Source organism: Chrysemys picta, chromosome 22 (genome assembly GCF_011386835.1).
Source record: "Chrysemys picta bellii isolate R12L10 chromosome 22, ASM1138683v2, whole genome shotgun sequence".
NCBI lineage: Eukaryota > Metazoa > Chordata > Testudines > Emydidae > Chrysemys > Chrysemys picta.
In genome coordinates this window covers 536981-674214 of record NC_088812.1, presented here as the reverse complement: position 1 = coordinate 674214, position 137234 = coordinate 536981, and the positions used below count along the sequence as shown (strand labels likewise).

The window sequence follows — 137234 nt, the reverse complement described above, 5'->3', positions numbered from 1 at the left end:
AGCACCCCCCAGTGCCTGGTGCCCCCTGGGGGCCTGGTATCCCCCAGTGCCCGGTGCCCCCCAGCGTCCCATCCTCCTCCCCTGGCACCCCTGCCATGCATCCCGCCCCCTGCTCCGCCCCCCCCAGTCCCTGCCTTGTCCCCATCCCCTCGACTCACCCCTACCCGGTGCCCGTCCCTGCTGCCCGTGCCCCGGCTGGTGCGTGCTCTGGCGCAGGGTCCCCGTCCCTGTGGGGAAGCCTGGCCGCCCTCAGCCTGGTTCTCTGTCCCCAGGGCGACGCCAGCCATGACGGGGCCCCCGGAACTGGGGGGGAGAAGGTGAGTCTGAGCGGGGACCCCATGGGCTGGCCAGTGTCTGTGGGCGTGGAGGGGATCCCCACTGACCCCCCCTTGCCCTGGGGGGGGGACAGCCTCCTGGGGGGGCAGGGCCTCTGTGGGGCTTGGGGGAAGGGGGGGTACAGGGGTCCGGGGAGGGGGGGCTAAGGGGCGGGGGAGGGGAATACAGGGGCCCAGGGGGGCTGTGGGAGAGGGTGGGGGAGGGGAATTGAGGGGGGGTCTGGGTACTGTCCCCCTTGTGCTCACCCCTGTTCTCCTGCTCTCCCAGGGTCCCCAGGGGTCACAGGGCCCCAACGGTTTCCGAGGTCCGAAGGGGCCGCCCGTAAGTACAACTCACCCCCCCTCCCCCGGGGCTGGAAACAAACCCTCCTAGGGGTCCCTCCTGCAGGGCTGGGGTTCAGGGAGAGACCTTATGGAAGGAGCTGTGTGGGGCGGCCCTGGGGGGGAGGCGTGGGGGGTGAGACCGGGAAGGGAGGCGTGTGGGGCAGGCCCCAGTAGGGATCTAGCCGTTAACGCATGGGGTGGCCCTGGGGGGGCCGTGTGGGGTGGGATGGGGGGGACGTGGGGGGAGACGTGTGGGGTGGGACCGAGGGGGGAGGTGTGTGAGGCGGCCAGGGGAGGGAGGCATGTGGGGCGGGACCGGGGGGGGCGGAGGCGTGGGACCGGGGCAGGGGGGAGGCGTGTGGGGCAGGCCCCAGTGGGGATCTGGCTGGTTGGTGCGTGGAGCTGCCCTGGAGGGGGGGGAGGCAGGTGGGGTGGCCCGGGGGGGGGGGGGGGGAGGCATGTGGGGCAGGCCCCAGTGGGATCCGCAGCCCCTGACTCTGAGCCTTGCAGGGCCCGGCCGGGAAGGACGGGCTGCCCGGACACCCAGGACAGCGCGGGGAGCCGGTGAGTGGCCCCCCCACGCCCTGTTGCCCCCCAAGTGGGACCCGGCTGCAGGGGCTGCCGGACACTCACCCCCGTCTCTCCGCAGGGATACCACGGCAAGACCGGCCCCCCCGGCCCCACGGGGGTGGTGGGACCCCAGGTGAGTGAGCCCTGCGCCCCTTGGCCCCATGCCCGCCCTGGCCCCGCACCTTGGGAGCTTGGGTCTGTCTTCCTGTCAATGGCCTGTGATGGCCCCCCCCTCTCTCCATGGGGGGGCCTTGCTGGGCTGGGGGGCGGCGCAGTCAGCAGGCGTGTCCTGTGGGGGGCGCCCTGCTCCCCCTCTGTGCCCGCGGGGTACAGCTGGCCAAGCCAGGCCCCCCAGGCCTTGGGGGGCGGCAGGGCTGACGTGGGCCCCTCGCTGAGCTGCCTGGGGCGTCTGCTGCAGGTTCGACCCCCGCCCCCGGCTGCTGTGGGGGTGGGGCTGCTTCTTCTCTTGCAGGGCCCAGCAAGCCCCCCATTGGATCCAGCCCACCCTGCCCCACCTCACTGTTGCCCCTTCTCTGCCCCTCAGGGTAGCTCGGGCGAGACGGGCCCCATTGGAGAGCGGGGGCATCCGGGCCCCCCTGGCCCCCCTGGGGAGCAGGGGCTGCCAGGGGCTGCCGGCCGGGAAGGGGCCAAGGTAAGTGCTGTGCTGGAGGCCGGGGGAGCAGGGGCTGTGTGGGCACGCACCCCCAGTTCCTGCTTGGGCAGCACGGCAAGCAGAGCTGACCCGGGGCTGGGAGCCCGGACGCCTGGGTTCTCTGTCCGGCTCTGGGCGGGGAGTGGGTGGGTCCGATGCTCTGCTTACGTACAACATAAAAAGGAGGAAAAATCCACGTTGTCACAGTGTGGTCTAGTGGTTAGAGCGGGGGAGGTGGGGGAGCCCGGACTCCTGGGTCCTACCCTTAGCTCTGCCCGGGCTGACTGTGTACCTGGGGAAGAGATTAATAGGATCCCATCCAGCCTGCTGTGCCCCCAGCCCTAGGACAGCCCCCGCTTAGTGCCTGTTTACCCTAGAGAAGGTCTCAGAACCTCCCACCCTGGTAAATGCAGAGGGGCCGTGTGACAAAGTGGGGTTTTATTCATCTTGGGGACCCCTCAGCAAGGCAAGTTGGACAGGGAAAAATACATCCTGGTGGTGGTAGATTTCGCTACTCACTGTCCCATGGCGTTGGCCTTGTCCTCTAGCGAGGCAGACACCGTGGCAGATGCGCTGCTGAGCGTTTTCTGCAGAGCGGGGTTCCCCAAGTCGGTCCTTATGGACCAGGGCTCCAATTTCATGTCAACTCTGTTCCGGTGCTCGTGGGAGAAGCGTGGGGTCCGACACACACCACGTTGTCACAGAGTCCCCGGGCGATGCTCTGGGGCTGCTCCCTACAAAGCCAGGCGGGCTCCTGGGGAAGCCAGAGGGTCCTGCCCCCCAACTCCGCAGTCAGACGTGACTCTCAGCCAGCGTAAAACAGAGGGTTTATTCGTCTGCAGGATCACAGCGTAGAACAGAGCTTGTTAGCACAGACATCAGTGACTTTCAGCCAAGTCCATCTTGGGAGTTCTGGGCCAGACGCTCTGGATTCCCCCCACGCAGACTGCCAGTCTCCAGCCACGTGACCTCCCTCCGACACCCCCCTTCATGCCCCTCCTCCTTCTCTTTGTCTCACTTCCCGGGCCAAAGGTGTCAGCTGGTCACACACCCTTCCTGGGTCTCAGGTTACACAAAAAGAACAGGAGTACTTGTGGCACCTTAGAGACTAACACATTTATTAGAGCATAAGCTTTCGTGGGCTACTGCCCACTTCTTCAGATGCATATAGAGTTGGACATATATTGAGGAGATATATACACACACATACAGAGAGCATGAACAGGTGGGAGTTGTCTTACCAACTCTGAGAGGCCAATTAAGTAAGAGAAAAACATTTTTTTGCAGTGATAATCAAGATAGCCCAGTACAGACAGTTAAGAAGTGTGAGAGTACTTACAAGGGGAGATAGAGTCAATGTTTGTAATGGCTCAGCCATTCCCAGTCCTTATTCAATCCTGAGTTGATTGTGTCTAGTTTGCATATCAATTCCAGCTCAGCAGTCTCTCGTTGGAGTCTGTTTTTGAAGTTTTTCTGTTGTAAGATAGCCACCCGCAGGTCTGTCATTGAATGACCAGACAGGTTAAAGTGTTCTCCCACTGGTTTTTGAGTATTATGATTCCTGATGTCAGATTTGTGTCCATTAATTCTTTTGCGTAGAGACTGTCCGGTTTGGCCAATGTACATGGCAGAGGGGCATTGCTGGCACATGATGGCATATATCACATTGGTAGATGTGCAGGTGAACGAGCCCCTGATGGTATGGCTGATGTGATTAGGTCCTATGATGATGTCACTTGAATAGATATGTGGACAGAGTTGGCATCGGGCTTTGTTACAAGGATAGGTTCCTGGGTCAGTGTTTTTGTTCAGTGATGTGTGGTTGCTGGTGAGTATTTGCTTTAGGTTGGGGGGTTGTCTGTAAGCGAGGACAGGTCTGTCTCCCAAGATCTGTGAGAGTAAAGGATCATCTTTCAGCATAGGTTGTAGATCTCTGATGATGCGCTGGAGAGGTTTTAGTTGGGGGCTGAAGGTGACAGCTAGTGGTGTTCTGTTATTTTCTTTGTTGGGCCTGTCTTGTAGGAGGTGACTTCTGGGTACTCGTCTGGCTCTGTCAATCTGGTTTTTCACTTCAGCAGGTGTGTATTGTAGTTTTAAGAATGCTTGATAGAGATCTTGTAGGTGCTTGTCTCTATCCGAGGGATTGGAGCAAATGCGGTTATATCTTAGAGCTTGGCTGTAGACAATGGATCGTGTGGTGTGTCCTGGATGGAAGCTGGAGGCATGTAGGTAAGTGTAGCGGTCAGTAGGTTTCCGGTATAAGGTGGTATTTATGTGACCATCGCTTATTAGCACAGTAGTGTCCAGGAAATGGACCGCTTGTGTGGATTGATCTAGGCTGAGGTTGATGGTGGGATGGAAATTATTGAAATCATGGTGGAATTCCTCAAGGGCTTCTTTTCCATGGGTCCAGATGATGAAGATGTCATCAATGTAGCGCAAGTAGAGTAGGGGCACTAGGGGACGAGAGCTAAGGAAGCGTTGTTCTAAGTCAGCCATAAAAATGTTGGCATACTGTGGGGCCATGCGGGTACCCATAGCAGTGCCGCTGACTTGAAGGTATATATTGTCCCCAAATGTGAAATCGTTGTGGGTGAGGACAGTTGTGGGTCAGGTTACACAGGTGCAAATACCTGGACAGCCTCACCTGCCCCAGCAAAACTCACACCCCCAATTCCCACCACCTAAGTATTGGTGCAGTACACAGGGAAACTGAGGCACACACAGTATTAGCACAGGACAGTAAGACTCACATGCAGCATAACAAGATGAATAAAACCCCACTTCGTCACAGGCTGTGACACCCTGGGCCTGGGTTCAGCTGCTCAGGGCCCCCTGGCAAACAGTCACCTTCTTCCCGCTCTTCACGTGCCCAGCACCTGCTCCGGCCCCCCGCGTTCTGCCTCGGCCTGCTGGGCCCCCTCGCTGCTCCCTGTACGGACCAGGGGCTCGGCGCCCCCAGCCAGCTCTGGGGAATGGGGGGCTGTGCCCTGCCCCAGGCCCTGCCTCCTTGGCTCTGGTAGGGTGAGGGGCGTCTGCCTGCGGTGGGGGTGTAGGGTGTGGGAGGGGTCCCCACGCACTGCTAACCGTCTCTGTCCCCTAGGGTGACCCTGGCCCATCTGGCCTGCCTGGGAAGAGCGGCCCCCCGGGAATCCCTGGCTTTCCTGGCGCCAGGGCCGCGCCCGGCGAGGCGGTGAGTGCTGCCTGGGTGGGGGGCTGGGAGGGCTGGTGCTGGGATGGGGCACCCGCGGGTGTAACAGTTCTGTCTTGTCTCCTCCACAGGGGCCGGCTGGCCTGAAGGGCAGGGAGGGGCCTCCCGGGCCCCCGGGCCCCACTGTGAGTAGCTGGCCCCATGGCCCCATCCCCATGCTGGGGTGGGGGCCCACAGGGGACTTCTGGCAGGAAGGGGGTTTGGGGATTCTTGGGGGGCCTTTGGGAGGCTTGTGGGGTTGGGGGGCTGAGGCTGTGGGGGGCTGTCGGTGGGAGGGTCAATGGGGGACTTGGGGGCGCTGTCAGGAGGGGGTGCGGGATGGTGGGCTCTGATGGCTCTCAGAGCAGGGTCTCAGTGGGGCTTGGGGTGGGGGGACTTCCATGGGGGAATTGGGGGCACGGCACCCCCCAACCAATGTGCAATTCTCCCCAGGGCTCCCCCGGCGAGCGAGGCCCCTCGGGGGCAGCTGGAGGCATCGGGTTGCCAGGCCATGGGGGGGAGCAGGGCCCCCCCGGTCCCGCTGGAGAGAAGGGCGCCCCGGTAAGTGCTGGCTGCTCCTGTCAGGGCTGCGCTTGTACCCTGACCCCCCCGTGGGGCTCTTGGAGGGGGGCAGTGTGAGTGCAGCGGGGGAGCTGCCCCTTTCTAGGGCGTCAGTCTGTGCCCCGTGGGGTGGGCTGGGGACCCTGGGGGTTGGGGGTCGGTCTGTGCCCCGTGGGGTGGGGGGAGGGGGTTGGTCCGTGTGGCCCCCCCACTGACCCTACTTTTGGTTGCTCCCTTTTCTGCCCCACAGGGCGAGAGGGGCCCGATGGGCCCTGCCGGGCGTGATGGGATCCAGGGGCCCAGGGGCCTGCCAGGCCCAGCCGGACCCCCGTGGGATGGAGCATTGTGCCGAGCTGGGGTCTCCAGCGACGGTTCCCCCGGCAATGGGGACAGTTCCCGTGGCGATGGCTGGTTTTGGGGGGAGGGTTCCCCCGGCGATGGTGGGGTCCCTGGGGACGGTTCCCGTGGCGATGGCTGGTTTTGGGGGGATGGTTCCTCCGGCGATGGCGGGGTCCCTGGGGACGGTTCCCGTGGCGATGGCTGGTTTTGGGGGGAGGGTTCCCCCGGCGATGGTGGGGTCCCTGGGGACGGTTCCCATGGCGATGGCTGGTTTTGCTGGGATGGTTCCCCTGGCGATGGCGGGGTCCCTGGGTACAGTTCCCCTGGCGCGGGGTCCTCAGAAGGTCTCATCGAGGTCTCTTTGCCTTTGCAGGGAGAGCTGGGGGGCCCCGGACAGAAAGGGAGCAAGGGGGACAAGGGCGAGGCGGTAAGTACTGGGGGCAGCGCTGGGGTCGCTGGGGGGCCCTGACTGGGCCCCGCCACCGGGCTCCTCACACCCAGTCCGGCCCGTGCGGAGGAGGCAGGTGGAGACAGGGGAGGGGTGTAGTGGAGGGCTCGGAAGGGGCTGGAGATGCTGGGTGGGTGAACAGTGGGGCAGGTAAGGGGGTGGGGGGCTGGTTTAGGGGCTGCTTTTGCCCCAGCTCTATCTCTGTGCTTCCCCCACCAGGGCCCACCGGGACCGACCGGTATCCAGGGACCCATTGGGCACCCCGGCTCCGCGGTGAGTATCTAGGGAGCGCCCAGCTGGCCCCCTGGGGCCCTCATCACAGTCACCCCCCAACTGCTCCCTGTCACGGAGTGTGGGGGACTCAGGGCCCTGCACCCCCGGCTTCCTGTGATTCACCATGACTCTCAGCCAGCCAGTAAAGCAGAAGGTTTATTTAGACAACAGGAACACAGTCCAAGACAGGTCTTGCAGGCACAGACAACAGGATCCCCCCTTAGTTAGGTCCATTTTGGGGTCCCAGGGCCCCATAGTCCCCTTGGGAGGTCAGAGCCCCGTCTGCCTCCCAGCCATATCACCAGCCAGCCCCTGAAACTCCCCCTCCAGCGATCCCTCCCACAGCCTTTGTTCAGTTTCCCTGGGCAAAGGTGTCACCTGGCCTCTAACCCCTTCCTGGGTTCTCAGGTTACATGCTCAGGTATTTTCCGTTGGTCAGTCTCCCATCCCCCAATGCAGACTATCCTAGCCACACTCCCCTGTCAGCATTCACAGACCACAGTAAGAACAGTCCCAGTTCGTCACACTCCCCTCTGCTCCCTGCCAGGGAGTCACGCACACCCGCCACCCGTGCCCCACTAGTGCCCAGGGCCTGTGTCTGACACTCCCGGGAGACCCCTCCTGCCCCAGTGTCCTGCTGCGTGACCCTCCCGAGCTGTGTGACTCCCCCAAGCTGCGTGACCCCCCTGCGAGCTGCATGACCCCCAGCTCTGCCCCCCAGGAGGGCTCTGCACCGGGAGGCGCTGACCCCAACCCCTCTGGCCCTGCAGGGAGTGGATGGAGAGCCCGGCCGCCGTGGGCAGCAGGGGATGTTTGGCCAGAAGGGAGACGAGGGAGCGCGGGGATTCCTTGGCTTGAGCGGCCCTGTCGGACTGCAGGTAGGGATGGGCCCCGGGGCGTGGGTGGGAGCTAGGCTGGGCTGGGGGGGGCTGCAGGCGGGAGTGAGGGGCACTGGTAGCACTGGGGGGGGGCTCAGGGCTGGGCTAGTGGGGGCTACAGGTCGGGAGTGAGGGGCACTGGGGCACGGGTGGGAGCTAGGCTGGGCTGGCAGGGGCAGGGGTCGGGAGTGAGGGGCACTGGTAGCGCTGCGGGGGGCGCAGGGCTGGGCTGGCAGGGGCAGGGGTCGGGAGTGAGGGGCACTGGTAGCACTGCGGGGGGCGCAGGGCTGGGCTGGCAGGGGCTGCGGGTCGGGAGTGAGGGGCACTGGTAACGCTGGGGGGGAGCCCAGGGCTGGGTTAGTGGGGGCTGCGGGTTGGTGCCAGCAGAGCAGTTTGGGGGTAGGCCTGTGAGCTGGGGGTGCCCTTGTCCCAGGAGGGGTCAGGCAGCCCCTATGCCCCCAGTTAACCCCCCGTGTGGTTCTCCGCAGGGCATGCCGGGCCCACAGGGTGAGAAGGGTGAGACTGGAGATGTCGGCCCCATGGTATGAGCTCCCCCCGGCCCCTCAGCTCCCCCATCCCTCAGCTCCCCCTCCCCCCCTTGTCCCCTCCTCCTCTCAGCTCCCATAAGAACATCAGAACGGCCAGCCTGGGTCAGAACAAAGGTCCATCCAGCCCAGTGTCCTGTCTTCTGACAGTGGCCAATGCCAGATGCCCCAGAGGGAATGAACAGAACAGGGAATCATCAAGTGTCCCATCCCCTGTCCCCCATTCCTAACTTCTGGCAAACAGAGCCTAGGGACACCGTCCCTGCCCAGTCTGGCTAATAGCCATTGACGGACCTGTCCTGCATGAACTTATCTAATTCCTTTTTGAACCCTGTTATAGTCTTGGCCTTCACAATATCCTCTGGCAAGGAGTTCCAAAGGTTGACTGTGCGTTGTGTGAAGGCATCTCCCTGCCCCTCCGCCTCCCTTCAGATCCCCCTCCTGCCCCTCCCCGAGTGACTGTGCCCGTCGGGTGCCCCGTACTCCCTGGCTCTAACTGCCTGTCCTTTCCCTTCTCTGCAGGGCCCCCCCGGTGCTGCGGGGCCACGTGGGGCACAGGGGCCTGCCGGCGGCGATGTGAGTTCCCTGTCCATTCCTGGGGAGGGGGGAGATTCCAGGGGCAGGGGGTGTCTGGGGGGCAGAGGCTGCTGTGAGCCCCACTCCCTGGGAGGGCACAGCCCCTGTGGGGGGAAGGAGTTTGTGATGATAGTCCATAGTAGGTTATAGTCCAATATCCATATTCAGGGAGACACCAGTCAGTGACTGGGGATCTCAATCCTTGTGGTTCAGGGTTTCCCCCTCTTGAAACCCAAAGCAGATCGCGTGTCCCAGGGTTTTATACATTCCCTGCAGCCTTTCGGCCTGAGAAAACAATAGGCTTAACTCTCCTTCTCCCAAACACCCTGGCAATTAGCACAGGGTCATTTACCCATTAACCGTTCAGATCCAGGTTACCACAACCTTCAAAGAGACGTAGAGACAATAATACTATTTCCCTCAAGTGTCTCCCTAAATACTAATTCTCCTTTTTCTAATCTTTGAATCAAAGCTCTAGCAATAGACCAGACTTGTTTGCTGCCATCCCAAGCCCTGAGCACCCAGCTCCCTTCTACCCCTAACAATGCGGCTGCATTTCCCAGCTCTGCTCAGTTACATACTAACCAGTCTCTAATGTTCGGCCCTGGGTCAGGTCAGTGGGTGAGTTAATTAACTCTTTCTGGCCCTGCCTCCCCCCCCCCCCCGTCCCTAGGGCCCCCAGGGGATGCCAGGTGGAACGGGTCAGCCGGGCGCCGTCGGGGACAAGGTGAGTTGGGGGAGGGGCACTGGATCCGATGCTGTGACCCCCCCGCCCCAGTCAGGGCCCTGGGGACCCCAGCTGGGAAGGGTGCATGGGAACCTTCCGCCCCCCAGAGCCAGCTACAAGCCCCCTCCCAGCAACGTCCCTGCACACCCCCCTCTCCTGTGCCAGCCCCCTCCCTAGGGCCCCATCCCAGCCCCCTCCCCTGCCCAGCTCTGGTCTCTCCAGGGAAGTGAACCCTGCCAGCCCACACAGGCCGGTGGGGCCACAGCCCCCCTCCGCTCTCCCCCACCCTAGAAGGAAAATGAACACTCGGGGCGGGGGGGGGAAGGGGAGCAGTACAGTGCAAGTGGGGAAACTGAGCCACTCATAATTTCCATATAAATTTTACAGAAATCCCCCCCTTGTCTATCCTGCCCCCCGCCTTGCCCTCTGGGTCCCTCAGCCTGGCGGGGCTTGGCCCATCACCTGGGCCGGGGGGAGCAGCAGCGCGGAGCTCACTCTGCTTGTCTCTCCTTGCGCAGGGGGAGCCGGGCGAGGCGGGAGACCCCGGGGCCCCAGGGGAGCCGGGCCGGCCGGTAAGTTCTGGGGCACAGTGGGACGGGGGGGTCTCTGTCTATGCTCAGGGCACACGCAGCGGGGACCAGGGACCGGACCCCCCGGCAGCGTGCTGAGGGGTCTGGGGGCTGGAACGGAATTGAGGGTGCTCGGCCCAGCCCCCTCCTGCGGCAGCTAGGCCCTCAGGTTAACGCCATATTGTGCCGTGTCCATCAGCCCCATGCGGGGGCCACCATGGAGCGGGGGAAGCAGTGCTGGGGAGGGGGACGCTGCCCCCCAGTGCCGGCCCTGACGCCCGTGTCTCCCTGCAGGGTATGAATGGGGAGCTGGGGGAGAAGGGGGATTCCGGGCTGTCGGGTGCCGCTGGGGCCCCGGGCAAGAGGGGGCCCCCAGGAGACGACGGAGCCAAAGGCAACCTGGTGAGTGCAGCAGGGCTGGGGGGGCACAGCATGGGGGGCACCACATGGAGCCAGCGGGGCTGGGGGGCACAGGAGGGGGCCAGCGGGGGGGGCACTGCATGGGGCCAGTGGGGGGGCATTGCATGGGGGGCACCGCATGGGGCCAGTGGGGCTGGGGGGCACAGGAGGGGGGCACCACATGGGGCCAGCGGGGCTGGGGGGCACCGCATGGGGTCGGGGGGGGGGCTCTGCATGGGGCCAGCAGGGCTGGGGGTACTTCATGGGGCCAGGAATAAGGGGAACGGGGGCGTGACTTCATTGCTGACACCTGCCCTCACGCTGCACCCCCCCAACACACCCGCCCAGCCCCCAGTTGCCCCCACTCCCCCGGTGTCCAGGCCTCGAGGGGTCTCTCGGGCTCTGCCTCCGGCTCACGGACCCTTTCTCCCTGCAGGGCCCCATCGGTTTCCCTGGCGACCCAGGCCCCCCTGGAGACCCCGGGGTGCCGGTGAGTATCCCCTGCTCACCCCACGTGGCTCCAGCCCATCCTGACAGGCCTGAGCCCCCCGTGTTCCCCCAGACTGTGCCTGCAGACGGGGACCTGGGCACACAGCCCCTGCGGCCCCGCTGTGCTGCCCCCACATGAGGGGGGCAAGGGAGTTCCTGGGGCTGCCCCAGCACGTGGCAGCATCAGCCCAGTCCAGCCAGGCCCTGGGGGGAGGGGTCTGTCCAGGACTCCTGGGTTCTATCTCTGGCTCTGGGAGGGGAGTGGGGGCTAGTGGGGGGAGGGCTGGAGCCAGGATTCCTGGGTTCTCTCCCCAGCTCTGTTCCCAGGAGGGGGGCAGTGCTGAGTTTGGGCAGCCCCTTGGTTGCCAGTGGGGGGTGGCTCTGGCTGGGATGGGGCACTAACCCGTCCCATGTGCGCAGGGCCTGGATGGAGCCCCCGGGGAGAAGGGTGACGGCGGGGACCCAGGCATGCCGGTGAGTGATGGCAGCAACGGGCGGGGAGGGCCCACGCTGCACAGGCGCCGTCTCCTGCCATGGGCTGGGAGCAGCACCCAGAGCCCCTGAGGGAGAGGCCCCAGGCCCCCTAACAGAGGGGCCAACACGTGATGGGGGGGGGGAATGTCACAGATCTACAGCTCTGTGCTGATGTTGTACTTAAAGTACTGCACAGGATCTTTTCAGGGGGAATAAGACAAAACGCCACATTTATTAGTAATACATGTATTCACTAACACTGTATTATATGCATATAATATATTACACTTACACTCACACACACACACAAACACACTCCGTCTTGTTGTTACCAATTAGTTGCTCCCCTTAACTTCACTGGCCAGGTGAGTTAGATGGGGGAGGGGGTGGAGCCGGGCTTCTGCCGATCCGGATCAATGCTCCCATGTTGACAAGACGAGACCCGGGGTCCTCTGCAAGACACCTCACTTTTATAGCAGCTTTCCTCTCATGCAAATCTAGACCAGATTCAAACTCTGTGTCTGTGTCCATTGGTCCTTTGTGCTGCTTTCTTTTGAGTGTTGTCCCAATGCTGCAAAGAGGGTGTTTCCAAAAGAAGGTGCTTGCTTCTAACCCCCGAGGCCGTTGGTATGTCTGCTTGTCTTTAATGAGCCCACTTGACACGTTTTATTGTCCTTGGGTCTGGCTCCCAGCCCCTCTCCAACAGTTGAGGCTGTCTGGAGGTGCTGCCTTCCATGCCTTGCTCATCCACACCTCATTCATTCAACAGGGCAATTGATTAAGAGTGTGGGGGGGGGGGGGGGAAGAGCTCTTGTTCTACTCCTAGCAAAAAGAAATTTTTCTTCTATTTTATTCTATCCTTAGGGGCTATAATATTATACCAAGGGCAATGCAAAGTTTCTAAATGAGGCTTTGGTACAAAGTCCCATGAAAACAGAGGTCACACGTGGGTAGACCCACCACAAGGTTATATGAAGAGGCACAATGTAAAGTCATATGAAAATTATCAGAGATTTATCTACACTGAGCCCCCCTGGCAGGAGCCCCTCGGCGTGCCAGAGCCCCCAGGGGACCCGCTCTTCCTGCAGGCCTGGCCACGCGCCTCACCACCTCCAAGGCTGAGCCTGGGGGCTCCAGCCCTCCTGCTGCCCGCCGTGAGCTCTGCCCGGTGGGTCCGGCTGAGCCCAACGCCTGGGCACAGACCTGACCCCTCTGCAGGGACCAGCGCGGCTCAGGCAGGACCGGCAGCGACCCCCGGGCGCGTCCCCCAAGCAGAGACAGGCTCGTTGGCCCCCGGCCCCAGGATGGCCCCAGTTTGGCATAGAGCAGCGAAGGCTCAGACATGGGCCATGCGGCCGAGCCAGGCCCCGGCTCCGAATGGCCCCGGGAGCAATGCCCCGGCGAGGGTGGCGCTCGCTCACTGGGGCCAGGCCCGCTGGCCCCGCCGCCTCCTGGGACCGCACCTCTGAGCCTTCAGCAGCCTGGCTCTGCCGTGGGCCCCGGGACCCCCACCCCAGAGGGAGCAACGCCCCCTCCCCCAGTCGCTCCCAGCAGTGACCCAGCCAGCCTCAAACAGGAGGTTTATTGTACGTCTGAATCCAGCCCAGGCAGGTCTCAGGGGCCTCGGCCTGGCCAGTCCCAGCCAGTTGGGTCCGTCCCCATGGGCCGGCTGCTCCTTGTCCCCAGCCCAGCCCCCTATATCCCCTCCCCCGCCACCTGTCCTTACACACGCAGCACACAGGGAAACTGAGGCACACACAGTGTTCATGCAAACCATCCAGAAAATTGCTCGCTTCATCAAACCAGGGCTCCGCCCAGCCGAGCCGCCAGGGAGCCCATCTGGGCCGGATCTCCGGCTCTGTCAGTCCGGGGGTGAGAGATCCCAAGCTGCCCCGCTGGCTGGTCTAGGAGGGACGCGCACAGGCTGGCTGCTGGGGCGGGGAGCAGGGAAAGGAAATACAAACCCAGCCACACCTGCAGGGACAAACCAGGGCAGGGGAGGCTGGGTGTGTGGGGCCAGCTGGGGGCTGAAGGTTGAGTGTCTTCTGAACCCTGGTATTCAGCCTGCTCCACCCTGTCCTGTCTGGGTCCCTGCTCCAGCCGGCCTGAAGGCAACAAACCAGTCACCTGCCCACGGTCACTCAGCCCCCCAACCCCCCTGATTGGCTGTCAGGAGCCATGGGCCCACCTCGCCTGGGAGTTTCTTTGTATTCAGGTATCAGGGGGTAGCCGTGTTAGTCTGTATCTACAAAAACAACAAGGAGTCTGGTGGCACCTTAAAGACTAACAGATTTATGCATAGCTATGCATCCGAAGAAGTGAGGTTTTTACTCACGAAAGCTTATGCCCAAATAAATCTGTTAGTCTTTAAGGTGCCACCAGACTCCTTGTTGTTTTTGTATTCAGGGTGAACGTCAGCTGCCCCAGGGCGAGATGCTGGAGCCATGGTGGAGAGTTCTCTGAAAACATCCAGGCAGTGCGCAGCATCAGGCACAGAAACTAACAGGATGTTGGGAACTGTTAGCAAAGGGACAGATAATAAGACAGAAACTGTCCTATTGCCTCTATATAAACCCATGGGACGCCCACCCCTTGAATGCTGCAGGCAGATCTGGTCACCCCGGTATGGATCAGCTTCTGTATGAGGAGAGATTAATAAGACTGGGACTATTCAGGTTGGAAAAGAGACAACTAAGGGGGGATATGATGGAGGTCTATAAAATCATGACTGGTGTGGAGAAAGTAAATAAGGAAGTGTTATTTATGCATTCACGTAACACAAGGTCCAGGGTCACCAAATGAAATTAATAGGCAGCAGGTTTAAAACAAACAAAAGGAAGTATATGTTCACACAACACACAGTCAACCTGTGGAACTCCTTGCCAGAGGAGGTTGTGAAGGCCAAGACTATAACAGGGTTCAAAAAAGAACTAGATCAGTTCATGGAGGATAGGTCCATTAATGGCTATTAGCCAGGATGGGCAGGGATGATGTCCCTAGCCTCTGTTTGCCAGACGCTGGGCATGGGCGACAGGGGCTGGATCACTTGATGATTCCCTGTTCTGTTCATTCCCTCTGGGGCCCCTGGCACTGGCCACTCTCAGAGGCAGGACACTGGGCTAGATGGACCTTTGCTCTGACCCGGTCTGGCCGTTCTGACGTTACGCAGGAGCTGAGTTGTATCTGGCTCTCAGCTGTTGTCAGTGATGGTCCGGTGGCTCGCTGGCCATTAGGGAATGGCCAGAAAGAGGCTGGTTGTGATGGCCGAGGGCTGGCGTTTTCTGTAGCTGCTGAAATAAGGATCTGTCGAGAGAGGCCCTTAGCGTCTCCGGCGCGGCTTGAACAGACGGCTCCTGCCGTAGCCGTTGGCTGCGGATCTTTTCGGGTTGAGACGCTCCTGGATTATTCAGGCAGGAGGTTGATACATTGGAGGGGGGTCGGAGAAGCTGCCTCAGAGTGAGAAATGCCAAGAGCTCGATGTATTTGTGAACACCGGGACGGCCAGGCTGGGGCACGCGATGGCCTGTCCAGCCCAGCACCCTGGGTCTGGCAGGAGCCTCGGGGCCATGTAGAGAACAGGATCTGCCCGGGTTGCCCCGAGCCTGGGCTGGCCCGTGACCAGGTGGCCACCAGCCGCTGACGCAGCTGAACAGAAGGGTGAGGGGTGACGATCAGCGCCATGGAGGGGGGTATTTACACGGGGCTCCCCCACTGAACGCGCTCCAGGCTGGCCGGGGCAGCCAGACGCATCCAGGCTGTGAATGGGGCCGTTACCTGGGAGTGTGATTAGCCACTGGCCCGTCCCAGGGGCCGGGCGGCTCCTCCAGCGCTGGCCACTCTTCAGTCCGCCTGGGGGCTGCAGGGCTCTGGCCGGCTGGAGTCGGACAAGATGGGCACAGCGGTGCCTTGGGATCTGTGAGGCCCAGACTCTCACCTGCCGTCCTGGGCCCCCGATCTGGGGCCCCCTCAGCGTCCCTGCGCAAGGCCAGGAAAATCTCCCTCCGGCTGTGGCTGCAAGGGGTCTATGTCCTGTCCAGACGCGCGCACCTCCCCTCTCCTGCACTGCGTAACCCTTTCCCCCCGTCACAGCGCAAAGTCCAGAGGGTGCCCAGCACCCCTAACAGAGACCCCTGGCGATGGGGGGACCCCTGGGTGCCGGGGACCCCTGGGTGCCCAGCACCCCTCACAGAGACCCCTGGCGATGGGGGGACCCCTGGGTGCCCAGCACCCCTCACAGAGACCCCTGGGCAATGGGGGGGGGACCTCTGGGTGCCCAGCACCCCTCACAGAGACCCCTGGACAATGGGGGGGAACCTCTGGGTGCCCAGCACCCCTCACAGAGACCCTTGGGCGATGGGGGGACCCCTGGGTGCCCAGCACCCCTCACAGAGACCCCGGGGCAATGGTGCCTGGTGCCCCTAAGCGAAGGGCCCTGTGGAGGGGGAGTGCTGAGCTATAGCTGAAGCTCCTTGTCAGTTTCTGGGGCCCCTCCCCTGAGCGTGTGGGGCCCCCAGGCTCCTACTGATCTTGTGGTTTGTGTGCAGGGCCCGGCAGGCGCTTCTGGGGAACCGGGTCCCCCCGGTCCCCCAGGGAAGAGGGTGAGTAGAGGCTGCCAGTGGGTCACGGCTCGTGGGGGAGGGGCCCAGTGGGGTCAGGATCTGGGGGGAGGGACTCAGTGGGGTCAGGGAGGAGGGGATTGGGGGAGGGCACAAATGGGGTCAGGGATGGGGAGATTGGGGGACAGGCTAATGGGGTCAGGATCTGGGGGGAGGGGCCCGTTAGGGTGGGGGGATTGGGGGACAAGCTAATGGGGTCAGGATCTGGGGGAGGGGCCCAGTGGGGTAAGGGAGGAGGGATTGGGGGAGGGGCCCAGTGGGGTTGGGGTCTGGGGGAGAGGCCCAGTGGGGTCAGGGTGCGGGTGACTCACTCGCCCTCTCTCTGTGCAGGGTGCGGTGGGGCCAGCTGGGCGCGAGGGTCGGCCGGGCGAGAAGGGCGCCAAGGTAAGGGGACCCCCCCAGCACTTCTGGTGCCTCGTCGCGGGCACTGCCAGGCCTCCCCCCCTCCCCCGGGGCTGGGTCAGCCCCCATCTGTGCTGAGCTGGCAGCCAGGGACCCGGGGGGGGGGGGGGGGTCTGGGGGTCTGTGTGCTCAGGAGACCTGCCCCCAGGGCTGGGCTGAGACCCCCCCAACTCGATCCCCCCCACACCCGGGAGCCGGCGAGACGGGGATCCCTGCCTGGGGCCCGGGCTCTGACGCGGCCCCTTCTCCCCCTGCCCAGGGCGAGCCGGGCACCGAGGGGCCTTCCGGGAAGATGGGCCCCGTGGGGGTGCAGGGCCCCCCCGGCCGGCCTGGCTCAGAAGGTCTGCGCGGGATCCCCGGTGCAGCCGTGAGTGCCAGCCTGGTGGGGCGCGATGGGGGTGGGGGGGTGGGGCCGGTGAGTGAGGAGGCGGTGGGCAGCTGAGGGGGTGGGGGTGAGCAGAGGGGGCAGGGCCGGTGAGTGAGGGGGCGGGGGGCAGCTGGGGAGGCTGGCAGGGGGCTGGGGGGGCGAGCAGAGGGGGCAGGGCCGGTGAGTGAGGGGGCGGGGGGCAGCTGGGGGGGTGGCAGGGGGCTGGGTGGGGTGAGCAGAGGGGGCAGGGCCGGTGAGTGAGGGGGCGGGGGGCAGCTGGGGGGGGTGAGCAGAGGGGGCAGGGCAGGAGGGCCTGATGAGAGAATTGGGGGGCACTTGGTCTGTGGGGTGACCCCGTCTGGAGCTGGCGGGGGGTCAGGGACTCGCCCTGTGGCTGGGGGGGCTCGGTTTGGGGGAGCCACGTCTCATAACTCTGTGTTTCCTCCCCAGGGGGAGCATGGCCTGCTGGGGGCCCCGGGGCAGGCAGGGCCGCCGGGCCCCATGGTGAGTGAGATCCGGGGGCAGGGCTGGGGGGCAGGGCTGGGGCACTGAGGGTAATGGCCTCTCATCTCTCACAGGGTCCCACAGGTTTGCCCGGCCTCAAGGGAGACCCCGGCTACAAGGGTGACAAGGTGAGTGGGGCCCCATGGGGGGGCCTGCGCCTCCCCCCCACTGCTCAGCCATTTCGCCTCCCCCTCCTCTTGCTGCCTGGCATGGCCCCTCCCCCCAGTCCCCTGCAGGCCCAGGAATGGCCCCCCCTACTCAGAGCCCCCCCTCGGCTTGTTGCCCCCCCTGCTCTTGGGATCTGCCCCCAGTTGTGAGCTCCCCCCACATGGGGCCCGTGCTGCGGCCGCTGCTGCCAGCCCCACAGCTGGCCTGCGCCAGGCCCCATCACAGCCAGTGCTGCCCTCGCTGGGGGCCTTAACCCAGCGTCCAGCCCCGGGACAGGGGGTGCAGCTGGGGCCGGACTCCTGGGTCCTTGTCGCTGCGGGGGGCGCATCCACCTGGGGTCGTTCATTTGTTTTAACGTATTGCCCCTGCGCTCGGGAATGGCTCGGAGCGTTCGGTCACCCCATGAGCCCCCCACGGCGGGACCCCAGGGAAGCCCCACAGGGCCCTGCCCCCACACCCAGCCGGCGTGGGGCACAGGCGTGTACAGAGCTCGGCAGCCCAGGGAGCCGGGACTCAGCAAAACGTCCAGTTGGGGGGGAGGGATCCAGACTCCTGCCCCCCCAGTACCAAACCAGGAGACTGACCAGCCTCCAGCTGCCTGGCCTCCGACCCCCACCCCCATAACCGCCCTCCCCTAGTCTCTTTGGTCCCAACACCTTGGGGGGGGGGTGTCAGTTGCTAGGTTACAGTCTGGCCCCCACTGCCTGTGCCGAGGGTACTTACACCTGCCCTCTGGGGGTCTCTGCAGGGTCACACACCCGAATCCCCCCAGCAGTACATGGGGAAACTGAGGCACACACCATGTTCCGAGAAAACATTAAGAACATTCCCACTTCGGCACCCCATGTTTACACCACTGCCCAGAGTGGAGTCCCGCAGGACAGACCCCCCCCAGCTCCATGGCACAGATGCCCCCCCCTCAGCTAAACCCTCTGCCCCCCAGGGTCACGCAGGGCTCATCGGACTCATCGGCCCCCCAGGGGAGATGGGGGAGAAGGGCGACCAGGGGCTGCCTGGCAACCAGGGGGTCCCAGGGCCCAAAGGAGACCCTGTGAGTATGTGGGGCTGCGTGTGAGGTGGGGGGGCTCAGGCAGGATGGGGGGCTGCATGTGAGGTGGGGGGCTGTGTGTGAGGTGGGGGGCTCAGGCAGGATGGGGGGCTGCGTGTGAGATGGGGGGGCTGCGTGGAGGGTGGGGGGCTCAGGCAGGATGGGGAGGCTGCATGTGCCCCCCACATCTCCCAGTGCTGGGGACACACGTCTGGGTCTGCACCGTCAGCAGTGGGGTCCCCCTTGGCCGTTGGTCAGCGTCTGGTCGGGGGGAGTGGAGCTGACATGTTCCTTGCCCCGCAGGGCTTGGCCGGCCCCATTGGCCCCCCGGGCCCTCCTGGATCCCCTGGGCTCGCGGTGAGTATCACACGGCTGCTGGGCCCCTCAGCCGCCCCCTCCACGCCCTGGGGCCCCTCGCCCGCCCCCTCTGTCAAAGGGATGGGGTGGGAGCTGGGCTGGAGACCCACAGCGCCACCCAGAGACCCCTGGAGAATGGCCCCCACCCCTGTCCTGGCTCCAGGACCCCCCAGCACCCCCCCATTGCTCACCCCCCCATTCTCTCCATAGGGGCCGCTGGGCCAGAAGGGCTCCAAGGGGTCGCCGGTGAGTGCCCAGGGCAGGGATTGGGGCTCCAGGAAGGGCGGGGAGGTAGGGGGGGCAGCCCCCAGACCACAGCCAGGAAACCAGACCCCCTTCCCCACAGAGCTGGGGGGGAACCCAAGAGTCCTGGCTCCTGACCCACGTGATCTCTTCCATAGCCAGGGTCTGTCGGTCCCTGGGGGCTGCTGGTGCAGGTCCTGCTGCAGGGGGCGATGGGGAGGCTGTGGGGGAGGGGAGGGGAGGGGCTGCAGGGGGCGATGGGGAGGCTGTGGGGGAGGGGAGGGGCTGCAGGGGGCGATGGGGAGGCTGTGGGGGAGGAGAGGGGAGGGGCAGCAGGGGGTGATGGGGAGGGTGTGGGGGAGGGGAGGAGGTAGCGGGGGCAATGGGGAGGGTGTGGGGGAGGGGAGGTGCGGCAGGGGGTGATGGGGAGGCTGTGGGGGAGGGGAGGGGCTGCAGGGGGCGATGGGGAGGCTGTGGGGGAGGGGAGGGGGCAGCAGGGGGCGATGGGGAGGCTGTGGGGGAGGGGAGGAGGTAGCGGGGGCAATGGGGAGGCTGTGGGGGAGGGGAGGTGCGGCAGGGGGTGATGGGGAGGCTGTGGGGGAGGGGAGGGGCAGCAGGGGGTGATGGGGAGCTGTGGGGGAGGGGAGGGGCAGCAGGGGGCGATGGGGAGAGGAGGGGGCAGCAGGGGGCGATGGGGAGGCTGTGGGGGAGGGGAGGGGCGGCAGTGGGGCGATGGGGAGAGGAGGGGCAGCAGGGGGCGATGGGGAGGCTGTTGGGGAGGGGAGGGGCTGTAGGGGGCAATGGGGAGGCTGTGGGGGAGGGGAGGGGCGGCAGGAGTTTCTGGCTGGGCTCTGACCCTTCCTCTGCAGGGAGCCCTGGGCCCCAGAGGAGACACAGGACCCCCTGGACTCCCAGGGCCACCGGTGAGTGCTGGGGGGCAGCAGGGGGCTGGGAGGCAGCAGGGAGAAGCGAGGGCTGGGGGGGAAGCAGGGGGCAGCAGTGGCTGGAGGGGCAGCAGGGGCAGCAAGGGGGCCGCTGGGGGAGAAGCAGGGGGGCCAGTGGGGGCTGGGGGGAAGCAGGGGCTGGGGGGGCAGCGGAGGGGCCAGTGGGGCTGGGGGGGGCACTGGGGGCAGCGGGGGCTGAGGGGCAGCAGGGGGCAGAGGCCCCCAAGCCAGGGCATGGGGGTGGAGTTGGGGGCAATGCTCCCTGGCTGGGGTCCCGTCCCAGTGGCCCCCAGGGTGCTGCCTGGGCCCCTCACACCCGCGTCTCGGCCCAGGGCCGCCCGGCGGAGCTGCGGGAGCCGCTGCCCATGGAGGGGGTCCGGAAGAGGCGCCGGGAGGCAGAGGGGGAGCAGGGGGACCAGGCGGGGCCCCCCGACTCCGTGCCCGAGGGGCTGGAGGAGGTGTTCGCCTCGCTCAGCTCCCTGCGCACCGAGGTCGAGCAGCTGAGACGCCCCCTGGGGACCCCCGAGAGCCCAGCCCACGTCTGCAAGGAGCTGCAGCTGTGTCACCCCCACTTCCCGACGGTGAGCCCCCGCGGGACCCTGGGGGCGCGGGGACCCCGGAGTCTGGGGAGGGGGCCCAAGATCCTGCTGTCTGGTGCGGGTGCTGGGAATGGGGGGTCTGTGGGCACATCTGTGCCATGCCCACGCCAGAGGGTGAGACGGGGTACCCCTTGGAGGGGGGGCAGGCCGGGCGTTCAGAGGGACCAGCCTGGGGAAGGCCCCTGTGGCTGCCCCCCAACCTCTCCCCTCCCCCAGGCGAGTACTGGATCGACCCCAACCAGGGCTGCGCCCGAGACGCCTTCAAGGTTTTCTGCAACTTCACAGCGGGCGGCGAGACCTGCCTGTTCCCAGACAAGAGATTCCAGAGTGTGAGTGGGGGGGCAGGGCTGGGCTAGCAGGGGTTGTGGGTCGGGAGTGAGGGGCACCGGCGGAGCTGGGGGGAGCCCAGCGCTGGGCGATCAGGGTTTTTACAGAGTCCCCGGACGATGCTCTGGAACTGCTCCCCACAAAGCCAGGCAGGACTCTGGGGAAGTCTCCTTTCTTTGAGCAGACTGTCTTCAGGGCAAGAAGCTCACACGGCTTCACCTTCCTGGGTCTGACCTTGGAGCATTCAGCATATGCCCCTCCGTGCGCTTCCCACAGCGAGTCCGCCCAGGCGGGGTCCTGGGGAAGCCAGAGGGTCCTGCACCCCCACTTTGCAGTCAGACGTGACTCTCAGCCAGCCAGTAAAACAGGTTTATTAGGTGACAGGAACATGGTCTAAAACAGAGCTTGTAGGTCCAGAGAACAGGACCCCTCAGCCGGGTCCATTCTGGGGGGCAGTGAGCCGGACACCCACGTCTGCACTTCACTCCTTGTCCCCAGTTAGCTCCAAACTGACTTCCCCTCCAGCCCCTCCTCCTCTGGGCTTTGTCCCTTTCCGGGCCAGGAGGTCACCTGATCTCTTTGTCTCCAACACCTTCAGTTGGCACCTTTGCAGAGGAGGGGCCCAGGCCATCAGTTGCTAGGAGACAGAGTGTCGGGCATTTATGTGCACTGGCCCTTTGCTCTGCAGCAATTATACACCCTTATCCCACCACCTAGAGACTTAAAAACTGCATAGGGGAAACTGAGGCACTCACACAGAAAACATTAAGAACAGTCCCACTTTGTCTCGTCACACAGGGGCTGCGGGTCAGGAGTGAGGGCCACCTGCAGTGCTGGGGGGGGGGGCAGGGCTGGGCTAGCAGGGGCTATGGGTCAGGAGTGAGGGGCACCGGCAGAGTGGCGGGGCTGGGCTGGCAGGGGCTGCGGGTCGGGAGTGAGGGGCACTGGCAGAGCTGGGGGGGCAGGGCTGGGCTAGCAGGAGCTGCGGGTCGGGAGTGAGGGGCACCGGCAGAGCTGGGGGGCAGGGCTGGGCTAGCAGGGACTGCGGGTCGGGAGTGAGGGGCACTGGCAGAGCTGGGGGGGCAGGGCTGGGCTAGCAGGGGCTGCGGGTCGGGAGTGAGGGGCACCGGCAGAGCTCCGTCCCCTCTCGCCCCCAGGTGCGACTGGCTGCCTGGAGCAAGGAGAAGCCGGGGAGCTGGTTCAGCAGCTTCAGGAGGGGCAGGAAGGTAGGCCGGGGCCGGGGCCGGGGCCGGGGCCGGGGGGCTGGGCCTGGCGTATCGGGTGGGGTTCAGGGGGGTCGCAGGGCACTAGGGGGGTTGGCGGGTCGGGGTGGGGGGAGCTGGGGGGGTAGCTGGGGGGTCCCTGGCTAAGGCCGTGTGCCCGGTTCTGTCCCCCCAGTTCTCCTACGTGGACGCGGACGGGAACCCGCTGGGTGTGACCCAACTGACCTTCCTGCGGCTGCTGAGTGCCGGCGCCCGCCAGAACTTCACGCTCAGCTGCCAGGACTCGGCCGCCTGGTTCCACGCCGGGGGCCGCCAGCTACGCCCAGGCCCTGCGCTTCCGGGGGGCCGACGGCCAGGAGCTGGGGCACGACCACCCCGCGGCCCCCATCCGCGCCCTGCACGACGGCTGCCAGGTGAGCCGGCCCCGCCCCCTGCTGCCCCTGCCCCACATCTCCCACCCCCTGCCTGCCCCACAGCCCCGCCACACCTGCTCCCACTGCTCCTGCCCCACAGCCCTGGGATCGGGACCTAGTGACCGGGCCGGGCACCTGGCCATGCCGTTCCCTTGGGGGAGCCGCTCCAGCCTGGGCCCCCTGGGCCCCCCCCAGGGACAGGTCTTAAGGGGCTGCAGTAATTTCTGGATGGTCCCTGTGGCCATGGCTCAGTGGCCGCCTCCAAGGCTGCCCCTCCCCTGGGCTGCTGGCTCCTCCCCCTCTCTGCCCCTCCCCCTGGGTAAGGCTGCCCCTCCCCCTGGGCTGCTGGCCCCTCCCCCTGGGCAAGGCTGCCCCTCCCCCCGGGCTGCTGGCCCCTCCCCTGGGCTGCTGGCTCCTCCCCCTCTCTGCCCCTCTCCCTGGGAAAGGCTGCCCCTCCCCCTGGGCTGCTGGCCCCTCCCCTGGGCTGCTGGCTCCTCCCCCCGGGCAAGGCTGCCCCTCCCCCTGGGCTGCTGGCCCCTCCCCCGGGCTGCTGGCTCCTCCCCCGGGCTGCTGGCCCCTCCCCAGCCCTGACGCTGGCCGTGTCTCCGCAGCTGCGCCAGGGCCAGGCGCGCACGGTGCTGGAGGTGAGATCGTCCCGCCCGGAGCCGCTGCCCTTGGCCGACGTGGCCGTGCCGGACTTCGGAGCCGCCAACCAGAAATTTGGCTTCGAGCTGGGACCCGTCTGCTTCATGGGCTGAGGGCGCCGGACGGAGCCCCCGAAGGACGCTCCCGGGGCCAGGCTGCCCCCCACCAGGCAGAGATCTCTGGGGACCTGCTCCGGACTGCCGGGGGGGGGAGCTCCCAGGGCCATGCTGCCCCCCCACGGGCACCCCCTCCTCGCTGTCTCCAGGGCGCACTCAGGACCCTGCCGCTGTCCCCCACCAGCCCCCAGCCCGAGCCCAGGGACCCCGCGGGACGTCCAGCCCTATTAGGGCCGGTGCTGTGGGGCAGGCGGGCGGGCACCTCTCTGTGGCCTGAAGGGGGAGCAGGGCACGGACTGACCCCCCATGGTGCTATGATACCCTCCCGGAGCCTCTGTTAGCAACGCACTGGACACGTCTCTAGGCCGAGCAGCCCCCCCCCCCCCCCACAATGCCCAGCCGGGCGGGACAGGCCCTGGTGGCAAAGCAGCCCCCCCAGGGACTCGATGACGCCCAGGCGAGGGGCCCGATTGGGGGATCCAGGCCCTGTCCCACTGAACAGACCAGCGCAGGGGCCCCCCAGCAGGGAGAGGCCTGGGCAGCCCAGGAGCGTCCGTCCGTCCGGGGCTGGGAGGGGCCGAGAGCTGACGCCCCCGTGGAGACGCCTGTAGCTCAGGGTGGGGCTCCGGACACCCCCTTTGGCCCCCCCCCGGTCCCTCGGCACGAGGGTGAAGCTGGAGCCCCCGGAGCCATGGCTGGGCAGCGGGGTGCATAATGGGGGCAAGGATCCGGCACCCCCTGCACAAGACCCCTCGGGGTAGAGCCTGAGGGCAGCACTGGGGGGGTGAGAGACCCAGACCTTGCCCCCCCCCCCTCGCTGGGCCCCCACGTCTGTTCTTGGCCACATCGCTGCATCTCAGCCATGCGGTGCCAGCGCAGATACTGTACGATAAACCAACCTGTATGAAACCGCAGCGCCTCTCTCTCTGCCCCTGCGCCCCAGGCCTGCCCCACACCTCTGAGCCCCTGCGCCCCAGGCCTGCCCCACACCTCTGAGCCCCCGGAACCCCCTACCGCTGACCCAGGCCTGCCCCACACTTCTGAGCCCCCGGAACCCCCTACCGCTGCCCCAGGCCTGCCCCACACCTCTGAGCCCCTGTGCCCCAGGCCTGCCCCACACCTCTGAGCCCCCGGAACCCCCTACCGCTGCCCCAGGCCTGCCCCACACTTCTGAGCCCCTGTGCCCCAGGTTTGCCCCACACTGTGAGCCCCAGGAACCCCCCACTGCTGCCCCACACTTCTGAGCCCCTGAATCTCCTGCCCTCCCACGTCTCCCCGGAACTCACCCAGTGCCCTGTGCCTGTGAATGGGGGGAGGCTGGAGGGGTTTCTCCATGATGGGTGGGGGCCTGTGGGGCAATGGGGGGTGCACACAGGTGGGAGCTGCCTGGCCTGATACTGGGGGGGGCAATGGACACCAGCCCCCCCCTGCACGTGCTGGCCGCCAGCCCCCCCTTCCTGACTTCCTCTGTGTGTGGGGGGGGGTGACCTCCCCCTCCCCCCGCCGGGCCCTGCTGCCCTGGGATGCAGGGAGCTCCTCTCATCGCCCATGGCAACGGGGACCAGCAGCTCTTGTCGCTATGGCAACCGTTGCTGGCCTGCTGAACAGAGAGGCCTGTGGCTGTCTCTGCCGGTGCCCCTCCCAACCCATAGCCCCCTGCTCCCACCTGTGTGCACCCCCCATTGCCCCCCCCAGCCCTGCCGGCGCCCCTCACTCCCGACCCGCAGCCCCTGCTAGCCCAGCCCTGCCCCCCAGCCCTGCCGGTGCCCCTCACTCCCGACCCACAGCCCCTGCCACCCTGGCCCTGGTCCTCCCCAGCTCTACCGGTGCCCCTCACTCCCGACCTGCAGCCCCTGCCAGTCCAGCCCTCCCCCCCACAGCCCTGCTGGCGCCCCTCACTCCCAACCCGCAGCCCCTGCCAGTCCAGTCCTGCCCCCCCCAGCCCTGCCGGTGCCCCTCACTCCCGACCTGCAGCCCTGGCATCTAACAGAAGTGGTTCATTGCTGGCAGCTGACGCCCGGATTCGCCCTGGTGCAGGGATGGGCCCGGCCCAGGGATGGGGCAAAACTTTCCCAGCAGCCTCTGGGATCGGGTGGCTCCATGGGGGGCTGGACGGAGACACTGGAGCCTGTGAGCCATGAACCTGAGGCCCCCCCCTCCCAGAAGGGCCTGGTGCTGTCTGGTCCCCCCCCCCCCGGAGCTGCTCCCCCCCACGCTGGGGTCAGGCAGCGTTTGACAGGCAGAGGGGACTCGTGCGGAGCGAAGCGACACGCTGTAATTAACGCTAATTGCCCGATGTGCTGATAGCGCGTCACCCTCCCGCGGCTCAGTGCCAGCCTGCCCCACCTCCACGCCCGTGCCGAGGGGCTGTGGGGGGAGCGATGCCATCAGTCGCTGCTCCCGGAGTGACCAGGTGGGGGGGGTGTCCCAGGCCAAGATCTGTGTGGACAGGGGCTCCATAGGGCAGGAGGTCTCCCTGGAGGCTCAGGGAATGACCCACATCCGTGGGGCAGCGCGGGTGGGAGACACGGCCTGCATCCATGGGGCAGTGGTGGGGGGAGCTGGCCTGTGTCCATGGGGCAGTGGTGGGGGAACGGCCTGCGTCTGTGGGGCAGTGGGGGGGGGCACGTCCATGGGGCAGCATGGGGGGGAGCCGGATTGCCCCTGGTCCGAAGGGTCACTCTCTGAGGTGTACATTTCTCCGGCACAGCAGCAAGGGCCATGCCGAGCCGTGGGGCTGTTCACACCTGCTGCGGCTCTGCCCCCGGCCGCCCCCCTGCAGCTGAGCCCCCGCGGGTTTGAATTTGCTGCGAGAAGCTGGAGGCTGCAGCGTGGGGCCTTACTCCTCCATTCCAGCCCCACAGGCAGCAGTTCTGCCCCATGGCAGGCTGGCGACTGTGGGGCGAGGTGAACAACAGACCGCGGAGCTGGGTCTAGCAGGGCAGAGGGGCAGAGACCCTGCCAGGTGCGGGCAGCTGGTCCCTGGTGACTCCAACCCCCCAGGAAATCGCCCGTGTAACCCTTGTGCCAGGCGGAGACGGCAGCACCCAGGGCCGGGGTCGAGATCTAGTGGTTCCTTCCCATCAGTCCAGCACAGAACCGACTCGAGCCCTGTCACGGACTCCCAGGTCCTGCCCACTCCTGGCCCCATGTGGTCCGTGGGGGGAGCCCCCTTCGGTGAGACAGCCCTTCTCGGGGGACCCCTCTCCCCCGGGGTCAGATCCCTCCACCTCCTGGAGCCGCACCTCTCTGGGCCTTAGCACGTCTGTCTCTGCTTTGGGCCCCCTCAGGGAGTCCCCTCGCTCTGGGCCCCCAGGGCCTCTACCCCCCGAAGGGAATAATGCCCCCAACCCCCTGCCTGTTCTCTAGCCCAGAGTCACTCTCAGCCAGCATAAAACAGGAGGGTTTATTGAGCGTCTGAACCCAGCAGAGGAAACTCTCAGGGCCTCAGGCCTGGCCTCCCTCAGCCCAGCACATCCCAGTCTCCCTGCATCCAGGTGGGCTCTGCCTGCTCCCCCTCTCCAGCCCTGAGCCTCCTGCTCCCAGCTGGGCATCTGAGATCCCGGCCCCAGGCCCCGCCTCCGTCCATTGTCTTCTCTCCAGGTAAACAGGGTCGTAAACCGGGGCCTCCTCTCCCCTCTTCTGTCCTCTGGCTGGAACCGGCTGGTCCGGTCACTGGGTCCTCACTCTGCAGCCCATTGTCCGCCCACTGGCCAGAACCGGCTGCAACTCCTGAGCTGGGTCTCCGGGTCGCCAGGTCACCGGTCGCTGGGGTCTCCATCCTCCCGGCCATCGGCTGGGGTCCCAAGTTCCCTCTCCGGTCCTGTGTCCCAATGAACTCCCTCTCCTCTCACCTCGTTAAACCTGTAACACCCAGGGACACTGAGTCCCACCCCCTCGGCATGCAAACCATTGGAAAAACAAGGAAAAAAACCAAGAAAATCCCCCCCATCACATCCCCCCCCACACATCCCCCCCACAACTCCCCCCCACCTCCCCCACCCCCTATTCCAAAAGGCAACAGGAGCATCTGTCATTAGCCGGCTCCGTGTGCGAGTCAGGGCTAACCTGGCAAAGACCCACGGCTCTTGTGTGGAGCCCTCGATCCCTGGGCCAAGGCACCCAGCAAGCCCCTTCCTTCGTGCTGCGGGGTGTAAGTCCCCCCCCCCGAAGCTCAGAGCTGCAGAGGAAACTAGTTTTTGGTCCCTTTTACTGTTCTACCCTCGCCCATCTGCTGTCGCTGGGTCTAGTGCTTAGAGCCGGGGAGGGAGCCTGGGAGCCAGGACTCCTGGGTTCTGTCCCTGGCTCGGGGAGGGGAGTGGGGTCGAGTGGTTAGAGCTGGGGAGGGCGGCTGGGAGCCAGGACTCCTGGGTTCTGTCCCTGGCTCGGGGAGGGGAGTGGGGTCGAGTGGTTAGAGCCGGGGAGGGAGCCTGGGAGCCAGGACTCCTGGGTTCTCTCCCTGACTCGGGGAGGGGAGTGGGGTCGAGTGGTTAGAGCTGGGGAGGGCGGCTGGGAGCCAGGACTCCTGGGTTCTGTCCCTGGCTCTGGGAGGGGAGTGGGGTCGAGTGGTTAGAGCAGGGGGCTGGGAGCCAGGACTCCTGGGTTCTGTCCCTGGCTCGGGGAGGGGTGTGTTGCAGTGCCTAGGGTGGTGCTGGAGCCAGGACTGTGGGGGACGGGGAGTAGTGGGGGTTGCGTGTGGGGTGGGCGGATTCTCTGCGAGTTCCAGGGTTCAGGATATTCCTGCAGCCGGCGGCTCGTCCCAGGGCTGACGCGCTCGGCTGCCCCGAGCTGCTTCTAGCCCAGCCCACGACCAGGCTCATTTGTTGTATAATTAACTGTCTGGTAAACGAGGGATGCAGAAATGCAGAAATGGAAATGGAGCCAGGGGCCGCTGGCTGGCAGGTGACCCAGCCAGGAGCCCCCTCCCCAGGCAGCCCCCCCGGCGCTCAGAGCTGCAAGCAGCCCAGCCAGGGGATCTGCGTGAAAACCAACAACCTCTGCCCGACCACTGCGGGAGAGCCAGGAACGGCAGAGGAGAAACCAGCGAGGACCCTAGACAGAATGGTGGTGTGAGTGTGTGTGTGTGTGTCTGTGTGTGTGTGTACCCTGTGTGCATGCGTCCATGCATGTGCGTGCGTCCATGCGTGTGTACATGTGCGAGTCCATGCATGTACGTGCACATGCGTGTGCAACTCCATGCATGTGTACATGTGCATGCATGTGTACGTGTACATCCATGCATGTGTACGTGTTCATGTGTGACCCGTGGCTACTATTCCTGCAGTAAGAGTTCAGAGGTCGCCCAGGACCCCCCACGCGTGGCTCAGTTCAGGCCTCAGCCCTGGGCACGGTTCGCTCCCGCCCCTCAGGCGCTGCCCGTTGCAGCTGGGAGCAGCCAGCAGTCGCCCCACGCCCCAGTGCCACTCCCTGGCTCTCTTGCCCACGCTGGGTGCTAAAGGAACTGGCGGATGTGACTGCGGAGCCGTTGGCCATTATCTTTGAAAACTCCTGGCGATCGGGGGAGGTCCCGGATGACTGGAAAAAGGCTAATGTAGTGCCCATCTTTAAAAAAGGGAAGGAGGAGGATCCGGGGAACTACAGACTAGAGCCTCACCTCAGTCCCTGGAAAAATCATGGAGCAGGTCCTCAAGGAATCAATTCTGAAGCACTTACAGGAGAGGAAAGTGATCAGGAACAGTCAGCATGGATTCACCAAGGGCAAGTCATGCCTGACCAACCTGATTGCCTTCTATGAGGAGATAAGTGGCTCTGTGGATGAGGGGAAAGCGGTGGACGTGTTATTCCTTGACTTTAGTAAAGCTTTTGATACATTCTCCCACAGTATTTCTTGCCAGCAAGTTAAAGAAGTATGGGCTGGATGAATGGACTATAAGGTGGATAGAAAGCTGGGCTAGATCGTCGGGCTCAACGGGTAGTGATCAATGGCTCCATGTCTAGTTGGCAGCCGGTATCAAGTGGAGTGCCCCAAGGGTCGGTCCTGGGGCCGGTTTTGTTCAATATCTTCATTAATGATCTGGAGGATGGCGTGGATTGCACTCTCAGCAAGTTTGCAGATGACACTAAACTGGGAGGAGTGGTAGATATGCTGGAGGGTAGGGATAGGATACAGAAGGACCTAGACAAATTAGAGGATTGAGCCAAAAGAAATCTGATGAGGTTCAACAAGGACAAGTGCAGAGTCCTGCACTTAGGACGGAAGAATCCCATGCACTGCTACAGACTAGGGACCGAATGGCTAGGTAGCAGTTCTGCAGAAAAGGACCTAGGGGTCACAGTGGACAAGAAGCTGGATATGAGTCAGCAGTGTGCTCTTGTTGCCAAGAAGGCTAACGGCATTTTGGGCTGTATAAATAGGAGCATTGCCAGCAGATCGAGGGACGTAATAGTTCCCCTCTATTCGACATTGGTGAGGCCTCATCTGGAATACTGTGTCCAGTTTTGGGCCCCACCCTACAAGAAGGATGTGGAAAAATTGGAAAGAGTCCAACGGAGGGCAACAAAAATTATCAGGGGTCTGGAGCACATGACTTATGAGGAGAGGCTGAGGGACTGGGATTGTTTAGTCTGCAGAAGAGAAGAATGAGGGGGGATTTGATAACAGCTTTCAACTACCTGAAGGGGGGTTGCAAAGAGGATGGATCTAGACTGTTCTCAGTGGTGGCAGATGACAGAACAAGGTGTAAGGGTCTCAAGTTGCAGTGGGGGAGGTCCAGGTTGGATATTAGGAAACACTATTTCACTAGGAGGGTGGTGAAGCACTGGAATGCGTTACGGAGGGAGGTGGTGGAATCTCCTTCCTTAGAGATTTTTAAGGTCTGGCTTGACAAAGCCCTGGCTGGGGTGATTTAGTTGGGGTTGGTCCTGCTTTGAGCAGGCGGTGGGACTAGATGACCTCCTCAGGTCCCTTCCAGCCCTGATATTCTAGATATTCTATGAACAGAGTCTGTGCCCCAAAGACTCGTACTGCTGATATGCTGATGGTGCAAAGAGGGGTTGGCAGCCCCGCGATGCAGGTCGGGGTTTAGGGAATCAGCCCCCCCGCAGCTCCCCTGGCTCCGGACAGCCGGGCCTGGCATGAAACCAGCCATTTCCGCTTCCTGGGCCAAACCAAACCCACGCATTGACCAGGGTTCGCTCATTGGGCTTGGGGCAAGATAGGCTGGTTGGGGGGAGTTCCTTCGTCCCTCCTCGCAGCCCAAAAGCCGCCAGGTGATCCTTGCCCCTGCAGACGGTATCAGAACCTGTGGGGATGCGAATCCCACAGGGACTGGGGCTCGGCTGGCAGGGCCCCTGGCCACAGGGAATCAGGGCGGGGGGGCTGGCCTGGCTCTAATACACCCCCCCAAAACAATGTGGTGGTTAAAAAGAAGGGACCTTGTTTCCTGTCACCTGAGCCTTGTGCACCAGCGTGCGGAGGGTGTAAGACGTGCTGCCTCCATGTCTCACGCCTGCTTTGCACAAGTGTGAACAAGCGCACCAGGCACTGGCGAAGTGGGGCCTTCCCTTTCCCCTGTTAGCGGGGGTGGGAGTCGCCCCCTTGCACCAAGAGAGGGGAGGACACAGACCACTCGGCACGAGGGGCCGGCTTCCACTGACCCCTTGGACTCTGGTCCCACCGTGCCCGGGAATAGCGAACGAGGAGCAGCCGCCACCCCCCGGCCTCGGCAGGGTCCCTCGCTGTGGGGAAGGGAGCAGCCTGGGTTGTGGCCGAAAGGGCAGAGCACTGGCCCGAAGTCAGTTACCTCCCCGTGGCTGGGACAGAGCCTGGGAACGGAGCTGCAGAGAAGGCAGATAATTAGGGAATTACATCCCTGCCAGGAGCTGTCGCAGCCCATGGGGGTGTGAGGGAAGAGGTGCTGGGGGTGGGGAGCTGTCAAGGGGCTGCCAGGCAACTCTTAAAAACAAGGAGCCAATTTATTCAGGGGGAGGAACCCAGGCTGGGGGCGGCTGATTGACAGGGAAGTTGCTGTGAGGCTCCCTGGCAGTTAATAGCAGCCTGCGCCATGCAGCTTAATTACAGGCCGGGGTCGTTAAGAGCATGGTCAAGAACGCCCCGAGCAGAGCGGGGAATCCTGGGGCACGAGGCGCCCGCTCCCCTGAGGAGCGCGGGAATTGCCAGCCGAGGGGCCCATCTACCCCGGCATCCCGTCTCCGACAGCCCCCGGCCCCAGTGCTCCGGGGCAAGGTGGCTGGAGCCCCGCAGGAGGCAGCGATGGGATAACCTGCCCAGCAGCCCCCGATGCTGAGGTCTTCCCCCCTGGCCCCGAGCGACCCCAGGCAAGCAGACGGCCTGTCCGTGGCAGCTCCGGGCGCCGTGCGGTCACATGGAGCTGCCGGTCTGCCAACACCGGCAACACACCGGCCCCCCGGATTCAGAGCCCTGCACGCGCCTCCTGTCATCCTGTGGCAGCCGCTCCCAGGCCCGTCAGCGCCCGCAGCAGCCCCAGAGCCCGGGTCCTAGCACAGCCCGAAGCCAGGCCCCAGCCCTGCCTCCGCGTGAGGAGCTGGTGGGGGCCATGCGGAGCCACTCACAGCATCCCCCCCCCCAGGCCCTCTGCCCACTCCCTGCCAGCTCCGGCACCCCCGCCCCCGGGTGTGTGGAGGGGCATCTGCCCGGCTCACCCCACTGGGGCTGGGCGCCCACCCCTCATGGCCGCCTGGGAGGAGGACGAACCTGGTTGGGGCACAATCCTCACGTCATGAGGGGCTGGACGCTAGGCCGGGTCCCGCTGTGCAGCCCCAGCGGGGGGCACCTAGAGGCCACAATGATGGGCACAAGGATTTGGGTAGGAGAACAGGGAGCAGGGCCCTCCCGGCCCAGGACACACAACAACAATGGAAGAAGGGAAAGAGGAGTCTTAACCCGCCCCCTTGAAGCGCTCGACCCCTCTCTAACCACTAGACCTCCCTCCCCTCCCCGAGCCGGGAGAGAACCCAGAAGTCCGGTGCCCAGCCCCTCCCCGAGCCGGGAGAGAACCCAGGAGTCCGGTGCCCAGCCCCTCCCCGAGCCGGGAGAGAACCCAGGAGTCCGGTGCCCAGCCCCTCCCCGAGCCGGGAGAGAACCCAGGAGTCCGGTGCCCAGCCCCTCCCCGAGCCGGGAGAAAACCCAGGAGTCCGGCGCCCAGCCCTCCCCCCGAACCCAGGAGTCCGCTGTCCAGCCCCTCCCCCCTAACTGCCCAGCCCCTCCCCGAGCCGGGAGAGAACCCAGGAGTCCGGCGCCCAGCGCCGCTAAGCAGGAGCCGGGCAGCCCTCCGCCCCCCCCGCAGGTGTTTGAGGCGGGGCCTCGCCCCCCACCCCCGGCAGGCGCAGCCCGGCCGGGCCCATGGGCCGGGCCGGCCCCTCCCCCCGCGCGCACGCTCCCTGCTCGGCGCAGCCCCGGGGTGCGCGGCGCAAGCGGCGCGCAGCGAGCCCGGCCGGGGCCCCGCGCGAGGCGGAGCCGCGTGGAGCCGCGCGGGGCGGAGGGTCCCCGCCGCGGGAGCCGGGGCCGCGGGGGAGCCGGAGCCGGAGCCGCCCGGGCCGGGCTCCGCGTCTGCACCATGCGCCTCCTCCCCAGCCTCTGCCTGCTGCTGGCGGCCGGGTCCCGGGCAGCCCAGGTAGGCGGGCGGGGGTCTCGGGGGCGCGGCCCCCCGGCGGGGCGGGGCGGTGGCTCCAGGGGTCTGGGCCCCCAGCTCCCCACGGGGGGCTCCCCTTGGAACTAGGGGTCTCGGGGGCGCGGCCCCCAGGCGGGGCAGGGCGGGGCGGTGGGTGGCTCCAGGGGTCTGGGCCCCCAGCTCCCCACGGGGGGCTCCCCTTGGAACTAGGGGTGCCGGGGGCGCGGCCCCCCGGCAGGGCGGGGCGGTGGGTGGCTCCCGGGGTCTGGGCCCCCAGCTCCCCACGGGGGGCTCCCCTTGGAACTAGGGGTGCCGGGGGCGCAGCCCATCACCCCCAGGGGGACCGTTCGGGTCAGTGGCTCCTAGCCCCCCCCCCAGGTGTGCACCTGTCTGGGCCCCGGGAGCTCTGCCCCGACCGGGCTGAGGTGGAGGCTTGGACCCAGGGCGCCGGGTGTTTCCCAGGGGAGCTCAGCTCCGGCCGGCCGGGGGTCCCTCTGGGGCCTGTTCTCAGCCGGGGTGGGGCTGGCTGTGGGCTGCTGGCCCCTGGAGCTGGCAGAACAGGTGCCAGGACTCCTGGGTTCCTCCAGCTTGTGGGGGGCTCAGCATCCTTGTGCCCCCGGCACCGTGTCCTGCTGGCCTCTCCCTGGCACCTGTGCCACGTCCTGTGCCCCATGGCACCCGCTGTCCCCCAGGCCCAGCCCTATCTCCGCTCCCACCCCGGGGCTGGCAGAAGTTCTCATTCCCACGGGAGCGTCAGTAACCGATGCCACCCGACTGCAAAAGGCCTCCCTAGCGCCAGCGTCAAGGATGCACAGGCTCTGCGCTGAGTCCCGGCTTTCCAGCCCCCCAGGCAGGAGCCCCTCGGTGTGCCGGAGCCCCCAGGGGACCCGCTCTTCCTGCAGGCCTGGCCACGCGCCTCACCGCCTCCGAGGCTGAGTCTGGGGGCTCCAGCCCTCCTGCTGCCCGCCGTGAGCTCTGCCCGGTGGGTCTGACCGAGCCCGACGCCTGGGCACAGACCTGACCCCTCTGCAGGGACCAGCGCGGCTCAGGCAGGATCGGCAGCGACCCCCGGGCGTGTCCCCCAAGCAGAGACGGGCTCGTTGGCCCCCGGCCCTGGGACGGCCCCATGTTGGCGTAGAGCAGCGAAGGCTCAGACATGGGCCATGCGGCCAAGCCAGGGCTCCGCCCGGCCAAGCCGCTGTGGGTCCGTCTGGGCTGGATCTCCGGCTCTGTCGGTCCCGGTGAGAGCTGCTGCGCCCCTCCGCAGACCCCTCCTCCTGCCACCTCTCGGGCATCGTCCCGCGGAGCTCGGCCCCGTTCCCGTGTGCTGCCTTCGTAGGGTTCATTGCTCAGTTCCGGGGCAGGGGCGTGTGGGTGTGTGTTCCCATTGTCCTCCCATCTCTTCTCTGCCCCAAGAGCAGCTTTAACCCTGCTGCACCCGCTGGGTAGCAGTGCAGAGTACAGAGGGAAACTGAGGCACACATTAGCTTCATAACAGTATTATAGAAAATTCCTGCCTTGTCCTGTCAGCAAAGGGGGAAATCCGTGCCCATCCCCCGGGACCCTGGGCTCAGGGTGCGGGGAGTTGGTAGCACTGACCCACGTGGGATTTGGCAGGTTCCTGCCTCCAGCTTCCCAAGGCTGCAGGATCCCAGCTGAGAGCAAGGGGCGTCTGGTCCCTCTGTGTGGGAATGGCCACGCCAGGGTGAGAGCGGGGCCCCAATGCTGGGCCGATGGGGGGGCGGGGGTGTCTCTTCCCGCAGGATTCAGGGGGTGTGCCCGGCCCAGTCTCTCTAGGTCCCTCTCTGCCCTCGGTGCCCCAGCTGTACATAGGGCGGGGGGAGACTCTGGGGAGAGGGAAACCGGAGTTTGGGGGAGTGGATGCTCTGTGCGGCTGCAATGTCTGAAATGGGGGGCTGGTGCAGGAGCCCCTTCCCCATCTCCCTGCTCCCCCACCTCCTCTAGTCCCATCCCCCCGTACTGTTCCAACCACCATTCCTGTGCCCACAGACTTCAGCTTCTGTGTGGAAGAATTGGGAAAGGTTCAGAAAAGAGTAACAAAAATGATTAGGGGTTTGGAACGGCTTCCGTATGAGGAGAGATTAATAAGACTGGGACTGTTCAGCTTGGAAAAATGACAACTAAGGGGGGAGATGATAGAGGTCTATAAAATTATGAGTGGTATAGAGAAAGTAAATGAGGAAGTGTTATTTTCTCCTTCTCATAACACAAGAACAAGGGGACACCAAATGAAATTAATAGGTAGCAGGTTTAAAACAAACACAAGAAAGTATTTTTTCATGCAACGCCCTGTCAGCCTCTGGAACTCTTTGCCAGAGGATGTTGTGAAGGCCAAGACTATAACGGGGTTCAAAAGGGAGCTAGACAGATTCTTGGAGGACAGGTCTATCAATGGCTATTAGCCAGACTGGGCAGGGATGGTGTCCCTACCTCTGTTTGCCAGAAGCAGGGAATGGGTGACAGGGGGTGGATCACTTGATGATTCCCTGTTCTGTTCACTCCCTCTGGGGCACCTGGCATTGGCCACTGACAAAAGACAGGATACGGGGCTAGATGGACTTTTGGTCTGACCCAGTCTGGCTGTTGTGATGTGTGCCCCCCATTGGGTGCAGTGGTCCCTCCCCAGCTGGTCTGAGCTCAGGGCCCCCATGCATACAGCTGGGTGGGGGTCTCCCCAGCCTGGCCCTGTGCTTGCGCATGGCCTGGGGAGGGGGCAGGGCTCCCCTCAGGGCCAGCTCCTGCCCGTGTGACCCTGGGTGGGAGACTCTCCCGGGCTGTGTCAGTGACGGGTGGGCCTGGCTCGCGGTGGGCGCTGGCGAGGGAGGAAACGGGGTCTGGGCCCAGCTGCTGCGTCCCTGATCCCAGAGTCCAGCCTCAGCCCTGGCCTGGCGGCAGCCCCGTTAACACCCCAGGCGGGCAGGGCACGGCACGCAGCCTCCAGGGCTCTGGCCCCGGGGTGAGTCCAGCTGAGTGTCTGCAGTGACCGGTCGCCTGGAGCCCAGCGTCCCTGGGGCCAGCTGCGGGAGGTCGGGCAGGGCGGAGTCCACACAGGGGGAGCTGTGACCCCAGAGGCCCGGCTCTGCTGACAGCCAACCTCCCCTGCTCTTCCCTCCCTGAGCCTCCGCGCCCCCCCCCCCCCCTGCTCTGGTCTGCCTCCCTCCCAGTCCCACTGCCTGGGGGTCCCTGGGCCAGAGGGGCTGCCAGGAAAGGGGGATCCTGGCTCTAAACATGAGCGATGCCTCCCACGGGTCCCCGCCAGCGGCACTGCACCGGCCCTGGGCCGGAATCTCCCCCCCCCCAAGCCCCACGGGAAGCCGGGCTGTAAACCCCGTGGGCTCCAGTGGCTAGAATCCAGGTGCTGCCCAGGCCCAGAGCCCTGTGGGGGGAGGAGGGGACGCCCCCGGCCTGGAGCTGGCAGGGCTCTGTCGCGGAGCGGCCGGTGGGATCTGCAGCTGCCTGCAGGGCTGGACTCCCTGGGGGGGGGGGGGGTGTGTGTCCCTGAGCTGCTTTTTGCAGACTCTGGCTCCCCCAGCCTCAGCCCTGGCCCCCACCCCGCCCAGCCTGGCAGAGCTGGCACCTGCGAGCCCTGTCCCAGGGCCTGGAGGCTGCAGCTGCTCCCGGGCTCCTGGTTAGACAGCTGGGCCTGCTCGCCCGCCATTGGCCAGCATCGGCTCTGTCTGCTGAATATGCATGATGTGCTGGGGGCTCTGGTTGGCTAGACAGCCGCTGCTCAGCCCCCCCTGCCCCCTCTATGCCCAGAGGTGGGGGCAGGGAGGTCTCGTCGTGGGGGCGGAGGGTGTCCTCCGCTCTGAGCCCGTTAGTGCTGTGCTCTGCTTCCACCTAGTTCTGCTGTCGCTCGCACCCCTGTGCAAAGTGAGCGTGTTACTCGCTGCTGGGTGGGCCTGACGTGCAAAGCGAGCGTGCAATGGTTGGGTGTGGTGCCCGAGGGCCAGGTGGGCCTGGCGTGCAAAGTGAGCGTGCGGTGGTTGGGAGTGGTGCGCGAGGGCTGGGTGGGCCTGGCGTGCAAAGCGAGCATGCGGTTGTTGGGAGTGGTGCACGAGGGCCAGGTGGGCCTGGCGTGCCAAGCGAGAGTGCAATGGTTGGGAGTGGTGCCCGAGGGCCGGGTGGGCCTGGCGTGCAAAACGAGCGTGCGGTGGTTGGGAGTGGTGTGCGAGGGCCAGGTGGGCCTGGCGTGCAAAGCGTGCGTGCGGTGGTTGGGAGTGGTGTGCGAGGGCCAGGTGGGCCTGGCGTGCAAAGCGAGCGTGCGGTGGTTGGGAGTGGTGTGCGAGGGCCAGGTGGGCCTGGCGTGCAAAGCGAGCGTGTGGTGGTTGGGAGTGGTGTGCGAGGGCCAGGTGGGCCTGGTGTGCAAAGCGAGCGTGTGGTGGTTGGGAGTGGTGCGCGAGGGCTGGGTGGGCCTGGCGTGCAAAGCGAGCATGCAGTTGTTGGGAGTGGTGCACGAGGGCCAGGTGGGCCTGGCGTGCAAAGCGAGAGTGCAATGGTTGGGAGTGGTGTGCGAGGGCCAGGTGGGCCTGGCGTGCAAAGCGAGCGTGTGGTGGTTGGGAGTGGTGCATGAGGGCCGGGTGGGCCTGGCGTGCAATGTGAGTGTGCGGCATGTGCAGGGATGCTCGCCCAGTCAGTCACCCGGACGCAGCGCGGGGGGTCCGTAGGGCAGCCCCGTTCATGCTGCTCAGCCCGGAGCCAGCCGAGCTGCAGCCACCCCAAGTTCAAACTCCATCGTCTGTCTCCACCTGACCTCGCTGGTCTGTTCCCGGGGGGCGCCCCCCATCCTTTGTTCTGGCTGCCCCCGGGTCGCGGAGTGTCCGTGGCCAGTGGCTGCTCGGTTTCTCCAGGGACGCGGGTTTCTCTCGGACAGTTTGTTTCGGTAACCCCTTCGGGCCTGCCCCTGTCTCCTGAGGGCGCCTTTGCCCCGCTCTGGCTCTGGCGCCCATGGACAAGTTTGGGGGTGTGCATTTGTCTGACTCTCCTCTCCCCCGGGAGCTGCGCTGCCTCCCTGCTCATTCTCTCCTTATGACCATGTTTCGTTCCCCAGCACGGCACTAAATGCCACATAACGAGCCTGAATTAACGAGCAATTTACATGCAGATTCCCAGTGATTACACTATGGTTGGGCAAATTAGAAGAGAATCAGTGAGGGCTGAGGTGGGTGCTGGAGCTGGGTGCTGGGCTCCGCGGGGGGTGTGACAAAGTGGGACTGTTCTTAATGTTTCCTCTGAATACTGGGTGGGTGCCTCAGTTTCCCCTATGCATTTCTTAAGTCTCCAGTGTGCATAAATGGCTGACACTCTGTCTCCCTGGCAACAAATGGCTGTGGCCCTTCCCCCCTGCAAGGAAATAGCTAAAAGTGAACAAAGAGATCAGGTGACCTCCTGGCCCAGGAAAGAGACAAAGCCCAGAGGAGGTGGGGCTGGAGGGGGTTTCAGTTTGGGGCTGGCTGGGGACGGGAAGGGAGGGCAGATGGGGTTGTCTGGCTCGCTGGGCCCCAGAATGGACCCGGCTGAGGGATCCGGTTCTCTAGACCTACAAGCTCTGTTTTAGACCATGTTCCTGTCACCTAATAAACCTCTGTTTTACTGGCTGGCTGAGAATCACGTCTGACTGCGAAGTGGGGGTGCAGGACCCTCTGGCTTCCCCAGGACCCCGCCTGGGCGGACTCGCTGTGGGAAGCGCATGGAGGGGCATATGCTGAATGCTCCAAGGTCAGACCCAGGAGGTGAAGCCGTGTGAGCTTCTTGCCCTGAAGATGGTCTGCTCCGAGGGAGAGGAGGCTCCCCAAAGTCCTGACTGGCTTTGTGGGGAGCAGTTCCAGAGTATCGCCCGGGGACTCCGTGACAGAAGGTCACTGATCTCTGGCTTATAGTGTAACAATACACACTTCCCGTGTAGGTGTCTGTGCCCCCTCCGTGGGGCGGGTACCTCAACGCCTCCAGCTCCCGTTCCCTTGGCCCCACGGGCAGAGCCATCTCCCTGCGGGCGACCCAGAGAGCGGGGCCGGTGTGAGTATTTCAGCCAGGCTGGGCATTGTGGGTGCTGCTGGGATGCCGGTCGGGAGCTGGGTGCCCCAGGCGGGGCAAGGGGCTTCCCTCATGGGGGTCTCTCTTCCCCGGCTGGCCAGAGTCCTGCAGAGAGCGGGCCGGGGCTGGGCACTCGGGGCAAGCAAAGTGGCAGCGTGAAGGGTCCGGGGCAGAGGCTGGGAGGGAGCCGGCAGGGGGGCGGGGCGGGGACGGGGCAGGGCAGGGTCTCCCCATCACACCAGCGCACAGCTGTGCTGCCCGCACTCCGTGGCCGCTGAGCCCCAGCCCGTCGCCTGCGGGGACTCGGCTGGTGCGACGCGCGGGCTGCTGGTGCCTCCTGACGCTCGCTGGGTCCCTGCCTGCGCCAGGCACCAGGACGCCCCGTCTCAGTCAGGGCAGGGCAGCGCTGCGGCGTCCGGCGCTGCTACCAACCACGCACAGGGCAGTGTCCTTGGCATGCAGCCTGGCGCGGGGGCAGGGAAGATGGGACAGACCTGGGGTCTCTGGGCCTCGACCCTCATGGTGCCAGTTCCAGGGGGCTTGGGGGGAGCCTCCCGCAGCATCTGGGCACCGCCTGCCTGCCCCCTGCCTGGAACTGGCTGCACAGGGCAGTGACGCTGATTTCCCCCCTTGCCCTGCGTCTCACCCCATTGCAAGCTCTGCCTAGCTGAGGCTGGGTGGGTCTGTGTGCCTGATTGAGGCACCTCACCCGGAGCCCTGGGGGGAGGGGGTTGCAGCCACCTTGCCCCTCCTGCTCCCCCGGGCTCTGTTTTTCTGCCCACCGGAGTCTGCCCCCTCGGCTTCATCCCTGTCTCCCCACTGCACCCCCCACCCAGGCACTCGGAAGAGCCCCCTGCAGCCAGCCTGGCCTGGGGCCGCCTCCACTCGCCCCACCGATGGGGGGGAGCCCAAGTAGCCGGCGCTGGCACCTGGTGCAGGGGTTTGCGTGATGGATAAATGCGGGGAGGGGGGGTGAGTGACTGTCTCGCTCCCACCCCCGTGGCCTGGGCGAGGCTCAGTGAGGCTGGAAGGCAGCAGGTTCCAAACGGGAGAGAGGAAGAGGCGTGGGCCGGTGGAACTCTCTGCCACAGCGTTCACCCAGGATGAGGAGTGCTGTTTACTGGTGTTACGGCAGGGCCCCAGGGTGAGGGCGTGGTGCAGACACTGAATGGAGACACTGCCCCTAAGAACTGACAGTCTCTGTGCAACCGAGAGCTGGGCAGAGCTGAGAAAAGGGACCAGCCATTTCTGTGGCTAACAGGTACGTCCCTAGTTAGATCAGTGAGGGGCAGAACGGGCCCAGGAGGTCTGGCTGGGCCACAGACCCCCTGCGTCCTGACATCTAACTCCCAGGGATCAGCCAGGGGCTTCCCCGGGGCCGAGAATCCCACCGCTGCCACCTGCAGGGCTCTGGGCGCCTTCCTCCACAGCAGTGGTGCTGTCAGAGCCGGGATACCGGGCTAGATGGGCCCTGGGCTGGGCTAGGGACTCGTGTGTGCGCGTGCGTGTGTGTGTGTGTGTGGTGCTGCTGTTGTAGCCGGGATACCGGGCTAGATGGGCCCTGTCTCGCTGTGTGTGTGCACACGCAGTGACTGCTCGTCCCCACAAGGTGGCACTGCAGCACCATTCAGTCCGGCTTGGTCTGGGTTCCCAGCGCTAGGCGGGGCGGAGAGCACGTCCAAAGCGCACTCAGCCCCAGGGAGCCCGTCCTCGGAGAGCAGCCCCTGGGGACGGGGACGGCGATGGAGCCCAGCCCAGCCCCCCACCCAAGGAACAGCCACAGTCGCCCTCCGGGCAATGGGAATCCGGATTCTGGACTCAGGACAGGGGCCCCGATTCAGCCAAGTGCCGAGCATTACATCGTGCTGAACCAGGGCCCGAAGTCACACAACTGACACCTCTCCCGGGCAGGGACTGTCTGTTGCTGTGTGTGGGCAGCGCCCGGCCCGACGGGGCCCCCGATCTCGGTCGCCGTGCGTCTGGGCAGCGCCCGGCCCGACGGGGCCCCCGATCTCGGTCGCCGTGCGTCTGGGCAGCGCCCGGCCCGACGGGGCCCCCGATCTCGGTCGCCGTGCGTCTGGGCAGCGCCCGGCCCGACGGGGCCCCCGATCTCGGTCGCCGTGTGTCTGGGCAGCGCCCGGCCCGACGGGGCCCCCGATCTCGGTCGCCGTGCGGCTGGGCAGCGCCCGGCCCGACGGGGCCCCCGATCTCGGTCGCCGTGCGGCTGGGCAGCGCCCGGCCCGACGGGGCCCCCGATCTTGGTCGCCGTGCGTCTGGGCAGCGCCCGGCCCGACGGGGCCCCCGATCTCGGTCGCCGTGCGTCTGGGCAGCGCCCGGCCCGACGGGGCCCCCGATCTCGGTCGCCGTGCGTCTGGGCAGTGCCCGGCCCGACGGGGCCCCCGATCTCGGTCGCCGTGGGGCTGGGCAGCGCCCGGCCAGAAAGGGCTCCCATCATAGAAATTATGTTAATGTGAACAAAACAAACACTCCTTCCTGTGTACTGAGTTCTGTGGATGCAGGATCCCGGACTCCTGGGTTCTATCTGTAGGTCTGGGAGGGGAGTGGGGTCGAGTGGTTGGAGCAGGGGGCTGGGAGCCAGGACTCCTGGGTTGTATCCCGGCTCTGGGAGGGGAGTGGGGTTGAGTGGTTGGAGCAGGAGGCTGGGAGCCAGGACTCCTGGGTTCTATCTGTAGGTCTGGGAGGGGAGTGGGGTCGAGTGGTTGGAGCAGGGGGCTGGGAGCCAGGACTCCTGGGTTGTGTCCCGGCTCTGGGAGGGGAGTGGGGTCGAGTGGTTGGAGCAGGGGGCTGGGAGCCAGGACTCCTGGGTTCTATCTGAAGGTCTGGGAGGGGAGTGGGGTCGAGTGGTTAGAGCAGGGGGCTGAGAGCCAGGACTCGGGTTCTGTCCCAGCATGAAGAGGGAGCTGCTCTCTGGCCCGATCCGAGGTAGTGAGACGTCCGTGTGGCCAGCAGGTGGCGACGCCGGGCTTGGAAACTAACCGGGGGGGGGGGCGCGCTGGGCTGAGGCAGGTGTGTGGGGGGGGCGCTGGGGGGACGCTCACGTAGCCTCTGTGCCAGCTCTTGCAGTCACAGCGCCGCAGCCGGGGGGCAAAGGGGCCAGTCCCGCTCGTGACAGAGAGGGGGCACGTGCGGGCCCCGGGGCCGCTGTCTGGAGTGGGGAGGGGCAGGGCTGGAGCGCAGCCTGCCGGGCACCTGGCCCTGTGACCCATCCCCGCTGAGCGAGGGTGCCCCAGGCGCCCCCCGCACAATGGGGGTAGTACCCGTGTCCTGCCCCATGCGCTCGGTGTCTGGCTCCGTGTAGCCCCTGTGGGGAGCAGGCAGCAGGCGGGGGAGACTCGGCACAGGGTTTGTACCGGGCTGGGGGGAAGGGGCGGAGAGTTACGATCAAGGGGCACTGACAGACCTGGGTTGGGGGGAGCCCAGGGCTGGGCTAGCAGGGGCTGCGGGTCAGGAGTGAGGGGCACCGGCAGAGCTGGGCGGGGGGCGGGGGGAGTTTACAATTAAAATTGCAAATGACGCAACCCCCCCCCCCTTTCTGGAGGGCTCGGCAGGTCTCTGGCAGCAGCCTCTGACCAGGTGGCCTGGTCTGTTCCCCTGTGTCTGGGCTTGGTACGGTGCCATCACCAGGGTGTCTGGGCACTTTCTCCCCTGCCTGGGGGGGTTAGCAGCAATAGCAGGGTCGGGTCCCCTCCAGGGAGGGGGCAGCTGGGCTGTGGGGGCTGCAAGGTCCTGGGGTCCTGGCCTTGTCAGCCATTCCCCCTCCCTCCTGCTCTGGGGCAACCCTGGGGGGGGCGGCAGGCCCTTCCCATCCTGCTAGCTACCCCTCCCCTGGAGCCCCCACGTGGGGCCAGGGCCTCTCCCTGCAGCCGGCTGACGATTGGCGAGGTCCTAAAGTGACTGACAGGGCCCCCTGTGCGATGCTCTACCAGTGACCAGCCCCCCCATCTCACCGCTTTGATGTGTCCTTCCCCGGAGCTCTCGTAACCCCCCTCCCCGGATTCCTGCCCGTTTCCTCGACAACCCCCTAAGCTCACGGCTGGTGCTAGAGGCTCAGAGACAAGCCCCCGTCTCCCCCCGCTGCCCCCCTGGGAGCCCAGGGCTCTGCGGAGACCGGGCCAGATGGCCAGGGCTTCCCGGTGCCATGTCTGCTCGGCTCCCCCCGCCCGGCCGGCCCGTGGCCAGCACCAGCTGACGTCACTCGGCTGGCAGTGATGGGGAGCGGAGCGGGGGTTCGCTCCAGCTGGGCGCTTTATAAGGACGGGAGCGGAGCCGCGCGGCTCTCTCCGGCTCGCTCTCAGCCCCGGAGGAGGCTGGGGGGCCGGCTGGCGAGCGGGGGCGCGAGGGGGCTCCCTGGGCCGGGAGCCGAGGGTTGGGAAGCAGGCTGCCGCCCCACCGAGGGGGGATGAGGCAGGGGCCGACATGACCGTGCCGCTGCTGAAGATCGGAGCCGTGCTCAGCACCATGGCCATGGTCACCAACTGGATGTCGCAGACGCTGCCCTCCCTGGTGGGGCTGAACGGCACCACGATCTCCCGGGCCGGCACCTCGGAGAAAATCGTGAGTCCCCATGGCCAGGTGTCTGCGGGAGCGGCTGTGTCTGGGGGGGTGTCCGTCCGGGTGCCCCGTGGCTGGGTGTCTGCGGGAGCGGCTGTGTGTGTGTTGGGACGGTGTCCGTCCATCTGGGTGCCCCGTGGCCGGGTGTCTGCATGAGTGGCTGTGTGTGTGTTGGGGGGTGTCTGTCTGTCCATCCGTGTGCCTGCGTCCGTCCGTCTGCGTGAGCGGCTGGGTGGGGGGTGGTATCTGTCCGTCTGGGTGCCCCGCACGCTGCTGGGCAGCTGACGCGGGGGTCAGGGTCCGTCTGTGTCTGGCTGCCTGTGCAGGGACCCTATTGGGGCTGTCTGTGTTTTGCTCCAGCTTGGCGGGGGATGCCCCGGTCTCCCTGCCTCCCCCACTTGGCATGGAGAGCCCCCCGGAGAGCTGTGCCGCTGGGGCTGAGCAGGGCGGGACCCCCGGGGGGAGAACAGACCAGCGGCTGCTCTGTGCTGTGGGTCCCCATCGCAGGGGACCGGGGGGAGGGGGCTGGTTGTTACAGATTTACTGGCTGCAGTGTTCTCTCCTGTCCGTCTGTCCGAGCATGGGGCTGAGTGGGGCTGGGGCCCCGCGGTCACGCTCCTGCGTTTCCAGACTTCTTTGGCTCCGGTTCCCTTTGTGGGGTGGGGCGGGATTTTCAGACCCTCCTGCACCCATGGCAAATTGGAGAGGGAAGTGTCCCTGCTGTGGTTCCCCCCCGGCCCCTGCGGGAGACCAGGCGAGGGGCTGGTGGCCCCCCAGCTGCTGCAGGGGAGCCGATGGGGCCGTGCCAGTGACCCCGCTGGCCGGCCCCTCTGGGAGGCAGGTCCTGCAGGCACTGAGTGAACAATAATCCAGCCCCCCCCCAGTTCGTTAAGTGACTCGCGCTGCACTGAGCATCTCCATCCCCTGAGCAGACCCAGGCTCGGCGGCCGCTTGCCGCCCTTGGCAGTGGCAGCACTGGGTGGGGCCCACCTGAGGCTCCTTAATTGCCTGAAAAAGCCCCCCCCCCCCCCGAAGAGGACAGACCTCCCCCCCCCCCACCCGCTCTGGCAGCTTCGTGCCCGTCCGAGTCGATTCTGCACCCGCTGGATGCGCCAGAGACTTTGCGCTTTCTCTGCCTTGAATTGTGGGCCCCGGCCCGGGGGTTCCCAGCTCTGCCAGCGGCTGGGCCCCTCGGGGCAGCCGCGGGCTGGGGACGTGCTGCTGGGTCTGTGATGGGACGTGCCCGCTGCCTCCGCCTCCCTCCTGTGCGTCTTGGGGCCTCGTTGGGGCGAATTGTTCGCTCGTGGACTGGAGCGGTCTTGGCTCGTGTGTCCTTCCCGAGCCGGGTGTCAGGTTCCCCCCCCACCCCCCCCGCACGACCGCTCTGATACCGAAAGTGTCTGCTTCAAACCCCCTCAGCACGCTGGGGGGACTGCAAGGGGCTGGGGGATCCCGGCTGGAGGAGCTGTGTGTGGGGGGGGACTGCAGGGGCTGGGGGATCCTGGCTGGAGGAGCTGGGGGGGGGGGGACGGACTGCAGGGGCTGGGGGATCCCGGCTGGAGGAGCTGGGGGGGACTGCAAGGGGCTGGGGGATCCCGGTTGGAGGAGCTGGGGGGGAGGGCACTGCAGGGGTTGGGGGATCCCGGCTGGAGGAGCTGTTGTGGGGGACTGCAGGGGCTGGGGGATCCTGGCTGGAGGAGCTGGGGGGGGGACGGACTGCAGGGGGCTGGGGGATCTGGCGGGGGGACTGCAGGGGTTAGGGGATCCCAGGCTGGAGGAGCTGCGGGGGGGGGGGACGGACGGACTGCAGGGGGCTGGGGGATCCCGGCTGGAGAGGCTGGGAGTGGGGGACTGCAGGGGGCTGGGGAATCTGAGGCTGGAGGAGCTGGGGGAGCCGGGGATGGGGAGCTGGAGGTGAGGGGGCTGGACGGGCTGCAGGGGGACCTGCCGCCGCTACTGGAGAGGAGAAAAGGGCCCCGATTCTGTGTGGATTGGGAGCGGCGCAGGGGAACTGGCTGGTGTGAAGCCGGTCCGGCTTGCTCAGATCCTCGTTAACCCCAGGCACAGTGCTAACGAGTGTGGAGGGTGGGGAGGAGGGTGCACCCCCCAAGGAGTTGTGCTGTGTGGGGGCCGGCCCCGTGGAAGGGGTGGGGCAGCGATCGTGGGGGAAATCTTCCCTGCCCCAGAGCGCAGCCTGGAGAGCAAAGCGCCCTGGGGCCGGCCGGCGGGGGGGAGATTGTAACAGCTTCCTTGCCCCTCCCAAGCAGCCAGGGCCCCCCCGGCCCTCACCCAAGCCCTAAATTGCTGCCTTGTCTCTTGTGCAAGCTGCCTGGTCCGTCGGGGGCCGGGGGCTGCACCGGTGTGAGTGGGCACCACTCCCTTGGCTCTGCTGGGGGGCCTGGCCCCAGCCTGGGGGGGGTCACACGTTGCAGGCGGCTTCCTGGGGCTGCAGCTTGCTGGGCGGGGGGGATCGGCATGGAGGGGAAGCGCTCGGGTGGGGGTGGTTGGAGGTCGCAATGTTTAGCCCAGGCTGGTTTGACGCCCCGGCTCAGCGGGCGCGGGTCGGTGGCAGTTGGCAGCACCCTGCAGCGCGGGCTGCCTTAGCGCTGATCAAGTCGGCGAGGCGGCTGCGTAGGGAATAATGATCCACATGCCTGCCTGCAGGACGCCTGGGTTCCCCGCAGGACGCCTGGGTTCCCTCCCCGGTGCTGGAGGCTGCCTGCCGTGAGTCTGTGTCAATGCACCCGACGGCCGGGGCGGGAGTGTGGGGCCCCGGGAGGCAGTGTCCTGCTCCTCACTCGGACGCCAACTGGGGGAGCAAGCGGGGCTCTGATTGCTGTCTGTCCGCCCCGTCCGTCCGTCTGTCCTGAAATCTCTCGCTGTCGTGGGAAGCCCGTTTTGCTCACGGTCCCTCGCTGAGCGTGTGCGGGGGAGACGGGGCAGCAGGAGTGGCTCGTGGACACGCATGTGTGCGCACACACGGTGCACACAGACCTGCACACGGGCCCTTGGGTGTGTTCCCGGGTTGTTCCTGTGGAGGGGGCGGGGGCAGCGCACGGCTGCACGGGCCCCGTGCCCGCTGGCCTGCAGCGAGCTGAGCCAGCAGCGCCTTGCTGGGCTCTGGGTCTGAACCTCCCTGGAGCTGCCTGCAGCACCTGTTGGGGGGCCCCTGTGTCCGCCGACATTTGGGAACCCCCCCCCCCAGCCAGGGCACCTGTGTCTCGGCTTGGCCGGCGGCTCGAAGCGGTTTGGTGGGGTGATGCCAGTGGAGTCGGCGTGTTTCCCAATGGGGTGCCCTGCGGGGGCAGGGCTAGATTCCCCCACCTCCCCACACCCTCCCCAGACCCCCTCTGGCCCATCAAACACCCCTCATCGGCTTGGGCTCAGCCGGGAGCCTGGTGCCGCCCTGCCCTGGCTTGGGCACTTGTGGGCGGCTCCGGCTGGTGGTGCTAACTCAGTGTTTCAGGACCGCTGTGCTCTGGACAGCTCCTCTTATCTGCCTGCTCAGGGCCTGAGCCTGGGCTCCTGGGGCCTGCGGGAGCCTGGTGCAGGACAGCCTGGAGCTGTGGGGTGCGTCTCTGGGCCAGACGCAGCATGCCAGAGGACAGGCCGTGTAAACTCAGCTCTCGTGCAAACACTGGTGCTTCTGCTATCTGCATTCCTGCAGCAGCTGTAACAGGTCATCAGCGCCCCACTCTGGCAAAACAGAGAGAGAGAGAGAGAGACATAGTGGTCGCCGTGCGTCTGGGCAGCGCCCGGCGTGACGGGGCCCCGATCTCGGTTGCCGTGCGTCTGGCCGGCGCCCGGCGTGACGGGGCCCCGATCTCGGTTGCCGTGTGTCTGGCCGGCGCCCGGCGTGACGGGGCCCCGATCTCGGTTGCCGTGTGTCTGGGCAGCGCCCGGCGTGACGGGGCCCCGATCTCGGTTGCCGTGCGTCTGGCCGGCGCCCGGCGTGACGGGGCCCCGATCTCGGTTGCCGTGTGTCTGGGCAGCGCCCGGCGTGACGGGGCCCCGATCTCGGTTGCCGTGTGTCTGGGCAGCGCCCGGCGTGACGGGGCCCCCGATCTCGGTCGCCGTGCGTCTGGCCGGCGCCCGGCCCGACGGGGCCCCCGATCTCGGTTGCCGTGCGTCTGGCCGGGGGCCCTGATCTCGGTCGTCTAGATGCTGCTGTAATGTAAATAAGTCTGTGGCAGACCCAGGAATTGACACAGGTGTCCTGGGTCTCAGTCCTTGTCTAGAGTGAACCACGTAGCCCCAAGCCCACTGTTAATTGTGGGTCCACTGAGGTAATGCAGGCCGGGCTGGATCCCTGGCTAGCGGCTCTGCTGAGCTCCATGTTGCTGGCTGTCCCAGTACGGCAGAAATGGCCTGAGACCCCCACCCAGACGGGGGCTGGCGGAGGAGTTTTGGGTGCCCCGGTTCTGCTGCCCCCGGTAGCTTTGGCAGCCTTCATCCAGAGCCCTCAAAGCTGGATCAGCCCTTGTCCCCATGGAGAGGTTAAGTGACTCGCCCAAGAGCACAGATGGAGTCGTTGGCAGAGCATGGAAGAACCCAGGAGTCCTGATCTCTGTGTCCCCTGCTTGTGCTGTCCCAGGTAGAGAGCTAAGCTGGGGAAGGTCACCTCCGTGGGCGTGCGTTTGGCTTGTTGGGTGATTCTTCTCCAGATCATAGAATCATAGACTATCAGGGTTGGAAGGGACCTCAGGAGGTATCTAGTCCAACCCCCTGCTCAAAGCAGGACCAATTCCCAACTGTATCATCCCAGCCAGGGCTTTGTCAAGCCTGGCCTTAAAAACCTCTTTGGAAGGAGATTCCACCACCTCCCTAGGGAACCCATTCCAGTGCTTCACCACCCTCCTAGTGAAAAAGTGTTTCCTCATATCCAACCTAGACCTCCCCCACTGCAACTTGAGACCATTGCTCCTTGTTCTGTCATCTGCCACCACTGAGAACAGTCTAGATCCATCCTCTTTGGAACCCCCCTTCAGGTAGTTGAAGGCTGCTATCAAATCCCCCCTCATTCTTCTCTTCTGGAGACTAAACAATCCCAGTTCCCTCAGCCTCTCCTCATAAGTCATGTGCTCCAGACCCCTAATCATTTTTATTGCCCTCCGCTGGACTCTTTCCAATTTTTCCACATCCTTCTTGTAGTGTGGGGCCCAAAACTGGACACAGTACTCGAGATGAGGCCACACCAATGTCAAATAGAGGGGAACGATCACGTCCCTCGATCTGCTGGCAATGCCCCTACTTATACAGCCCAAAATGCTGTTAGCCTTCTTGGCAACAAGGGCACACTGTCGACTCATATCCAGCTTTTTGTCCACTGTAACCCCTAGGTCCTTTTCTGCAGAACTGCTACCTAGCCATTCGGTCCCTAGTCTGTAACAGTGCATGGGATTCTTCCGTCCTAAGTGCAGGACTCTGCACTTGTCCTTGTTGAACCTCATCAGATTTCTTTTGGCCCAATCCTCTAATTTGTCTAGGTCCCTCTGTATCCTATCCCTACTCTCCAGTGTATCTACCACTCCTCCCAGTTTAGTGTCATCTGCAAACTTGCTGAGAGTGCAATCCACACCATCCTCCAGATCATTAATGAAGATATTAAACAAAACCGGCCCCAGGACCGACCCTTGGGGCACTCCGCTTGATACCGGCTGCCAACTAGACATGGAGCCATTGATCGCTGCCCGTTGAGCCCGACGATCTAGCCAGCTCTAGCCAGATGATCAGACTTGTCTTCAAAGGCATCAGCGTTGTTTAATTCCAACTTCCAGGAGCCAACGCGGCTCCCACAGCGGCTCCATCTGGGTTTGTCTTTGGATTCCTCCTCTCGCACTTGGCCCTCCCGACAGACGTCACGGGGAGCACAGCCCGCCGGCTCTCCCTCTGGCTGGGCACACGGGGCCAGCGCATTCGTACCCCTGGTAGCCTCTCCGTTCTCCTGGCTTTGGGGGCTCCGGCTCTCTGCCCCGCCTCTGCGCCCCAGGCTGCTGCTCCTGCCAGACATCCTCCCAGCGCATCTGGCTCCAGCCAGCCAATAACTGCTCCTGGCAGCAGATTTTCTTTCCACGTTAAGAGCTGACGCAGGCGACCCCATGCCAGCTCCTGCCTTTCCCGGAGAGCAGCTGCATGCTAATGCTATTAAAAGCCTGCAGGCTGCCGTCCTTCTGCGTGGAAATACCTCCGGATCGCGGGGAAATGCTGCGTGCTGCCCCACACGGGAAAGTACTGGGCAAGCCACCAGCTTGGGGGAGAGAGCGGGGCGGAGCTGCTGCCTGCCCCCCAAGCGCGACCCCTTGGCTGGCTGGGTACCAGGTGGGAAGCCGGGCAGTGCATCTTAACCTTGTACGTACTCTGAGACCCTGTGCATGAGCCCCTCTTTGGAGTCGGCAGTGTCTGACACGGGAGATGAGATGGTATCACTGGAATATCTACATAGAGACGCTGACTGAGATGGGGGGTGGGGGGCCTGCTGTGCCAGGTGCTGCAGAGACAGCAAGAGATGGACCCCGCCCCAAAGAGCTCAGAGTCCGAAGAGACAGGGTGGGAGGGGAAACTGAGGCACAGAGCAGGGCACTGCCAGAGCCAAGAGTAGAACCCAGGAGGCCTGAGTCCCAGGCCAGCGGACCATCCTGCCTCTCCCATTTTCTCATTCATGGTTGAAGTGTCGTTGGCTTCGTGTTCGGTCCGATCTTGCTCGGTGTATTTCGTTGCTGTAATGAGGTCTATAAAATCATGACTGGTGTGGAGAAAGTAAATAGGGAAGCGTTATTTACTCCTTCTCATAACACAAGAACTAGGGGTCACCAAATGAAATTAATAAACAAACAAAAGGAAGTATTTCTTCCCACAATGTACAGTCAACCTGTGGAACTCTTTGCCAGAGGATATTGTGAAGGCCAAGACTATAACAGGGTTCAAACAGGAACTAGATAAGTTCATGGAGGACAGGTCCATCAATGGCTATTAGCCAAGATGGACAGGGATGGTGTCCCTAGCCTCTGTTTGCCAGAAGCAGGGAATGGGTGACAGGGGATGGATCACTGGATGATTCCCTGTTCTGTCCGTTCCCCCGGGGGCACCTGGCATTGGCCACTGTCAGAGACAGGACACTGGGCTAGATGGACCTTTGCTCTGACCATTGTTATAATGGCAGTGATGACTGCGTGTGTGTTCACGTGGCGTGCTGGCTCCCCGATGCCCAGCACGTTACCCTCCCCCTCATAGCAGCCATCTACGGCGATGGCTCCAGCCACCCTGAGATGCAGCCACTTCTGGGGTGGAACCCAGCAGCTGCTTAGCAGCTTTTTATAGTGTACCAGAGTTTAGGCCAGGAAGTGGGAGGACTCGCCACCTGGGTCTCTGCACGGAGGCTGCCATCAGCCAAGGGGGTTTCCAGTGGACACAAGGCAGCTGAGGTCTCTGCCCTCGCAGAGAGGACGGATGGGACAGTGGTTCTTAGGACTCGATGGCTGGCAGGCACCATCTGATAGGACCCTGCAGAGCGCTGGCCCCAAACCTTCCCTATTTGATTCTCGGCTCTGCCGCTGACTCCCTGGGTGACCTTGGGCACATCCCTCGGCCTCTCTGCACCTCAGTTCCTATCTGTACAATGGGGGTAACAGCCCTGCCACGGGGGGGGCGACAAACACCGGAACGATTGTGGCCCCAGGTACCGTGGAGACCCGGTGACCTGGGCTCAGTCCCTGGTCCGAAGAGCTGTTGGTCTAATGTGGCAAACGACCCTTTTTCTGTTGGGCTGGAAAGGCCTGATGGAGGATCTCCTCGGAGCTGGGGTGGGAGCCACGTTGTCTCTGGGCTGCCGGCAGGCGGCAACGCATCTGCCCCACGCTGGGGCGTCTCGGCCTTGCCCAGCCCTGGGCTCCAGGCTGGCACGTCCCTCCTGGCCTCTGATTCCTGGGCTCTTGTAGCCGCCCCCACATGCTCTTCAGCCAGCTGCCTTGTGAACGCCAGGGCCAGACTCTCCCAGCCCTGCCGCCTGCAGGAGCCCGGTTTAGTCAAAGCGGCTAAACGACGAGCGGGCATCTCTCTGGCACTGGGTTGGGCTGCGAAGCAGGCGGCCGCCTGGCCCTTGTTCACACAGCACTGGTTGGCCCAGGCGTCAGGAGTGAGCCCCCGTCACTGCGCCGGGGCCGTGGGCAGCGTCTGCACCAGGGCAGAGAACTGCCTGGCAGCCCTGGGCTCTGTTGGGACGGGGCGTCCCCCCAAGTGTGGGGTGCGAGCCCCACACGCCCTCCCCTGCCCTCCCGCAGTGGGTCCGCAGGGTTCCCAGTGTCACAGATTGGGGGGTTGCATGTCACGAGCACTTGCAGCCTCGTCGCCTGTTTTGTGATTAGCTCCGAGTTCTAACAGTGCCAGTTTGCAGCTGCTGCCATGGGGCCCCCAGAGACGGCCCCTGGCCCTTCACCGCGCTCAAACGCTGTGTTAGAAGCAGTGAATGAGGTGTGTTCCCTCCAGGCGCGGCCCCAGGCCTCTCCGATGCTGTCCCTGGGGTCCGTGGGAACCGGGTCTGACGCCGGCCGGTGACGCCTGAGGAGGCACTTGCGCTGTCTGGCCCCTCGGGGCAGGAGCGCCCGGCTGCGTGGGGGTGGGGCTCAGTCTGGGCCTGGCGCTGGGGCTAATTCAGAGCTCTGAGCCTCTCCCTTTGCCAGCGTCATGTGAGGAGACGTGTGTGCTGCTCCCTCCTTTGAGTGCCGTGTCTCCGTGCCTCAGTTTCCCCGTGGTCTATTGCGAGACGGATGTTCCTTGGCACTGTCACTCTTTATGCAGCGCCTGGGGGGAGCAGGCCCCTGCCTCTCTGCCCTCGCTGTCCATAGCTGCCTCTAGGGAGGGCCTGGAGCCAGTGGGACCCTGCAGTGACAAGCCTGGACCAACGCCACGCTCCAGCCTGACGGACGGCTCTGTCTGTCCCTGTGCCCGGCACGCCTGCCCCTCTGTGGCACTGGCGCCGATGCCCCGTTGGGGATCCCCCACCACCAGTGATTGCTGGGCTGGAGTGTCTCTGGGAGCCTCACTGACTCTCCCCGGGATCTCCTGCCCCCCTCCAGGGCACGTCCCGTCTGTCCACTTGAGCCTAGTTAGCCACGCTGCCTCGAATGATCCCACAGTCAGCTGGGCTGGCAGGCTGGGGCCGTGTGGGGAATGCTTCCTCTCCTGTGGGCTCCGCTCTTGGCCTGGCGCTCTAGCACGGTGCCCGGAGCAGTGCCCCCTTCCTCCACCGGTCAGCTCAGTCTGTTTCCTTCCTTTGGTTCCCCTCCTTGCTTCAAAGGCCTCGTGCGCGACCTTCGCACGGATTGTGTCCCTGTGCGTCGCCCAGCACAGGAATTGCCGTAGCCAGTCTCTGAGGGGACAGCACCGGATGCCTAGGGGCCGTGCGCCAGACCCAGGTGGGACCCGTCCGGCGCTGACATTTCACAGTCCTGGCCAGGGCGCAGTTTTGGCCCTGGCCTTGAAGAGCTCACTGGCTGAACGGGGCAAGAGGGCACTGGCTGGGGGAGTGACTTGCCCACGGAGCAGTGCCCAGTCCCGTGTCTCCCCTCAGCGGGGTCCCTTGATGCGGCACCAGTTTAGTCCACAGCCTGCTCTCCTGGAGCACCGAGCACCTGCTGCTCGCCCCGGTCGCTCATGCAGCAAACGTGTCCCCTGTGCGCCCCTGCGAATGGCCAGACCCCAGCTCCCAAGTGCCCAGAGTCGCGTTTTGGGCCCGAATGCAGCTGGCTCGGCCCGGGCAGCTTTGCCTGTGGCTCCGGCCCTGGGCTGGCTCGTGTCAAGCGGAACCGCCCCGGGATTACACAGTCGGTGCTTGTGTGGCAGGGTAATTAGCGTCACCCCGGCAAAGCAGTTGTTGCTTTACAGTAATTGGCTAATCGCTAGGCACTCGGTGGTGTTCCTTGTAAAATCATTACTCAGGATGAAGGAACGCTGCTGATGTGGCTGGAAGAGGCCGTGTCACCCGTGTGCTCCTGAACGGCGCTCAGGCCTTCGCTCTGGGGACAGATTCTCAGCTGCCTTGTGCAGTCCTTCACACTAGTGCAAGGAGCACGCCCCCTCTGCACTAGTGCAAACAAGGGGGGAGGGCGGTGGGGGGTCTGGCCCCACCTTTTTGCGCACGACTGACATGCAGCCCCTGCTGGACTAGGATAGAGCAGCTGTTTCACACAGGGCAACGTGGTCTAGGGGGTAGGGCACTGGGCTGGGAGTTGGGAGCTCGGTCTGCTGCTGGGTGCCTCTAGGCGACCCTTGACCCTTTGGGGCAGGGTCTGGCTCTCCCTCTGTCAGAACAGCCAGACTGGGTCAGACCAAAGTCCCATCTAGCCCAGTGTCTGTCTGCCGACAGTGGCCAGTGCCAGGTGCCCCAGAGGGAACGGACAGAACAGGGAATCATCAAGTGACCCATCCCCTGTCGCCCATTCCCAGCTTCTGGCAAACAGAGGCTAGGGACACCATCCCTGCCCATCCTGGCTAGTAGCCATTGATGGACCTGCCCTCCATGAACTTATCTAGTTCTTTTTTGAACCCTGTGATAGTCTTGGCCTTTACAATATCCTCTGACAAGGAGTTTCACAGGTTGACTGTACATTGTGTGAAAAAACACTTCCTTTTATTTGTTTTAAACCCGCTGCCTATTAATTTCATTTGGTGACCCCTAGTTCATGTGTCAGGAGAAGGAGTAAATAACACTTCTTATTTACTTGCTCCACACAAGTCATGATTTTATAAACCTCCATCATATCCGCCCTTAGTCGTCTCTTTTCCAAAATGAAAAGTCCCAGTCTTATTAATCTCTCCTCATACGGAAGCTGTTCTATACCCCTAATCATTTTTGTTGCCCGTTTCTGAACCTTTTCCAATTCCAATATCTCTTTTTTGAGATGGGGTGACCACATCTGCACACACTATTCAAGATGTGGGCATCCCATGGATTTATACAGAGCCAGTATGATATTTTCTGTCTTATTATGTGTCCCTTTCTTAGTGATTCCCAACATTCTGTTCACTTTTTTGACTGCCGCTGTACCTTGAGTGGATGTTTTCAGAGAACTCTCCACAATGACTCCAAGAGCTCTTTCTTGAGTGGTAACCGCTAATTTAGACCTATCATTTTATATGTAAAGTTGGGATTATGTTTTCCAATGTGCATCACTTTGCATTTATCAACATTGGATTTCATCTCCCTTTTTCTTGCCCAGTCACCCAGTTTTAAAAGATCCTTTTTTAGCTCTTCGCAGTCTGCCTGGGACTTAACTATCTTGAGCAATTTTGTATCATCTGCAAATTTTGCCATCTCACGGTGTGCTCCTTTTTCCAGATCATTTATGATTATACTGAATAGAACTGGACCCAGTACAGATCCTTGGGGGACACCACTATTTACCTCTCTCCAGTCTGAAAACTGACCATTTATTCCTACCCTTTGTTTCCTGTCTTTTAACCAGTTACCAATCCATGAGAGAACCTTCCCTCTTATCCCATGACGGCTTACTTTGCTTAAGAGCCTTTGGTGAGGGACCTTGTCAAAGGCTTTCTGAAAATCTAAGTACACGATATTCACTGGATCCCCCTTGTCCACATGCTTGCTGACCCCCTCAAAGAATTCTAGTAGATTGGTGAGGCATGATTTCCCTTCATAAAAACCATGTTGACTCTTCCCCAACAAATTATGTTCATCTCGGTGTCTGACAATTTTGTTCTTTGTTATAGTTTCAATCAGTTTGCCTGGGACTGAAGTCAGGCTTACCAGCCTGTAATTGCCAGGATCCTCTCTGGAGCCCTTTTTAAAAATTGGCGTCACATTAGCTATCCTCCAGTCATCTGGTACAGAAGCTGATTTAAATGATACATTACATACCACAGTTAGTAGTTCTGCAATTTGACATTTGAGTTCCTTCAGAACTCTTGGGTGATACCATCTGGTCCTAGTGACTTATTACTGTTTTGTTTATCAGTTTGTTCCAAAACCTTCTCTAATGACCCCTCAATCTGGGACAGTTCCTCAGATCTGTCACCTAAAAAGAATGGCTCAGGTTTGGGAATCTCCCTCACATCCTCAGCCGTGAAGACCAATGCAAAGAATTCATTTAGCTTCTCCACAATGGCCTGATCGCCCTTGAGTGCTCCTTTAGCATCTCAATCGTCCAGTGGCCCCACGGGCTGTTTAGCAGCTTCCTGCTTCTGATGTACTTAAAATTATTTTTGCTATTACTTTTTGAGTCTTTGGCTAGCTGTTCTTCAAATTGTTTTTTGGCCTTCCTATTATATTTTTACATTTCATTTGCCAGAGTTTATGCGCCTTCCTGTTTTCCTCACTAGGATTTAACTTCCACTCTTTAAAGAATGCTTTTTTGTCTCTCACTGCTGCCCTTACTTTGTTTAGCCACAGTGGCACTTTTTTGGTTCTCTCACTGTGGTTTTTAATGTGGGGGATACATTTAAGTTGAGCCTCTATTATGGTGTCTTTAAAAAGTTTCCATGCAGCTTGCAGGGATTTCACTTTCGGTGCTGTACCTTTTAATTTCTGTTTAACTAACCTCCTCATTTTGTGCAGTTCCCCTTTCTGAAATTAAATGCTGCCGTGTTGGGCCGCTGTGGTGTTTTCCCCACCAGGGGGATGTTACATTTTATTATATTATGGTCACTATTACCAAGTGGTCCAGCTATATTCACCTCTTGGACCAGATCCTGTGCTCCACTTAGGACTAAATCAAGAATTGACTCTTCCCTTGTGGGTTCCAGGACTGGCTGCTCCAAGAAGCCGTCATTTAAGGTGCCAAGAAACTTTATCTCTGCATCCCGTCCTGAGGTGACATGGACCCAGTCAATATGGGGCTAGTTGAAATCCCCCATTATTATTGACTTTTTATTGTTCTAGACTCTCTAATCTCCCTGAGCATTTCACAGTCACTGTCACCATCCTGGTCGGTAATATATCCCTACTGCTCTATTCTTCTTATTAGAGCATGGAATTACTATCCATAGCGATTCTATGGGACAGTTTGGTTCATTTAAGATTTTAACTTCATTTGATTCTTCGTTTTCTTTCACATATAATACCACTCCTCCTCCCCCCCCCCATGACCTGTTCTGTCGTCCTGATATATTTTGTACCCTGGTATTACTGTGTCCCATTGATTATCCTCATTCTACCAAGTTTCTGTGATGCCTGTTATATCAAGATCCTCATTTAATACGAGGAACTCTAGTTCACCCATCTTATTATTTAGACTTCTAGCATTGGTATATAAGCACTTTAAAAATCTGTCACTTTGTAGCTGTCTCCCATTACATGATGTAATTGAATGAGACTTTTTTTTCATTTGCCTGTTTCTCATCAGACCCTACTTGTATTTTATCATCCGTCCTCTCCTCCTTACTAGGACATAGAGGATCTCCATTAGTAGTTCCTTCCCCTAAGGGATGTTTCTGTCCAAACCACGTGCTCGTCCGCACCGCTCGGCTTTCCCCCAGCCTTTAGTTTTAAAACTGCTCAACGAGCTTTTTAATTAAGTGCCAGCAATTGGTTACAGTCTGGTTTAGGTGCAGCCCATCCTTCCTGTATAAGCCCCTTTCCCAAAAGTTCCCCCCGTTCCTAATAAATTGGACCCCCTCCTCCCTACACCGTCGTCTCGTCCACGCATTGAGACCCTGCAGTGTCCGTGTAGCGCCCGGCACGACGGGGCCCCGATCTCAGTTGGTGCCTCTCTAGGACTGGGGATGTGAATGGGGGGCTTGGCCCCTGGCAGAGGCTGATTCTCTGACCCACGGGAGTAAGGGGCGTTCGGTGTCCACTGCCCTCTGGAAGGCGCCAGGGAGCAGCGATTTAGAAAACACGACCTGTGAGGAAAGCCTGAGAACTGGGCCTGTCCAGTCTCGAGGAGGCGGCAGGTCACAGCTGACCCTTATCGAAAGGGTGGCTCTGGAGAGGACAGGGCTGAATTCTACATTAGCTGGGAGCCCCCACGCAAACGGTCTTGGACTCACCGGGGATTGTTCTGGGGGAGTGGCCGCGCAGGGTCCAGACGCGGTCAGACAGGCTCACGATCTGATAGGAACTCTTAGGAGAAAAAATGTCATCCTGCCACTATATAAATCCCTGGTTCGCCTGCGTACTGTGCCCAGTTCTGACCCCCCCCCCATCTCAGAAGGGTATCATGGCACTGCAAACAAAAATACAAGAGCCAGGGGTCACCCAAGCAACTGGACAGGCAGCAAGCTTTAATACAAACAAAAGGAAGTATTTCTTCACACAATGCACGGTTAACCTGCGGAACTCCTTGCCGGGGATACTGTGAAGGCAAAAAGTATAACTGGGTTTGAAAAAGGAGGAGATAAGTTCATGATGGATGGGTCCATCAGTAGCTGCTAGCCAGGTCAGGGCTGCAGCCGCATGCTGGGGATGACCGTAAACCTCCGATTGCCGGGAGTGGAAGGCTCACTTCACAGTTGCCCAGGTCTGTGCATCCCCCTGAAGTTCTGATCCTGGCCACTGTCGGACACAGGGCGCTGGGCAAACGGACCATGGGCTGCCCCAGGTGGCAGCTCTGAGGTTCTTGTGGTGGTAATTATACCTGCCACAGCTGAGCCGTGGGGTCCTGGTGAGGTCGGTTTCCGTTGTGCCCCCGGTAGTCTGTGCTTGTGCAAACGGCTGCGTGGGGCCCATGGCAGGGGGGAGCTGCGCCCCCAGGAGGATGGGGTATCCCTTCCTACCCGGAGTGCAGGAGCTGGCTAATGTATAACGTACAGCACCTGACACAGTGGGGCCTGGGCCATGGCTGGGTCTCCTGGGTGCTTCCACCATACAGGTAATTAATGCGAGTGAGGCTCTTTCCCTGGTATTGGGCTCGGGGCAGGGGTGCCGGGTGAGATTCTCTGGCCTGCGCTACACAGGAGGTCGGACTGGAGGGTCTCATGCTCCGTTCTGCCCATGTCAATCTGTGACTCCAGGAGGAGGGAGCTTGCTGAGATCCCCACAGGGCTGCCTGTGGGTGCAGGGCTTAGTGACCCTAGAGGCCCCTTCCAGTCCCGTGTTCCTATGGAACCGTCTCCTGACACAGGCTACCCCCGCCTGCAACATGCTTTCAGCATTTCTTACCCCTTTGTAAATGATCTGTGCATGGGTCCCTTCCAACGAGTTGCCCCCCCGCAACAGCAGAACGGTTCCCGCGTGCCGAGGAGTGCCCCGAACCAAATATCTCCTTGGTGCCAGAGCTGCTGCTCGTCTGAGGCCGCCCAGGATTTAAGGGGGTCAGAGCGTGAAATGGCTTTCTGGAAGAAAGGAGCATTTCTGTGGCAAGGTTTGTGTCTTCCTGGATATTTTGGTTCATGGCTGAAAGGAAAGAAAATGATCGGAAAAGTTCCACTCCGTTTGAATGGAATCCTTTTGTTTCAAACATTAGAAATGGGGGAGGAGGACGGAGGAGAAAACAAAACAAACCCCCTCTCCCCCCTCCCCCCCCCCATTGAATTTTTCTGGTTTCAAAATCTAAGTTTTCAGTTTGGGGGTTTTCATCCAAAAAGGTGAAAAAATGCTGGAAATTTTGAGGGGAAAAATCATTCTCCCAACCCCCCCCCCCCCCCCCCGAAATTTCCCGCAATGAAAATTTCCTTTTTCGCCCCGTCCCAGCTGAGGCACCGGATTGTGGAGCAGCGAGAGTCCTTCGTTCTCTGCAGCTGCCCTCCCGCCCCACGGTGAGTTGTCAGGGAGACGCTTGGCAGGCAGCAGACTCTCCAAGACATCTCTCTCCTAGCAGCTGGATTTCTCAGCAACCCCTTGTCTCTGCACATCTCTTTGCCACGTTGTCGCATCACGTTACAGGCTCCTGTCACACCCCAGCCTGGCACTTGGCGTGAAGGGATGTGACAGGAAATGGCCTGCCGGGATGTGGCACCCTGGGACATGTCAGCTGGGATGTGGGTTATTTTGTTTATTTATTTATTTTGCTGTACGCAAAGTGCGGCTAACCAGGGCTGTGTTGGGAGCATGTAATACAGTCACGGGGGGTGGGACCCGCTGGGCTGAATCAGACCAAGGCTAGAATAATTGCTACGGTAGTCACACTGGGGGCAGCTCCCCCTCTCAGAGCAGTGGGCTCAGGCTCTCTGCAGACCCAGGCAGCGTCGCTGTGTCAGTTACATTTGGGGGCAGCTCCCCCTCTCAGAGCAGTGGGCTCAGGCTCTCTGCAGACCCAGGCCGTGTCGCTGTGTCAGTTACATTTGGGGGCAGCTCCCCCCTCAGAGCAGTGGGCTCAGGCTCTCTGCAGACCCAGGCAGCGTCGCTGTGTCAGTTACATTTGGGGGCAGCTCCCCCTCTCAGAGCAGTGGGCTCAGGCTCTCTGCAGACCCAGGCAGCGTCGCTGTGTCAGTTACATTTGGGGGCAGCTCCCCCTCTCAGAGCAGTGGGCTCAGGCTCTCTGCAGACCCAGGCAGTGTCACTGCATTAGTGACGCTCAGCTCATGTTTTTCAGTCTCACGATCTCAAGCGCTAGGGACTGACATTTTAGGAGGAAAGCTGCAACCGTGCCCTGATAACGTGACTCCAGGCACGGGGTCTCTTGTGCCTGTGCTTTGATGCCGGTCGGGAGGCAATTAGCCAATAGAGGGGCCCTGGCTGCAGCTCGCCTGCAGGGAAAATCCGCCTGAGCAATCGCACAGCAGCTGCCTGGCTCCTCTTCCAGCCCTGCCGCCATGCGCAGGTGTGAACGTTCCTGGCTTTCCCACGCTGATGAATGCAGCAGCGGGTTCATCTCTCTGGCCTGGCTGCCACCAGCCTGGATGAGAAAGGGCCTGCGTGCCACTCCGTCCTGCCTTGATTTCCCATCCATTGGCTGCTGCTAATCAATACCCCCTGTCCCGGTGATGTGACGAGCTGCTGGTGCAGGGCGCTCATGCTGCGGCAGCAGGCGCTTCGTGCCGAGGGCGGGCGAAGGGGAGGGGGTTTAAGGGGATAAATGCTGTGTCCATGCGCTCCATTCTCCTGCGGAAGTGGGCAGAACCAGCGGGCTGAGCCCAAAGTGCCCTCTGCGGCTGGCCCTGGGGTCCGACAGAGCCTGGCTCTGGCTGGGTGTTTGTATTGCAAAGCTCGGTCTCTGTCTGTGCGGCACTGGCTCAGGTCGCCCCAGTGCCCCCGGCGGAGCGTCCCCTCGCAGCATCCCCAGAGCCCACAGGCCGGGCTTCCGGGGGCTCGGCACCTGCCCCTCGCGCTCAGTGCCCAGGCAGTAAAATGGCCCGAGAGAGAAACCGGCCTCTGCTTGGGAGCTGAACTTTCGAAAACCTGACCCTCGAGCTCACCCAAGGTCACAGGGGGAGCCGGCGGCGGAGCCTGGCATAGAACCCAGGCGTCCTGGGTCCCGGCTATCCTGCCTCCTCGGGGCCAGGTGGGCTGCGCAGGACCATTCCCCAGAGGAGTCGGTTGCCGGTGGTGGGGGAAGCTCACAGATTGTGAGAGACTCACAGTGGCCTGACACCCTGCGTGGCGCAGCCCGTGGCGTTCCCAGGGGTTCCTGCTGCCAGCCAACCCCTGTGCTTGGGCGGCACCGTGGCCTGGCACAGCAGCAGGGGCAGCCCCTCACCCCAGCTCACGGCAGGGACTCGCCCGGACTATCAGCAGGTGTCGCAGCCAGAAACGAGTTCCCGCAGGCGGTTCATTGTCGCTTCCCAGCCGCCTCTGCAGCGGGGGGCGCGGGGCCTTTTGGTGTCTGGACGTCTGGCACTGGCGGAGAAACGGCTTCCTTCTCTGCTCGAGTTCACCCAGCGCTCTCTGAGCCGCTGCCGGCGGCTACGCGGCCAAGGAGCCAGACTCATTCCCAGCCCATTGGTAGGTGGGCCTGGCACCGCGGCCCCTCTGGCTCCAGCAGCAGTGAGCATCGCTCAGGGCCCATCTACACTGCAAAGGGAAGCTGGGGCAGGGAGTCTCAGAGCCTGGGTCGATTGACTCGGGCTTGCAGGGCTGAAAGCAGCCGTGTGGACAGTGCTGCTTGGGCTGGAGCCTGGCGTGCGAGATTCAGAGCCCTGCCGGCTACCGTTAGCCCTGCGGCAGAGCCAGGCGCTCTGGGCTGTGCGTGCTGCACAGACACACCTTGAGCACATGGAGACGTCAGCTGGGACCGTGCCCTCGGAGCAGCGGGAGGCGTTGTGCCGTGGACTGTCGCTCTTCAGCGGGTGCATGGCCCCGCCTCCCCCGCCTCGTCCGGAGAGCAGCGAGCGAGATGGGCTGTAGGCAGCCTTGCGCGCCGCCTGCTAGATCCTAACTGCTCCTTGGGTCACGGTGCAGCTAGGAGGGGGCGCGGGCGGTAAGAGGGGAGCCGACTCTGGGACCAGAAAGGCCTGACGGGCTGCAGGACCCGTGTGCTGGGGCCCGGTCCTCCCTGCTGCGCTGTGGAGGAATTTCCGGCGCTGGGCAGAGGCTGGGGCCTGGGCAGAGGGCGACGAGCTGCTCCCCGTGCCCCTGGAGCTGGGTGCTGGAAATCTCCGTCTAGCGTCTCCAGCTGGTTTCAGACGTTCGTGTGCGGGGAACCCCCCGATGGGGGTTAAAAGGGAATCGCCAGGACCAGCTGTCAGTGAGGCTAAAGACCCCAGAGTGGACACGGCCCCCTGAGAACTCTCCCCCCATGGAGCTGTCAGTCAGGCCCCACCCACAGCACAGGGGGCAGCTCAGGGACATGGCCGCTAGGGCCCTGATTCAGCAACGCATGGCAGTCTGGGGGACTTCAGCACCTTCTTAAAATGTTGGGCCCAGATTCATAGTCTACAGGTCTCCTCAGCTTCCCAGCGCCTCCCGTGGTGACAGTTGGAGTTACAGCAGCCCTGGGGCTGCTCCGCTTTACATTGCCGGTCCCAGACACGGAGGACGGGCTTAAAGCCTCTTAAATCTGCCCCAAGTGCAAGACGGGGAGGGTTGTGAACGGGGGCTGTTGTGTTCTGTTCTGGAGGGGTGGATGGGTGAGCTGGCCCTGGCTGGCGTTCAGGGCACAGGGAGCTTACAGGCTTCGGCGTGAGGACCGGGAAGCACTGCAGCCCTCAGGCTACGCAGGCTCTGGGGTGGCTGATGCCAGGATGAGACGGGCGCGGGGAACCTCTATCCAAGCAAGTCTGGATTCAGGGACGTCTGGGGCCCCGGGTGCTGATTCCTGCTGCATGGCAAATCGATTTGTCTGTTGTACCACAGTGGGGGCCAATGGGCTGTAATGCTTGGAGCAGGACTGCTGGGTTCTGCTCCCAGGTCTGGGAGGGGAGTGGGGTCTAGCGGCTAGAGCGGGGTGAGGCCTGACTGCTGGGTTTTGCTCCCAGCTCTGGGAGGCGGATCTGGGGTAGATGGCGTGTGGTGCCCAGTTTGCTGTATGATGAACACCCTTCAGCCCGTTTGGGACCCGTCTTGTGTCCCTAGGGCGCGTGCGCGCACACACACACACACACACACACACGGCTCAGGAAAAATTGGTGCCACTTTCCTCTCCACGTGCGTCACCGACCTGCCAGTGCTTCCCCTGAGCCTTGGCCCGCACACTGGGCAGTGAGGCTTGGTGGGCGAGGGCGATATTTCCCTGTTTGCCGTGTTGGTTAATACCTTCCGTAAGACACGGCGGCTTATCCAGTCGGAGGATTGTGTCATGCGTCAGCTCCGACGAGAAAGGGCACGGCCCTGTTCTCCAGCGCCCGGGCGATGACAGGCAGAGCGCTGTCGGCATTAAGTCTTTCCTGACAAGTACATCTGATAATCATGCATCATATTAATTCACCTGTCATAGCAGTAAGTGAACATCGCTATTCAGATCTGCCTCCTTCCTAAATGGCCATTACCCGGAGATCTGGCTCCCCGGCTCGCCAGCGCTGAGAAGAGAATGCGGGGGGGACTTGGGAGGAGTTATTTCTGCAGGGATTGCCGTATGCACACACAATGCGTGTGCACAAACACACCCCAGCACCAGCACCCCAGTCCCTCCCCCTCCCTGCCCCACACAGCTCATCAGAACTGTGTGGAGAGAGGACAGGAAGGAGGAGTAACTTGGTGGGAGGCTGCTGCAGGAAGCCGCTTGCCCTTGGTTTCTGTTCCTGCACAGCCCTGCGTAACGGTCCTTAAATTGCGGGCGTAGCTTCTAAGTATTTCTCTACCGTGGCAGCAGCTGGAGGCATCGGCCCAGCAGTGCCGGCGCTAGACAAACACAGGACAAGAAGCCTGCTTTGAATTGAAGTAGGTGTGTCCGCCCAGGGGGTTCACTGCTGGGTTTGTGCGGACTGGGCCTTGCCCGCACAGCTGTGACCCCCTCTGGGAGAAAACGCTGATCCCAGACAGAATTGCACGACGCGGTGCCTGACTCCGGACCCATCTGGTGCAGCCAGATGTGAGGTGATGCCCCAAGGGAAGAGGCTATAAATAGGGGAAGGTTTGGTGGGGTGGAGAACAGAGAGGCCCTGGGTTTGAAATCTCACTTTTTCCCCAAAGGTTCATTGTGAAATCCACCCTGCCCTTGTTCGTGCGCTGAAACCGCGGCCCCACCCTTGTGACAGTTCAGCCGGCAGCTCGAAGTGAAGAGATGCCCGGAAAGAGGAATCAGTCTCCTTCGCTTGTGGCTGGAGAAGGGGACAGGCAGGGTTAGAGCTCAAAGCACCACTACAGCCGGGCCCGTCGTTCGCTGACGGTCGCACCTCGGAGCCCCGGCTGAGATCGGGGCGCTGCACAGACGGGGACAGACAACCCCTGCCCCCAGAGCTCACAGACAACGCGGAGGGCTCTGCCCCACTTGAACCCAGATCTCCTGCGCCCCAGCCTAGTGCTTTAACCATCCGGCCTCCTGGCAGCTGTCATGGGAGGTTTGCCCTGACTCCAGCAAGCAGGGACGCTGCCAAGGGCCAGGAAAGCAGCGACTTGCTTAGCCCGGGGCTAAACTCCATCGGTGCCTGACACGGCTTTCCTTGTCCCCGGGTGCATGGACATCGCTTGGGGAAAGCAGGGCGAATTACCCGTGTGCTGCCGACAGAGGCAGAGCCTGGGCTGGAGTGTGGGCAGTCCCACTGCTGCGGGAATTCTCCAGTGAGCTCCCCTGCGATGACTCAGGGATGCAGTATATGAAGGGAGCGTGTTACCCCACCGCCCATTAATTTCTATCCATTGGGCTGGGGATTTGAGAGCAGTTTTATCCTGCGCTGTGTCCAATCAATCCCTTCCCATGTGCAACATGATAAAACCACTGCATGCCGAGTAAAGTATCGTCCCCGGCTCGTTACAGGCGCCGGGTCATTTGTCTCTGCCTGGCCCAGTGCAGTGGCAGCTGAGAGAGACTAGTTTGCTGTTGATTTTCATAATTAATAATTATGAATTGCCCAGGAAATGTAAAACGACCCAGCGCAGAAATGCCGGCTCATGGGATGAATAAATCAGGCAGGCGGGGAAGGAAGGGGCATCTCTTGGCATACACACCTCTCTTTCCACAAGCTGCACGGGGAATCGCCACTGCTGGCCCAGCGGGGCCTGGTATGCGGCTCAGTTGCAGCCATCGGCTAAGAAAACGTGCTGGGATCGGCCTGGAGCCCTGAACAGGGAGATGGGGATCGGGGCGAGGCAGCCCCATAGGAGCCTAGAGACGAGAGGGGAGCAGAGGTTTGCCAGCCTGGCTCAAGGCAGGGGCCATCCAGCCTGGTCTGTGCTCTCCGGCTGACGAGGAAAGTGCATGGGGTAACCAGCCTGCACCCCGGAGCAGCAGCCCAGCCAGGACTCCGGCGTGTCCTGTTGTTTTAACGCTCACGGGGGTAACTCTGGGTATTCTCCTTCCTACGAAACTCCTAGTCTCTGCTGGTGCCCGCTGAGCCGCGACTGGCGTGGGAGGCCCTTCCTGCAGGCTGCTCGGTGCTCCGCCCAGGATGGGGGAGGTTCTGAACGGGGAACATGTTTGCATGTGCCTAAGGGATTAAGGAGCCTGATTGTATGGGGCTTAGGCTCCGAAGGTGCTTTGGAAAATTCTGCCCAGTGAGAGCCTCCGATGTCGTTCCTCATGAGCGGGGGACACGGGGCCGGTCTGAGGCGGCAGCTCGCCCAGAGCTGCCCGCTGGCCCTGTGCCAGCTGCTTTGGCCTTGATTTCACTGCAGGGGAAAGATTCTTACCCCTTTGTACTGACGCGGGGACGGAGGCACAGCACTATTAAGTGATCTGCCCCTGGTCACACAGGGCGTCGGCAGCAGAGCCAGGAACCGAACCTTCGCCCTAGTCCCAGCTGCCTGCCTGGCCCCCAGGGCGGACTGCCGGGACGAGCCGTGGCTGGGCAGGGCAGCTGGGCCCGGCTGCACGTGGGACCCGTGGAGGGGGTGCCAGCAAAGCTGCCGTGCTGGCAGGACTCCACCTTGATGAGCGAGAGCGTGACGAGCGGGGGCCGAGATCGTGGGGGCGCCGGTCGTGGAGACGGGCCCGGGCGCAAGGCCTGCGGCGGCGCTGGGTGGTGCAGGAGCATGGCCCTGACCGACGTGATGGGGGACCCGGCTGGTCGCTGCCACGGGAGGGACCGGTGTGTCCATGCCTAGAAATCAGAGAGGGGACAGGGAGTGCAGAGGTGGGAGGTGAATGAGAGAAATCGGTGTGTGTGTGTGTGTGTGTGTGTGTGTGTGTGGCGCTGCGTTTTCATGATCCTGTTCACACGCCTGGCTCCCTGTTGTGGGCGTCTTGCAGCGAGCACGTGGCAGCAGTGGCCTGCTCACACCACTGCGGCCTGTGGGCAGCATCCCCAGCCAATATAGTGGAATAGGATGGGTCCCTATAGGGCAGAAATTCACACCTGGGGCAGGGCCCAGCACAAGGCCTCAGCCCTTCACCCGTGGGCAGGGGCTAGGCCCCACTTCAGCCCTGCTGCACCTTATGCAGGGCCCTGCCCCAGGCTGAGGGATCTCGGCGGGCCGGGCCCTGAATTCACCCTCGAGGAGCAGGGACTGAAACAGCTGATTAGTCCCCTGCCTCCTCCTAAAAGGCTCCGTCCTAATTGCCATTCCTTCGTCAGTCCGTTTGTGACGAAGTGGGACTGTTCTTAATGTTTCCTCTAAATATTGTAGGGGTACCTCAGTTTCCCCTATGCATAGTGTGCATAAATGGCCGACACTCTGTCTCCTGGCAACTAATGGCCGGAGCCCTTCCCCCTTTCAAGGGAATAGCTAAAGGTGTTGGAGAACAAAGGAATCAGGTGACCTCCTGGCCCGGAAAGGGACAAAGCCCAGAGGAGGAGGGGCTGGAGGGGAAGTCAGTTGGGAGCTAACTGGGGACAAGGAGGGAAGTGCAGACGTGGGTGTCGGGCTCACTGCCCCCCAAAATAGCCCCGGCTGAGGGGTCCTGTTCTCTGGACCTACAAGCTCTGTTTTAGACCGTGTTTCTGTCATCTAATGAACCTCTGTTTTACTGGCTGGCTGAGAGTCACATGTCACGGACTCACAGATCGTGCCCACTCTTGGCCCCGTGCGGTCCGTGTGGGGGGGAGCCCCTTTCAGTGCGACAGCCGTTCTTGGGGGTCCACTCTCTCTCGGGGTCAGGCCCCTCCACCTCCTGGAGCCGCACCTCTCGGAGCCCTAGCACACCTGTTTCTCGCCATGGGGCCCCTCAGGGAGTCCACTCACTCTGGACCCCCCGGGTCTCCACCCCCAAAGGGGTTGATGCAACCCTGTTCTCTAGACCGGAGTGACTCTCAGCCAGCATAAAACAGGAGGATTTATTGAGAGTTGAACACAGCACAGGAAACTCTCAGGGTCTCAGGCCTGGCCTCCCTCAGCCCAGCACATCCCAGTCTCCCCTACATCCAGGTGGGCTCTGCCTGCTCCCCTCTCCAGCCCAGAGCCCCCCTGCTCCCAGCTGGGCCTCTGAGATCACCTGGCCTTGCCCGCCTCTGTCCATTGTCTTCTCTCCAGGTAAACAGGGTCGTAAACCGGGGCCTCCTCTCCTCGCTTCTGTCCTCTGGCTGGAACCGGCTGGTTAGGTCACCGGTCGCTGGGGTATCCATCCTCCAGGCCATTGGCTGGGGTCCCACGTTCCCTCTCCGGTCCTCTGTAACAACAAACTCCCTCTCCCCTCACCTTGTTAAACCAGTAACATCCCGGGAAACTGAGTCCCACCCCCTCCGCATGCAAACCATTGAAACCCCACCGAAAACAAACAAGAAAATCCCCCACTTCGTCACATCATGTCTGACTGTGAAGTGGGGGAGCAGGACCCTCTGGCTTCCCCAGGACCTCGCCAGGGCGGACTCGCTGTGGGAAGTGCACGGAGGGGCATATGCTGAATGCTCCAAGGTCAGACCCAGGAGGTGAAGCCGTGTGAGCTTCTTGCCCTGAAGACAGTCTGCTCACAGAAAGGAGACTTCCCCAGAGTCCTGCCTGGCTTCACAGGGAGCAGGTCCAGAGCATTGCCCGGGGACTCCGTGACACTGTTCTCACTGCTTATGGCCTCCGTGCAGGCAGGGAAGTGTTTGCCCAGGCTCTGGGGTGGCGTCTCCGCCGGTCTATGATGAGCAGGGCTTTGTCACTTCAGGCGTGGCGGGCTCCTCAAGCGTGTGCAAAGGGACCTGAAATTAGAGGGAATAAATTAGCAATTTGTTCGTGTAGCTTTTCTCCCCTGCAGGGAGAGTCACCTCTGCACAGGGAATTAGTGGAACATCAATCCTATTACTGTTAGATAAAAGGGGCTGAGTTTTGCAGTTTTCGCTCTCCTCCTTCCCCCTAAGGCGCCGCATGTCGTTCAGGTGTCAGCACGAGACACAGACGGTTCAGGGCTGTGGGGAAATTGTCTCGTTCCTCTACCAGGCGCAGACGGTCGCCACCGGGGAAACACAGGGCCAGATTTCCTTAGAGTCAGTGCAGGTACGCCAGTCAGGAGGCTGGCCCAGAAACGCATCCCTGAGGTGCTGCTTCCGCCTGTCCGCTCTTAGCCAGAGCCGGTGGGGTTCAGGTGCTCCCTTTCCACCCTGCGGTAGTGCCGGTTGTTGTTAGCAGCAGCCCTGTGGTCCCCGTGGAGATCCGGGTCCCCGGTGCCAGGTGCTGCATGGACTCAGAGCCTTGGCCCCCAGCGAGTTTGCCACCTACGTGGACAAGGCAGAATGATCATCTGTGTGGTACAGGCGGAGAACCGAGAGCTGCAGCGATTCGCCCCAGGTCGTGGGCAGGGGGGTCCCCAGAATTGAGCAAAGGGAAGAAAATCGCACACACCCTCTGCTCTGGAAGGTGCGACCCAAACACTCATCAAGCCACGCAGCACAGAGTTCCCAGGCTTCTCCTGTGAGTGTAGCCTGGGGGGGAGGGTGATCTTCACCCCTTGTACTGTGCTGCGGAGCTGGCGCGACCTGCTCCCAGAACCTGCCACAGTGTGCGACTCCGTCACTGTGTCTGCGCCACGTACTGGCAAAGGGCAGCGTTCCTTTACTTCACAATTACAGCTGTCTGCCCAGCCCCGGCAAGAAGAAAGGGAGCTCACGGCCAGGCCTGAGACATTCCGGGAATAAGGCTGTTTTCTGTCTGCCCCAGTGACTTTATGCAAAGGCAGGTTGGGGTAAAACAGCCTCATCTAACTGCTCTTCCACGAGGAATTCCAAGCCGTGAGTTCTCCAGGACTTCCTGGGTACAGGACAACTTTTGGCTGCCTTCCCGGAGCCTGCCGGCAGCATCATATGGAAAGGCGTCGTTCAGCTAGCGGGGGGCTTTGGCCAGCTGGTAATGCGGAGTCGTCCGGATGCAGGACAGATCCACGTTTCATATTCAAAACGATTTGTTATATTCCCCTCCCAGCCCCTGTTCATCGATTAAACTGAACTGGCAAAAGAAACTGGGAGTGGGGCAATCTGGCGGAACGCCCGGACCCGTGGGCCAAGCACGGCCGTGGGGGCTCGAGAGGAGACGGCGAGTGTGCAGAACCCCACCGGTGTTTATAAAATCTCTCGGCGTTGGCAGCTCTGCCCCAAGCAGGGAATTCTGGGCTTGCAACAAAATGAGGATTAATCTTCTTGTCGCCTGCGGACCTGGGTCTCCTTTGCTGCCTTGTGCCGTCACTTCCCCAGCGCAGAGGGAGCGTACAGGGGGCCGTGTCTTCTCGGTCAGAGTTTGTACCGTGCCTAGCGCCGGGGGAGGATGCTCTGTGCCTGGGGCCCCGAGGGGCCCCGATACTCCTGCGATGCCTTTGGTAGCAATTTGCACCAGTGTCAATGGCAGCGCGAGGCATGAGGGAGACTCCAGCCCTCTGGAGCGTGGCCCTGCATCACAAGCCCCGACCAGGGCCTGCCCCACAGGTATCCGACCTTCCTGCTGCCTAGGTAACGAGCCTGCCTCTGGCCCAGAGCGATACAGGCCCTGCTGCTTGGGGAGCTGCTCTGTCGGTTCTGGCACCGCTGGAGCCGGGCCGGCCGGGGGAGCTGCTCTGTCGGCCCCGGTGCTGCTCGCGCCGGGCGGGGGGAGCTGTAGCACACCGGGCCGCGCAGCTGAGGGGCGTTTGCCCTCGGAGGGGGATGGCAGGACCGAGAGCGAGCCGCAGGGGCCAGCCCTGTGCAAGTGGCAGCGGTCGGGGGTTTTGCTGATCCATAACTGGAATCCTGCTGTTCACGGAGCCTCCTCTATTTTTAGCTGCTGCTGCAGCTCCGGGCCACGCCGCCCTGGCGTAATGAGTTGTGGCGTGACCTATTCTGTCCTCGCCCGTTAAGTGCAGCTCTGTTGCCCATTCAGCGCCTCTCCTTCCCCTGCGCTCTGGCTCGGGGTCCCCCCCCCGACGTTCGCTGTGGAAGTGACTAGAGCAGCTGAAATAAAGGCCGTGCTTCTTCACAATGGAGCGTCCCCCGGTAGAGGGGCTGGCCGGGCCCCCACCCCCAGCTCGTCCGCCAGGGGCCTGCGAAAGGACCCGGGCTGGGGGCGAAGGAGCAGAGAGACGGAAACTGCAGCACTTAGCATTGGAGAGCTGGGACGTACAAAGTAGGTCAGGCCCCAGTTAGCAGCTCTCAGAGCTGGCCTGGAAGGAGAGCTCCAGCCCCCCTCCTGTTCCACACATCGGCATTGGTTAGAAAGTGATAATCCTCCCCGGGGTCCCTGCCGAATGGGAACCGGGCCCGGGGACGGGAATAGAGGCGGGAATGTTTAAAACACAGAGGGGACATTGCCTGGGTCTGGTCCTGCCAACGAGCTAAACCATGGTGTTTGCAGCCTCGGTGTTGTGGGTACTTATCAGGCCCCATGGCCGCGGTATCTGAACACCTCACAATCTCGTAATGTTTCTCTTCACTGTCCGCTAGGGCGGCGCTATTTCCCCCTTTCCCAGGCAGGGGGCTGAGAGCCAGAGAAAGACAAGTGACTTTTGGGGTGTTTTTTGTGGCAGAAAAAGGCTTTTAGGACAAAGTGTAAATTTTGACCAAAAAATCATGTTCTTTGCATTTTTTCAATACAAGCTAAAAGGAAAATGAAAACTTTCATTTTCTCTTGTTTCAAATCAAGCATTTAGTTTTTGAAAAATGGAAAACTTTCGTTTTTCATATTGTTGTTTTGTTTTTCTCCCCCTTCTTTCTTTCCCTTTTTTCCCCAGAGAAAGGGGAAGGGAGGGGGGGTTGCAAAAAAAATGAAACAAAACGAATGTTCAGTACTTGACTCATTTTCATTTCTTTGAAAAATTGAAATGTTTCATTTGCTTTGAGGTTTGTCATGTATTTTTCTTTGTTTAGAATTTTGGGTGGCAGATAATGCCCATCCTTCACCCAGCCCAAGGCTGACCCCCACAAAGGTTCAGTAACCGAGCATAGTGCAGCACCGGTGTTTGGAGAGCCAGAGGGCCTGGTGGGAAAAAGGGAATTCGGATAAACCCCGCAGGGTCAGTCCCGTGGGGCCGTCGCTTGCCCTTCGGCCCTGGGCTAGACCTCGCCGGAGTCAGAGCAAAGTCCCACTGGCTTCATGGGCTTTGCAGCTCGCTGTGTCAGCAAGGCCGGTGCAAGGAGAAGGGGTTGGATCAGGACGCAGGCGACCTGGGTTTGATTTGTGGCTGGGACTCTCCGAGCCCCTTCTGTAAAATGAGGAACTGATCCTTCCCCAGGAAGAGTTCTCTGGGCAGGGGGCGCCTCCCGCTCTGTGGGAGCCCATCATCGTGGGGGCCTGTACGATGTTTGCAGCCCTCTCCATGGGTGTTATCCCACGGTTAGCTCCCGCGTCACGTTCCTGTTTATCGTACAGCACCGAGCGTGGGCGGGTACACACCTCACAGGTCTCTTTGCACTTGCACTGATAAATATTTACACAGACGCCATGTGCTCCCAGCTGTCACGCGGGCGTTTGCCAGGCTGGGGGATGGCGCCGGTTTCACCAGCCTGCCCCATTCCTGCGTCTGGGCCGGGCTCTCTGTGCGCTTGGCCCTGCAGGAGCAACCGGTGTTAATTTGCACTTTACTCCTTGCCCGGAAAGGGAGGATGGAGGCGCGTGTGTCTGACACACAGAGAAAAACCATTAATTTGGGGGGGGGGGGGTGTCTAAAAGGTTCCTAATGAAGCATCCAGCTCCCCTGGGAATTCTGTCGGAAGCTGAACCCCTGACTCTCTGTCCCCCCTTCTCTGGTGCCTGAGCCTCACCCTCTCTACTGTATTTACCCTGACATCCCTAGGGCAGGGCTTAGGGTTACCATATTTTGAGCCTCCAAAAGGAGGACACTCCACGGGGCCCCGGCTCCGCCCCCAGCCCCGCCCAACTCCGCCCCTTCCCCAAAGTCCCCTCCCCAACTCCGCCCCCTCCCCTGCTTCCTGCGAACATTTGATTCGCGGGAAGCCTGAAGCAGGTAAGGGGGGTGTGGGGGGAGGAGGCGCGGCCCAGTCTGGCCCCCCCGGCGTTTCCAGCCTGGGTCGGCTCGGGCCCTGGGGTGCCGGCCCCGGGCCCAGCCCAGCACCCCCGGCCCGCTCAGCACCCCCCGGCCCGGCCCCTGGGCCCCGGCACCGCCGACTGCCGGCCCTCAGCGCCCCCGGCACCGCCGACCGCCGGCCCCCGGCCCAGCACTGCTGGCCCCGCATGTCCCGATTTTCCCGGACATGTCCAGCTTTTTGGGATTTCCCCCCGGATGGGGATTTGGAGCCCAAAAAGCCGGACATGTCCGGGAAAATCCGGACGTATGGTAACCCTAGCAGGGCTGGTATCCGTGTTGTCCTGGGGAAAGGAGGCGCAGAGAAGGAGTGACTAGGAAGTCTGCGTTGCAGCCAGGGGATTTATGATGCATTAGGTTGCCAGCCACATCTCTGACTTCTCCTAGCGTAACTCCACCCTCCCCTTCTTCCTCCTCCCTACTGCCAGCCCCTGCGTCAACCCTTTGGGTCAGAAATGGGTCTGAGCGTGACGTCAAAGGCCACAAGGTGTCCATGGAGTGCCGGGATCCTAGGCGATGGTTGCCGGCTCTAGCCATGAGCCTGCAGTCGTGGGACAGGCACCAGTAGGGCTTTGCCCAGAACGTCACCCCTAGGATTAAGAACTGGCAGGTAGCAGGTATCTGGTGATGTTTCCAGCTCCATGCGCGGGGCCGGGCAGACAGGCAGAGCCACAGGGTCTCGATGCGCGGGCGAGATGGTGTTCGGAGGAGGGGTTTAGGTTATTAGGAACTGGGGAAACTTGGCAAAGGAGGACCCTCCAGAGGCAGGATGGGCTCCACCTAAACCCAACCGGAACCAGATTGGTGGCCTGGAAAATTAAAAAGGTCGTGGAGGAGTTTTTGACCGAAGGGCTGGGGGAAGCCGACAGACACAGAGGAGCACACGGTTCGGACAGAGCCATCCCTTAGGGGAGTATTTATTGAAGGGGATTCTCTATTTCCTGGTAAGAAGGAGAGGATAGACGTTGATAGAGGACTGGTAGGAACTGAAGAGAAACAGTCAAATGAAAACCAGTCCCATTCAGTTACATCCCGTGAAGGCAGACGCCAAAATATTGACACATTTTATTAGTGCTTGTGTACAAGTACAAGAAGTCTAGGTACTAAGCTGGTTGAACCAGAGTGTCTGGTACTAAATGAGAATACGGATGTAACAGGCATCATAGACACTTGATGGAACAATGACCCTCAATGGGACCTGGGAATGCCAGGGAACCAACTGTACAGGAATGACAGACGAGGTCGTGCTGGTGGGGGTGGTGGTGTGTGAGTGAGTGAAATGTAGCAAAAATCTTAACTGCCTCTAACGGTACCATAGAACCTCTCTGGATAGAAATTCCCTGCTTGAATAATAAGGGTCTAGCAGTAGGGATGTACAGCCGACCACCTGACCCGCAGGGTGACGGTGATTGTGAAATGCCAGGGAGAGTAGAGGGCTACAGAAATAGAAAACTTGATAATAATGAGGGATTTCAACTATCCCCGTATGGACAGGGAACGTCACCTCAGGATAGGATGCAGAGATAAAATTTCTAGACCCCATTAATGACGGCTTCTTGGAGCCGCCCGTCCTGGACCCCGCAGGGGGGAGGGGCAATTCTGGATTTAGTCCTGAGTGGAGCACAGGATCTGGTCCAAGAGGTGAACGTAGCTGAACTGCTCAGCAATAGCGACCATGATATAATTAAATTGAACATCCTTGCGGGGGGGAAATACCAAAAACCCACCGCAGGCGCATTTGACTTCAGAAAGGGGAACGACACAAAAATGAAGGAGCCAGTTAAAGGGAAATTAACAGGAACAGTCACAAGAGTGAAATGCCTGCAAGCTGCATGGACACGTCTTAAAAACACCATAAAGAGGCTCAAACTAAATGCATATTCCAAATTAAAAAGAAAAGACCAACAAATGCCACCATGGCTAAACAAAACAGTAGGAGAGGCAGTTAGAGGCAAAAAGGCATCCTTTAAAAACTGGAAGTCAAATCCTACAGAGGAAAATAGAAAGGAGCATGAACTCAGGCAAGTCAAGTGTAAAAGTATAATTAGGCCAAAAAAGAATTTGAAGGGCAACTAGCAAAAGATAAAAACTAACAGCAACATTTTTGTTAAGTGCATCAGCCGCAGGAAGGTGCCAAACAATCAGTGAGGCCCCTGGACAATCGAGGTGCTAAAGGAGCCCCCGAGGAAGCCAGGGTGTTGCAGAGAAGCGACATGAATTCTTTGCCTCAATCTTCACTGCGGAAGATTGACGGGAGGGAAACTCTCACATCTGAGCCATTCGGTTTAGGTGACGGATCTGAGGAACTGCCCCAGACTGAGGTGTCAGTTGAGGAGATTTTAGAACAACCTGAAGTAGGAAGTCCTGAGGAACAGATGGTATTTAAGCACAAGTTCTGAGGGAACTCAGATCTGAGACTGCAGAACTACTAACAGTGGGGTGTAACCTCTCGCTTAAATCAGCCTCTGTTCCCGATGAGTGGAGATTTTACAAAGGCTCCAGAGGGGATCCTGGCAATCGCAGGCCGGTGCGCCTGACTTCAGTCCCAGGCCAATCGATTGACAGAATGGTCAGAGGCGTAGGTAGCCACAGTGTGGTGGGGAAGAGATCCCGGCTTTTGTAAAGAGAAATCGTGCCTCGCCAATCTATTTGAATTCTCTGAGGGGGTCGCCAAAGGGGGATCCAGTGCACAGAGTGTCCTTGGACTTCGAGAGAGCCTTTGACAGGCTCTGAAGCCACGCAGCAGCCGTGGGGTAAGTCAGGCCGATAAGTCTCCTCCCTCTCTGTTGCAGACTCTCTTCCAAAGCCCCGATGACGGCTGGCAAGTTTACACCTCCGCTCAAGCCCCCGATGGCAAATGCCTCTGCACAGCGGTCATCCCGGTGCAGGGCACCTGCTCCCGAGACCTGCGCAGCCGGCAGCTCCGGCAGCTGATGGAAAAGGTAAGAGACTCGGCTTCGCTCCTGCACGCAGACCTGGGGTTACGCGGCCTCTGCACGGACCAGCTGGCCAAGTCCCCCGGCCTTCAGGGCGGTGGGGAGCCTGTCCCAACTGCCCCTTGCAGCTGTGTGCCGCGGCGCGCCTCCTCGCCTCTGCACCATAGGAATGGGTGTGGAGTGGTGACTTGGTCGTTCCCTGTCCTGGGAAATACCCACGTCCCTGGAAGTCCTTAACACCCACTTCCCAACACGCTAATTGCAGTGGTTTTTCTCCGGCCCCGTGCAAATGTTGGAAGCCGGCTGCTTTGAGTCGGAAGTCCAGTGCAGCCATGGACACGCTCAGAGGATGGGGGGGGGAAGGGGAGAGCCAGGCAGGAGTTCCCTTCCCTCCGCTAATGACATGCAAATGGGGTCTGTGTTGCTCCTAATGGAGGGTGAGCAGCAAATCCATCCTAGTCGATTTGAATGCAATTAATCCTGGCGCTTCCTGCCAGGGAAGCCAACTTGTTATTGACTCTGAACCTGCAAATAACGTATTTATTAGTCAGATCAGGGAGGGGCGGGTCCCCGGATTTGTGGCTGTGCCTGGTGCTGTTAATGCAGCACCAGCACGCGGGAGCGGCTGGCGGGGAGCAGAGGGGTGGGTGGCGCTTGGGGCGGGCGTGAGTCCCTGGTGAAACAGTGGGGAACGGCCTCCTCCCCCTAGAGCCAGGCCTGGAGGGGTGAGAAGCAGCCCCCTGCAGGGTGCAGGTAAAGACCCACACCCCACCTGAGTGCTAGGGGCCAGATGTTCACCCTTGTAGTAGCAGCTGGTGGTGCTGGGCAGCCCCAGAGCGAGAGACAGGGCAAGCGAGCTCCTGCTGAATCCCGGAAAGGTGGGGCTGGGAGGGACCTCGAGAAGTCACATCCGGTGCCCGGCATTGAGGCAGGAGTGAGTAAACCCAGAGCCGCCCTGATGCGGGTTTGTCCACCTCCAGTGACGGGGCTTCCCCAACCGCCTGGGGAACCTCTCACAGAGCTTCACTCCGTAGGGAGTGAAGGTTAGGCAGGTTTCCTAATATCCAGCTGTGACGAACTGGGACTGTTCTTAATGTGGTCTTTGAACGCTGAGCGGGGAGTGTTGGCTGGGAAGGCAGGGGAGTGTAGCTGGGACGGTCTGCATTGGGGGATGGGAGACTGGCTTTGAGGGAAGATACCTGAGCATGTAACGGTGAGAACCCAGGAAGGAGTTAGAGGCCAGGTGACACCTTGGCCCGGGAAACTGAACAAACGCTGGGGAGAGAGTTTCAGAGCTGGCTGGTGGAAGGGCTGGGAGGCAGATGGGGCTCTGACCCCCCAAGGGGGCTGTGGTGCCCTGGGACCCCAAGATGGACCTATCTGAGGGGGGTCCTGTCGTCTGTGCCTGCGAGACCTGTCTTGGGCTGTGTTCCTGTCGTCTAAATAAACCTTCTGCTTTACTGGCTGGCTGAGAGTCCTGGTGAATCGCAGGAAGCCGGGGGTGCAGGGCCTTGTGTCCCCCCACACTCCGTGACACCAGCCTGGCTGCAGATTAAACCCACCGCGTCTTGTCCTACCTCTGGTGCCCAGGGAGAAACATTGATCGCTGTCCTCTCTGCAAAAGCCGGTAACAGATTCAAAGACTGTTATCAGATCCCTGCTGAACCTTCTTTCCTCAGGACTAAAAGTGCCCGGGTGTTTTGTACCTTGTCTCCTGCATCAGCTTTTCTAAATCTTGGATCATCTTTGCTGCTAAGCTGCTCCCCAGCGTGTTCACAGCTTTCCTACAGCTGCCCAGAATGGGAGCAGGGCTGCAGCTGAGGGCAGGACAGTGACCTCCCATGTGCAGCAGGCGACACGTCTAGTCATACGGCCCAGACTGATATTTGCCTTTTTTGCAACTGCATCACGGTGTTGACGCCTTCGATTTGGGACCCAGTAGACTCCCCAGCTCTTTGCAGCAGTACTGGGCAGGTACCCCACGCTGGAATCGTGCATCTGAATTTTCCTTCCTAGGTGCAGGACTTTGTACTTCTCTTTACTGAATTTCATCTTGTTGAATTCAGACCAGTTCTCCAATTCCCTCGCTACCTACCCCTCTCTCTGCTCTGTCCACCTAGCCTCAGACCCTCTGGCTAGGTGGCTATTCATCACCATAGCTGAAAATGAGGGCAGCGTTCTCTCTATCTCTGCCCCCCCCCCCCCCAATCTGTGGGGAAAGTGGCTATTTGCCGGCATTAGCATCTTTAATGCCTTTACATTCCGTGTGAGATGCGGAGATGGGGATGTTCTGGTTCTCCATGGCCATTCGAATGATGAAGGGCTGCTATCAGACGTAACATGACCGCAGTGAATTGTTATTACCACCAGCTCGGGTCATTGTGTGTCTGGGAACATGGGAGTGAGGAGGTTGGTGGGCAAAGCAATCAAACACTGATCGTGGGCCCTGCGCGAAATGAGCCTGCCTGTTGTGATAAAGGTTAAACCTGACGAGAAGTTAATCCGAAACGTTTTTCAGCCGGCAGCCCCATAAGGCAAATGCGCTGGAGGCCAGGCAGGGTCCCCTCCCAGGAAAATGGTTTGTTTTTTGAACAAGGCAGTAGCTGATTTTATCATCTGCCTTCGAGGCTGGGACTCTCAGGCCAGATACAGAGAGAAATCTCCAGCTAAGAGGGAGATTAGAGGCAAATCGCTATTGATTATTTGCAATGGTTCAGCTCGTTCCAGGAAAAAGTTATTTCAGCACAAGAGCAGGCGATTTCCAGAGGCCTGGTTGTGCGAGGTGCTGGCCATACCCTGGGGCGAGACGCTCGTGCGGGAGACAAAGGGTGGGAAGGGAGGCGGGCACACGGAGGGGACGTGTCCCGCCCAAGCTCGCCCAGTGGGTGGGCGTCAGAGCTGGGTGTAGAATCCAGGTTCACACCCCTATCCGCTGCGCCCCACCACCTCCCAGCGCAGGGTGCCTGAATGAAGGCACCCTGCCTCTGTGGCTACTCGCGGGCAAAGGGTCCAGCGCGGGAGCCCGGGTCACGTTTTCCCAACCTGGGGCCCAGTCTCCAAAAGCGATTCCAGGAGCCCTGCTGGCGCCTCAGGTAATAGCAGCCGATTTCTGAGCACGTGCAGCTCCCATCCCTTCAGCAGCTCTGGAAATCTCTGCCTCTGTTTCATCCCCTCCTGTCTGTTTAGGCGCTGAGCGCCGTGGGGCAGGGACTGTCTGTCGCTTTGTGTCTGTGCAGCGCCTGGCACGGCAGATCTCGGGCAGGGCGAATAACGCCTAATAACAACAGGAGAAGTGGGGCGGGAATAGGGACTGGCTCCTCTCTGCTCCTCACCTTTCCCGGCTGTTAACTGGCAGTGAGACGAGGAATGACTTTGCACGGTGGGGCCGGGCAGACAAGCGCAGAGCGCGGTGTCAAAGGACGGTGCAGAGGTTCGGGAGCCCCAGGTTCACAGGTGCTCTGGCTGAGGCCCTCAGGGGTGTCTCCCCTGCCGTTAGAGGCGGGGTGCAGCTGGGCTTGGCGCATCCCTGCCGGCTTTAACCCACGGAGCCCAGCTAAAGCTACCGGCGAAGAGGCGGCCGCGCACGGGCCAAGTTGGTCGGCGTGATGGGTGCGGACAGACGGGGGGGGGGGGGGGGCACAAGACGTCTGGGGCCCCGGCACCCAGCGCTGCGCAGCTACACGGCAAGAGAGCCGCTGCCCCGAAGAGCTTCAGGCTGAAGAGACGTGGACGTGCCACTGCCCCTCTGTTACAGTGGGGTGGGGGATGGAGCCCGGAGAGATGCGGGAGCTCAGCTAACGTCCCCCAGGGAGTCCGCCACAGAGCTGGCATTGCTCTCGCGCCGCCTCCAGCATGGGCAGTGTTTGACCCACAAGACTCTGCCGCGTCTCCACAGTCCGTCGTCCCCCCACCCACCCGGGCTACGCAGACCTCAGAGAGGCACCGCCGCAGAGCGAGTCCTATCTAGGGGCATAGGGACTGCCAGCGCCATGTGCCAGCTCCCCTGGGGTGCTGCTCTTGCCCGTGACCCCGCTGCTTGCCCAGAGAGAGGTGTGACATCCCCACCATGCACCCTGTCATTCTCTCGGGCGCGAAGCTTGCGGGCGGGGCAGTCTGGGGGCACAGCAGAGCTGGGGGCTCTTCATTGACCTGCTGGGTGAGCCGGGGGAAGTCACTTCTCCTCTTTGCACCTCTCCATCCCTGTCACCTCTCCAGGGCAGGGCTGGCTCTCCCTCTGGCTAGGGGTCGGCGCTCACCTGGGAGCTCTCGGACGCTCACGTAAGGCGTAGAGCAATGTGGATGGGTGGGGCTGCACCTGCTGAAGAGGTGTCTTGCTTGTGCGCTGCCTCTGGCGATTGCATCTTGCCGTGGGGCTGCACCTGCTGAAGAGGTGTCTTGCTTGTGCGCTGCCCCTGGCGATTGCATCTTGCCGTGTGCAGCTGGGGAGAACGTCCCATTCACCTGATCCCTCGGCAGGAGCACCGGGGAGCTGAAGAGCCCTGGCCTGGAGTGTCACGTGCTGAATGTCTCGGGCGCGGGTGGCTCTGAGCCCTACTGCCGGGGTGGCATGTGTGTGTGTGTGGGGGATCCTTCGTGATTTCTGGTACGGCTGCTCCCCACTGTGGAGACGCTGCTATCATTTTGTGGGCAGGGGGGAGGGGGTGCTGCTCTCTGAGATGCATGGCCCCTTGGTCTCGCTGCCTCGGACTCCTCCGGACCAGTGCAGCGATGTTTCTCCAGATGACCTTGCCCAAGCTCGGAGGTGGTGCCTGCAGCCCTCCCCGTGGGGTGCGTCCCAGGAGCTGCGCAGGGAAACAAGCCCTGTCTGGGCGGAGTCAGTGGGTTGGGTTTGGAGTGAGAACAGGGCAGTTTTCTTTCCCCTGCGGGACAGGTGGGACGGGGTGACTCCACAGTTGGGCCCTGGGCAGGGTTTAAATCCTTTTTGGCTCTGGTGCAGGGCTGAGCATTGGGCGTTTGTTGCTTATTGCAATGCCGGCTGTAATCTCGACTGGCTCTCGCGTGTTAAGCTATATTCGCTCCATGGAAAGCAGACTCTGCCTGAGGGACAGGGACAATCCTTTCCAAACGCAGGTGCCTGGCTGGATGCGTGTCCTGGTTCTCCGAGCTGCCACTGCCCTCGCTGGAGGTGTGAGCGCACCGCTTCCCTGGAAACTGGGACACGCTTACTTTCACATGTTCATCGTCACACAGCCACGTGTGAAAGCCTCGTCCCGCATCACCATGTTCTCGGAGATCTTAGCACATCTGCATTACAACACACCCAGCGGCCTCAGCTGGGATCTTCGTCACAGCCCCGTTGTGCCCACAGCTGCCCAGACTCCAAGAAGACGGGCCCTGCCCCAAAGAGCAGAACACTGGCCTAAGGTCACAGAGCTGGGAAAGAATCCGGGGGTCTGGAGTCCCGAGCCGGTAGATCTCGCCGCTGTGTGCAGCAAACTGTTCCTTACCCCCCAACTCCCTCATTTCACCCAGCTCAGGACAGCCCAGGGCAGCCACGACTGGCGATCCCCTGCCGAGCCATCCAGCCCAGCTCCACGCGGCATGGAGAGAAGATCGAGTGACCGAGGTTCCTGGATCTGTTCTGCCCTTGCCCACTGGGAGCCCGGACCTCGCGTTCCAGGCTTTGGACGGCAAGTCCAGAGTGGAACGTATGGACGTGGTTTTCCCTAGTCAGCTCTGCTCCTTGGGTGCCTGTTGCTCACATGAGGGGCTGCAGACGCTGATGGCAGGAGATCTGGCAGGGAGATGAGCTCCCACGTCTGCACAGACCCAGATAAATGCTCCTAGTCTGCAGCCCCTGTGATGAGAGCTAGGGAAAGCGATGGAGGCATTTCCCAGGGAGTCTGCGGTGCGCTGTGCATTGAGCACGGCGCACCACTGACCTGGAGAGGCACAAACTAAATAATAAAGACCCATAAATCTTCCCCGAGTGGCAGGAGGGCTCAGGTGGTGGTGAAGGGAAGTCAGCCCCTGACCTTGGCAGGAATTAAAATGTCTTGGAAGCAGCGAGCGAGCGAGAGAGCTGGCCTCTGCACAGCTCCATCAGTAACACCCCAGCTAAGCGCCGGTATCGAGCGGAGGCTGTCGCCCGAACCACCCGTCTGCCTGTGTGCACAGCCCTGGCGGTGTGATGCAACATTCGACGCGAGCTCCCTGAAGCCCGACGGAGGGGCCTGGGGAACAGCATCTCCTCCCAGCGTGTTGGAAAGGGGACGTCTCTTCGCAGCCACGCTGCCCATTTTGCCAGCAGTCTGTTCCTCTCAGCAGCAGCTGGGATGGCAGGAGATGGGAGAGCTGCGAAATGAAGGACTCGTGTTCGATGTTTGGGGAGCAGAGATGGGCGAGAGATCCTGCTGCCGGTGCAGCCTTCATTGTGAGAGACTCTTATACGTTGACAGCGCCGCTCACCGTGTGGGCTGTTACCAGGGAGCTGAGGGGCCGGCTGGCCTGGCGGATTGAAGCACTGGGCGGGGATGCAGGAGATCTGGTCTCGCTTCCCAGCTTTGCTGCTGACTGTATATGTGACGGTGGGCAAATCTGCGGGTCTCAGCTCCCCCTGGTGTAAACATGGGGCCACCCGTAATCTTGCCTTTGTCTACCTAGCTTGTAAACTCTGGGGCAACGTGCGCAGCGCCCAGCCCAGCCCAGTGGAGCCTCCTAGATACACACAAGGGGCACTTCACCCTCCGCTAACATGCAGCTACTTCTCGGGTGAGCGGCAGGGTCAGTTTAATGGCAGGGCGCAGAGGGGACTCCGGCATTCGGAATGTGCTACGGGGGAAGTAGGATCTGACCCGTCGAGAGGCACCCAGGGCACTAACCTGTTCCCGGCAAGGTGTAATTCTTGCCCCTGGTTGGCTAAGGATTAAGAAGAGACGGACACTAGGGTTAACCCTGTGAGCGCTTGTGGAAAGTGGACGGCGGGGGCTCAGTTTGACAGTGGGCCTGACAGGCCCCTGCAGTGCCGCAGCGCTCCCCAGACCCAAGTTGGGGGCGGGGACCCCCCTGATGAATTATGAACACTGCTCTCTGCCCTGCCTGGGGCTGCATCCGCGCGAGTGGGTTTGGTTGCATGAGGACGGCTGCAGCCGAAGCAATGGAGGGTCTCTGCCGATTGAGGTCACTAATAACAGGATTGGGGACTTCAGCAGCAGAGTCCAGGGAAGGGGCGGGGACGGTTTTATGGCCTGCAGCGTGCAGGGGGTCAGACCAGATGATCATAATGGTCCCTTCTGACCTTAAAGTCTATGAGTCTATGAGTCTATGAGTCAATGGTATGAATGTAAACTGCTGGCGAGCAAGTGTTAGGGGTCCCCCGTGTGCCTGTTACAGCTGTAGCAGCTCATGTGCGTAGCTCCGGAGGCCCCCAGTTCAGGCCCTGGCGTGGCAGCGATCACACCAGCGCTAGGGTGTTGTTGGTGGTGGTTTAATATCCACATTGCAGTCGTGGCAGAGGCTCGCCACGATGGTGCCCGCTGCGCTAGGAGCTGTACAAACACATACTGAACGACAGTCCCAAAGATGAGACCTGACCGGGGTGGAAGGGACGAGGTCACAAAGCTAGCAGGGTGTGCAGGATTCCCAGGCTGGAGCTGTGACCACAGCCCAGTGCTCGCTGACGGCAGCTCTCTCTAGCATTCTGGCAGAGGTGAGCCACGAAGGGTGCACACGGAGCTGATGTTTCTAGGGGGTTAGGGTGCCCCCCAGGACCTGGCTCCAGTGACCTGCTTCCCCCTGGACTTCCAGCAGAGACACGGGGATTGTCTCCACGGCCGTGCGAGCTGTGACTGCAGCACATGCAGACCCCTGAGCTGCCCTGGACCTAGCTAGCGTGGAAAACAATAGCAGCACGAGGGCGCAGCACGAGCGTACGGCCCCGCCTGGGACCCTGAGCCCGCACTGGAGCAGTCACACCGCCCGGCTCCTGTTCCCGGAGCTGGCTGGCTCCGAGCTAACTGCGCTATGGCTACCTGTGCTGCATTCACACCTCTGATTGCAGTGCAGACGTGCCCTTGGTGCTAAGCTCTACACGTTTGCTGTGCCGCCGAGACTTTCGCCGCCTTTGGAGGTCTCCCATCCTGCTTAGCGTGGGACGTCTGGGGGGGGCTTGCCCCAAGGTTGGACTCCCGGGGGGCCTGGCAGGGCTGGCAATGCTCCGCAGGCGGATGCAGTCTCTGGGGGTTGCGTTGCTTCTCTGCGAGGTGCTGCAGAGAGAGACCTGCCCTCTCTCCCCACGTAGGAATCGCCCCCTGGGTCGCTTTACTGCGGTAAATGTTATTAAAAGCTATTAAGTTTTCTAACTGGTCTCAATTCCCCCGTCTGCGGTGGGCAGAGTCCACGAGCAGGCGGCTTTCCTTTTATTTCCTCTCCGCTCTTTATACATTCACACCCAAAAAAACTATTAAACTTTTATTATAACTTGCTGCAAAATGGCTCTGAAGCCTTCGGAGGCTGCCGCCGCAGCCGTAAACACCAACAGGGCCCCTGTTAATAAATAAATAACCACTGACGGAACGTGGCTGCGTTCTCATCTCGTTAAGGCGCTGAAATAAACTAATTTTAGCAGCGGCGGCCGATAAAATGAAAGAATCAAAGCCCACAAGAAATGTGCACTCGAGTGGTTTAAGAAGCAAAGAACAGCTGCAGCCCCTGAACGAAAGACGGGAGTTTATACACGAAAGCTGCAGGAAGAGGAGTGTTCTCAGCTAATCCCGGGGCCAGGCACTAGACCAGGATCACCTCCTGATTTGCCTGGGCCAGAGAGTGTCTCTGCCTGGCTCTGGGTGGTGCCTCAGACAGAATTCAGTCCCTCCGGCTGGGGTGGAATTTCTGTCCATCTCCGTGTCTGCAGAGCGCCCGGCACAACAGGCCCCTGGTCTCCCTGGGAGCCTGTAGGCGCGACCGGAGTGTGTGACAACTCAGTGCTGTATTGATTTAGCCTCCTGTAGCTGCTCTGTCCTGGCCTTTGGGAGGAAAGCTGGTGTTCGTTAAATACCCGCTGATGGATGGGCCTTGCTAGCGACCTGGGTGCTGCTCTCTGCGGTAGCAGTCCGCTCAGAGCCACCTCTCGCTCAGCCAGTGGTTTGTCTATCCAGAACCGGTGCACAGGGGCAATGCGCCAGCCAGGCCGAGACACCACGCGCAGCCAAGTGAGCAAGCAAATTGCATTTGCAAAGATCTTCACACGCGTCTTGTAACAACTGCTCACCCCGGGCTACGGACACTGCTGCAGCGTGTGGCGGGGGAGCGGATGCTCACCACAGCCTGGCAGAGGAAAGCAGGAAAAGAGAGAGCCCGGGGCAGGCAGAGGCTAGGGAAATCAGGCTGCAGTGTGACCCTTCCTCACGGGACACAGAGCTGGAGATCTGCGGCCGGCGCCTGTGTTCCGCTGCTGTGCGATTACGGCAAACTTTCCTCTGCCGGACGCTGCTGCGTTACGAGTACCTGGTGTGCACGGCCCAGGCAGCAGTGGCGTAGCCAGGTTCTAAGAGCAGGGGGAGCAAACATAAAAAAGGCGCTCCCCCTCGGCTCCTCCTCTGGCCGCGCCCCCGGCTCCTCCGGCCACGCCGTGCCCCCCCCTCCCTTGGCTGGCTCCTCCGGCCACACTGTGGCCATGCTGTGCCCCCCCTCACTCCTCCGGCCGCGCTGCCCCCCATGGCTGTAGAGGAAGGCTGACGGGGTTTGAGGGGAGGTGGAGGGGAGGATGCAGGGAGGGTGGCAGAGGAAGGGGGTACGAGGGGAGGTGAAGGGGAGGATGTGGAGGGAGGGGAACAGGGGGTTCGACTTGAGGGGAGGATGTAGGGAGGGTGGCAGAGGACGGGGGTACGAGGGGAGGTGAAGGGGAGGGAAAGGCAGGGGCCCGGGGTACATGGGAGGGGTACACGGGGTATGGAGCTTGGGGAGGGGTTACCGGGGATGGGAGTGCCGTGGGCTGGGGTCCCCGGGGGTCTCTGTGCAGACGGGGCTGGAGCTGCCCCCGGGACCGGGAGAGCCTGGGAGTCTGCTGCCTGCCCTTCCGCTGCTTCTTTCCGGGACCCGGCCGCTAGGCCCAGCCCAGCCCAGCCAGCAGCAGAGAGCAGCAAACCCCACTGTCACTGCCTCAGAGGGGCTCGCCGCGAGCAGTGCCAGCCCAGGCTCGGCACTGGCGCTACCCCTTGGGGCAGGGGGCAGAAGGCAGCGAGCCCCGCCAGGCGCGGTCCGAGCGAGCTGCAGCCCGGCTCACCCGCTCAGCCCGGGGGCGCTGCCCTGCCTGGCGCTGCTGGGGGAGCCTGGGTGTGGGCGGGTCGCGCCGACAGGCCGCGGCGGGAGGGGGGAAGCGCTCTCCCCTCCTCGGGGGACCTTTATTCCAATGAGCCGAGGGTGGCGCCGAGGCTCCTGCTGGGAGTGACCGGCCGCGGGTCCGCCCGGTGTGGCTGCCGCGAGGAGGCGGCGGAGACCCTCCCTGCCCCGAGGGTGCCCCGGGACCCGGTCAGTGCATCAAAGTTGTCTGCAGGCGGGGAGGGGGGGGGGAGAGTTGCGGGCCGCCATGCTGCGCCCCCCTCGCTCCTCCGGCCGTGCCGCCCCCTCCCCATGGCTCCTCCAGGCGTGCTGTCCTCCCTTGCCTGCCGGAGCCCAGCACCGCCGGGTAGACCAAGCTTCAGAGCGGAGCGTGGGCTCCGCTTTTGGAAAATGTGCACCCCACTAGCTAGGCTACTGACAGGCAGGGGCAGCCCTTTGGGGGAACTGACCCTGCTCGGCCAAGGCCTCATCTAAATCCCTAAATGGGACTAGCGTGCGCTCTGGGCCTGGCCTGAGGAGGAGCGGGGCGAGGGGGGTGTCTGGGCCTGGTCCAAGGGGGAGGGTGGGCCTGGCCTGAGGGGGAGCAGGTGGGGGCGTCTGGGCCTGGCCCATGGGGCAGCAGGGATGTGTGTCTGGCCCGGCACTGGGCCCTGCAGTTTCAGTGTCACCATTTCTATGGGTACGTCGGTGTCTAGCCAGGTGCCGAGGTAGCCTGGCCCTGCCTGGGGTTTGGAGCCACTTGTCACAGGGTTTACACGCCCGTAACGCTGGGCAGTGGGAATTGCTCGTTCCCCAGCCCAGGGCAGTAGCGGCGTGAATTGCCGTTGTCCCGTCCTCCTCCCATGGGGTGTAGGGTGGGACAAGGGCACTGGGGCAGAGGCAGCCCGGAGACATCACTGCCACACCGGGAATTAAACAGCCCATGAACTCGCCCCTTTCAAAGTGTGGCTGCATAAACAGAGCCAGCATCGAACCTGAGCCGGCGCGCGGGGACGAACTGGGAACCAGTGACGTATCCCGTGCTGCTTCATTTCCTCTCCCCAGCTCTCCCGCTCCCTCTGCAGCATGGACCCGCCTGTGCTGTGTGACACGTATGTTCGGGGTCAGCAGCGCGGTGTGGGGCCGGCTGTCCCAGGGCGGAGCGCCCCTCTGCAGTCCGTTCACCAGCAGCTACGCCGGCCCCGTGTGCTGGGGGCTGCTCACGCACAGAGTAGACCTGGGTGAAATTTCTCTGAAGAAATATTTTATTCAGCGAAAAATGCAGTTGTGGTCGACTTGAACTGATTTGTGACTCTGACATGAATAGTTTTGGCCACTCGTAAAAGGGCTGCAGGAGGAGGAGATGGGGGGAGGGGGGAGTGTTGCTCCCTAACCCCCTGGGCTCATGATTTCTCGGGGGTTAGGGTGCTCACCTGGGAGGTGGGAGACGCAGGTTGAAATCCTCGCTCTGGAACAGACCCAAAGTCACCCCAAATTCCGCTTCCATTTGACCCAAAGTGAAACGTTTTTTTCTCTGGTCCGTTCATGGCTGTTCCAGTTGGCGATGCGCCCAGCCCTAGTAGGGAGAGACGGTTCCTTGCCCCTAACAAACACACAGGGTGACTAGATAAGACGGACAAAAGAAAAAGGGGCCCAGAGAGGCTGGGAATAGAAGGCAGATCTGCTGAGTCTCCATCCAGCGCCCTACCTGCTAATTCACGCTCCCGCCTCGGGCACAAGGCTCGCCAGCAGGTTCCAATGCGGTGCCCAGAATCTAAACGTTTGTTTAAAAAAACCAATCACAAAGCTTCTGGCTGTAACCCAATTGCCATCCACTCGTTGAGAGGAATGGATTGAAACAACCCCCTGCGCGCACACACTCCTGCCCTGTGGCTCGCGTATAACAGGCCTCATTGTCACTCACCCGGTAACCCCTTTGCACGGTGCTGGCAGCACAAACAGGCCTGGTTGTAAGTGAGAATCTGCTCCCACACTTAGTGTGATCAGAAGGAGGAGGGGAGCTGGATGCAGTGAATATGCTCCAATGAGTGACTAATGGCTGCCGATGCTGCCAGGCCAGCTGTCTGCTCACTTCCCCATCTCTCTGGTGCGGAGCGAAGATGCGTTCTCCTTGCATGCCTGTAATTCATTTAGCACAATCATCTTTTCATTATGGGCAGGAGGTGCAGAGCTGGGAAAGGGCCTCGTTAATTAAACTGAGATCAGGGAAGGGAGCAGGGCGTATCAAATCAATTCTGGCCAACTCTGTGCAGAATCCAAATGGAAAAGTCACCTGCAGCCTTCCCAGGGAAGGCAGAGGAGTGCGGCGCTAATGAGGCATCTCCCTGGAGCGCTGGTATTAAATCAGAGCTTCGTTCTGTTCCCGGGCCCTTATTAATAACACTCAGAACAATTCCGGTGGCCAACTCTTCCCCCGCTCTCGTCAGCACTGAGCTACGATTTGGGATCTATATTGCATGGAGCTGGGTTGTTTTGCACGTTGGGGAAGGAGCTGGACAATCCTGCGGGTCCTGAGCTCCGGGCTTCAGGAAGTAGAAATCGTGCTGAACTTCTGCAGAACTTCAGCTTGTGTTGGAGAGAAACCCCCGGGAATGGAGCTCGAGAGAGAGAGCGCGTGTCCCACGAATGCACCGCGTGCGCTCGCCTGTACTGGTCCCCAGCGCTGCTCTGGGAAGGAGGGGCTGCACGACTCAGGAGAGCCCCTGCTCTCACCACTCCGTTTGGCTTTTCCAGGTGCAGAACATCTCCCAGTCCATGGAGGTGCTGGACCTGAGAACCTACCGCGACCTGCAGTACGTGCGCAACACGGAGTCCCTCATGAAGGGGCTGGATTCCAGGCTGAAGGTGGCCACCGAAAGCCAGAAAAGCCTGAACACTAAAAGCTTCCAGGTAAACCCTTTGCAAATTCCCGTTTGCCAGTGGTCTAGCTGTCTGGTACTGCTGCCCTTGGGCGCTATCGGCTACGCCAGGAGTGCCTGGAGCACAGGGATGGGTGCCGCTGTTATGTGGATACAGCTGAGGATATGAGGCAAGAGGCAGGGAGGTGTAAGTGATGCCCAGGCCTTGGTGGGATTTGGGCATCGAGATGGCTTTGAAAATCCCATCCTGCATCTGCTAGGAGTGCCTAGAGGCACCAACTGCGACCAGCACCCCATGGCGCCAGGTGCTGCACAGACACAGTGCGAGACAGTCCAATGGACAAGGCAGACTAAGGCCTTGTCTGTGCTCATGTCCTGCTGCTCTAACATGCTAGCCACAAACTGCCCTAGGCCCAATCAGCGCTAGGAATTTGGGGCCATATAACTGCGTCGCTCAGGGGCGTGAAAAATCCGCGCCCCCGAGCAATGTGGTTAAACCGACCTAGCCCCTGGTGTAGACAGAATTCTCCTGTCAGCCTCACTACCGCCTCTCAGGGAGGGGAGAGCCTGCGCCGGTGGGAGACCCCTGCTGTTGGCCGAATGTAGCGGCTTCAAACGCTGCGACGGCGTGGCTGTGGCATGTCCATGTAGGCAGTTCTGTCCGTGTTAAAAGCACTTATGGTAGTGTCGCTTATTCTGCTCTCTGCTGCCTTATGTGCTTTCCTGGTGGCCTAGGCACCAACTTTCTCCGGTGCCGGTGGGTGCCTGCGCCCCCTGGCCCCGCCCCGACTCCACCCCATCCCCAAAGTCCCCGTGTTATACCAATAAAAACTAGCAGGATCTTATTAAAGGGGACAAGATGAAGATGCCACATTTATTATGATAACAATTTGATTTATGACCAATAACTAATATCTTAATCCTTATACACACACATTATACCTAATACACACACACACACACACACACAAACACCCCCATCAGATGTTCTGCAGCTGCTGCATAGTTACCAGTCCTGTTGTGGCGGTAACTGGCCAGGAAGGCCGGGCACAAGGACGAGCTGGGTCTCTGTTGGGCATGCACCGATGCCCTTCCATGTTGGCAGCAGAATGTTACCCTCCTCCAAAGTTTTCCATCTCACCCATCCTTTTTGTAGGCTTTAGTTTGAATCCAGAATCTATAGGTCTTGCTGTGTCTCGCTGCCTTCAGGTTTGGTGATTGATCACCCGTCAATTGCAGACATGACTTTCAGCCTCTGACCGGGCTTTGATCTTCCTTCTATTGTACCTTTTCTTTTTAGGGTGGATTCTTCTTACTTTGTTAGGGCTCTTGTCAGCATCTTCAGCCGCTGGTGTGTGAACTCTATTTCATCAGGCCAGGCTGGGGCTGGAGGTTGATTCCATCATCCATACATCCCTCATTCACACATCTAAACTAAACTAAGAAGATTACAGCAGGGTTTGCACAAATGAAGGTTGCAGCAAGCCCTTCCAAATGGAGTCAGCGTTTTAAAATGGGGTGTGAATTACAATATGGCAAACAGTGAACAGAAGTTACCCTGTAGGCAAGTGTAATAAATGGTGAACAGAAGTTCCAATACTGAAGCAGTGCAAGTCTCAGTGATTTAAGCAGGAATTGGATTGATAGTGAAACTTACAAAGGCAGCTGACTGAACAGCTATGGCTCTTAACAAGCATCTTAATTGTTAATTAGCCAGTTATTGGGGTAACCGGTTTTATGAATGAATATTGTTTCATTCATAAAACTTTACTTATGAAGTTACATTAATAAAGTAAACAATTAAAAACAATTTCATTCATCAGTCCTACACTCGCCCTAACTCCGCCCCCTCCCTGCCCCTATTGGATCCCTTCCCCAAATCCCTGCCCCAGCCCTGCCTCTTCCCCCAGTGCACCGCATTCCCCCTCCTTCTCCCTCCCTCCCTGCCCCGCGAATCAGTTGTTTTGTGGCGCAAGTGCTGGGAGAGCGGGGGAAGAAGCAGGCCGCGGTGGTGCGCTCGCGGAGGAGGTGGAGGTGAGCTGGAGCAGGGGGGCGGGGCCATGGGGAGCTGCCGGTGGGTACTGAGCACTCACCAGTTTTTTTCCCTGGGTGCTCCAGTCCCGGAGCACCCACGGAGTCGGCACCTATGCCTGGTGGTAGAATTGCTTCTCCACGGGAGCTTCTACCAGCAGAGAGATGTCGGTGGGAAAATCACACCTAACCAAGAAGGGGCGGGGAGTGGAATCACCGTGGCCAGGTCTCTATTCCCAGTCCAGAGCCTTAGCCACATGTAGGTGTCCTTAAATAAATGCCTGAGTCCATGACCCAGGGCTCTGTCCAAGCAAATGTGCTGTTGCTACCCCGCAAGTGACAACCAGCTGCCACGTGTCATAACGGGAGCACTCTGTGACCAAACCCCGAGTGAGCACCAGGCTGATCCCTACGCCCGGGACCTTCCCGCTCCCCCTGCAAGCCCCCAGCCAGGGAATGGGGTTCTTTCTGAAGCCGTCAGCATGAGCCTGACAGACAAAGTGTGTTTGGGTCTCGGGAGAGCCAGTGCCGAATGCTGAAACCCGGCCAAAGGAAGCGCAGGCAGAGCGGGGACCCGGAGCGGACAGTCGCAGAGACGAGATGATTAAACATCTGAGCTGTAGCAAATGTCTTGGTGGGTTTAATCACAGCGGCAGGTGCCAGGCCCCCGGGACTGGAATACGATCCTGTCAAGAGGCAGGAGTTGTGGCCCAAGGACACCGGCTGGGAATCAGGGCCCTGGCGAGAAATGGAGAGAAAAGCATCATGTGATGGGAGCCGGAGGCTGAGGATTGGTCTAGTTCAGCGGCTTCCAGGAGATCCCGGCTAGCGGGCGAGCTCCTGAGGGGCGGCTGCAGGCACCAAAAATGCCTCGAAGGAGGATGAGGTAGGGTGGGGCCTTGCACCTGGTGAGTGAAATTCACCCCAGGGGATGGGCCAGCACCAGGCCTGCCCCCGTCTCCCCCAGCCCTTCACCCCGGGCAGGGCCCAGCACCAGGTCTGCCCTCCCATCTTTCACCCCAGGGGATGGGCCAGCTCTGGGTCTGAGCCTGTTGTATTAATCTGAGTGGAATAAAGGTCCCAAGAGTGACAGGTGTTAACATGACCCTGTTGCTGTCCAGGGTTCGGGGCTGGCCCGGAGACTGCAGCCTGCTCAGTGCCATTGCAAACGCGCTGGGATGAGAATTGTGCTGGGGGAAGGAATGAAACCCAAGCAAAAGGCAGTTTGAAATTGAACTGAGTGAAGATTGAAAGCAAACGTAACCCCAGCCTATCACCGTCTCTTTTCGGAGACTGGATATCGGTGAGCGTCTCATGCTGTCCAGCCCTCCGAGGTGGGGAAGGAAGCAGTGGTCAGTTCTGGGCTGGGAGCGGTGGGCACCTGGCTGCTTTTGACCAACCAGACCCAGGACGGGGAGCAGCACTAGGCCAGTAAAGATGGGGAAATACGGCTTTTGTTCTCCGAATGCAGGGCGGCTGCTCTGTCATGGAGGGATGTGTTGGGCTGGAGGGTCACCCACAACAGCTGTTCCTCTGGACCCCAGCTCACCTCTCCGGTCAGGGATGTCGTCAGGTCTCTCCCCTGGTCCTTGTCTGGCTGGGAGGAGCTGGCCGGGCCGTCTCATCTCGCCATGCGGTGCCGGGCAGGGCACCTGATTCCAGGATCAGCGAACAGCCAACGGAGAGGACAGGGGGAAGACGGGGTGGGGGTGGCGGGGTATGGTCACACAAGGGAGGGGAAGACGAAGTAGGATCAGACATGTCCATCTGGAGTCCTCGCTGGTACAGAGATGATGGTCCTGTGTCCCCATAGGCAGGCCAGTCATCCAGGTTTAAACCGGACAGGCCTGTTTTTGAGGGAGTTTGTCCCTGTCGGGTTCTGGGTCCTGCTGGGTTTAAGGCCTTTGACTGGCCCACTGCCTGGGGGCGAATTTCATCCCACACGAGCAGCAGCAACAGAAGGTGAATGCGGCAGAGCGAAGCGTCTTCACGTGCCCGTGACTAGGGAGGCCCACGGATCTCAGTCAACCTGTAATTTGGCTGCCCTGACCGTGGGCGTGTTCCCATCGCCCACTTCCCAAAGACAGGCTCCCTGCACCCTCCCATGGCTGGCCTGCCCTAGGCACACCCCTGCCTGCTGCCCCCCGACTCTGCCGACTGCAGGGGGGGGACACACCTAGCTGTGAAGCAGCTAGTACTGGTCACTCTAGATGACGGGATACTAGGGTAGATGGAGCGGTCTGGCCATCCCTGTGTCCTTGGTGCCTTTGCCAGGAACGCATAGTGCCATCGGGCTTACGAGGTGGAGGAGGTGTCTCCCACAGAAGGGACGGGAGCTGCCCAGAGTGAGATGCTGGCTGGAAAGGTGTTTTCACATCTCTTCCTCCCTAATGAGGGAGTTGTGGCATCGTTACCCAGAGCTGCCACCTGCCTGTTAGCGAGCCGCACACATGAATATTTCATCCTGTTTTCTCCCCCGATGGTGCTTTGAACAGTCCTGCTCGGTGGAATCAAAGCGCGACAGGTGCAGACAGACCCTTCAGGAGCCCGTCATTCCTCTCTGCAGCAGAGGCGGGCGTCTATTCCGTGAGCATCGAAAGCGCTGAAAGGGGACGCGGCAGCCATGTGTGCAGGGGGTGCCTTGGGGTTCAGCTGCATTTTCATTCCAGCTCGGCTAGAGATGCTCCGACAGCCGATATGTGCATTCAGAACTCCCCCCTCTCCCCACCTCATCCCCCCGACCTGGCAAACTTCAGCCGGCGTCATTAGCAGAGTCTGGACCCACGGCCTTCAGCACGGGATGTTTTCAAAGCGATGCCTGATTGTGAAAGCCGCCGTTTGGGACCCCGAGTGGTGAGCTGCCTCAAAGGGACGCTGTGGTAAGTGCGTGTCCCGGGAGATCAACCGGGCCACCCAAAACTGCTAGTTGTGTGTGAAAATGTCAGTGGTTGAGCTGCCACACGAGCTAAGGGAGCAGCTCCTCCGGCTAGTATCTGTAGTATGCTGTTCACCTCCCATGTGCGCTGGAAACGGACAAAGCCCCTGCTGTGTTCGTGTGGATTACTGATCCTGCTGGAGATGGTGCCATGGAGCCTGGCATGGCATGGCGGGGTCGGTGAAAGGTGACGGCTTGCCAGCCCCGGGCAGAGCATGAAACAGATTTCACAGGGGAGGCGGCAAGGTGAGGTCCCCTCTCTTGGGCTGTCTGCAGTGACCACGTGTAGAGGAGCTCCGAGACCCATGGACATTACAGCTGGAAAGACCCTGCCGGGCTACCTTGTCCCATTTCTGCTGGCCAATACGGGCGTGTTCCCTGTTGCTTATTCTCCCATGGTCTGCGGCCTCCGCCATGCTATTGTCTTTTTCTCTAGCGTCTTCTGCATGGCCACGAGCCTTCCCCAGCTTTGCAAATCCCAACTGCAAAAATCAGCATCCGTTGCTGGCGTCCTAGCGTTAGCAAAGCGGGCTGCGAAGTTGGAGAGCGTTCACAGAAGAGCCAGGAGACGGACTCGAGGTCTGAGAAACCTGCCTGACTGCGAAAGGATAATCGGCTTGACTTGCTGAAGAGAAAGTTACAGCGCGGCTTGATCACGGCCTAGAAGTGCCTACGTGGGGAGGAGATTTCCGATGGCAGACAAGGGCAGTAAAGAGCCCATGGCTGGAAGCCGCCCCAGACGAAGTCAGCGCAGAACAAAGGCACACGTTTATACCAGTGAGGGGACTGACCATTGGAACAGCTGACCTAGAGGTGCAGGGGATTCTGGATGACGTGGTCTCGTTAGACCGCAGGCCACTGGGCGGGATGCCGGGCTCGTGGGGGTGCTCTCTGGCCTGCAGGAGGTCACACTAGACTGGTCCGGCTGGGGCCGGAGTTAACGCTGCACCTTTACAGGCAAGGCCCTGCCGCTCAGCTCTTGCCAGGAGCCCTTTGGTCCTGAGTCCGCAAGCTCAGCTTAGGAGTCGGCAGAGGAGGCATGGCCCTGGGCGAGCGCCAGGCTGACACCGGGAGAAGGGCCCCGCATTTGCAATTAAAAATAAGTAAACAAACAGATGCTTTTCCCTGCAGCCCCTGGGGAGGAATCTGTGCTGATAAATGACTGCAGCCCGGCCGCCTCCCCAGCTCTTCTCCATTCAATCACCTTCCCCCAGTCGTTTCTCAGGTGCTCGGGACCTGCTGTGATTAGAAACCGTTTGCTGGGAGTAATGGCTGTTGATTTCTGCAGCAGATGGGAGAGGAACTGTAACCCAGCCAGAGCCACCAGGCAGCGGAGCGGCCAGGAGCTGCAATCGCCCCACGGCAGCTGGGACGGGAACATGGGGGTCTCTGGAAGTAACTCGCCAGGGACCCAGGCATTGACCCCATGTGAGGTGCACCCTGTGCTGAGACGGGCTCTGGGGGGTGCCCCAAGCCCCAGGGATGAGCTTGGGTCAGAGACAGAAACCCTAAATAGCCCCCCCCTCGCCAAGGGTGCTCTGGGCAGTCCCGTTCCCCAGGCCAGTGTCTGTCTGACCAGCCCTGACACACCCGTCTGTCTGTCAGTCGTCTGGGCCTCCCAGATCTGCGTCAAGCCACGCCAGCCTTAGTAACCCCCCAGCCGCCCGGCCGGCCCGTGAAGGGTGGGTCTAGTGGCGAGAACGGGGACTGGCAATGGGGAACCGCTGGGCTCTAATTCGGCTCCGGGCAAGGGCCGTGTTGTAGTGGATGAGAGCAAGGCGCTTGGAGGCAGGACTCCTGGGTTCTTTTCTGCTCTTTTCCCATGTGACTGTGGTTAAGTAACATCACCGCCCGGTGCCTCAGTTTCCCCCTGTAGGGTGGGGCTAGGGACCCTGGCCCACCTCCCGGGGAGCGTGAAGCGCCGTTAATTACCCGCGGGGCCCACTGCTCCCAGTCCTGGCGGGTGGGGCCCCGGGGAAGGCTGTGTGGTGCCAGGCTACGTGGAATGGCTGAAACCCTTCCCAGCTGCCCCGGGGCTCAGCCCCGCGACCGCCCTCTGCTGCCGCCTCCTCGTGGTTATTGGCACCGGCGTTGCCAGCAGCAGCGGGGAGCAAAGTGGGGCTGGGATTCACATGGGCTCTGGGTCAGAGCCGCCTGCGTTGGGGGGGAGAGAGGAGCCGGAGCTGGAGCCATTCTCCCAGCAAACCCTGCAAGCTCCTGTCCCTTGCTGCTGAGACGGGCCGTCCCCAGTGCTGCAGCCAGGTTAGGGTAGGTCTCCCCGCTCTGTGGGATCCCTTCCTGCTTCACTGGGGCGGGTCTGCCAGGCTGCAGGGAGGGCAGGGTTCAGGACAGACCCCCGGCCAGCTGGCAGGACACAGCCCCCAGGGCCCAGCACCAGCTGCCTGCAGAAGGGAGCCAGGCGTAGGAGAATGGGGTTGTACAGATCCGTCAATTCACTGGCAAAGGAGCCTCAGCTGGGTACAGCTATCGTCTGTCTGTCTGCCCCCATTCACATCCCTATAGCTGTCTGTCCATCCCCACGCACGCGCCCTGCCACCCCTGCTATCTCTCTGTCCCATTAGATATGGATGCGCCCATCCCCGTGCTAGCAAGGGGCCATATGTAGACACCTATTCTTACATGTCTTGTTTTGGGCCTCGGTCACGAAGTGGGGGGAAGTCAGGGCCCTGCACCCCCGGCTTCCTGCGATTCACCGTGACTCTCAGCCAGCCAGTAAAACAGAAGGTTTATTAGACAGGAACCCAGTCCCAAGCAGAGCGTGTAGGTACAACCAGGACCCCTCAATCAAGTCCTTCTGGGGAGTTTAGGGAGCTTAGACCCCAGCTTGGGGTTCCCTGCGTTGCACCACCCAGCCCAAGACTGAAAACAAAACCTCTCTAGCCGTCTCTCTCCCCCTTCCCCCAGCTCCTCCCCTCCCTTTGTCCAGTTTCCCCCGGCAAAGGTGTCACCTGGTACCACCCCTTCCTGGCTCAGGTAACTCTCAAGTAAAATCATCCCCTGCTATCCCATCCCCAATGCAGACAGTCCCAGTAAAACTAGACGACATTCCCAGGTCAATCTCTCCCCTGCCCCCCCCCCCCGCCCCCTACTGCATCACAGCCTCTGTCTCGCCTTGGGCAGAGGTGAGCTGTGGAGGGATGGGGGTGTACGTGAGGGTGAGGGGACAGCGGGCAGGGTGAGGCAGGCAGGTTGGTACCAGCCGTGTCTGTTCCGGTTGCAGGGACAGAGAAGCCAAATGGAGATTCCTGTGGCAGTGCAGGACGGGGGCATTTCTCGTAGGCTGGTGGGAATTATGGAAATAGGCACTCAGGAATGGCCTTGAACTCTCCTGCTTCCAACCTCTAACATCCAGGGGTCATGGGGGGACTTCCCCAGGGGGCAGATTATCCCAGTGCTGCCTCCGTGGGGCTTCATGCCCCTGTCTCTGGAGCAGCTGGTGCTGGCCCCTGGTGGAGACGGGATACCAGGCCATTCCTCTGAGCACTTCCTCCTGCCCAGCTCCGGAGGGAGCCTGGCATGTTACTGGCTAAACCTCGCCGCCCTCCGGGCTGATGGCTCAGGTCCAGGGCCAGCTGTCAAAGCATAAATCAAGGGAAGAGGCCCTGGCAGGTCTGGGATCCGACTGCTGCCAGGCGAGGTCCCTCCGGCTTGCTTTGCAGCTGCGTGAGGTGAGAGCTGTGGGCCCTGGCTCGCTCGCTGTTAAGCACCGCAGAGACACAGTAACATGCAGGAAAGAGAAGGGGAATCGCTGTAGTCTCCCAGCCTCGTGGGGATGCTGAGGGCGAGGAGACGCTTGCTGAAAGGCAGGTGGATTTATGGAGTCCTTGAGTGGAGGCGACGTGGAGAGCGATTTCCAGCCAGGCCCAGGCCAGCATGGCCCAGGGGGAGCCAATGCCGAGATCTGCTCGGCACAACCCCTCCTGCCTCAGCCCAGGGAGGTGACTCTCAGGCCGGGGCCGCGCTAGGGACGTACATTGGTACAACTGGGTCGCTCGGGGGGATGAGAAACGGGCGCATCGTTATACCGACCTGCCCCTGGTGTGCGCAGCGCGATGGCAGCAGCAGGACGTCTCCCGACACCAGTAACTACAGGAGCTCGCGCGGTGGCGTAGGAGCGTCTTCTCCAAAGTGCTGCCACAGGGCCGATGCAGCATTGGAAGTGCAGACCCGCCCTCAGCAAATCCAGCGCCCTAGCACCGGCGGGCAGAGTTTGCTGTTAACCAGAGCGGCTGGTGGCTGGTGGGGAAGAGGAAGCCTGTGCTCCGAGGCTGTAGCTCAAAACGTAAGAACGGCCCGACTGGGTCAGACCAAGGGTCCATCCAGCCCAGTGTCCTGCCTGCCAACAGTGGCCAATGCCAGGTGCCCCGGAGGGAATGAACAGAACAGGGAATCATCAAGTGATCCATCCCCTGTCGCCCATTCCCTGCTTCTGGAAAACAGAGGCTAGGGACACCATCCCTGCCCAGCCTGGCTAATAGCCATTGATGGACCTATTCTCCATGAACTGATCTAGTTCCTTTTTGAATCCTGTTCTAGTCTTGGTCTTCACAACATCCTCTGGCAAGGAGTTCCGCAGGTTGACTGTGCATTGTGTGAAGAAATACTTCCTTTGTTTGTTTTAAACCTGCGGCCCATTAGTTCCATTGGGTGACCCCTAGTTCTTGTGTTACAAGGAGGAGTAAGTAACAGCTGCTTTTACTAGGGATGTTTGGGGCTGGGGGCCGGCCTCACGGGGTGAGTTCTCTGGCCTGTGTGGTTCAGGGCAGGCTCTGTAATCACAGGGGCTCCTTCTTGGCAGTAAAATCGCCGGCTCTTCGCCAGTACTTCCTTCCTACCTCCCACGGCTCCACCAAGATCCTGAAACTGACGACCGAGAACATTTCCTCTTGCTCAATGATTCTCCACCGTCCCCCAAGGTGACCCTGCTTCGCAGGCAGAGACTCTGGCCGAGCCCCCTCCCCTCACATGTGCGATAAAAACAGGAGGAGGCTGCACCAAGCGAATCAGTTCGTGCGTGAGAGTCGGGATGTTGACAGGGAATACTTGACCTTGCAGGGTCAAGGAGTGCGAGGAGAGTCCCAGAGCCCAGACAGCCACGCCGCAATTAGACAGCCCCTGGAGCCCGAGTCAGCTGGCACCGGCCAGCCGCGGGTTTGGAATTGCAGTGTAGACGTACCCTAACAGCTCAAACACCAGGACACAGGTGCTGTGCCCAGACTGGAGAACTGCCCCGAGCACAGCAGCTGGTTCCCGCCGGGGAGTCACTTGTCCGGTTCCCCCTCACCCCTGTATCCTCGTTGTGCTCTTGCCTGGCAGATTTATCACCTGGTTTCAAAGAGCAGCGCTCCAGGGGCGCGAGTCTCCAGACTGCCCGTGGCCCCGAGACCGAAGGCAAGTAACACGCAGCGCCTCTGGTGCCTGGTGTGGGCGGGGCGTTGTTCCCGGGGAGCCCGCGGCATCTCTGATTAGATGTGCGTCCGGCCGCGGCCACTCACTGGGCAGAGGCAGGCATGGCAGGCGAAGGGGGAGGCCACTGATGCAGCAGTAGTCACCTATCCATGCCAAGCCCGTGCCCTGGCAAGCCCAGAGATGGCACCTGAGGCTGGCATGGAGGGACAGGGGCGTCTGTACTTCTGTCCACAGCACTTTGGCACAGTGGGGCCTCTGTGGAGCAGCCCAGGGTGAGTGACACGAACCTTGGGCAATGGCCTGGAATTGCAGCTTCTGGACTGTCAGTGGGGAGCTCAGTGACAGCCCCCCCCCCCCCCCCCAAGCCTCGTGCCTGGCGGGAGCTTTGCTCGGCTGCTTCCTGAAGCACCAGCACGTGCCCCGAAGCCTTTCTCCAGCCCTGGAGTTCCCAGCAGCTCCCCAGCTCTGCAGCAGTTAAACCATCTCTGCTGCCGTCCACGGGCTCCTGGCATCGCAGGAGGCAGCGCGTTCCCTTGGGTGGGGCCCTGCAAAGGGACTCAGGACTCCTGGGTTCTAGTCCTGGCTCTGCTGGTGACCTTGGCCAAGTCACTGCCTCCCTCCATGCCCAGAGAGCTCTTTGGCACAGGGACTGTCTCTCTCCATCGGCGCAGCCCCTGGCACGCTGGGGCCCTGATCTCGGTTGAGGTGTCCGTGTAGCACCACAGAGACCAGGGCTCTGACTGTCCCCTTGAGAGCTCAGCGTGTTCTGGAAACGCCTGTCTCCATAGGCCGGGTCTGGACACACGGTTCCTGTTGGTTTCAATGGGGGCTGTCTCTGTGCTCGGCTGCAGGGTCTCAGGGCTTGGCCGCGGGGGGATGGAGTGCCAAGGAGTCAATCCGCAGGATGGAGTCCCTCACTCGCTCCCTCCCCCCGCCCCAGCTCTTGCTGTGAATGTTGACTCCCAAGGGGTGGCAATTAATTCTCAGGGCTGCCGGCTGCCTGCAGAGCCCAGCCTGGGTTTTTCCACTCGCAGAGGGACGTTCAGCTGGGAGCCTGACTCATTCCCGCTCAGCTGCAGCTGTCTGCATTTAGCTCCATGGCGGATTCAGTCCCGTCATTCTGGACGGTGATTTTGGTCACTGGCTTTATCTCCCCTAGTTGAAGGGTATTTTTCCGTGATTTCAAGTCAGGCGTTGTTGTGCAGCCAGATCACAGCCGCATGCACACACCCAGTGATATTGCATTGCCCCCTCCCACCTCCCTCCACTGGCACTGCCCTCCCCCCGCCTGTCCCTGAGGCTGGATCCTGGCAGCTCCTCATTCCCGGGCCTTCTCTTTCACACTCTCCACTCCAGCAGCGGTCATAAAAAATGCAGCAGCAATTACTGGGCCGGCTTTCCAGGGCTCGGTGTGGTGTCGCTCTGTGCAGCCAACCTTGCCCAGGACACAGCGCAGGCCTGTACGGTGCAGGGACTGGGGAGGGCAGAGGAAATGACCGAGGCCAGCAGCAGGCAGGACCTGCGCAGTGTCTCGCCGCCGGCATGGGACGGCTGAAATCATGGAAATGTGCTGGGGGGGGGGGGGCGCACAAAGCACCACGCGCAGCAGCGTCTGGACTCCGAGAAGCAGTGGGAACTAGCAAGCCCATGGCCCTGGGGCCCGATTCCTCTCCCTCTCCCCCCTGGTAACACCACTGTTCTCCTGGGGTTGCTGGGAGGAGGAGGACCGGCCCCCGAGTGCAGATGGGCCCATGGGAGCACCTTGGCTGGCTGCGTAGTGCAGACCAGAGCTCCCCTCCCACTGGCTAGCACAGATCCTGTAGCCAGCCCCCAAAGGCCAGATTCCCCGGTACCCAGCACCTTGTGCCACCGCTTATACCAGCGCAGAGGAGTGCAGATCATCGCTGCTCTGATCTGCTTGGCACTGGTGTAAACGGGGAAGGGCAGCGAACAGCTCGGCCCCCGCAGTCAGACAGGAAAGGGAGCCAGAGGCGCGGCGTTTCCCGCACCCGCTCAGCGTGGAGCGCGCGAAAGGCCGTCGTGCAGAGACAGCGGTGCGGGCGGCAGCCTGGGCTCCCCACTGCGAACGTAGCGAGGGTGCGGATGAGGTCGTGCTTGGGCAGCCGGCCTGGTGCCTGCCCTGCCGTGGCTGCACCGCTGGTTTTAGCGCTCTGGCTTGATCAAAACTAGCGTCCGTGGGTCTCTCCAAGCCGGCCACTGCTCCCCTCCAGCTGCCGGGCAGACAGCGGTGTCAGTGGAGCACCTCCCCCGAGGTCAGTCGAAATACAGGTGCAAGTGAGCCGAGAAAAGTGTCCATGGATTCACCGCATCCGTTAGTAAAACTCTGCCGGGGTTAATTCCTCCCCTCCGTGTCCTGTCAGGCCTCTGCTTCCAGCCCCAGGGTTCTGGTCTGTCTTTGTTGGCTGGGTTCCATTGCCCTGTGCTCCGGGGATCTTCTCCCCCTGGGGACTTCTGGGGCCAAGTCCCCTCTTCACCATCTCTTGTTGTAAGCTGTCTTCCAGACCTTGGCCAACGCTGCTGGTGGTTTGCTCTGGGAGGTGCTGAGTTTCATTGATTTTTAGGGCCAGAAAGAATCGTTTGGATCCCCTAGTCAGAGCTCCTGCGGGACACAGGACATAGAATTTCCCTGTGTGGTTTATGTACCCAGCCCATATCTTGTGACTGAGCTAGCGCGGATTTTTCCAAACGAGCCATCCAGGCCAAGTGGGTTCCGACACTGACTCCCTTTGTGACCTTGGGTGAGCCCCTTCTCCCCTGTAACACAGAGACAGCAACACAGATTGCAGAAGATTAATTAGCTCCTATTCACCAACTGCTTGGAAGATGCAAAGTGCTAAGTATTGTAATTATTATTAATTTCTAACCCAGGGGCCGGAACCTGCCTCTGGCATATTAATGAGCCCTTAACGATGGTGCCAGAGCTCTGTCATCATTATCATGCCTGAGGTAAACCGCGCACAGGCCTCTTGATCTTCATTAGGGGGAGGTGAGAGAGAGCTGCAGGGTTTCTGTGTTACAGGCGTTGCCTTCCGGGGAGCCAGGAGTGCAGGGTAGCCACCGGGGAGGCTGGAGGTTCAGAGATGGAATCGGCCAGAGCCGGGAGGGGTTGGGGGGGACTTGAGGCCGTGGAGCCCTCCTCTGTGCCGAGCCTGATGTTGGCACTGGGCAGAGGCCGCATGGGACGTCTGGGCACCACTTAAACCCCACTTCAGCCCTGAGGAGACTTAAGATGTGCCAGGGGGCATCCAGGCCTTGTCCTGATCCCATCCGCTCGGGGTGAATTTCACCCCTGGGAAAGGTTAAGGCTGAAGCCCATCTGGCCAGCGCTGCAAAGGAGGTCAGCATATGTGGGGCCGAGCTCTTCATCTGACCCGAAGAGTCTTATTTCATCAGCATCGTACTTCCCCTTTGATGGAACCAATTCCTGATTGACTTACCCCAAGCCAGCATCAGCCTGGTGTGAAACAAAGGGCATGCGTCCACACGGCCTTTTGTGTCAGTTTAACCAAATCAGTTCAGAATCACACTGAATGTGAAACCGGTGCAATTTTCTCACGTAGACAAGCTCTTAGACTGGGGATTTTTCAGGGCAGGGATTGTCTGCAGCGCCCAGTGTGATGGGACCCCAATCTCCGTCACTGCGTGTCTGTGCAGTGCTCAGCCCGACGGGGCCCTGATCTCAGTCGCTGTGTCTGGGCAGCGCCCGGCCCGACGGGGCCCTGATCTCGGTCGCTGTGTGTCTGGGCAGCGCCCGGCCTGATGGGGCCCCGATCTCGGTCGCTGTGTGTCTGGGCAGCGCCCGGCCCGACGGGGCCCCGATCTCGGTCGCTGTGTGTCCGTGCAGTGCTCAGCCCGATGGGGTCCCGATCTCAGTCGCTGTGTCTGGGCAGCGCCCGGCCCAACGGGGCCCCGATCTCGGTCGCTGTGTGTCTGGGCAGCGCCCGGCCCAACGGGGCCCCGATCTCGGTCGCTGTGTGTCTGGGCAGCGCCCGGAGCGACGGGACCCCGATCTCGGTCGCTGTGTGTCTGGGCAGCGCCCGGCACAGTGGAGCTGGGATGTGGGGTGACCAGGCACTAGTGACCTACACGTACTTTAAGTTGTGTCTGGGGGCTAAAACTTGAAGGCTAGTAAGGGATGTTGGAAACCGCTGCCGCTGGCCGGGAAGTAGAGGTGGGTGGGCGGTAGGTAGGGGGAGTGTCTGTGTGTGTGTGTCAGGGGGGTGAGTGATGCGTGTGTGTGTGGCAGGGGGGTGAGTGATGCGTGTGCGTGTGTGTGGCAGGGGGGTGAGTGATGCGTGTGCGTGTGTGTGGCAGGGGGGTGAGTGATGCGTGTGTGTGTGTGTGTGGCAGGGGGGTGAGTGATGCGTGTGTGTGTGTGTGTGTGGCAGGGGGGTGAGTGATGCGTGTGTGTGTGCGTGTGTGTGTGGCAGGGGGTGAATGATGTGTGTGTGTGGCAGGGGGTGAGTGATGCGTGTGTGTGTGTGTGTGGCAGGGGGGTGAGTGATGCGTGTGTGTGTGTGGCAGGGGGTGAGTGATGCATGCGTGTGTGTGTGTGGCAGGGGGTGAGTGATGCGTGTGTGTGTGTGGCAGGGGGTGAGTGATGCGCGTGTGTGTGTGTGTGTGTGGCAGGGGGGTGAGTGATGCGTGTGTGTGTGTGGCAGGGGGTGAGTGATGCGTGCGTGTGTGTGTGTGGCAGGGGGGTGAGTGATGCGTGCGTGTGTGTGTGTGGCAGGGGGGTGAGTGATGCGTGCGTGTGTGTGTGGCAGGGGGGTGAGTGATGCGTGCGTGTGTGTGTGTGTGTGTGTGTGGCAGGGGGGTGAGTGATGCGTGCGTGTGTGTGTGTGTGTGTGGCAGGGGGGTGAGTGATGCGTGTGTGTGTGTGACGGGGGTGAGTGATGCGTGTGTGTGGCAGGGGGGTGAGTGATGCGTGTGTGTGTGTGTGTGTGTGCGTGTGTGTGTGTGGCAGGGGGTGAGTGATGCGTGTGTGTGGCAGGGGGGTGAGTGATGCGTGTGTGTGTGTGTGTGTGGCAGGGGGGTGAGTGGTGTGTGTGTGTGTGTGGCAGGGGGGTGAGTGATGGGGGGGCAGGGGGGTGAGTGATGTGGGGGGGGGCAGGGGGGTGAGTGATGCGTGTGTGTGTGTGTGAGTGATGCGTGTGTGTGTGGCAGGGGGTTGAGTGATGCGTGTGTGTGTGGCAGGGGGGTGAGTGATGCGTGTGTGGGGGGCAGGGGGGTGAGTGATGCGTGTGGGGGGGGCAGGGGGGTGAGTGATGCGTGTGTGTGTGTGTGTGGCAGGGGGGTGAGTGATGCGTGTGTGTGTGTGTGGCAGGGGGTGAGTGATGCGCGTGTGTGTGTGTGTGTGTGGCAGGGGGGTGAGTGATGCGTGCGTGTGTGTGTGTGTGTGGCAGGGGGGTGAGTGATGCGTGCGTGTGTGTGGCAGGGGGGTGAGTGATGCGTGTGTGTGTGTGTGTGGCAGGGGGGTGAGTGGTGTGTGTGTGTGTGTGTGTGTGGCAGGGGGGTGAGTGATGCGCGTGTGTGTGTGTGGCAGGGGGGTGAGTGATGCGTGTGTGTGTGTGTGTGTGGCAGGGGGGTGAGTGATGCGTGCGTGTGTGTGGCAGGGGGGTGAGTGATGCGTGCGTGTGTGTGGCAGGGGGGTGAGTGATGCGCGTGTGTGTGTGTGTGTGTGGCAGGGGGTGAGTGATGCGTGTGTGTGTGTGTGTGGCAGGGGGGTGAGTGGTGTGTGTGTGTGTGTGTGTGGCAGGGGGGTGAGTGATGCGTGTGTGTGTGTGTGTGTGTGTGGCAGGGGGGTGAGTGATGCGTGCGTGTGTGTGGCAGGGGGGTGAGTGATGCGTGTGTGTGTGTGTGTGTGTGTGGCAGGGGGGTGAGTGGTGTGTGTGTGTGTGTGTGTGTGTGGCAGGGGGGTGAGTGATGTGTGTGTGTGTGTGTGGCAGGGGATGAATGATGCGTGTGTGTGGCAGGGGATGAATGATGCGTGTGTGTGGCAGGGGGGTGAGTGATGCGTGTGTGTGTGTGTGTGTGTGTGTGGCAGGGGGTGAGTGGTGTGTGTGTGTGTGTGTGTGTGTGGCAGGGGGTGAGTGGTGTGTGTGTGTGTGGCAGGGGGGTGAGTGGTGTGTGTGTGGCAGGGGGGTGAGTGGTGTGTGTGTGGCAGGGGGGTGAGTGGTGTGTGTGTGTGTGTGTGTGTGGCAGGGGGTGAGTGATGCGTGTGTGTGTGTGTGTGGCAGGGGGGTGAGTGATGTGTGTGTGTGTGTGTGGCAGGGGGGTGAGTGATGTGTGTGTGTGTGTGTGGCAGGGGGTGAGTGGTGTGTGTGTGTGTGTGTGTGTGTGGCAGGGGGGTGAGTGATGTGTGTGGGGGGGCAGGGGGGTGAGTGATGTGGGGGGGGGCAGGGGGGTGAGTGATGCGCGTGTGTGTGTGTGTGGCAGGGGGTGAGTGATGCGTGTGTGTGTGTGGCAGGGGGGTGAGTGATGCGTGTGTGTGTGTGTGTGGCAGGGGGTGAGTGATGCGTGTGTGTGTGTGTGGCAGGGGGGTGAGTGATGCGCGTGTGTGTGTGTGTGTGGCATGGGGGTGAGTGGTGTGTGTGTGTGTGTGGCAGTGGGGTGAGTGATGTGTGGGGGGGGCAGGGGGGTGAGTGGTGTGTGTGTGTGTGTGTGTGTGGCAGGGGGGTGAGTGATGCGTGTGTGTGTGTGTGTGTGTGTGTGTGTGGCAGGGGGGTGAGTGATGCGTGTGTGTGTGTGTGTGTGGCAGGGGGTGAGTGATGCGTGTGTGAGGGGGGGCAGGGGGGTGAGTGATGCGTGTGTGGGGGGGGCAGGGGGGTGAGTGGTGTGTGTGTGTGTGTGGCAGGGGGGTGAGTGATGCGTGTGTGTGTGTGTGTGTGTGTGTGTGTGGCAGGGGGGTGAGTGATGCGTGTGTGTGTGTGTGTGTGGCAGGGGGTGAGTGATGCGTGTGTGAGGGGGGGCAGGGGGGTGAGTGATGCGTGTGTGGGGGGGGGCAGGGGGGTGAGTGGTGTGTGTGTGTGTGTGGCAGGGGGGTGAGTGATGTGGGGGGGGGCAGGGGGGTGAGTGATGTGGGGGGGGGCAGTGGGGTGAGTGATGGGGGGGGGGGCAGGGGGGTGAGTGATTCATGCCTGTCCAAAGGGGGCACAGGGAGAGGGACTTGGCTGCTGTGGAGAGGTTGCATTTTTCCCTTCACCGATTCCTCTGGCCACGTTGACAGGAGCTGAAGGACAAAATGACGGAGCTGCTGCCTCTGATCCCCGTCCTGGATCAATACAAAGCGGACACGAAAATGATCGTGCAGCTGAAGGAGGAGGTGAGGAACGTCTCGGGGAGCTTGCTGGCAATCCAGGAGGAGATGGGCGCGTATGACTATGAGGAGCTTCAGCAGAGGGTGCTGGTCCTGGAGGCGCGGTTACATGCCTGTATGCAGAAATTGGGTATGGAACGCAGCTGCCTTTCCCTCCCTTCCCTTCCTCTCTCTCACACGCCTGGGACAGCACCCAGGGGCTCCCCTCTCTGCTTCCAAAGGGCTCACGCTGAGCGTGCCACGCGGTCGTGGGCCAAGAGGGAGGGCTCGGGGGGGGGGGGGCATGAGAGTGCCTCTTTCATGTCCATTGGGTATGGCTTCTGCTTGCTGAGTGAGCGCAGGGTTCCCTGTCTGGGTAGTCTCACTCCCTGTGTTGTTTCTACACACAGGGGAGTGGGGTCTAGGGGTTAGCGCAGGGGGGCTGGGAGCCCGGACTCCTGCGTTCCATCCCCAGCTGTGGGAGGGAAGCAGGGTCTGATGGGTTAGAGCTGGGGGCTGGGAGCCAGGACTCTTGGGTTCTCTGCCCACCTCTGGGAGGGAAGCAGGGTCTGATGGGTGAGAGCAGGGGGGGCTGGGAGCCCGGACTCCTGGGTTCTCTGCCCACCTCTGGGAAGGGAGCGGGGTCTGATGGGTCAGAGCAGGGGGGGCTGGGAGCCAGGACTCCTGGGTTCTCTGCTCACCTCTGGGAAGGGAGTGGGGTCTGATGGGTGAGAGCAGGGGAGGGCTGGGAGCCAGGACTCCTGGATTCTCTCCCAGCTGTGGGAGGGAAGCAAGGTCTGGTGGGTTACAGCAGGGGAGGTGCCGCCAGCTGCTGAGGAAGGTGATGCAGGTTTCTGAGTCTGGTTCCAGGAGCCCGGCCCCAGTGACCCGTGTCTGGGGACGCCTAGGCTCCTCTCTCACGTTTGGACGCCAGGGCCAGACTAGGAGGGTGACGGGAATTCCCCTGGGCCGCCCCCCAGCGAAGGGCGCCGGGAGTGCCAGCTCCCATTGCAAAGCGCCTGGGATGGTGTCACCCTCATGCCATCTTTATTGTGGCTGAGCTGACAGCTGATTCGCTCCCACGTGCTCCTGGGCTGAGCCCCAGCCAGGGTCCAGGGGGCAGACATCCCGCCAGGCTGGAGAGAGGGCAGCACTAGGGGACTGATGCCAGACAGCTGGGTTAGACTCCGCAGAGGGCACGTGCAGAGCGAGCAGCTGGAAGCACCAGCCCGGGGCAGACTGGGGCCCATCCAGCCCGGGCCCGTCTCCAGCAGTGTCCGAAGTCGTATGGAGCCCTGCAGGAGCAGCGATGGGATAATCTGCCCTCAGGGAAACCCTTCCTGACCCCCAGTAGTTATACCCTGAAGCAGGAAGTTTTCCAGAGCACCTGCTGGTTTAGTGGATAGTCTCTGTATCGTCTGAATGTCCAACCCTTTTGTGAACCCTGCTGAACTCGGTGTCAGCAACACCTCGTGGGAGAGAGTTCCACTGGCCAACAGAAACTGTGTTTCCTCCTCGCTGCCTTTGAACTTGCCACCTTCCTGTTTCACTGACCGTCCCTTTGCTATGAGATAGGAAGAACCGAAGATCCAGCCAAGCCTTGGCCTGGAAGACGACTCTATTGTTTGGGGTCGGCCCATGCTGAGAGCAGCCCAGCGTTTATTCCTACAGTGTTATTCGCATCACCGCGGCCCACCGTGCTAGGCACAGCACGAGACCATCCCTTCCCATCTGGGCATTCAGTGGGTGTGGCAGGGGGCAGGCACAGAGAGGGGAAGTGATCGGCCCCAGGTCACCCAGCAGACAAGAGACCCGGGTGCATTCCCTGCCCCCCGAGCACTTTCCCTGGGCAAGGCCAGCCTGAGATGAGAGCCGGGAAGAGAATTGCTCAAGGAGTGGCCTGTAATCTCCATTTCTCTTCTGTAACCGGGGGCGCCATGTTCCCCGTGAAGCCGGGGCAGCCCTCGCACGGGCTCTGATGAGCAGACGGCTCTGCCGGGCTGCCTGGCTTTCCCCTCTCAGCTTGGGTCGCTGCTTGCCCTCCGATGCGGGCTGGGAACGGCTGCTTTTCACCTGTGTCTCACTGTCCAGGAGCCCAGCCCACGGGCTTTGCTGCTCCAAGCTAGAAATCCCAATACAACAGTAGCCAAGGGTGGCAGGGGCTTCGGTTGGGCTGGGCTGGCCTTGGGATGCCACCCTGAGGCCTGGGTCTCGAGACAGAGGCAGTTTGCGGGTAGGACTCGCAGCTCTGCTCGCTCCCTGCTGCCAACCTCTTGTCTGGATGCAGGCGGCAGATGCTGGGAGCTGTCCCAGTGCACCCAGGCGTCCACGTGGCTGATTTGCCACTCTGCTGAGCCCTTTCGAGTGCTAATGCTTAGACCCTGGCGCCCGTGCAGAGCAGGGGTGGAACGGGATTGTTTTGTGCCTGCTCTGCGCTGGCGGAAACGGCTGCCCCTTGCAGAGCCAGAGGGAATCAGGATGTTTTCCTGAAAACTCCCCCACTCCCCTGGCATCTCCCATGCTGAGTTTCCCCAGTGAACCCATGTGTGTGATGAGCCAGCGTGGTGCTGGGCTGGGAAGCGGGAGAGCTGGGTTCTAATCCTGACACTTCACTCTCTGGGGCTGGGGCTGTCCCTCGCTCTCCGTCCGTGCAGCACTTGGCACGGCTGGTGCCCTGATCTCGGGGCGAGGAGCCTTGTACAGACATCAGCCTCCGCTGGCCGGAATCGATAGCGCCCCCTCGAAGGCACCGGGGCTCCAGTAATTTACACCCGCTGAAGACGGGGGCTGACTCGAGCCAGGTTCTGTCTAGCTCTGTCCTGGGATCGAGGGGTCCTCGTGGAGATGGGGATGCCTTTCCCCCCAAAGTCGCACTGCTTTAACAGAAATCAGGGTTGAAAGGGATTCAGTTACACTGGTGCAAACGCCTGTGCTCCCGCCGATTTCACCCGGTGTGCCAGAGACGCGCGTGTGCTGGGGAGGCGTCGGGTTCACACAGGCCCAGGGCAGCCAGCTGCAGTCAGAGGCAGAGCGCCCACCGGGGGACTGGCCTGATGTAAGTACACACCGCTAGCCTTGCTGTGCGGCTGGACGCTGCTGCTGCCACGGGTGGGACGAACGTTCCCCCACTGCGCCCAGTTCTGGTGAGGGATGCAAGCAGGGACAGGAGCAGCATCTACCTGGCTCGGGGAGGCACCAACCGGCTGGCTGTCGGTAGGGGACGTTCTCGAAGCACTGCACAGCCCGGACAGGAGGCTGCCGAGCGTGGAGGGGTCTCTGTCACTGCAGTCCCAGCCCCCTCCCGTGCACCCTGCTCTGCCCCCCACTGATCCCCGCCCGCCTCAGCGGTTGGGCAGGTTTCTCTCCTGTAACCGTTCTCTCTGTCCTGCCGCAGGCTGCGGGAAGCTGACGGGTGTCAGTAACCCCATCACCATCCGGGCGTCGGGATCCCGGTTCGGATCGTGGATGACCGACACCATGGCTCCCAGCGCCGACAGCAGGGTGAGTGCCGAGGGCTTGCGCTGGCGGGTGAGTGCTGGGCTGGGGCCGGGAGGAGTCCGGGGGCTGCCTCGCCTTCCCATGGCTCCTCTCCCCTTGCAAGCCACCCACGTGGCTTGTATCACTCTGCAAAGCCTCAGACGGCTGCAGGCCAAGGCTTCCATGGCCGTTTTGTGCACACCGTGGAGGAAGGGGTCTGATCTCCAGCCCCCAAGAAGGGCGCAGCACCCGCAGTCGGGACCGGATCTCTCAGCAGCTCCTGACACGCCACTCAAGGCAGGGTTTTCCCAGGAGCTCAGCACCCAGCGTGGATCTGCCGTGCTGGGCGCGTCAGACAATCTGGCCACTTATTCCGGTGCCTAAAGCAGCGGTTCTCAAACTTTTGTACTGGTGACCCTGTTCACACAGCCAGCCTGTGTGTGCGACCCCCTTATGAAGTAAAAACACTTTTTTAAAATTTAACTCCGTTATAAATGCTGGAAGTGGAGGCTGACAGCTCGTGACCCCCATGTAATAACCTCATGACACCCTGAGGGGTCACGACCCCCAGTTTGAAAACCCCGGCCTAAAGGATTGCTGGCCCCGATCCTGGACAAGGAGCCCTTGTGACAATTCCAGCCCCCGCCCTGTCTATTTCCGTGCCCAGGGCCAGTCCAGCCTTTAATCCAAGCAATGGGAAACACACACCCCTTAAAAACCGCCTGTAACCGTGGCCAGAGGAGATGAGCCTGGCGGGGTGACGCTCAGCCAACTCTGAAATCAGGCACACTGGGCATTTCTATCATGGTGCCGCTTTAGTTCTTAAACCGTCGCCAAGCGTTCGGTCTGCAGAAAGAGCGAAAACCCGTTTAATATGGTAGACTGTGGAGGGTGGGGAGAGCTAATAAAACTCTGGGAAACACCCGTAAAGGTGCAGCGTCTTCATTGTGCAGAGCTCAGCGTCTCAGCGCAGTGAGCCCAGCAGAGCTCGAGAGAGGCAATTACTAGTGTCAAGAAATCCCAGTCCCCGTGAGAGATGCCAGCCATTTCTGCAGCCAAGCACCCCCGCTTTTCTGCCAGGAGGGCCAGGGCTGCACGCTGGAGGCTATTAACAATGTGGAGCAGAAGCAGAGGCTCCTGTTTCTAATTCCACATCTCTCTCATTCATTGTCTTTCTGTTGCACCTCCTGCAAACGGTGTCGGGTGCCCCCTAGCAGCGTGTCCCACGTGCGTAGCCGGAGAGTGAGCCTGGCGCCTGGAGTACCCTCTGGCCACACGGTGGTACAAAGCGGGTTAGACCCTTCGCTGGCGTCACCTGGCACCGGGAACACGTACTAGGAAGGGGGTGGGTGCAGGGAAGCGTGTTGCATAGCCCCCGGCGATGGTGTCTTGAAGCCTAAGGATACCCTAGGCCTTGTCGACTTGGAAACTGGGGCCAGACTAATGCCAACGGCTGCAGCTCGCACCGTGAGTTACTTCAATGCAGGATCACGCGTGGCCGCGTGCAGGGGGAATCGGGGCCTTACTTCTCTGTATGTCCTTCCTTGGTTATATGAGGGACGCCCCTGCTGGCCATGCAGGCCTGTAGCCAGGGCCTTGTAAACACAGCCAGAGGCGTGCTGGAGCCGGTGGCAGAGCTGTTCCCCTTGTAGCAGGCTGTCTGCAGGGGGCGGGTCTCCATGGAGCTGTGCATCGCACCTGGGGACACGGCTGCAGGATTGGGGGAGCGGGGAAGTTACCCAGAGGGGGCGCATGGTTCATAGGACTGAACCTAGTGCTTGAGGAGGTGAAACTGGGAGCCAGGACTCCTGGGTTCTATTCCTGCATCGAGGAAGGGAGGGAGGGAGGGAAGCCAGGACTCCTGGGTTCTATTCCTGCATCAAGGGAGGGAGGGAAGCCAAGACTCTTGGGTTCTATTCCTGCATCGAGGGAGGGAGGGAAGCCAGGACTCCTGGGTTCTATTCCTGCATCGAGGGAGGGAGGGCGGGAAGCCGGGACTCCTGAGCTCCAGCCCTGACTTGAGGAGAGGGGTCTGGGTTTAGAGCAGGGAACTCTTGGATTCTTTCCCAGCACTTGGGCAAGTCACTTTTCTCTGGGCCTCAGGACAAGCATCATTCTCTTGTCTCCTTTTCCTGTTCACACCGGCGGGGCTGTCTCTCGCTCTGCGTGGGCAGCGCCCGGCATGTCAGAGCCTGATGCTGGCGATACTACAGGGGTGACCCCAAGAATTGCTTAGTGGGTGTGTCGTCATACAGCAGTGCTGTCCCAGCACCCACCCAAAGCAGAGCGAAAGCACCCCGGGCGTGGCTGGTAACCAATGGAGACGTAGCCGGGGCTGCTGGTCGTTTGAATTCATGAAGGAAGAGAGGCTTCCAGGAGGCCAGAGTTCAGGCCGCCATTGCTCTGTAGCTGCGTGGGAGCTCGGCCGGTGCTGGCAGCTCGAGCTGCCTGGCTCGTTAGCCAGGGCTCAGGATGGATGGGAGAGCTGCGTGTCACTGCAAATGGCAGGTTTTTATGTATGGCTCGGGGGAGCGGCAGGGGCTGATGGATGGCCTCTGGGAGAAATTGGATTTCTAACATGCAGCAGAGCAATCGGCCTTTTATTGATCGTGGGGTTTGCGTTTTCAAACCAGATGGGCAGAGGCCTGGGGGAGTCTCAAAGGACCAAACCAGCCCCCAAGCCCCAGTGACTCTCCCCAGCATCCAGTGGGGATTGGGCGTCCTTTGTGCCTGGACTCCGGGCTCAGCCCGGCGCTGGCGCTCGGGGAGCAGGGCTGGCTGGGCCAGCTGGGGGTTAGTGGCATTTCCAGCCACAATGTAGAACTGTGCTAAGATTGGGGGCGCGAGCGCACGGGGCTCCGTTCTTGCTGTCCTGGGCCTTGTGTTCCCAGTCAGTACCCTGCTGGGGGGGGGCACTTGCTTTCACTGGCATACGTGGCTGTGCGAGGGGCCGGGGGGTGGGTCGGGCCCCTAGGGCCAGATCCTCAGCTGGCACAAATGGCGTAGCCCTCGTAAAGTCCCTGGGGCTGCCGTGTGTTACGCCCCTTCCTCCCCTATTCCCTGGGGCCTGAGACAGGCATGGAATAACGTCCAAGGCCAGCAAGCCAGCCAGCACCAGGCCCTGCCCCCCCCCCAGACCGGCCTGAGGGGACTCGTCTGCTCCCCAGTCCTCGCTGGATTTCTCTCTCCCTATTGCTGGGAGACCCCCGAACGCCGCAGCAGCGACGCACCCAGCAGAGCGTCCATTTGCAGCTGCAGTCACGAGCGGCGTGGGCAGGGCCACGTCTCTCTGCCGTGGAGCGACAAGCGCTGGGACTGGCCCAAGAGCTGCAGGGTGCGTGCCGGGCCCGGTGCCCAGGGGCAGAGAGCGCCTTCCCCTCACCGCTCATGCTGGGGCAAGCAGCCAGGGCAGGGATGGTTTATTCAGCCTCCCCTCATCCGCAGGTTTTTTTTTGTTTTGCTTGGGGCGGCCCTGTCATGTGGGTTGCACGGGTGGAGATGACGGCAGTAAGCCCTGCTGAGGAGCCGGGGTCCCTTCGCTCGGCCAGAAGCTGGAGCTGGCGTCTCTGCCCGTCTCTCTCCTCCTGTTTCCACCCGAGGTTTAACGCGTGGAGCTGCCATTCAGGGCCCTTGCCAATAGACTTTACTCTGGGGGTCTGCGCGGGGCCCAGCGTCGTGGGGCTCAGGGGGGCGCTCGCTCCCCTATCATTCTTCTGTAAACATTTAAGCCAGTGTGACAGGCTGGGGGGCTGCCGGCTGGGTTAGCCCCGGCTCGGCCAGCCCCAAAGGCTCCTGCCTGGGCTGCAGCTCCAGGAATTCATGAAACCTCGAAGTCCTGCTCTGGCGTGGGAGCTGCCCGGGCTGGGGGCCTGGGGAGTCATTGCTCCGTGCGGGGAGGGAGCGGCGTGGGGGAGGCGGCCGTGCTGATGCCGCTGCAGCGTAGGGGCTGGAAAGACATCCAGGGGCTGGGGGGCCCAAGCCTCATGCAGGGCCCTGCCCAGGGGCTGGGGGGCCCAGGCCCCGTGCTGGGTCGCACACGGGGTGAGGGGGCCCAGGCCTCTTGCTGGGCCCTGCTCAGGGGTTGGGGGCCGGGGGGGTCTGGGCCCCACACAGGGGTGAATTTTCCCCGGGATCTGCTGTCCCCTCTAACCACGTGGCTGGTCTCTCCCGCCCAGGTGTGGTACATGGACGGTTACTACAAGGGGCGCCGGGTGCTGGAGTTCCGGACCCTGAACGACTTCATCACGGGCCAGAACTTCGTGCAGCACCTGCTGCCGCACCCCTGGGCCGGGACGGGCCACGTGGTCTTCAACGGCTCCCTCTACTACAACAAGTACCAGAGCAACATCGTGGTGAAGTACCACTTCCGCTCGCGGAGCGTGCTGGTGCAGCGCAGTCTGAACAGTGCCGGCTACAACAACACCTTCCCCTACTCCTGGGGGGGCTTCTCTGACATCGACTTCATGGTGGACGAGAACGGGCTGTGGGCGGTCTACACCACCAACCAGAACGCCGGCAACATCGTGGTGAGCAAGGTGGACCCGCAGACGCTGGAGATCCTGCGCAGCTGGGACACCGGCTACCCCAAGCGCAGCGCCGGCGAGTCCTTCATGATCTGCGGCACCCTCTACGTCACAAATTCCCACCTGGCCGGGGCCAAGATCTATTTTGCCTACTACACAAACACTTCTAGCTACGAGTACACGGACATCCCGTTCCACAACCAGTACTCCCACATCTCCATGCTGGACTACAACCCGCGGGAGAGGGTGCTGTACACGTGGAACAATGGCCACCAGGTCGTGTACAACGTCACGCTCTTCCATGTCATAAAGACTTCGGGCGAGTTGTGAAACCGCTGCCGGACTCGGTTCTTCGCTCTTTCTTTTTTTACACTTCGGGATCGACCGTTCTTTTCATGAAGCAAAGCCCAGAGGTTCTTCTTTGTGTTTTTTTCTTTCTTCCTGTGGTTGACATGACGCATGGATCTCGTCTGCTTTCGTTGGAGCCAAGGTCAATTATTTTATTTTATTTTATTTTTGGTGGCAAATAAAAATGATTTCTTTGACATTTGATGGAGCTTGTGCCTTTTCTTTCTGGTTCTGGCCATGCCTCTCTGCTTCTGTGCAGGGGACGCGGGATTCTAATTCCCGCGGGGAATTCACCCCGTAAATACAGAAATACGTGAGAGTTGCACACAAACATTAAAAAGTGCATTATACACCAAGTGTATATAACCAGAAGGGTGAGAAATGTAAAAATTCGACAGCCAAAGTTAAATATTGAAATAATAGCAGCCGTTAAGCTGAGCACCGAAGCGCAGACGTACCCAGCTAGAATAACGGTAAATGTTAAAAATGAGAGAGAGATAAAATGTATACAACTCAAATGATAAATGTTAAAAATGATACATGCAAGTAAAATACTGGCAAGCGTTAGAAAGGATCGATTTTAAAATGCTCTATGGGTAAACTACTGGTCCGTATGAAAACCCAGACATACAAATACGATAACAGAACTAGCACCTTGTTATTATTGAGTTATTCCCATGTCACCCAGAGTCCTCGCTGGTGGCTGCGTTGGGCTGGCTGCCCGCGGATTGTAACATTTCTGTTCTCTTGTAGTAGTTCCGCACAGAGGGACCAGCACAGCGGGGTCTGGCCCGTGATTGGGGCTTCCAGGCATTACTGTAATACACCCAATACATGCCGTACGGCGTCTACACAATGGAGTCTTGCTCCAGGACTGGGGCAGCGCCCGGCGCAATGGGGCTGAGGTCTGAGCTGGGGCCTCAAGGGTCTCTGGTAGTGAATTTGACTCCAGCTCAGTTAAGAGGACACTGTCTGGCACTGGGCATTGCTGGAGCTGCCTTGCTCGATTCTGGCATGTCCCATCTTTCCCTGCAGAACTGACCCCCTTTGCACTGGGAGCTCGATGTAAAGTGAATGGACAAGTTTAGCTGCGGAAACAGTGACATTTTGCTGGGGGCTGAATCGCACCGTTCCCGGGTTGTTCTGTTTGCAGAGGCTGTTTGCTGGAGGGGTCCCTCATTCGGAGAGCGGGGAGGGAAGCCCTGGTAGGAGAAAGGCAAAGCCCACGTTCTCCAGGGGCCTGGCTCCAAAGCTCCCAGCACACGCAGGTTGCGGACAGGCTCGCTGGGGTGCAGGGGATGGACGATGAACACAGACTGGCTCAGATACCCTGCGACGCTCGCTCACACTCCTCTTTGCACCAGCAGCCTGGACCTGATCCCAGGATTAGCAGTGTGGGGGCAGGAGGGTGCCTGAGTGCAGCTAAACCCAGCTCTGAGGAATGATGTGCCGCCCACTCCTCGGCAAGCAATAATCCTCCAGCCTCCACTGCCAGGCCTCCCCCGCACTGTCTGCCCGGGGACGCTCCCAGCGCGGCAGAAAAGGCTCAGCACAACCGCCTGGACACTTGTGAAGCCTGCGAAGACGCTGTCGCTTGTTGGTGTGATCAGGGGAGCGGCACTCGGCGCCACAGGAGGGCGCTGGGCCCCGGCTCAGGCCCAGCATCAGGCCTGGGTTTGTCGCCAATGGATTTATTCTCACTGGGCCGGTTCCCGAGAGCCACATCTGCTGTACGGCCCCCGCTAGGCCGAGGGCCAGACAATTTCACTCCAGGGGGTCCCTGCCCCCCAGGGACTAGAGATCCAGCCAGTTGCAACGCCGCTGTCCTGGCTGCGCCTAAACCGAGCCGCCGGCTTCCAATAGCTGCCCCAGCTCGGCTCGGGAGAGCGACGGAGGGGCTCCCGGGGCGCTGACGCGGCTCTGTGCTCAGAGCGATGGAAACCCGGCGGCTCGGCTAGCCACAGGCGGCCGGGCGGGGCCGGAGGAGATGGAGGCGGCCGGGCGGGGCCGGAGGAGATGGAGGCGGCCGGGCGGGGCCGGAGGAGGTGGAGGCGGCCGGGCGGGGCTGGAGGAGGTGGAGGCGGCCGGGCGGGGCTGGAGGAGGTGGAGGCGGCCGTGGGGGGCTGGAGGAGATGGAGGCGGCCGTGGGGGGCCGGAGGAGATGGAGGCGGCCGTGTGGGGCCGGAGGAGATGGAGGCGGCCGGGCGGGGCCGGAGGAGATGGAGGCGGCCGGGCGGGGCCGGAGGAGATGGAGGCGGCTGTGTGGCCCGTGGCGCAGTCGAGCGGGATTCCTGCCCTGGGCCAGACCTGGCTCCTTAGCGCAGCCTGGCAGCACTGGTGCCTGGCGCTCTGGTGCCGTGTGTGCTGAGTCCTTGTATCAGCCCGGGCCATCTATCTATCTATCCCCATGCACCCCCTCATCTATCTATCTGCCAAGTCTGTATTCTGAACCAGTGGGCCGCTCGGTGAGGCCGAGGGCTGAAGTGCAAAGTAATTAGTAACCCTGGGCCAGGCCCTGCCCGGGATAAGGTATTTGGGATGGGGGGCCAGGCCTGGTGCTGGGCCCACAGCCGGTTCCTAGGAGTAACTTGCTTGTAATCAGGGCCCCTGGGAGGTGATTCTGTTCCCTGATGCTTGTTCGTGCCGCAGCCGGGCTGGGCTTGCAGGACTGCGCCGGCTGCAATCACCCTGCCAGCTCCAAAGGGCTTCATTGCTCTGTATGACGCAGTGTCAGGATGCGGCTCCGGTATTCCAGGGCGCATTAACGGCCCATCTTCACCAGCTGATACGCCACCAGCCTGTCTGAGGGCCTGGTGGGTGCTGGAGCTGTGGTTTATGGGCTTGTTTAATGCACCGCGTTCCGATGCCAGGGATATTATAACCGCGCTGGGGAACATCAGAAAAGGGAGAGAATTTATAAATAGCTTCTTCCTCAGAAGAACCAAACCAGAAGGGCCACTGGGTGGAAGGAGCAGGCGAGGAGTTGTAGGTAGCTGTGGTGTCTACAACCGCTGACCGAGGCCGGAGCCGTGCACAGAGTGACAGATGGTCCTGGTTCCCAGAGCTCCCCCTCTAAACCGACCAGCCAAAGGCAGAGGTGGGGGACCGAGCCCCAGCAAAGAAGTGGTGACTTGCCCACGGTCGCCCGGGGGCTTGGGGGCAGAGCTGGGAACTGAAGGCAGCTCTCCCAAGTCAGGTCATACTTAACCACACGCCGGCTCTGAGCTGAGGCTGAGATAAATGGGACTGCAGCAGTGCAGGTAGCCTGCGCTAGAGCCGGGCAAACCACGGAGCAGGAATGTTTTTCTTTTTAATTGATTTTGGTGAAGGGTGACGTCTGCCGGGAAACAATTACCCAGGCTGTCAGGGACTCCGGGACGGCCAATGAATAAGGGGGATTCAGGGCCCATTTCATTTCTGACGAGCTGCGTCCCCAGCCGAGTGACAGTCAAGGGGGATCCTCAACTCAGCAACCACTGTCCCCTCCTCCCCTTTCCCTGTGGGCCTCTCTCCTTGGTGTTTAACCGTGAAGGAGACGTTTGCTGGGGCCGCCAGCCCTGACGTTGCTAGTGGATTTCAGCTTGTACCAGAGAATTTCTCTGCGCGGAGGCAAACCTCCCCCCACCCCCGTACCAGGGACTCGCAGTGAGACTGTCCTGACCCATGCGCACCCCTAGCGTGGGAGCACGGCCATTAGCCAAAGACTGATGCAAGCCCCATTGCGGGGGCTCTGAGGGCTACGGGTATTTAGGTTGTTCAGCTCCCAGGGAAACCAATGGGAGGATCTGGACCTAAGCTGTCTCTATCCTGCCCCCTACTGGTGTCCAAGGGAAAAAGCGGAGCGGGCCCAGGCTTCATTTGCATTTTTGTTACCCACCATCCCACTGTGAAAGTTTTGGTCATTTTGGTAAAAATTCATTTAAGTTTGGAGTGGTGAGATAATGGAATTTGGTTCTCCTGAATGGGCAACAAAAGGGCCAAAGAACAGTATGAAATATGCCCTGAGTGAGGGGTCGCCCTAACCTTAATCCGAGTCGTGCACAGCTGGGCCGTGGTATGCGGCTAGCAGTAAAACAAGGAAGGGTTGTTATGTGAGTGCTGATTCTCTCAGTAAGGGGTTTGTGGGGTTAGTTTGTTTTCATTGTTTGAATGAGTTAGCAGGGGTGAGAGGGAGGTTGGTGGAGTGGTTATAGACACTAGTTTAGGACTTGGAAGCTAGGGTCCCCTTTTCTGTGTTGTAGGCTGTGCATGATCTTGGTTAAGGCTCTGAGTTCAGCCCCTGTGTGGCTAAGTTGCTGCTTATAAAAGGGGACTAGCAGCCCGGGCCTGGCTCACGCAGAGCAGTGACCTGGAACAAACGTTGCAAGGCGGGTGCATAGGTGTTGTGGTGCTGGGTGCAAGGTTGCCAAGCCAGCTCCTCGAGGAGGTAACATGGCAGTGATCACGGAAGGGGGATGAGCTGAGCCTGCAGCCACACCATAGGGTGAGACCGGGCAGGAGGAGCCAGAAAGCTCTGAACAGCCGCTCCTGTGAACCGGGTACCAGGTGGAGGAGGTGGGCTGAGAGTTCAAGGGACTCCTGGCATATCAGCCTGGGTTTCCTTAGCCCGAGGCCGTAATCATCTCTCGAGTTTCCCATATTCTCCTCTGGCGTTTCATTTCCCCTGTTCTGTGGGCAGCATGGCCAGGATGGGGCGGGCGACCAGAGCACTGGGTTGCATTTATTTCATTCTCAGAGCAGGAATACCAGGGAGACTGGCTAGCGGCTCCAGCCAGCCTTGTTAAAGGGCCCCTCAAGGCTGCCGGACCCCTTGGCAGAAGGGTTTCTGGTAGAGCCTAGAACTCGCCAGCCGTGACTGAGCTGAGAGTGAGTGGCTCTGCTCTGAGAGACCTGGCGCCCGCTGGCTTTAGGGCACCGCGGGGTCAAGTTTCTAGCGGCTGCGCTACTTGGCTCAGGGGCGGGGGGCATCGCAGGGGGGTTCTTGGTAGGAAATCCGCCCTGAGGATTGTTTCCTGGGCACGCAGCAAGAGAGCAATCTGGTGCTTAGCAGCGTGTTGCTCATCTCTGCAGCTGGAAATAACTGACATGGGAGGCAGAAACTCTCTACACACCCCTCCAAAGAGGCAGCTGTTTCTCCCCGGGAGGCGTCCCTGTCTCAGGCAGCGTGCTGTGGAGGAATGGGCACAGGGCCAGGAGGCAGGTGGCTTTGGGTTCCTATCCTGCCTCTGTTCTGTGACTCAGTTTCCCAGTCTGTACTGTGGGGATATTAACAATGCAATAGTACCTAGGGGCCCTAATCAAAGACTCGAGCTCCACTGTGCCAGGTGCTGTACGTGCAGAGAATGAACAAACAGTCTCTGCCCCACGGGCCGGTGTAGTGGGTCCCCAGTCTCCTCTAGGGGTGACCGTGATGGTGACATCTCACAGGAGTGGGCTGGTGGAGATCAGCTAACTAATGCCCACATACTGCTTTGACCGCGCAAATTGTTGTCATTCGCACTACGGCAGAACAACCAAAATCAGCCCCCCGTAACGCCAGGCGCTGCACGTACACCTGGCAAGACAGCCCTGCCTCAGAGATCGTACACCCTGACTCGATGGGAGAGAGGCCAGCGACACACGGCAGCACTGGGACTAGAACCCAGGTGTCCTGGCTTCCAGCCCAGTTCCCTACCCACTGGAGCAGACGTACTAAGTAACGTCCTCCTCAGGCATCTGCGACCGCTGCTCAGCGTCTGAGGGAATAACCAGTCTAATGCTGTCGTCATCCCTGGGGGCTCCGTCTCCCATGATCAAATCTCTGGCAGGTCTCGGCTCAGTGGCTCCTGTGGGCTGAACAAAACTGAAATGGGTCCTTTAAAATCCATTTGTGGCTTTTATTGTTATTTAGCGCAAGGTTCAGCTTTGGGTTCAGCTGTTTTTGATACGGCGACTATTGCAAATTAATGTCATCCAATGGGATGGCTGCCGTTCTGGGCGGCCGCGCGGGGGCTCGAAGGGAGGCTCTGGTCCAGTAGCACTAAGACAGGAACATGTTGGGTTTAAGGGCAGCTCACATGGGCCGGAGGGGTGGGGATGGGGGTGGGGGTCTGCAGAGGGAAATTCTTTCAATGCTAGCTGCTTGCAAGGCACCCAGCGCGGGAGGCCAGTTATCAAGAACGTAACAGCCCCACACCGAGGGGTGACTGGGCCGAGGGGGTGCGTTAGACTTTAAGGCTCCCGTCAGAGCTGGAGCCGGGGAGTGGACGCTGGACTCCTGCCAGATCTGCTCTAGAGCCAACTGGGATTATTTTGGGGCCATGTCTGGCCGCAGGTCACAGCTGTCCCGCTCTGACAGCCGGACTCCGAAGGGAGGTTCAAGGCACCTTCAGTCAGTGACTGGCTTGTGCTGCAGCCGCGCGGGTGGGCAGGCGGCTCTGGGGGTCGCTGACAGCAGGGGGGGCAGGCGCCCTTCCCCTCTCCAGCAGCGCTAAGGCCAGTCGCAGAGATGGCCCCCGCATTAGCGGAGCTGGGTGGGCCCCAGCACCCAAATGCACTTGGCCTTTGCAGCGAAGGCAAAGGGTGAATAGGCCAGGGTGGCTGCCCCCTGGGGTGACCAGATATCCCGATTTTATAGAGACAGTCCCAATCTTGGGGTCTTTTTGTTATATAGGCTCCTATTACCCCCCACCCCTCTCCCGATTTTTTACACTTGATGTCTGGTCACCCTACTGCCCCCGGCTGTGGGGCTCTTGTGGGGGCAGACGGGGGAGCTTGCCCAGTCGGTGTAACCAGCAAGATCCAGTCTCTAGGGCTGAGAATCCAGAACCTTTCGCTAGCGCCGACTGGGGGGGCCTGTGGGGAAGGGAACGGAGTCCCCTCCTGGCTTGGCAGAGATGATGGATTCTTCCCACGGAGACAGAGCATTGATATTAAGCAGGCTGTGAATAATTCAGGATAAAAGTTTAATTATTTACAAAACAATTAGCAATGGAGGAGCGGCTGGGGAATAGCCGGCCTGGCCCAGGCTCCAGCCGTGGGGCTAGAGGTGGGGGAGGCCGGGTTCCCTTCCCGGCTGCAGTGGCTGCTTGCAGAGCCGTTGTAGCCCGAGCGGCAGGGGAGCTGGAACAGTTTGTGCAAGGAGGGTGCCGAGAGCCACTGAACCAAATTGTAACCCTTGGGGACGATGGGAACGGCTGCCCCCCAGCGCCGCTGCAGAGAGGTGTGTGGGGGGGAACGAGGCCTGTGACTGATTTCCGTACTCAGGGCTGTGAGGCAGGAGAGATCCCTCCAAACCGGGGTGACGCCAACCTGCTTCGGGGCCTGGAATCTCAGCCCGGTTTCACCTGCCTCCTACGTCATCAGCGGGGAGACACCCTGCAGAACAGCCCCCAGGCCGCCCTCTCCCCGGATCGGTTCCTCCAGATGCCTGCTCACCATTCCTCCAGCTTTCTCTCGCCAACAGCAACATGCTACCGGTCTCCGAACCTAGGGTTACCATATTTTGAGCCTCCAAAAGGAGGACACTCCACGGGCCCCGGCCCAGCCCTGCCCACGCCCACGCCCCAACTCCGCCCCTTCCCCAAAGTCTCCGCCCCCTCCCCTGCTTCCCGCGAACATTTGATTCGCGGGAAGCCTGAAGCAGGTAAGAGGGTGTGGGGGGAGGAGGCGCGGCCCAGGCTGGCCCCCCCGGCGTTTCCAGCCTGGGTCGGCTCGGGCCCTGGGGTGCCGGCCCCGGGCCCGGCCGAGCACCCCCGGCCCGCCCAGCACTGCCGGTCCCCGGCCCCCGGCTGAGCACCCCCGGGGCAAGCACCCCCGGCCGCCCAGCACCGCCGGCCCCCGGCAGCCCGGCGCACCCCCCGGCCGCCCAACACCGCCGGCCCCTGGTGGCCCCCGCCGGCCCAGCGCACCCCCCGGCCGCCCAGCACCACCGGCCCCCGGCGGCCCGGCGCACTCCCCGGCCGCCCAGCACCGCCGGCCCCCGGCCCCGGGCCAGCCCCCCGCCCAGCAGCGCCGGATTTTCCCGGACATGTTCGGCTTTTTGGGATTTCCCCCCGGACGGGGATTTGAGTCCCAAAAAGCCGGACATGTCCGGGAAAATCCGGACGTATGGTAACCCTACCGAACCCCTTCGTTTGCAAGCAGGGAAAACCCCTCAGTCCACCGGGCTTATCTCTGAGCAGCCATGCGGCCTATTGCTTTGGGCGGTAACTTTACTGTCGAAAGGGGCTGGAGCAGATCCTTTCAGAGCCCGCAGGAGGGTGCGAGGCACAGGCCTGTCTGTGGTGGTCTCTGGATCAAAGCCTGAGCGTACCACTGGCACCGCATAACAGTAGTGCAATGTCTGCACCATCGACAGTGAGCAGCACCACACTGGGCAGGCAGAACTTATCCTTTGCTGGGGCTGAGGAGAACATAACAACGGCCAGACTGGGTCAGACCAAAGGTCCATCCAGCCCGGTATCCTGTCTACCGACAGTGGCCAATGCCAGGTGCCCCAGAGGGAGTGAACCTAACAGGTAATGATCAAGTGATTTCTCTCCTGCCGTCCATCTCCACCTTCTGACACACAGAGGCTAGGGACACCATTCCTTACCCATCCTGGCTAATAGCCATTAACCTCCATGAATGTATCCAGTTCTCTTTTAAACCCTGTTATAGTCCTAGCCTTCACAACCTCCTCAGGCAAGGAGTTCCACAGGTTGACTGCACCCCCAGTTCAACTCTTGGGCTCAACTAGTGCCTCCCGGCCCCAGGGCTGGGGGCTCCCTACAGTCTATGCTCCAGGGCTGTCCCCCCCCCCCCCCCGTTTTTAGAGCCTAATTTGCCACTTCCCTGCAACTTGTGCCCCTGTTTGCACTGGAGCCAGGGGGATGTCAGGCCCTGCTGTTCTCCTCTGGATGTGCTGGCACGCACTTTGCACGGGTGGAAATGGTGGCACAATGAGGTGCAGTCCAATGGTGAATCTGGCCCGTATATTTATTGGGAACACTTTTCCCTGGCTTTCCTAGAATGCCGTGGGCTCCTGATAGCACCAGCTGCTTGTGGGCTGAGTTCCGGACCCCTCCCTTATCCTGCTGCCGGCCGCGTTTGGATTGAAGCGAGGAGAGGCTGGCTGGTCCATGGCCTCTCTGCTCCCCGCTCAAGGGGGGATAAGCGGCTAATCCCTGGTAATCCCATTATGTGCTTATGTGCTGGAGAAGCAGCTGGGAGGGTTTTGGAGACTGGAGACCTGGGCACTCTGCTCAGATGCTGGTGAGAGCACAGCTCCTTCCCGCCTCTGTGCTGGGCTGGCTTGTGTTTGCCGCGGCCTCCTTTAAATGCAAAATGTCATCGAATTGACGAGGAATCAGCAAGTTGGGACAGAGGACGGAGCGCTTGGGATGCCCGAGCAATGTCCAGCCCTCCACGTGCTGCAGGGCCGTGTCCAGGGACAGAAATCCAAGTACTCAAGCTGCAGGCAGAGAGATTTTTATCTCTGCCATTGACACTCTCTCTGTGACCTTGGCTACGTCACCTACCCACCTGCCCCTCAGTTTCCACCCATGAGAACTAGGGACTCCTGTCCTGGGCGTTGGTGTCAGCATTTGTAATGCGCGCCAAGAGCCGTAGGTTAAAGCACGTGTGAGCTCGCGGATGCTGTGTGCAAAGCTGTGGGCTGCAGGCGGGAGATTTCGGTTCAATTCCTGGCTCTGCTGTAGCGGGAGACTCTCTCTCTGGGCCTAGCCCACAAAAGGGGGCCCATGCTCCTTCCACACGCGAAGCTAAATTCATGTCTCTGAGGATGTGTCAACCCCGCAGCTGGGAGGCACCATTTCCAGCCTGCAAAGACCTGCACTAGCACGGCAGCTGGGGCGAGCCTCCTAATCCCCTGGGTGTGCACGCAGGTAGCCCCGCTGTCATTTTAGCAGGGCTAGTGGGGATGTCTGGGAATGGCCCTCCCAGCTGCCCTGGGGCTCGGGCCGAGGGGCCCCTGGCCAGAACGCTGCAGTGGCTTGGCTCTGTCAGGCCAGCGGCGCGGGAAACGGTGCAGATGCAGGCAAGGCGCAGGAGCAGGGACATGGTCTAGGGGGGTATTGAAGGAAGCAATCCAGCACACCTCTCTCCTCCCTCAAACCAAAGCGCTACACTGCGGCCAGGGCTTTCCCTCCTCGGCAGCTTCCTCTTCATCCGGTCCGGGCTTGCTCCAGCCTGACCAGGGCCCGTGTCTCTCGGCACCTGGGGGACTCTCGGCAATTCTCACAGAGGCTGGGAAAAGATCTGCCGAGCGGGGGAGCAGTGCTCCGACCTGTGGCCAGACTAGCGTCCCCGGCAGGAAATGCCTCATCTCACAGCCCCATTAAAAGGCAGGGACATTTCGGGGTCCGAACTGGGGATTTGTTAGCAGCCGTAGAGAGGTTTGGCTTTGTTTGTTCTGGTTCTGGAGTGGGCAGCGGAGGTGTCACCAGGAGCTGGGCCTTTTGCTCAGCCTTCCTGGAGGAGTAGAGGAGCCGCTCGTCGTGGGTCTGGGGACAGTCGTGCCTGTCAGGCTGACGGCTGGCTTCCTGGGACGAGAGCGCAAGTTGGGTTGTTAAAGGTAACAGTGTTGGCACAATACGCTTAGGTTTCCATGGGGCAGTTGTCTTGGGACGCGCAATACTTTGATTTAAAAACCCGCCAATCCCATGGCACACGGTGAATGGTTAAAAGCCGGCTCAGCGAACTGACGGGTGCCCTAAGGTAACTGTCCCCAGGGAATCCTCACTGCACGGGTGTGTCCCCAGGGGCGGTCCAGCCTGGGTCACTTCTTGGCCCTTCTCTGTTGAACGGCCAGACGGGGTCAGACCAAGGGTCCATCCAGCCCAGTCTCCTGTGGCTGACAGCGGCCAGGGCCAGGTGCCCCAGAGCGAACGAACAGACCATCACATGCTCCGTCCCCTGTCGTCTGGCCGTGTGACGGGGTGCTCACCCCACCCCCGAAGGGGTAATTTACGGTGGCTCAGGAGGGGCGAAGTAACCCACTAGGCTGCACCTGGGGGGAGCCCTAGGCCTGATGGAGAAGCACTAATTGTAGGTGGAGCCCAGAGGCAGGGGCTGGCAGAAAGCCAGGCAGGGAGAGCAGAAGGGGCTGCTGCGCTGGTGCCATCTGTGACGGAGCAAGGAGCGGAGCAGGGAGTGGGTGGATTTGACCTGGGAATGTTGCAGGGGGGTTGCATTGGGGATGGGGGACTTCCCTTGCAGGAAGTTACCTGAGCTGTAACCTGAGCCAGGAGGGGGGTTGGGAGAAGTGACACCTGCCCGGGAGACTGGACAAAGGAGAGGAGGAGCTGGGGGGAGGGGGGAGAGAGCTGCTGGAGGAGTTGTTAGTGTCAGTTTGGGCTGGGTGGTGCAACCCAGCGAACCCCAAGCTGGGGTCTAAGCTCCCTGAACCCCCAGAAGGACTTGATTGAGGGGTTCTGGTTGTACCTACACGCTCGGCTTGGGACTGGGTTCCTGTCATCTAATAAACCTTCTGTGTTACTGGTTGGCTGAGAGTCCCGGTGAATCGCAGGAAGCCGGGGGTGCAGGGCCCTGACTCCCCCACACTCCGTGACACCATCCCTGCTGGAATAGGGTGTCCAGTTCTGGGGTGACAGAGGCTGATAGATTAGAGAGGGCTCCGAGAAGAGCCACGAGAAGGATTAAATTACACCGGACCCTCGCTAGAACGCACGTCTATATAGCATGAATTCGCATATAACGCGGTCATGGGCATGGATCCCAAATTTAATTACTTTCATTGAAATTCATTTGAATGCGGTTAACCTGGTCCCGCACATGGATCCCAAATCCCGCGTTCTAGCAAGGGTCCAGTGTATTAGTAGCGAAGCTTCATCTAGCGAGAAGGTTCGGGGGTGACTTGATGCCAGTCTATAAATAGCAACGGGTCCATCTAGCCGGGGAGGATCTAACATGAGCCAACGGCTGGAAGTTGAAGCCAGACAAATTGTGACTGGAAATTGGGTGTTAATTTTGAACGGTGAGAGAAATTAACCATCGGAACAACTTACCCAGGGTTGGGGTGGATTCTCCAACACTGACCACATGAAGCCTGGCTGTTTTTCTGAGAGAGCTGCACTAGGAACGATTCTGGGCCGGTGCGATGCCGGAGAGCCGCCTAGCTGATCCCAGTGGTCCCTTCTGGCCGTGCTAGCTGCGAGTGAGTCCTGCCAAGCACTCCTTGTCCCGCTCCCAGCCCTGGCTTCGGTCAGGCCAGAGCCTGGCGCAGCAGGACTTGCTGGAGCGGGGGGGGCGGGGTGTTCTGGCCTGGGGGCACTGAGTTCAGGGTGTAGATAAATCTCTGCATTAAGCATCTTCACATAACTTTCATATGACTTTGTATTATGCCTCTATTTCCATACAACTTTGTATCAGATCCTTATATAGAAAACTTTGTATTGAGCCTTGGTATAATGTTAACAAAAGTCTTTTTGCTAGGAGTAGAAATAAGATCTCCCCACCCCCTTGTAATCAATTGCCCTGTTGAATGAACGAGGTGTGGATGAGCAAGGCATGGAAGGCAGCACCTCCAAACAGCTGCAACTGTTGGAGAGGGGCTGGGAGCCAGACCCAAGGACAATAAAACTTGTCAAGTGGGCTCACTAAAGAAGAGCAGACATATTGACCGCCTGGGGGGTTAGAAGCAAGCACCTTCTTTTGAAAACACCCTCTTTGAACAGCACTGGGACAACACCCAGAAAGAAGCAGCACAAAGGACCAACGGACACAGATACAGGTTTTTAATCTGGTACAGATTTGCATGGGAGGGAAGCTGCTATAAATGTGAGGTGTCTTGCAGAGGACCCCGGGTCTCGTCTTGTCAACATGGGAGCATCGATCCGGATCGGCAGAAGCCCGGCTCCACCCCCTCCCCCATCTAACTCACCTGGCCAGTGAAGTTAAGGGGAGCAACTAGTTGGTAACAGCAAGATGGGGGTGTGTGTGTGTGTGTGTGTGTGTGTGTGTGTGTGTGTGTGTGTGAATGTAATATCTCATTGTCACGGAGTATTGGGGAACTCAGGGCCCTGCACCCCCGGCTTCCTGCAATTCACCATGACTCTCAGCCAGCCAGTAAAGCAGAAGGTTTATTTGGATGACAGGAATACAGTCCAAGACAGGTCTTGCAGGCACAGACAACAGGACCCCCCCAGTTAAGTCCAGCTTGGGGTCCCAGGGCATTCCAGCCCACCCCCCTTCGGGGGGGGTCAGAGCCATCTCTGTCTCCCAGCCATCTCTCCAGCTCGCTTCCAGCCCTCTCCCCTCAGCGACCACTCCCACAGCCTTTGTTCAGTTTCCCGGGCTCAGGAGTCACCTGGCCTTCAACCCCTTCCTGGGTTCTCGTGTTACACACTCCGGTATGCGCCCTCGGGCAGATCCCATCCTCCAATGCAGACTATCTCAGCCCCACTCCCCTGTCAGCATTCACAGACCACAGTGAGAACAGGCCCAGTTCGTCACACTCATATGCATATGATGCAGTGTGGATTGATACATGTATTACCAATGAATGTGGCGCTTTGACTTATTCCCCCTGAGAAGCTCCTGTGCAGTACTTTAAGTACAACAAGGGGGGGGCTGGAACAATTTGTATAGTGGGGGTGCAGCTGATGGAAACTAGGTACCTGGTGTTTGTTGTTACTCCTCCAAGCCAGAGGGCCGCTGGGGGAATGGTGAAACCCCCTCTGTCTCCTTCGCCCCGGGATGGCAACAGGTGGTGGGCCATGCCTTGGCACTAGGGTGTCATTTTCCAACAGCTGTTGGTTATAGGGACCAAGATTTGGGCGTGCCCTGGTGGCCCTCTGCATGCAGAGCCCAGCTGGGCTTTGGGACTCACTCCCGAACTGGAGGGGGGGTTTCGATTGGGAGCCTGGCTCCACCCGGCTGCCAACTCCGCTCTAGTGTGAGCAGCGAGGGCTGGCGCGGGGAGGGGCAGAGGGGAGTGTGCAAGAGAGAGGGTGCGGCCGAGCTCCAGGCGTGTGAGCGAGCGGTGCACGCGCATGCACACCAGGCACGGTCCCTAAACTGGGCGTCTGCCTCTCTTAGGAATGCCACCCATGCCAGCCTGGGAGAGCAGCCCTGGGAATTCATGGGAGGCGGCAGCGAAGCGCACGCAGGAGGGCGTAGAGGGCTCCGCACTGTCGTGTGAGAACGCACCAGGAATCAGTCGGGGGCGTTGGCCATCACCGCTCCTGCGATAACATCGAGGCCGGGCGCAGAGGAACGGAGGAGAGGGGCCAGCGGGCTGGAACTCCTGCCTTCCTCCACCGAAGGTTTTCACAGCGGCAGGGCTGCAGCTAGCCGAGGTGCAGGCTGCAGGGGGGAGAATTAATCACCCCAACTTCCAGGCCGAGAACAGCAAAGCACCCTGGTCATGTTCCCCATAGTTCCAGACTGGGAGGGGGGAGAGAACCCCCGGGGGCCACCCCGTCCCTTCCTGACACTTATTCCAGACGGCCAGGCCATGCTGGAGGTGCCCAGAGACGAAGTATCAGCACTCAAGGGGGCTTTGCTGGGCCTAGCTCCATGTCCTGCCTGGGGGGACGGGGGGGCACGGCCTCATGCCGGGGTGAGTCCCAGCCATAGCGAGCAGCGCGCGGGGCACAAGGCTGTACCCAGAATGAGCCTGGTTCTCCTTTCGGGGGGGCAGGTGCCAGTTTCTGGTTGTACCGCTCGGGGGGCGGGGGGGTGTCTCTCCTCCCAGCAATGCTGTGACTGTGGACAGTCATTATCCCCATGCGGGGGAGGGTCTGTCACCGCGGCAAAGCCCCGTCTATGGGTGCCCACCGCGTTCATGGTGCCACCCCTGGAGCCACGTTCACCTGCTGCCGTCCGTCCACTCTGGCCAGAGACTTCTGCCTCCTCACGGCCGATCTGGGGCTGGGGCTGGGGGGCGGCCGCTCCCCCTGGCTTGCAGTGGTTTCCATCGTCCCCAGGGCGTACGGTTTGGTTCGGTGGGCACTGTCCTTTCCCTGGGCTGTGAGGCGGCTGCTTTCAGACCCCTGCTGCTGCTGCAACCCCCCACGTGACACTGGGTTTCTGCTGGTGTTTGGATCCCAGCCACGCCGCCACAGCCGCGCTGGGCTTTAATCACGGGTTCCCCAGGTGGTCCCACTAATCATATCGCCAGAGTTACACCAGGGCCACTCTTCCTCTCTGGTTATTAATTTTCCAGCTTCATGCATGAGGGAAGGAAATTGATTGTGCTGAGCCCTGCCTGGCTGTGTGATGCAGCACCCGCTGGGGCTGCAGGGGCAGCGGATAATGGCGGCCAGAGAGAGACTCTTGGCACAGTTTGCTTTTAACGGTTTTTCCCGGTGGAAGAGCTTCATTGTCCCGCTGGCCTGGGCGCCCCGCTGCCCGGCTCACCAAAGGGGAGGCTGAGCTGGGGCTGCAAGGAGAGGCAGGCTGGGGAACTGGGCTGAGACTCCAGAGAGCTGGGTTAAGTTCGAGGCTTCTCTAGGGTCTCTCTGGGGCTCGGTTCTCCGGCGCTAATCCTTCCTCTGGCTGCTTAGGCTGCAGCCTCTTCAGGGCAGGGCCCGTCTCAGCCTCTGTCTGGGCAAGCTCCCCGCATGGTTCAGCCTTGTCTTGGATGGGGGGTGCTAGGCAGGTGCTGCTGAAATGTGAGACATCAAGTAGAAGTGACCCCTGTGAGCTTGGTGTCACCTGCGCTGCTGCTCTCTCAAGAAAAGACACTGCAGGCTAGAAAATTAATCAATTTCCTTTTAACGAGCCCTCTGCTTCCCACCGGCCTAATGTGCCAGGAGAGGAGCGTAAGTTGCTTCCAAGTGCGACTGTAAATCCTCGCACTTTTACTGGCTAGCTGTGCGAACCACGGCGATGACGTATCGCAGCAGCATCCGTGCTGGGGTGGTCCCGACACTGCAGTGGCTGAATCGCGCCCCGGAGTGTCTCCGGGACAAGTTCACCTTTTAACGGGGAGGGGACTCGTCATGTCCCAGGGCAGGAGGCTTGGGGACAGGAGCGTCAGGGCACAGCTGAGATCAGGGGCCCGTTGTGCTGGATGCAACACAGACACTCAATGAACTGGACAGTCTAATCAGGCAAAAGGCAGGAGGAGAAACCAAGACTGAGATGGGAAGCAGCTTGAAGCTAGAAACAGAACCCAGGAGTCCTAGGTCCGGCGCCCCTATGCATCCTGCCTCTCGCTGCTCTAAGTTGTGCCTGGCCCCCGTACGCCCCAAAGGGAACAGCACCGGGGACTAGTTCTCCAGCCCAGTGCATTCATGCCCTCTACCCTGGGCAGGGCTGGCACAGAACCAGCCACACCACTTCGGTGCCAGCCAGGGTGTGGCCAGCAAGGGCAGAGCTCCCTTCTGGCCCCACTACGCTGCCGGAGGGGGAGATGAGCCTGAATCAGCCTTGCACTCCAGCGCCATTGGCGGACAGCAGCCGGGTCTTCCCCTCCCTAGGGCGCGCTCGTGCCCCTGCCGGCCTCGTCATTATTTCCTTCTCCGCTGGCGACAGGTAAATTACCAAGGAGCTCGACCGCTATTGATCGGCACTCGGAGGAGCAGCGTTCTCTCCCAGGAGTCGCTCTGCACTCCAATATCTGGCTGGGCCTCGCGGCCATGCTAGTCCTGCAGGACCTTTGAAACCTTCCTTTCTCACTGCCTGTTTGCCGCCTCTTCCAGACCCACTGCGGAGGCCATAGCCAGGCTGGGACGTGACCACCCCACAGAAAGGGGGCAGTTCTGGAGCATAGAACACTGCAGAATTCCCATAAGAACGGCCATACTGGGTCAGACCAAAGATCCATCTAGCCCAGTGTCCTGTCTGCCGACCGTGGGCAGTGCCAGGTGCCCCAGGGGGAATGAACAGAACAGGGAATCATCAAGTGACCCATCCCCTGTCGCCCATTCCTAACTTCTGGCAGAGGCTAGGGACACCATCCCTGCCCATCATAGCCATTGATGGACCTACCCTCCATGAATTTATTGAGTTCTTTTTGAACCCTGTTATAGTCTTGGTCTTCACAATATCCTCTGGCAAGGAGTTCCATAGGTTGACTGTGCGTTGTGTGAAGAAATACTTTCTTTTGTTCGTTTTAAACCTGCCGCCTATTAATTTCATTTGGTGACCTCTAGTTCTTGTGTTATGAGAAGGAGTAAATAACGCTTCCCTATTTACTTTCTCCACACCAGTCATGATTTTATAGACCTCTATCATATCCCCCTTTAGTCGTCTCTTTTCCAAGCTGAAAAGTCCCAGTCTTATTAATCTCTCCTCATACAGAATCTGTTCCATCCCCCTAATCATTTTTGTTGCCCTTGTTTCTGAACCTTTTCCAATTCCAATATATCTGTTTTGAGATGGGGCAGTCACATCTGCAGGCAGTATTCAAGCTGTGGGCGTACCATGGATTTATATAGAGGCAATATGATATTTTCTGTCTTATTATCTATCCCTTTCTTAATGATTCCCAACATTGTTTGCTTTTTTGACTGCCGCTGCGCACGGAGTGGATGTTTTCAGAGAACCATCCACAATGACTCCGAGATCTCTTTCTTGAGTGATAACCGCTAATTCAGATCACATCATTGTATATGTAGAGTTGGGATGATATTTTCCAAAGTGCATTACTTTGCATTTATCCCTGTTGGCAGCTGCTGGGCTTTCAGCGCAGAATCCCTGCCCAGGTACCATGCATGGGGGCGTCCACCAGCTGCCGTCCAGCCCTGCTTGGAAGTCAGCAGCGCTGATCTCCAGCAGCCTTTGTGGGACAACATTGGTCCCTGTGCAGAGAGCTGGGCCAGGGCGTATGCTGGCACCACGGCTGCAGGACAGGGAGTGCCTGCAGAATCCGTGTGGGCTCTTAGAGCTGCCGCTCCCTCCAGCACCCGCCCTCCCCGGCTCTCGGCAGCCGCATGCTCCGGGGTTGCAGCCCTGGCTGGAGCAGGGCAGGTCCCACACGGCAGGGTTGCTCCAGTTGTGTGCCACAGATTTAAAGAGAAGAGAGGCTGCTCTAAGCGCCCTGACCGGGCTCCAGCCCCCAGTGCAGGCGCTGAGTGCTTGGGAAGGCAGGTCCCCGTGGGCCATGAGCACCGATGGTGCTGCATCACGCGGCCAGGACAGGAAAGGGTTAAAATGCATTTGCTGGAAAGGACTCACCGCTCAATCCCACCAGAGCCTGTCTGAAGCTGCCTGTCCCCCCCACGTTACCCCTCTTCTCCGGGCAGGTGGCCGGGAGCCCGTGGGGAATGCTGGCGGTACCAGAAAATCCCCCAGGCACCTGGCTTCACACCTCCCTCCCCAGCCACACTGCGCCTGTCCAATGGACTCCATTCCCAGGGGCCTGGCAGCTGCATGGGAGCAGAGTGCGAACTGGCCGCTCGTCCCCGCTGCTGGTGCGTGGGCTCAGAGGGTGGCAGTCGCCCCCGTGCACCGGACCCAGCCGTGAGCTGAGACTCGCCCTGCAGGGTGGCACTGCCCCTGGAGCAATGCCTTTCCGCTCTGCGGCTCAGCCCAGCCCCTGCTGCGCTCTGCTCGCCCCCCACCTGTTAGCAGGGCAGCTGGGCTCCCCACTGGCTCCAGTTCCCGCTGCGGCTGGACTCCCCGGGCGGGCAGGGAGTTTAATTTGCTGCCAGGAATGCGTGGGCTGCTGGAGACGGTGAGCGAGAGAAACACCAGCCAGCTCCTCACGTCTCGGGGAAACCGTTATTAAACACAGCCGGGCGGGGGCGGGGAGCAGGCTGCCCAGAGCCAGCCTGTGCGTCTGTCGCTTCTTTATTGCTCTTTTTGGCTGTGAAACTTCCCACCCAGTCAGGAAACGGCGGAGCAAACGCTGCGTAGCTGGGCTGCCCCAGGGGCGGCTGCAGGTCACTGGCCTTTCTGCTGCTGATTCGCCCTCTGAACCCCATGAAATGCTGGCCCAGGGTCGGGTGAATCACCCACCTTGCCTGGAATCTCACCAGGGACATGAAACACCCGCCCAGCCCCGCTCAGCCTCCGGCAGAGACATCTACAGCGGGAAAATGGCCTGGGCTGGCTGCTTGACGGCCTTGGGGAAGAACAGTCGTGGGGCTACGAGACTGGACGGATTCTCTGGTCTTCTGTATTCGATTCCTGACAGTGTTGCAGACGCCAGCTGTGACCTTGGACAGGTCACCGAGGGTCAGAGAATGGCCCAGCCCAGGTGCCTTTGAAAATCCAGCCTGGATCTCTCCGGGTGTGAAACGGGTCTGGCGCGGCTGGGAGTTCTTTGAGGCAGCGCCCAGCACCGTGGGGTGTCTGGGCGTCGCAGTCAGGCCAGTACTAGACGGTCTGTGCGATTGTCCGTGTCCCAGCGGTGTGCGGTACCAAGCCGGCTGCATTTCCCCAAGCCCCTCAGCGCCCGTCAGCAGGCACCGCTCCTGCTGGCAGAGGGGTAAGTGGGCTCCGCGGATTCGCTGGCGCAGGTGGCTGGTTACCCAGCCAGGACATCAGGGAGCGGAAGTGGCTCTCTGTGGGCAGAGGATCCAGGGGGTGGGCTGAGCACCTGAGGGAGGAGCACCGGGGGAAGGCAAGAGACCGGGGCATGGGGCACGCACCAGGCAGTTCAGAGCAGCGGGGCAAGTGCGCTGTAGCCACCAAGGCTGCTCTCCCGTAACGACTCCTGTTCTGCAAGGGAAGGCGCTTCGAGCATTGACAGGTTGTGGCGTATGCAGGGCAGTCCCTGCTCTCTGCTGTACAGCACCGTTCCCAGCCCCCACCTCGTTCCCCGCGAGCCGGGACAGCATCCTCGTAAAAGGGCAAATTCAAAATGTAATCAGCGGCGTGGCAATCCGCTCCTGCTCCTGGGCAGCACACAGTAAACAAGACGCCCCCAGACAGTTGTTTAGCAATTAGGGCCCAGCCAAAACTCCCTGGCTTGGTAATTGCGGGAGCTAAACAAGCTGTGGGCATGAATATTAATCTAGCGCGGGGTTGGAGCGGCAGCTGCTGCTCTTGAGTCCGGAGAGCCATCGCCCTGCAAAGAGCTTTAATTCGTTAGTTATTGGCTGCTAGGAGAGAGTAAATGGTTGTGGTGATTGCAAAGCACCATGCAGGAGAGAGTGTGTGTGCGCGTGTGCACACAACGAATGTGTCCCCCGTGTGTGTGTGTGGGGGGGGGTTGTGGCCTGTGTGTGCACACGTGTGTGGGGAGGGGTGCACAGTGCATGTGGGTGTGCCCAGCATTATTCCTGGGGGGAGGGGCTGCGTTGGGGAGGGAAGGAGCCAGGTAGCGTTTGCAGATAAATTAAGTTCATGAAATTCTCCTCCAAGGGGCAAAGCAGCTGCTAGGCCAGACAAACTGGCCCAGTAGCTGGGAGGTGCTGTGGGGTTTCCCGTCTGGGCCCTGGGGGCTCTAACGCCCCCCCCACCCCCTGTGCATGGGGCCCAGACACTTGGGGGCTCCCAATTGCCACCTGCGGAGCTCTGTGCAGCCGGCTCTGCTGGGAACACTTGGAGCAACGCCCCCAGCCTGAGCGTGCAGGCAGGGGGCTAGTTCATAGCGTCCCACCCCCCCTCATGAGGTGCTGGAGAGAGGCCGGTGGGTGTGGGGGGGGATGAAGGGGCAGGGGTAGGGGCAGGCTGTGGCATTGCAGGGCGAGTGGCATTGGCCAGGGGCTGAGGGCACCGGTTCTCCCAGCACCGCTGGTGATGCTGCACCAAAGCCCAGCACAGCAGCGCTTCATTCTGGTGCTGACAAGGACGTGACAGGCCTGGTGCCAGGGCTGGAGCAGGGCCGTGCAGCAGGGTCAGCCCAGGCTGCCCTGGGCAGCTGTTTGGAACTGAGTGGGGACCCAGGGCGGCGTCTGAGCATGGGGAGGTGCGGCTGCATATCTCGGCCTGTGTGTCCTAGAGCCCAGCCCAGCAGGACTGTCCCAGGCCCTCGCGGGTGCTCAGAGCCCAGCCTTCTGGAGCAGCAGGTCGGAAAACCTCCTCTCTGGCGAGGCAGCTGCAGAGGTTTGGGCCCCGCGGCTCCATGCAGCCGGGGCCGGTCACTGGGGGTAATAGTCCCACTCAGCCCTGACCGGCCACCCCGTCCTTGCAGCCCCCACTGATCGATTCCCCCGCACGCTGCTGCCGCAAGGTGCTGCGAAGCCTTGTTTTCCAAATGAGGACGCCGGCAGCGCTATTGATCGACAACCCGACATCAGAGCCTGGACACGCTCAGAATGCACAACGCCCCCGTGGCTGCCTCTCAGCTCTGCCGCTCCCTTCCCAGCCGCTCTCCCTGTGAAGAATGAGCCCAGGCTGCACGGGGACTGCACTGGGGCCTTTGCACAGGGGCGAATCCCCTAGCTGCTGCTGGGCCGTAGACCTGTGTCTCCGGGGAGCCTGGCTGCCGGTACCCCGATCAGACTCGGCCTTCTGCGATTCCTGGGGGGGTTGGCAAAGCACGGCCGCCTGGTTATGTTTCCCCGGGACAAACGAGGGCGTTAAACTCGCAGCCGCCTCCCCAGAGGAAATGGGGGACAGTGCAAACACAACGCCCACAAACCCGTTACTGCCGTGCCGCGCATCAGCCTGGGCTAGTTAGAAGGGCCGGGCCCCTCCCCCCCAGGATACAATGCACAGCCCCCGCACACCCCTGTGTGCAGTCACTAACACGCTCACGTCGTGCATGCACACCTTTACGTGTGCACGCTCCCACTTTGCCATGGGCCCAAGGGCAGGGCTCCTGGGCGTAGCCTCTCTGCGTGGTGGCTACAGGCAGCCCGCTCTGGTGGAGTCAGCGCGGGCTAGTTCTCCGAGCCCACGGCCCCGCTTTTGCTGCCTGGGCTGGTCTCTGCTACTGCTCCCTGGGTTTCACAGAGACGCCAAGTGGGTGTAATGGGCTGACGGCTGCCTGGGGCCCAGCCAGAGCGGGTGGGACATGACCCTGGGTGCGAACAGTGGCACTTTGTGCCCCCCCTGCCCTAGTGCAGTGGCTGTGGAAGGGAATCGGGGTCTGTGGGTCCAGGGGTTCCCAAGCCGGCTCGGTGCTGCTGGCGAAAGACACAAGCTCTGTCTGGCTACACACAGGTGCTGGCCATGGCGCTGAACGACGCCGGCTTCCCAGCCGTCATTTGCTTTAGCACCAAGGGCTGCAGAGCCGTGGCGGGGTCATACCAGGGGCCGGCGTTCCCAGATTAGCGGGGGGAAGGCCTGGGAGCTCTGGGGTAAGAGTGCAGGCAGGGCCTGGTTCTGCATTGCCCTGTGCCTGGTGCCCACATCATGAAATCATAAAATGAATCATCATCATCAGGTTCCTTCCACTCACTGTTCAGTTCCTGAGCCGGCCGGGGCCACGTTCCCGCACTTTTCTCTGTGGCCCCAAGGGGCAGAAACTTCCTCCCCAGTTTGTTTTTCACGCCCAAGCTGAGCTGCGAATGTGGGCCGGGCACAGGGGCTGGGGCTTTGAGAGAACCAGACAGATTGTGGTGCCGCTCTGAACAGCAGGGTGATGCTGGGTCAGCAGCGTTTCGCACCTAGTTTGCACGTGCTGGTGCAAGGTGCCGGGTGCTGGAGAGCCCGGAGCACCCCCTGCCCAGGGAGCCCAGAGTTCATGTCCCTGCTGAGTCATTGGCGGGGGGGGGGGGGGCTCTCCCAGTCTCCACGTTTGCTATAAAGTTTGTTCTGCGAGGAGGGATCTTAGTGTCACTATAGCAACAGCAGCATGAGAAGGGATAAAACTGCAGTTTGCAGGTATCG

General features: G+C 61.2%; 2 protein-coding genes across 3 annotated transcripts in view; both read left to right on the top strand.

Annotated features, from left to right (window-relative positions):
- COL5A3 (collagen type V alpha 3 chain) overlaps window positions 1–24230 on the top strand; it is a 61884-nt gene extending 37654 nt beyond the window's left edge. Inside the window, 32 exon segments of the mRNA XM_065576454.1 lie at window positions 273–317; window positions 604–657; window positions 1170–1223; window positions 1309–1362; window positions 1774–1881; window positions 4985–5074; window positions 5164–5217; window positions 5525–5632; window positions 5883–6398; window positions 6639–6692; window positions 7463–7570; window positions 8059–8112; window positions 8638–8691; window positions 9365–9418; window positions 9937–9990; window positions 10282–10389; window positions 10823–10876; window positions 11296–11349; window positions 15894–15947; window positions 16296–16349; window positions 16627–16734; window positions 17185–17238; window positions 17313–17366; window positions 18350–18457; window positions 18758–18811; window positions 19022–19057; window positions 19924–19977; window positions 20331–20808; window positions 20811–20926; window positions 22082–22150; window positions 22323–22560; window positions 23172–24230. Coding sequence (XP_065432526.1) covers window positions 273–317; window positions 604–657; window positions 1170–1223; window positions 1309–1362; window positions 1774–1881; window positions 4985–5074; window positions 5164–5217; window positions 5525–5632; window positions 5883–6398; window positions 6639–6692; window positions 7463–7570; window positions 8059–8112; window positions 8638–8691; window positions 9365–9418; window positions 9937–9990; window positions 10282–10389; window positions 10823–10876; window positions 11296–11349; window positions 15894–15947; window positions 16296–16349; window positions 16627–16734; window positions 17185–17238; window positions 17313–17366; window positions 18350–18457; window positions 18758–18811; window positions 19022–19057; window positions 19924–19977; window positions 20331–20808; window positions 20811–20926; window positions 22082–22150; window positions 22323–22560; window positions 23172–23662 — 3645 coding nt within the window. The 3' untranslated portion in view covers window positions 23663–24230.
- Window positions 24231–32680: 8450 nt separating this feature from the next.
- Window positions 32681–114762, top strand: OLFM2 (olfactomedin 2). Of its 2 annotated transcripts, none has more exons than XM_065575563.1 (6): window positions 32681–32935; window positions 75198–75347; window positions 88374–88529; window positions 106144–106363; window positions 109607–109713; window positions 113865–114762. In XM_065575563.1, exons 1-6 carry the CDS (start codon window positions 32879–32881, stop codon window positions 114540–114542), a joined length of 1368 nt encoding a protein of 455 aa, XP_065431635.1. In that variant the 5' UTR covers window positions 32681–32878; the 3' UTR covers window positions 114543–114762. The 2 variants fall into 2 exon arrangements, with proteins under 2 accessions (XP_065431635.1, XP_005311454.2); XM_005311397.5 differs by lacking the exon at window positions 32681–32935 and adding an exon at window positions 43248–43561.
- Window positions 114763–137234: the final 22472 nt, after the last annotated feature.

What these genes read in the sequence shown, in the direction of transcription:
- OLFM2 (XM_005311397.5), top strand. Translation starts at nt 43,424, where the DNA reads ATGACCGTGCCGCTGCTGAAGATCGGAGCCGTGCTCAGCACCATGGCC. An exon ending in TGCCTGTATGCAGAAATTGG is followed by an intron (nt 106,364 to 109,606) that starts GTATGGAACGCA and finishes GTCCTGCCGCAG; the next exon opens with GCTGCGGGAAGCTGACGGGT. An exon ending in CTCCCAGCGCCGACAGCAGG is followed by an intron (nt 109,714 to 113,864) that starts GTGAGTGCCGAG and finishes TCTCCCGCCCAG; the next exon opens with GTGTGGTACATGGACGGTTA.